The sequence below is a fragment of the Perca flavescens genome, chromosome 20 (assembly GCF_004354835.1).
Source record: "Perca flavescens isolate YP-PL-M2 chromosome 20, PFLA_1.0, whole genome shotgun sequence".
Lineage (NCBI taxonomy): Eukaryota > Metazoa > Chordata > Actinopteri > Perciformes > Percidae > Perca > Perca flavescens.
Genome location: NC_041350.1, coordinates 11,051,549 through 11,176,924, shown reverse-complemented (window position 1 = coordinate 11,176,924; position 125,376 = coordinate 11,051,549). Strand labels below are relative to the sequence as shown.

General features: G+C 42.5%; 3 protein-coding genes and 1 long non-coding RNA gene across 7 annotated transcripts; 3 read left to right on the top strand and 1 right to left on the bottom strand.

Annotated features, from left to right (window-relative positions):
* Nucleotides 1-4,661: 4,661 nt before the first annotated feature.
* On the top strand, nt 4,662-17,834 carry srrm1 (serine/arginine repetitive matrix 1). 2 transcript variants are annotated; one of them, XM_028565687.1, is made up of 17 exons: nt 4,663-4,839; nt 5,900-5,989; nt 6,211-6,333; nt 8,655-8,825; nt 10,216-10,310; nt 10,400-10,624; nt 10,958-11,143; nt 11,276-11,395; nt 11,638-11,846; nt 12,110-12,190; nt 13,734-13,820; nt 14,030-14,165; nt 15,197-15,283; nt 15,386-15,865; nt 15,991-16,171; nt 16,637-16,810; nt 16,979-17,834. In XM_028565687.1, the coding sequence occupies exons 1-17, from the start codon at nt 4,819-4,821 to the stop codon at nt 17,087-17,089; spliced, it is 2,577 nt and encodes an 858-aa protein (XP_028421488.1). In that variant the 5' UTR covers nt 4,663-4,818; the 3' UTR covers nt 17,090-17,834. The 2 variants fall into 2 exon arrangements, with proteins under 2 accessions (XP_028421489.1, XP_028421488.1); XM_028565688.1 differs by lacking the exon at nt 13,734-13,820 and having other exon boundaries at nt 4,662-4,839.
* A 748-nt stretch (nt 17,835-18,582) lies between these two features.
* On the top strand, nt 18,583-41,837 carry clic4 (chloride intracellular channel 4). The gene is made up of 6 exons (XM_028566615.1): nt 18,583-19,025; nt 35,013-35,122; nt 37,282-37,407; nt 37,813-37,919; nt 39,148-39,329; nt 41,567-41,837. The coding sequence occupies exons 1-6, from the start codon at nt 18,957-18,959 to the stop codon at nt 41,729-41,731; spliced, it is 759 nt and encodes a 252-aa protein (XP_028422416.1). The 5' UTR covers nt 18,583-18,956; the 3' UTR covers nt 41,732-41,837.
* A 5,341-nt stretch (nt 41,838-47,178) lies between these two features.
* Nucleotides 47,179-58,039, top strand: LOC114546715 (uncharacterized). 2 transcript variants are annotated; one of them, XR_003691077.1, is made up of 3 exons: nt 47,179-47,412; nt 48,369-48,451; nt 57,045-58,039. It is a non-coding gene; the product is annotated as an uncharacterized LOC114546715 (long non-coding RNA). The 2 variants fall into 2 exon arrangements; XR_003691076.1 differs by having other exon boundaries at nt 48,364-48,451.
* Nucleotides 58,040-58,696: 657 nt separating this feature from the next.
* Nucleotides 58,697-98,218, bottom strand: runx3 (RUNX family transcription factor 3). Of its 2 annotated transcripts, XM_028565708.1 has the most exons (7): nt 98,170-98,218; nt 89,524-89,765; nt 88,608-88,764; nt 87,087-87,191; nt 73,958-74,101; nt 67,911-67,985; nt 58,697-61,920 (listed from the first exon to the last, which is right to left on the bottom strand). In XM_028565708.1, exons 1-7 carry the CDS (start codon nt 98,207-98,209, stop codon nt 61,442-61,444), a joined length of 1,242 nt encoding a protein of 413 aa, XP_028421509.1. In that variant the 5' UTR covers nt 98,210-98,218; the 3' UTR covers nt 58,697-61,441. The 2 variants fall into 2 exon arrangements, with proteins under 2 accessions (XP_028421509.1, XP_028421511.1); XM_028565710.1 differs by lacking the exon at nt 73,958-74,101.
* Between the last annotated feature and the right edge of the window lie 27,158 nt (nt 98,219-125,376).

Sequence of the window (125,376 nt, the reverse complement as noted above, 5' to 3'; positions counted from 1 at the left end):
AATTTTGATTTACAAATAAACTATGTTGCACTGCAACCTCAATCAGCTATACATTAAAAAGCTACTTACACATTAATGCATCAATAATTATAAACTTATGATACAAGATATATATAATACTAAAACACTCAGAAAGGGGGCATTCTGCATACTAAAATAACTTTTCAAATGATGTGGGGAGATCATTGTTTGCTGATGACGGGTTTGTTGGAAAAGAGGGAGAAAATGTTGAATACATATAGTTAAGAAAATGCAAGATGTAATTAATAAAGTTGAAGAGTGGGACAAAAAAACAAAAGCTATGTTTAAAAGCTATGTTCTTCACAAGAAAGAAAATCAGGGAATGCAATTTGAAACTGTATGGAAATAACTTTCGATTTTCAGGAGCATATTTCGATCTGAGATTGACATGGAGTGAGCATATATGTAGTCAATAAATGTAAAAAAAAAAAGAATTGGGCTGGTGGATGTGGGGAGCTGATTTTGCATCTTTGAAATATATTTATGTAGTCTTAATAAGATCGAGATTAGACTACAGGAGTATATTATACGGACCAGTAGCTTTCTGTGCTGGCAGACCTGGATAGCAAACTTGGGTTCTAAGATTATGTTTAGGATCAGTTAGAACCTCCCCAGTGTGCGCACTCCAAGTTGATGGCGGTGAAATGCCATTGTGGTTACGTCAGAAACAGCTGGTAGCCAACTACTGGGTCAATTTAAGGGGACATGAAGATAACCATCCAACAAAAAGGGTGACGCAGACATGGAAGAAAAAGAGGAAACGAAAAGGAGGTTTTGGCTGGACAGGAGAGCAAATGGCAAAAGATATGTGAAGAGTTTTGTGCAACTGTGTTGTGGCCTGCAAAACCTGTCTGGGAGTTAAAAAAAATATGTCTGTAGATCTGAAATTATGGATTAAGCACAGGAATAAGACCACAGATTTAAGCAATGAATACTATAGTTATAGGGACCATAACTATAAAGACAGTCAATCAATCAATCAACTTTATTCAAGACACAGAGGTCCATAGAGACAACACAGTACAAATATATACTGTATATAAATATAATACAAAAAATACAAAACATTTAAGAATGGTGCCAATGAGGCATCATTTATAAAACATATACAGGCTTCGAGTCCAATGTTTCCAAAAGCAAGATGTATACCTTGTGTCACTCTTAGAAACATCAACTATGGACATAATGATCATATTCTTATACCCTGTCAGTCTGCACATGAATCTATACATAAAATTTCTTAAAACAGCGTTAAAAGTGGGCACATTGTTAGACACAAACATTTCACTGGCACTACTCCCCCTAGGAATTTTAAGCACAATTCTCAGTGCATCATTGTAAGCCACTTGAAGTTTTTTCATTTTCGATTCTCTAAAATTACACCACAGGTGGGCAGTATAAAGTGGACTGCAATAGGTTTTGAAGAGTGAGATTTTAACATCAGGGGTGCACATGTGGAATTTGCGTGCCAGCATAGTTGCCTGCCTATACAGTTTTCCACACTGACGCTGCACATCATCATCATCACAAAGGTCATCTCTTATCACATGTCCCAGATATTTAACTTTCTTTACAACCTCTAGTGGTTCACCTGCCAATGAAAAAGAAGGATAGACACACTTCATATCCTCCTTGGTTCTAGCAATCAGTACCACACTCTTCATAGAGTTAAATATTATATCAAACACTAGTCCATATTGAGAACATATTCTGAGAAGTTGCTGCAGGCCAGCACTAGAGGGAGACAGTACCACCAAATCATCAGCATAAAGCATATGATTAATGAGACTATCTCCCACCAAGCAGCCAGTTCTACAGCCCTTTAACTCCCTAGATAAATCATCCATGTAGAATTCCGCCCTGCTGCACTCCATTGGAGACATAGAAAGGGGTTGACAAACTCATCCCCCACCTGACTTGCATAGTTTGGTGAGAGTACCAGAACTGCAGTGTCCTGATTAAGTAAGAGGGGACACCACGCTCATTTAGTTTACCAAACAGTTTCCCATGATTGATACGATGAAAAACCTGAAGAAACACATGAAGACTGTGCTATTGCGTGATCTGTATGGACAATTTCTTTAAGTGCATAAATACACAGATCAGTTCCATGCTTATTCTTAAAACCAAAGTGATTATCTGTTGACGCTATGTATTCTGCAAGCCTATCCATAAGGATCCCCTCTAGCACCTTGGATAGTATACTTGCAAGTGCAATAGGTCTTTAGTTATCTATACTAGTTAATTTACCTTTAGTCTTATTTTTAACTACATGTACTAGCAAGACAGATAACATGGATCCAGGAAGTATGCCATGCTTCATTAACCCAGAAAAGCATAGAGCAAGTAAAACTGAAATACGTATTTCAGATGTTCTGCTGTTATTCTATCCCGCCCATAAGCTTTGTTCATTTTATGTTTGTCAATAGCATAACATACTTCCTCCGGCCTGATGACTACACCATCACTGTGAGGTATCTCTCCTATGTTAAACACATCACTATTCACACAGTTAAAAATTTTCTCATAGTGTCTCCTCCATAGCTCTACAATGTTTTCTGGTTCAGTAATGCCATCAATACTAGAAGGCAGTGGCATTTTGCTGTTGTTAACCACTTTCACCTCCTTCCAGAACTCATAAACATTATTAGTTTGTAACTTTCTCGCCATAGAGTTCGCCCTCATAGTCTGCTCATTTCTTTTTATAAAACGCACAGCATATTTGAACCTAGCTTTAGACCGCACCTTATGCTCACAGACTGGGCCATGCCTAGGTTTGCCTGCTAAGACCCATCTTCTAAATGCATCTCTTGCCTCCATATGAACATCATGGACATAGTCATTCCACCCTGGTCTTACAATATGTTGTTTCACCACTTTACTTCTTAGTGGTTTACTTCCATCAACTAAACAGTTCACATTATATCATACATTGCACATAGGTCATTATTGTGACTTACATTCTTACAGCTGCTATCCACACACATAATTGCATCAACAGGTAACTCAATATTTCTCAAGTACACATCAGTCAATAACTTGTAATATTGCAGGTCCAGTCCAGTATCTCACCTTGTTTAGGGCTGTCACTACAAACAAGCTCAGGTAGACTCTTAATATTTATGGACATAGAGACAGGAATATGGTCTGCTGTGGCAAAACCAAATAGGATCTCAGCCTCCTTTATACAATAATGTGCATCAGCTGTAGACATACAATGGTCCAACCAGGATGTAGTATGCCAAGCTTCACTCACATGTGTAAAGCTATCAGCTGGCAGTTATTACTTAGTGGACAAAATAACCTTATTATCTTTGCAGAATTGTGTCAAGTGTTGACCAAAAAGTGAATTGGTATCTGATATATCAGCATTCAGATCCCCCAAGACAAATATGGATGTATATTCACTTTCCCTTATGTAAGACCCTATAAAAGCAAGCTTATTCAAGTACTCAATCTCATTTTTGTGACATTCATAAGGAGTGTATACATTTAAGATTATAAAAACATTCTTATTATGCACCACCTTAATTCCTATGCACCAGTCCACATCTAACCTGATCACAGTGACCAAAGGGTCAAGTTTCTTGTGCCAGAATATGACCACACCTCCTGGGATCCTGCCACACAGAATTCTGGTGTTTAAGTCTGTCGTAGATTCCCCTGCCCCATGGAAATCATTATGCACAAGGTTAAGTTTATCCAGATCTTGAATAGCTAAAAAGGTCTCTTGCAAACACACCCCATCAGCATTCTCAAAGAGCTTGTCAATAACATGGCGTTGGGCTCTCGCTCCAGCATCCTGGCCAAGCTGCAGCCCACGGGAGTTATAAGACACAACTCTCATAGCAGTTTATCATTTTTGGGATGCCCTTGGCTCAGGCGCACTCATCTCTGTGTCAAGTGGTACTTTAATACCAGCACCTACCGCAGCCCTAGGCTCACAGTGTTCCATTTTTTTTTACGGATGGCTCAAAAGACCCAAAAACAGAAGCAACAGCATCTGCAGTTGCTGTGCTATCAAGGGGGATTTAGCAGAAAACATCAAGAAATGGTGACACAATTACAGAAAATAGGAAGAGCAGGATAATGTTTAAAGAAAAGGCTACGTTTTAGTGAGGAGTTAGTGGAAAAGATTAATTGATTAATGGAAAACTGAGGGAGAGCAAAACCTGAAGGAGGCAGTATGGCAACATTGTGGATGCCAACTGCCATAAAACATCAAAGAAGAACAAGAACTTTTTCACAGTTTTATTTTATTCACAAACGGGTCAGGAGCCCCTAAAGTCTTGAATGGTGATATTTTTCTTGTGCGCACAAGATTACTATATGTATATATATATATATATATATATATATATATATATATATATATATATATATATATATATATATATATATAAGTTGAATATATTGTGCCCGAAAGTTATTTATCTTGTGCACAAAAGATAATATTTACTGATGTTTTTTTTTTATCTCACAAGATAAAATGTATCAGTAAATCTTCGCGCACAAGATAATCAACTTGGTCCCACAACGTATTTGTCTTGTGCGCACAAGATAAAAAAAAAAAACTTTCAGGACTTTAGGGGCTCCGTAGGATAAAGGCCTACTAATGAATGATGTACCCTTTATCTATGGATGTAGCCCTCTTCCCTCAAGCAACTCATTACAGTAGATACAGTGCTTGTTCTTTCCTCTAGAGGCGCACCCTTCATCCGGCTCGCCAGTACTAATCTCACCGGAGACACGCACGTCTTTCTCAACACCGCCTGCTAATATCAACTTTCTCCAATAATGGACGCGGGATTCTTCCGCGTAAGTTCTACAAAAGTATTTCTTGACTTTTTAGTGTCTTACTGCTAAGTTGCATGGAGATATATACTCCTTGTTTTATACGTTAATATGCTGTATTTAGGTGGAGGGCCATACAGTCAGGCGGTAACGTTGTGGTCAGGGCTCCGTCTATCAATTGATGACAAACAATCTTTTATTTCAACAAGAGCCGTGTTTCACCTGGGCTATATCCAGAGTTTACACGTATTTACAAAATGAATGTTTGTTACCCTATAGCCTTATGTAACGATACATTGCCTGCACGCAATAGCCTTTACATACTCATTTGCGGATAGACCCATTTGCAGGAAATAGACAAGCCAACTAGCTAGCTAGCTAGCTAGCTACTTCTGCTAAAATGGCGTCCGGGTGGTGCACCATGGCGGTGCACCGTTTCCGTCTCTGTGGAGTAGTCACGATAACTACTACGCTAATGTTGGCTAAAATAAGTAGATGCACTGAATAACAACACTAATGTGGCTTTTGATGCTCTGTCTATGTCAGCGCTGTTGTCGGTCAAGATAGCCTCCAGCTCGTGGCTAATACTAGCCTGTCAGTTTCCCCTGGAGGATTAAGCAGGCTGACTATTAGCTTAGCTAACGTTAGCTTGTCGGTATCAACGTCATATCTGGTTCAGTTTGACGGTTTAGATTTAACACGGTACTGTGGTCACGTAAACTGTATTAAACTAATAATAAGATTTTAACTTGACGTCATGTGTTAGCACTAGTATCATAATGTTTGCCTACTTAACTTTACTCAGTGTTAAGATGTTGATGTCCCTATCACCGGTATGTTAGGTCACGCTTACGGTAAGACAGTCACGCTTACGTTACACTGGCCAAATACCAAGGAAGTTGTTGTGCATCCTAATGAATAATGTGCAAGACTTTGTTCTTCTTCTTCTTCAGTTGCTTGTTTAACGGCGGATGCGGACTAACTTTGCAAGACTTTGTTGTTTCAAGCATACGTTTATAATCGTGTAGATATTATTGCCATTTTAAATTAGCCAACTAAGAGTCGATTGTTGATTTTTCTTCAGGGTACAAGTGCGGAGCAAGACAACCGTTTCAGCAACAAGCAGAAGAAACTGCTGAAGCAGCTGAAGTTTGCAGAATGTCTGGACAAGAAGGTATAAGAGCATCTACATTTGCATTATTTTTACACTGTGTCAGTACCCTTTTTCTTTCTCAAACAAATGTTGTTGCCTTGAAAAGATGTACTGACTAGTTATGTTTGTGATGTGCCAGTCACTGTTGTTTATGATTGCATGAAACTGTGAAACATTGAAGCCTTAGGTGATTTTATTGTCTTTACTAACCGGCTGCCATTGATTGCTTGTTTCGCCCTTAGGTGGACATGACCAAAGTGAACCTGGAAGTCATCAAACCTTGGATTACTCAGCGAGTGACAGAGATTCTGGGGTTCGAGGACGATGTCGTCATAGAGTTCATATTTAACCAGCTCGAGGAGAAGGTAATGTCTTTAAAGTGTTTTATGTTTTTGGTTTTTTTCAAAACTGTCATACATTTGAGGGCATTGTTTAGATAGTAAGAAGGGATGTAAGCAAATAATTGCAAATCCTAGTCAAATTTGAAATTGAATGGGTAAAGTAACAATTGGTGTTAAACTGATATATGACATAACCATGTTTTGCTGTTATGTGACAAAGTGCCTTTATTCAGCAGTCTTCTAATGATGATGTGATTTATGATTTAAAAGGCCTGAACCAATATGGATGTTATACCTTGCATCAGAAGTATAGCACCAACACCTAATTAGCTCTCTCCTGAGCCCAAAGTCACTGAGCCCAACTCTCCCTTCATGATGCAGTGTGTGGTTTGAGGTGAGTTATATGCAGGGATTACCAATATCATGTCAGTGAAAGACATACCTGAACAATGCCATAATCATGTTCTGTAGGTATTAGCAGTGCATCAATAAATTGTCCCGATCCCTTTTAAATGTAATTGGAATTCTAGGATGAAATCAGGGAGGGTTTAACAATTTGCCACAGCCTAGTGTTAAGAGTAATGGCTCTCCTTGTTTACATTCGTTAAAGAGTAACTAGGAGTATTTTAACACCAATCTGAAAAGTATTGTGCCTCTGATTGAAAGTTTCATCTCTTTTGCACCTCTGTTGGATGTGGTCAGCAGGGTTTTCTGTTGCACTTGTGACTACACCTTTACAGGGATGTGAGAGTGCCATGAACACCTCTGGTGTGTATCTACATCACTGTAGCAAATGGAGAACTTCAGCCTCTGGAGTTCAACAAAAACAAGATTTTCATCTGATTTTGAGTTATTCTGTAACAAGTCTGTTAAGCCTCTGACAGCACCCAGCATCTCAGTTGCGTGTCGTCAGATGTGCACCAGTCTTGAGATTTTAAACCACAGGAAACAATACTTTTCTGTTTGGTATTAAGTTACTCTTTAAACTGGAAGGCTATGAAATATCTGTAGTGGTCATGTTTTTGACCTTAACAAAATCCTTCTTGCCAGTAGAGCTGTAATGCTGAGCCCCACTGATGTTATGCATTTCATTTTTAAATACTAAATTGTGCATGTTCTTTATGTCATAGGCTATCGGCTACTTTATTTAAGTAGGCTCATTGTCCAACAGTTTCCTTTATTCAATCGTAATGTGTACCCCACTGATATGTCAAACCACTTGTGATGTCTGGGTAATGGGTAACTTCCATTGCACCGGCTTACTTTTGGAAATAGGAAAACAGGGGCAGGATAAGTAAGTAATTTACACACAGTATTCTTCCATTATACATTTATTACTAGGATTCCATCCCATAGTATAATATTTCAATGCCGGTTTTGGTTTATAAGCGTATAACCCACATTAATAACTTTCGTTCTCCTAAGACGCCAAAAACCACATGTATTTATTTACTATCTGTGACACCAGAACTGATGCTTAAAAATATGATATATATATATTTTTTTGTTCTTTTTATTTGATCTTTTACTTGCCATATATTTTGGGGTGGGCCGGGCTGAGCTAAGTTTAAAGGGTACTGTTGCATAATGGTAAGAAAGGGAAATTCAATTGAGATTACGGTATCTCACCATAATTCTATCAGTTGTTGAAATAAAACTCCTTTTTTGTGTAACTGTGTACTCATTATTGCTTGTTCGTCTCTTGCAATTTAGATAAATGATATAACATTAAGCTCAAGGTGGTTGAGTCTCAAGCGGTAGGGAGGCGGAAGCAAGCCAAGGGAGCTCCGTGCCCACTGATCCCACGGGACTCACTGAAGACACCGGAACTGTACTTGCAGTGTTGGGTTTTAATGCACTCTGTATTGTGGCTAAATGTTTAACTCATGAAGTGTAGACTGTGGGGTGACCGGAGAACAAGGGGTGGGCAGGGACACAGAAATGTAATTAGTGGGTATGTTATTGATTTTATATCTGGGGAATCAGAAATAGGTATAACAGCAATATTGCATGCAGTTTTTATATCGCTAGATATGCCCCCCTCCCCTCCAGCTAGCTCGCATTCTCAGTTTGAGTTTGTGAGTACGATTTTAAATCAATCACAAATTTATTATTGATTCAAGTATTGGACCCAGGTATGTTAAGAATTGTAGTCAGTGTCTTACATGTTTTGAGTATGGTTAATTACACAGTCACAGGTATAGTTTAGTGAGGGTTAGAGGGTAGGGTAGTCCCATTTGTGGGATCCTACCCCTCCCACCCCCACCCCCTGACATTTTGCCTTCCATTATTTCAATGGCCATATGGTCTTTTCTCTCCCCCCTTCGTGTGTGTGTGTGTTGCAGCACCCAGATAGCAAGATGATGCAGATCAACCTGACGGGCTTCTTGAATGGGAAGAATGCCCGGGAGTTCATGAGGGACTTGTGGCCCCTGCTGCTGAGTGCCCAGGAGAACATTGCTGGCATCCCGTCTGCTTTTCTTGAACAGAAGAAAGAGGAAATTAAACAGAGACAGGTGAGCTTCTCCCTGAGGTAAATTTGGCAAAATGGCTCGGTATGCTTTAAAAAAAGTCATTGATCTGTGGTTGCTGACAGTGAGTAGGAAGTTTTGGGAAAAGCTGGTGTAAATAAGTCTGACAATGTTTTGGGTAAAAGTGTACACAATTTATCAAACACCCTTTTGTAAAATGCCTACAAGACACAGAGACCCTGTTTCCACCTGGTATTAAAATCCCGCCTGAGTGATCGGATCACAAGTGGACAGCTTACTCAAGTAAGAGTGAAAACGCACTCGGGGCGCGTTGTGGACTCATTGAGATCCGATCACTAAAACCCCATTCAGAGGAGGTCAAGGCAGCATATGTCTGCATTCTTATAGCAGTGAGAATGGAAATGTGTCCTGAGTCACAATAAGGGCCTCCTACTCAACTGTGAGTGGAACCACATACTCATTCAAAGTATTTATCATGTCACAGAATCCACTGAGAGTGAATCATGTTTTGGATGTTATCATACTGTGTGTTTTTGTTCCGGTGCAGCCTGCTCTTTTATCCCTGGCTATCTGGAGCTCTCTGCAGCACAGTTTCCTGGAAAAGCCAGCCGCTGGTATACAATAAAGTTGTTTTAGTTTCATAATTCCTGCTCGTATTTAGTTATTTAAAAGGCTGACATTGTCAGACATATCTCCACAGCACTGCGTTAGCTCTGGAGAAAGATGGCATACTAAATAGTCAAACTGGCTGTGGAATGTTTTCATTTCTTAAAAATTCACAACGAAAGTCCCCTGTTATTGTTATTTAAATTTTTATTATGAAGCGGAAAAATCAGGAAATGTTGGGTCTTCATCAACAGTAACGTTAACACCACTCCATAAGCAAACATGAGGCGGAAAATAAAGCAGATATAATATAGAAACTAAACTTCAAACTACACCGATTCAGTTAGAAGCTTCAAGTGTACGGAGAGCCGAACACAGACTTTCGCTGCCTGTCAGGAGACATCTTATGTCAGCAGACAGACTGTAGGTGGTGCTTTTTCATTAGTCATCGCACTTGTGATTTATGTGAGAGTAACAACTGACAAACACACTCGCACAACCAGCCTATATGGAAACAGAAATTATGTACGTATTTTTTATTTGCATATAGAGTGGGGAAGTGAGATCTGATCACAAGTGGGCACTCGGGACACATTCTACTGCCAGGTGGGAACGCAAATACCTAGAGCTGTCCACTTGAGATTGGATCACGCAGATCCGATTTTAAAACCAGGTCGGAACGGGGCCAGAGACAACAACATTGAACACCGTATTGGACACCCTAGATGACGGTGTATAAATACTGTATTTCAGGATAGAACATATTTATGGTTATTTGATTGTTTCACCGTTGTTCCATTTCCGGTAGATTGAACAGGAGAAGCTAGCTTCCCTGAAGAAGGTTGATGACGATAAGAAGGAAAAGGACATCCGAGAGAGGGCTCAGTCAAAAAGCCCAAGGAGGTAAGAAAACGATGTGTCAGTATTGAGATCAGTGGGCAGATGTTGGATTTGTGTAGACTACTTATTCTGTTTGCTACTTCTCTGTCCAGACGGAAGACAAGGTCCCCATCACCACGGCGAAGGTCACCAGTGAAGAGGGAAAGGAAACGTAGTGCCTCGCGCTCCCCAAGACGCAAACCCAGTCCAGTTGAGAGCAGTTCACCCCCTCCACCTCTGATGCAGCTGCCCACCAAACCTTTGGAGCAGCTTGTGGAGCCAGATACATTGGAAGGAGTTCTGCCAGAACCAGTCATCCAAGAAACTCCATCCATCTGGTTTGTAAAATACTTTCCTTACGTAAAATGTTGTCTTGGATTCAGTCAGTAGTTATTTGTTCCTAATATAAGGTTTAGTTTGTTTTAAGTATTTGTTTCGTTTTTTTGTAATTCAAGTCAGTTTTGAGTTGTACTTTCAAATTTCTTTCATGTTAATCCTTTCATTCTTAATGTTGGGTGGGAGAGGGTTGTTGCGATGCATTGGATCAAAAGCAAAAATAGTTAATTATATTTAGCTTAGAAACCGGTAGTATAGTACTGTAGCTTTGCTTTTAGATAAATGAATAAAACAAACCTGGGGTTAGAATTTAAACTTCATTCTGTGGACTGCAGTGACACGGTTGTGGAGGTGGTGAAACCAGATTCTGTGACTGAAGTCAAAGAATCTTCGCCAGAGAAGACTAATAAGAAAGAGGAAAGGCCCAGGTCCCGGGAGAGGGAGAAGGACAGCAGGAGGGAAAGACCTCACCACCGTTCTCGTTCTCATTCCCGCACTCGCAGGCGACGCTCCCGTTCTAGGTAATTGCTGTTAATTTAATTTTAAGTTCTTATGGTTTCCTCTGGTCTTCTGTTCCAGTGATCCTGTATAAAAAGTTCTTAAAGAAGAGAGAAAAAACTTCAAAGCTTTTTTCCCTATATAACCCATTTCAGATCTTACTCCCCTCGTAGAAGACCGAGTCCCAGGAGGAGGATGTCTCCTCGTAGAAGGAGCCCCCCCAGACGTGGCCCTACCAGCTCCAGACAGAGACACAGACGCTCCCCTGTCCGCAGGTCAGTGGCTGCAGCCTAGTGGTTAAAGGAACAATCTATTTATATATTAGATAGATGACCTATTATCTATATATATTGTTTTAGTATTTTATTGGCTACCACAATTGTAAATGACACGCAGCAAAGGACTACTGGTTGGGTCAGAGCCCAGGCTGCTGCTAAGTCACTCACTCTACTGGGTAAACCCTTGACGTCCCATGAGAATAAACTTTTAATGTTGTTAATGTGTTTGTGACCTGCAGGAGGCGCTCTCGCTCTGCTTCATCCTCTGGCAGCAGCTCTTCCAACTCTCGCTCACCTAAAAAAGCAGTGAAAAGAATATCTAACACACCGCCCCGGAAACCGGTCCATCATCCTGACAACCCCATTAGCCCCGCAGGGAAGGACAGACGATCACCATCTCCACGGGCCAGAAGGGGCAGAGGCTCTGCATCGCCAGCCAGATCATTTGGTATGATCTCTAGAATTCTTTCATTGCTCCCCTTAAATAATTACGTCTTTATCTCATACTGACAACCACACGATGCTTATAGCTCCTCCTGTGTTTTAGAAATTAGATTTCATCATTTAAAACCATGTAATGCTTAAATTCCCTTGAGGTTACAGAAAGTCAAATAATTCCTGTGCATTTTTAGGACTATTTCAAGAGCTATAGTAAAATAATATGATCATCATAAGTGCATCTATAATTCTTGTTTTGTCTTGGTTTTTAAGGTTTGAAGCGAAAACCAGGAGGAAGGGGTGATTCTCCATCTGATAATGCCAAGCCCAGACCTTCTGAAGGGTCTGAGTCAGGTAAGCATTACATTATGTCTCTTTGAAGAAATATAATGGCCTGTCACCACACGGTTCACACATTTTGATGGCTGGTCATATTGAGTTCCCAGCCACTTCTACTTGCCCCGGTTTTCAGCAGGAAGGGGCACGATGGCGCATGTACGTTTACCACATTTCTGTTTCCCATTACAAATTACCCACTTTCAATCATTGTGCCAATGACATGAAAAGGATTATTTGTGTTAATGCACTACCAGCTAAGATTGCTAGGCTAATGGTAGAAGCTTGGTCTCCCTGTACAGAAAAAAAAATTATTTCCATGGACTTGTGTGAAAATCGTGCTTCAACCTCATGCCAAAATAAATATTCCGACTTCACTTCAGAAACCAGGCTATGTTAGACCGTAGCAAATGGATTTTTTTTTTTTTTTTTTTTGCGATGTAGGAAGTTGAGTGAATCTATGCCCAAGGACCTCATTACAATGATCCAATATGTTCAGCTGCTTTTGATAATTGTGTATTGAAAACACTTGGCATATCAAGACAAACAGGAATGAACAAAAACCTCATGAAACACACTTGCCATTGTGTTATACTAACACAACGGACAATAGAAGTATAACTGTATGTAGGCCTGTAACTATGAGATTGGTCACACTTTGGTTTGCATCCATCAAACACGTTTACAAATGGTGTAATGTCCCAGAACTGTAGCTATCCTATGGATTACTACCAGAGAAAGCCCCACCCGTAGTTGCAAGTCATGTCGGCTTTTGAATGTTAATAATCCACCGAACCACGTTTTAGTAATGTTAGTCTGTCTGTGTTTAATCTACCATTGTGCTTTGTTAAATTGGTAACGTTTCCGTAAATGACGACGCCGTAGCGGAAATGGCCGTCATTTTTTTAACCTTATGCTACCGTAGTTCCTCTGGGATTTGGACTCTTATTTTTCTAATCTGTAAATTACAATTACAGTAGTTTGCTAACCTTTCTAAAGGTCCTAAGGGGTATGACTGTTAATGGTAATTGTTGATTTTGTTTAGATGCCAAATTGTAATTATATAAGTGGTTATTGGTTGGACTGTTGAGCTAAAGCTATGCTAGCTGCAGCTATACCTTGTTGCCATAGCAACTCTAAACATCTCTTAATACAGCCATGGTCTCAAGCCAGAGAAATTGAACATTTTTTTTTTTTTTTTTATTGATGAGGATAAATGTCCTATTGTCAAGTTTTTACATTATCTGGGTCACACAACCAAAAGATGTATCCTGGGATTCATTCAAAACTTGAATTTGTTTTGAAAAAGTAATAGGTAAATAAGTTTTAAATTGACTGAAAGACACAATTATATCGTTAATTGCAATTATTTCTGAGACAATTGTATAGCAAAATTTGGAATTGTGACAGCTCTAAATATATGGTCAAATGCCATGCATAGACCTAATAAAAACTCAAGCCACAGGTATATCAGTCATTTTGCTGTATTAACTTACTTTCCCATGGAAGTCTGTTTCACTGATTTTGCTAACACTGAGACACTCAATGCTCTACGTTTCAGACGAGGATAAAAATGAGAAAGAGGCAACAGCAGATTCGGTGCAGCAGCGACGTCAGTATCGCAGGCAGAATCGACAGTCGTCCTCAGGTTATAAGCGTTTTTATCCCCGTTCTGTCTCTCCCATACCCAACCCCTCTTTTATTCTAACCAAGTCTCTGTATATGCCATCTTGCACCCATCGTCTCATGGACTTTTGAAGCTGTGCCCTAACCCCAACCTTGGTGTATTTTCCTCAACGCATACAGTCAGTCAAGGCTACAATAAAACAGTCGCTCATGTCCTCTGTTTGGTTTCAGATACAGGGTCTTCCTCCTCCGAAGACGATGGGCACAAGAGGCCAACTACAGGGCCAGGTGCCAGAAATGGGGACGTCAGTAGGAGACGCAGCCGTACACCCTCCCCTCGGAGGCGACACAGGGATACCTCTCCAAGGTTAGATACTTGGCACACTACTTGCACATTGTTATCTAACGGTTTAAAAAAAAAAAGAGAAGTTGTGGGACAATAAAGATGGAAAAAATGGAAATTGAATCTCGCAGATATATATTGATATCCCACACAACAAAAGCTCAGCCACTCTCCTGTCTAAATCAGTTCTCATATGTCTTGGTAGTCATCCAGTGCAAAAATAAACATAATGAACTAGGGCTGGGCGGTATGGAGAAAATCAAATATCACGATATCTTTGACCAAATACCTCGAGATTGATACCGCAACGATATTGTAGTGTTGACTATTGATGCTTTCACAAAATATTTAAACAATGAGATTTTTGATAAAAAATCATCAGTAATATGGATATAATGACTACAGTAAGTGGGTAAAGGCAAATAATAGAACAGCTAGTAAAGTCTGGTAAGTTCAGAAAATGACATCACTTTACTGTAATGCAGCTTAGAACGGTAATAGACTATCTTTGGTCACATGTTGCCATTTTGATTTCGAGTGATCGCTCCTCACAATAAACAATCTTTGTTGTCCCTCGGATGATGTATTGCTGGCTTTACATGGGCCTAATGTGTGACGGACCTGCCTTCCATTGGTTTACAAGACAAAAACAAGCGTCTACCAAAGCATCATGGGAATCAAAATGGATGGTTAGCATCAGAGCTAGCGGTGATCAGTGGCTGAAAATTCACAAATTATGGACATAAAGTGGATCAATCTTTGATGTAAGGATTTATTGCTCAAAGACCCTGGAAAAAAAATGCACAAGTTCCAGGCTGGATGGAAAACCTCCTGTAGAGGCTCCAAAGACACCACCGTGACGGTCAGTGTGTTAGCTTTTAGCTGGAAAAGACGATAAGTCTCTAGCTCTTATGGCTGTAAAATAATTAAAATATGAATCGGAGATGCTGTATTCGCTGTTTTTCAGGGCGGATAGGGTTAACATGTTATATCAAATGATGTTCTGTGTTGTTCATATGTATAATCTTTTTTTATTATTATTTGTATCCCTTCAGGAAAAGACGTTCTCCTTCTCCTGGACGCAGACGTCACACCCCGTCTCCCCCACGGCGTCGCAGATCTCCCTCTCCTCCTCGACGAAGGTATAGCCCTGTTAATCATTTTTATCTCTAGAGCTATAATTTGATAATTAATAACTGACCATTTAAAAAGTTTTTTTAACAATTACATTTTGTGCTTCCCAGGTCTCCTTCCCCACCTCCCCGTCGTCGTTCGCCATCCCCAAGACGATATTCACCCCCTATCCAACGACGCTACAGCCCCTCACCTTTGCCTCCACAGAAGAGGAAGATATCTAGCTCTCCCACAAAACGCTCTTCTCCAGGGGCCAAGCGACGGCCGTCCAGGTCCCCCAAGCGCAGAAGTTCTCCTCCTCTAAGGAGACGCACTCCTCCATCCTCATCTCCACCCAGACACAGGAGGAGCCCCATGTTGCCTTCTGTCAGGCCAGGCAGGGATGCGCGATCCCCTGTTGCAGCAGCCAGCCGCCTCTCCCCGTCCCCTGCAAACCGCAGTCGCGTTGTAAGGGGTTCCACCAGTCCTCAGGGACGCTTTGAAACCTCCAATACATCTCCATCTAACCAGAGGAGACAGCAGTCCCCTTCACACAGTGGCAAACCCATCCGCAGAGTGTCCCGCACCCCGGAGCCACGCAACAACCAGAGGTAAGCAAGGCAGATAGCACCATCTCATGAGTGTCTTAATGCAGTTTTTATCTTTTTGTATTCTATAATCTGTTATGTACATGTGCCATTGGCCTTTTTGAATGTCACCTTTGTCCTCTCCACAGACAATCTCCAAGTCCCAAGCCTATGAGGAGAGCATCCTCCAGATCGGTTTCCCCTCAACCAGTAGCTCAGAAACGTCCAGTCCCTGCATCTGCCTCCCCCTCGCCGTCTCGCTCAGCCAGTGGGTCTCCGCCACCAGCAAAAAAAGCCAGCAGTGGTTCTGGCAGTCAATCCCCAAGCAAGGTTAGATATTTTAGCTTATTGACTAAATAGGGTTGTCTTAAGAATCTGCTGCATATATACAGGTTCATAATTAGTTCTGAATATTATGGGTATTTTTGGACAATCTGCCTATTCAATTTGTGTGTAAATGGGCAGGCAGCAAGCCAATAATGTTGTGTATGATTATATTAGCCAGTACTATCTTGCCATCCACCATCACCTCATGTCGGAAGTATACATTAATGTGAACTGTACTCAGATTAAATATGCAACATCATCCCATCTCTTTAACACTTTTAATGACCTTAAATACTGACAGTCTGTGAATGCATTCTGAACCTCAAAAATAAAAAGTATGACGTTGGATTGTTAAAAATTACCTGAAAATAAATAAGACCCCTGTTGTGGCATAGATCCTTTGTTTGTTTGTGGTGTTATTTAGTTGCACTGTTAATGTTGTCTTCATAAAAATCTGTTTTATTGCAGAATTCCGATGTTGAGGGCAGTGGGAAGAAAAAGAAGAAGAAGAAGGAAAAGAAACACAAGAAAGAGAAGAAACACAAGAAGCACAAGAAACATAAGAAGGCGAAGAGTGGTGGCACAGTGACTGGAGATGGACAAGAAAACCAATGTGTGGAAGAGGATGGAGAGTCTAGAAAGGTGATGGCTAGTTTCTGTGATTTTTAGCTACCAAGGCTTTGTGCTTCCTGCTCAACGGGGAACATATAAATGGTGGTTATTATGCTGGGTTTGTCATTCACCACGATTCTGTATTTGTGTCCAGGTGGCAAGTTGAAAGGCCTGTATTTCATGCTGTTTTTCGTTTAGGAATCAGACAGTGAAGTAGAGGACAGCTTGGATGACCTGGAGAAGCACCTAAGAGAAAAGGCCCTGCGCTCCATGAGGAAGGCCCAGTTGTCTCCATCACAGATGTCCTGAAAACAAAGGGATTTCTCACTTTTGAATTTTCCACTCACTCTTGATGTTTGTCATCAACCTGGTTCAGCTTTAGAATGTACAAATTGTTAAATCTCAAGTCTTTTTTTTTTTTTTTTTTTTTTTTTTACTGGTTTGGTACATTCTGAAGAGTGTTTTCATTAAGTGCTTGATTTGTCAGTTAGTGTATTATCTTAACTGTAAAGAAGCTTGTGTTGTTCATAATTTTAAATTGTTGAGCAGGGAAATGGATTAAGCTCAGAGGTTAGTTGGGCAGGTATAAGATATTTTCCACAGTCTACAATAGATTCCATTGAGAAATGATTGCATGTGCAGTGATTGTCTCTGATGTGCATGAACCACTGACCTTATGGAGTGTAGAGAAAAACCAACATACAGTAACATACTGTTACTATTGCCTTTTATTAGTGGAAACTAATAAGTTGCACAGCTGTGTGAACTGGCCGTAACAGAATGTCTTGTCCCATATTGTAACTTAAGAGTTGTTTAGCATCATTTAACCTGCTGTTTTTCTGACTTTAAAATTTGTCTTGTTATAAGACTAAAACAATCTGATGTGATAGAGTATGCTTTAATTTTTCCAAAAGGATTAATATGCAATTTTATGTTGACACCCCTGCACCAAGCTAATCTCTGTGGGACTGCTATATGATTTGTATTTAGTACCCCTGGCTCTTGTCATCCTTTCAGAATTAAAACCTTTTTATAGGATGTGTGTTTTCCTTAATGTTAAAATTTTGTCATTTCTGTTGTGGATGGGCTATGTCCAAACTGAGGCATCATTTAATTTAGGTTAATGAAATATTACCAGATGACTGAAATGAGACATGAGCAACCCACTGGATCCAGAATGTCAAAACCAACCACTACACATGCTGCAGCATATTACAGTGTCTGAAATATGATCTTTCTCACACTAGCATTAGCTAATTATTGAAATCCAAATTACCAACATGAAATTGTGAAAGGTTATCACTGACTGATTTGCCATTTGTAAGAGTAAATATCAAGTGACATTGTGAAAAAAAAATAGACCAAGCACAAATGCACTGTATGGTATGGAATAATAGAGCAAAAAATGAAATAAAAACTCCGTAAATGCAAAGCGAAGAAAATCCATCTGCATAGTAAATATGTTAATATGCAAAAACGGGTATACTATAGGTCATTCTTATAATGATGAAGGAACCAACACCAGTGATTTTCCCTGGGGTGCACAATTTAAATAAAAAAATTAATTGAGATATAATAACCAAACAAGATTGTATTCACTGGAGCGCAAAACTTAGGAAAGTATTGCTGGTAAGTAATTTAAAATCGTTTTATTTTTGGACAAAAAGCTAATTGAATCGGTGGTAAACTCTACTCAGAACCGCTATGTCTGCAGCCGCAGAGCGGCTCTCGAGCATCCTCGTGTTCCTCCCAACAAGAAGACTCCCCTCCTCAGACACTCCCACATTCTCTCTGTGCGCGCGCCTCGGATGACATCACGGCTTTAAATATTCCCGTTGCTTCTTCCCACCCGTCCTCATCACTACTCAACGAGCATTGGGAGCCTCACGGTTCATCGATGTTATTGTAGCTCAGCTTGGTTTAAGATATATAACTAGCAACGCCGAAACAATTGTACCTGACAGACGCCGCTGCCTCATTGTTCGCTTTGCTTATATTAAGACTTGTGTTTCTAGCACCGGGGGTGCTCCTTAGGGGGAGAAAAAAGCGCCTTCTGGGCTTCAGTGCGGAGGAAAAAAAGAGGTGGAGAAGAGGACCGAGCTAAGTCGGGCGTGGTAAAGAAAGAAGAAAAAAAACTCATCTTTTGTTAGCAAAACTTCGAAAAGTTGCACCCACAATGTCGCTGTCGGTACCGCAGAACGGAGTAAAGGCGGATAACGAACCCGTTATCGAGCTGTTTGTGAAGGTAAGACTGCAGCACAAAGTCGCATGGGAGAAGTTTTTCATTTTGAATAACTTGGATAAACCCAGCCGCATCAGTACATTGTGATGAATAATGAGTCTGCTGTTCGCTAACGTCAGTCAGTGTATTTATTTTTGTACAAATTATGTTTTTGTTTAGCTAAGACCGCTGAATCTAGGTACGTTGGTGTTTCACTCACAGGGTTTTCTAACGTACATTTCATAGAAAACACTAGAATATTTCTTGTCTCATTAATTTTAAACTTTTAGGTTTTATATCTACATCTCCCTCTGCCACTGTGGCCATGTGGAGCCTGCAGTGTCACAAGCAGGGCGGGTGCAGCTTTCCTCCCATCTTGGGGAAAGAAGAGCCTGCCAAGCTGAACGCTGGGCGCTAAATTCGTTAACAAAAGCTCCGTAGTAGTGGACCATAACAGCCGATTCAACACTGTAACATACATGTGCTCATTTGCTGCAGTTGCATTTCATGCTTATACATTGATTGATAAAATATATAGCTTCCCAGAATGATGGATTTTGCTGGACGTGCATCCATTCTTTCTTTCTATCCAGACATTCATGGATACTGGGGTAGACTAAAACCAGCCATTTGAATGTTAAGTTTGGTGTCTGGGCCACCTTGTCAACACTCAGTTTGCCATCAAATATCTCCCAAACTCGGTTTGGTGCTGCTGTTGCAATGCACAGTTTTCAATGCTTAACTGATACAGTATGAAAGACAATTGGGGGATATTGTTAAGGTTTGTTGCAGCCATGTGTCATCATCAGGGGTGTTATTGACACTGGTTGTTATTTAATGTCATATGTAACCTATTAGTATTGCTTTCTGGAAAGCACAATTCATCACATTTAGATGTGATAATAGATTAGGGTTAATGGATTTTTCTTCAGACTTTATTTTATGATATAGGGTCTACAGCTCTACTGTCCTTCCCTAAAAAAAAAAACCTGTGTTTTCATGTACCAAAATGTCTTTGCCTCAGCAGCGACAGTGGTGATGGTGGAGGGTTGTGAATGGCTGTTTTGTTTTCTTCAGCCTGCTGCTTAGCAGGGCGGGAAAATGGCAGGAGAAAGAAAAGGGGGGAGTGTGGGGCTGCCTAGGACAGGGGGTGTTGGAGGGAGTTATGGGGTCCTGACTGGGAGAGGGTTTTGGGGTGGTGGTGATGGTGCAGTGTTGTGTCACTAACCAGAAGAGTGAACACTTAATGGTGATGGTGAATGCTTGCGTTCCTGTGTTTTTAAAAAAGAAAAAAAAAAAGTGTAAATGCTACAGATGAGAGTAATTACTTGTGGTAAGCCTAATAAAGATTATCTACATATGTACTTTTTATTTAAATTAAATCAAATAATGCATGCGTAACCATCTGCCCACTCTCTTGGGTTGACTCCTTGAAGAGAAGCCTTTTGTAGTGAAGCATTGATGTAGCGGCAGGACAAATAGAAAAGAAACTGGCCAGCACCTTTTTCTCTTAACTACCTCTCACAGCCTACAGGAGAGGTTACATCATCCCCAGGCCTGGAACTTTTACACATGTGGCCAACTCTTCCCTCTCAGTCCCTCCCTCCTTGGACTGTGTAGCCCGTTGTGCACAGAAGTTTCTTCCATTGTGTTTCCCAGCCTGTCTGTGTGTTTGTTCGCAAGATAGTCTTTCGTTTCTATTGCCCCTTGCGTCGCTCTGTGTTACGTGCCAGCGTCTGACATGTCCACGTGTATTATTGAGGCCGTTCTTACTGTGCTGCGTTAAACACAGGCATGGGAGACAATGGCAGGCATGCAGGTTGCTGTAGGCATACTGCTGCGAGCCGGGCCTCTGGGAACAGCTGATAACAAAGTGTGTGCGTGTGTTCTCTACACACAGCAGTGTCAGATCTGTTAATGCACCACCACATATGAAAGGTGACTAATTATGCGTTGCCACCGTGTCCTAGCAGTGACGGTTTAGAGATACTTTTGATGATCTTGCAACTTCTTGTTTATAGCTACAGTTGTCACATTGCCATGGGAACACTTTACATTGTGCTCATCTGTGAGGGTGTGGACGTGAAGTTTGACGTTTTTAGTTTATATTGCTCTCGTTTGCAAATGAGCATGATATCTCTTTTGTAAGAGGGAGGATCGACCCTTGATCCCATCACAGTGCAGCAGATTATATATTGTTTTGCACACATGAGTATTAGCTGGTGTGCTGTAGAGGGTGACTTCCCAGGAACATCCAACCCTTGTCTGTTTGACTTGGCATGTCTTCCACACATCACATGGCTAAAGTGGTAACATGAAACCCTAAATCTAATGTATTAATTTGCTGTGATAGTTGGGGAAATATATTACTCTGACACAAAGCCAAAAAGAATGAAAGGGTGCAGGTTCCTAATAGTCAAATAGAATTATTTTTTTTACAGTATTTCTTTCCTCTCATAAATCGAGATCCATTCATCCATCCATCTGTATTGATTACAGCACTGCCTGATTGAATCAGTAATGTTCTTGAAAGCTGTTCTGACATCACGTTGGTGGTTTTCTTGTGTTACAGGGTGGTGAAGGAGATCCAGATGTGCATCATTTTCATTAAATCATTGCGTTTGGTTATGTTTTCATTTTACAAAGCTGTGTTAATGAGTCATTTTCCACCAGCATATGACTATGATAGTAAACCAAATATAGACAAACAAACAGACAGGCTCTACTTGTGTGCGCGTCTCTTGGCTGCCAGTGTGCCAAGGTCACACTACCGGTTACAAAACCTTCTGCTGCCTCCAGACCCTATTATAGCCGTGCCAGCAGTAACAACAGAGCCAGTAAACATGTTGGAGAAGAGCTTTTTCAGTCTGGATGGCATAAGAGCCTGTCTGTGTTTGTTTATGTCCTTCAATTCCATGGTAACCCTGGAGATGTAAGCCTGCAACATGGCAGAGCAAAGTCCCAGCAAAGCAGCACTAATGTTTTTTTTAAGCTTTTCTCAGGAAGTTTAATGTTTATTGCACACATAAACCATGACAAGACAAAACAAATTGGCAATTCCAAACATAGATTTTTTTTTTTTGGCACCTACAGCACATTGCGCATCACCATAAGCCTGTAAACCTAGAGGCTTCGATGAATAAAGAAAATAAAGTACATACTGACCCTTTAAGTACAGTAGGGCTACCAGAAATGGTGACATATAAAACACTGAACTAAATATTACCCTGATACAGGCTCTATCTGAACTCCTTGAACATGTCTTAACATAATAAAAACATGTCAATGTCAAATGCTGTCAATAAATTATTTTATTTTTTTATATAACGATTTATCGTGCAGGCCTACTACAATCCGTAGAAGGAATAAAGAAGGAATACATGCTCAACATGCATCACAAAGCCCACTCAGATTTAAGTCTTTCTTCCCTGGACATTAGAAAATATGTTACTGCTCTTGTGTCGCACCCTGAACCCTTAAGGCCCTGACACACCAACCCGATTATCGGCCGTCGGACATTCTGGCGAGGTCAGCGACTCGAGTCTGTTCGGTGTGTTCCGTGCCGTCGTCGATCGGAGGAGCCGTCTGCCTTCATTTGGGCTGATTTGACATGTTGAATCGGAAGGCGGGCAGTAGGACTCATTGGGGGATGAGCCTGACTAACGCCTCTCAAAGTCTGACACGAAATCTTTTAAACTGACCTTGGTGAACTATCTAAGTAAAATATGAGATTGTATTCTGAACGAAAGCCGCCATTATGCCTGGTTGTAAAATCCGGGAGCAGCCAGACCCACGTGATGCCTTTTCTGCCGAAGGTCAGGTTGGTGTGTCAGAGCCATAAGTTGACAGTATGTTCTGTTTAAGTTTATTCTAAAGGCCTTGGGAAGAGCATGTGACAATCAAACTTATGCCTTGTGTTGTGCTATTTTATGGAAACACAATGACCTTTTTCAGCAGTTACTGTGCTCTAGGAGGGTGTCGGCAATGGAGTACTGCTTTTTTATAGGAAAATCAATGGAGTGGTTTATTTTTGCCAAGCATAAAGAAATGCTGCAGTCAGCATCATGAGTTAGGGGCCAAAGATTAATGGCTTGTTACTGTTGCAGAATGCTGTGAGCTGTTGTTTCTGCTCTGTTAATTTGCTTTTGCAGCACCTGGCCCGTCTTCATTGCAACGGTCTGGTTGACTGACTCTGAACACTGCCCTAATCAATCTGGCAGTGTGTTATTATTACACCTATTTTTATAGGAGCTTTAAGATCAATGTTTGCATTTTCATGGGACAGCAGATTCAGAAGTTTATTTCATGTCCTTGTCTGTAGAATATGGGCTGGGTACATAGGCTGGATTGTTCCTGGCTGTGTCTGAATAAAAATGTGCTGTATAAAATCATGTTGTGCCAATATATCCTGAGGAAAAGCCTAGTTTGTTAGGAGGAAGAGCTTGTCTCGTTTGTGCTGCCCGACCAGGAAGCCAATGGCCAATGAAGCATTTCTCCTATGAGCTCAAGGACAGGAAGTTAGGCCACCCTGAAACAACATGGATCTGAGACTTTGAAGAGTTGATCTCAACAGAGAGTATTACTAACTGTACTAACACAGTTAGTTCATGGATTGGTGTGTTTCACTTGTTAACTTATTGGACTGTACAGGTTACTGCTCCAATTATAACCTACCGGATCAGGATGCAGAGGAAAAACGAGCCTTAGACCCTACCTCCGCCTCTCTGTTACGTCATCCTCACTGTCAGCAGAGGTGTGTGTGACCCCTGAAATTAGAAGAATCTGCACTGCTCGCTACACATGTAACTCAATCCATCTCAACGTGATCCAGTCTGCTTGTGTTTCACATGCTGTGTTCTTCATAGCAGAGCCTACTTAAGTGTATATGGCACAAAGTGTAGTATCAGAACGTGGAAGATTGGATGACAGGGGCATCTTTCTTGACTCATCATCATCAAGGTGCATAGTGGAGTGTCCCAAATGTCCATCTTGGCTGTTTTTTTTGTCTTTAAGGAACCTGGCAGAAGAAGACTAATGGAGCACTTCACTTGGTAATGTTAACGTCCTAATCACGGCAGCTCTGTAAGGGCTAAAATTGAAATCTTTGTATATATTTAAAAATTACTTTGCCTATTTAAGTATTTAAGTAGTGATCTGTTATGCCACTTGATATAATTAGCCTACATGTGGTAATATGATACATATACCCTAATGAGGCTAGATCTTGTCTTTTTAAAATTTTGGATATCTTAATATGATGCAATTTGCCTTTATCTAGTCATTATGTCCATGTTATTGGTGTATATTTATTAAAAATCCCATTAATATTTTGTGAAAGCACAAAGATAGTCGACCCTACAATATTGCCGCAATGTCAATGTATATGGTTAAAAATATTGTGATATTTGATTTTCTTCATATTGCCCAGCTCTATATACGGTCTACATTCTTTAAATTTAAAGGCTTGTGCGTGAGCTGTTGCTCAATTGTTTTGCATGTTTGATTTTTATGATGTAAAAAAGCCAGGCAGCATGTCTCAGACTGGTACTGAAAGGCAACTCAATTACAGGTCAGAGTGTACGCAGCAAGTGGCCAGAAAGAGACGCACGGTCTGCTCAGAATTACTGATGAGTGTTTGTGTGGCCTCTGGGCAGGCTTTTTCTGCCATGCGTATTATCTGGCATGTGTCTCGATTTACAATTTAATTTTTAAATTTTTTTTTTTTTTTTTTCTTCAATTGATTTATTGAAAGCCTTTGACATTAACATGTTTTAATTATGTAAAGACATGTTCAAGGAGTTCAGATCGAGCCTGTATCAGGGCCATATTTAGTTCAATGTGTTATGTCACTATTTCTGGTAGCCTACTGTACTTAAATGCATCATTAAAGCGCCCATATTATGCTCATTTTCATTTTCTCATAACTGTATTTTAAGGTTGTACCAGAATAGGTTTACATGGTTTAATTTTCAAAAAACACCATATTTTTCTTGTACTGCACAGCTCTCTCTCACTGCTGCAGATCCTCTTTTCACCTGGTTTCTGTTTTAGCTACAGAGTGAGACCTCTTTTCATCTTCTTCTTCACTACTATCTTTGATTGCACTCGCACATGCTCAGTAGTTCAGATGTAGATCATGTCACCTAGCTAACTATAGAGACAGTAAAAGAAAGCCTGTTTCTCCAACTTTGGTCAGTTACAAGGCAGGATTAGCTGGGAGACTTCTGAATGAGGGCGCACATGTAAGTAGTTCTTGTAGATTATGGTGAACTTGTGTGTGTTGTAGCAGTGATTTGCTATTGAGAACGACGTAGCAGCTCACTAAGAGACTGAAGGCAGGACACATTCAGAAAACGTATCTCACTCAAAACAGAATGGATGGATTTTTTTCAAAGTTTGTATGTGTGTGGAAGCACCAGAGACACAAAAGAACACCCCAAATCCCAGAAAAAGTGATTTTTTTTTTTTCAGAATATGGGCACTTTAAAGCCTCTACATTGACAGGCTTATGGTGATGCGCAATGTGCTTTAGGTGTATTAAAAAATCGGTTTAGTACTGCCAATTTGTTTTGTCATGGTTCATGTGTGCAATAAACATTAAACTTCCTGAGGCAAAAAATTGTAACATAGACTTGTGATATCAATTCTAAGCTAAAAAAATCATGATTCATATTTTTCCCCGAATCGTGCAGGCCTATGTGGGTGAGCATGTGTGAATACATGAGTCTGCCCTAGTCATCAGCCTGGGGTCTATGAATGCGTAAGTTGGTGGAGAGTTGGAGCTCGGTGTTTGTGTTAGACACTTGAAACAACAGTCACAGCGAGGGTGATTGTTGGTTCATGCTGATCTCCTACATGGCTGTCTGTTTGTTTTTCCATCAATTTAGAGCTGTACAAGGCTACTCGTCACCAAACACCCATTTGGCTGTTGGTCTTATCTCTTCTACACTCTGGCTAAATACAGCAGTTACATTATGACTTTGCTTACATCATTGGCGTGGCATGGTTATGCAGTAAGCCTCTTTTTAAACTTCAGTCTCTGAAACTGGTGGTTCTCAGACAGCGCACCGTAGGCCTGTGTCTGACTGGAAGTCTTAAGGTTTCCACTGAGTGATGTCAGCCAGAGTCAGAGCCACACCAAGGATGTGATGGCGTTTCCATATTCCAGCAGGATCTGACTCCTCTGTACACTCATCTCTCTGAGCGTAGTCTCAGGACTGAGCCCCACCCAGTCCGGCCCTAGTCATTCAGACACACAACCTCAATACTTGTTTTTTAGGGGTCCAAGCCCGAGGGGGCATGGGAACCGCGTAATGCAAAGCATCACGGTTCACAGCTCCAACGGAGCGTGGAACCCTATTGTTTTTCTAAGGATTTCTTCTTCTTCTTCTTCTTCTTCTTCTTCTTCTTCTTCTTCTTCTTCTTCTTCCATATTTTTATTATTCTTCTCCGCCTAAAACTCCGACTGCAGCCTAAACCGTACATAGTGGGGAGTTGCCATTTTCAGGACTGGTCCAAAACCCCGCAAGGACCTCAGGCGCAAAAATTTACCCATTTCCACCACTAGGTGGCGCTATAGCAGACAAAAACGCGTTTGGCCCCATAACTCCCAAACCGTACACCCGACATTCAAAAACAATACATCAACGCGTTCCCTGGATCCAACTGAATCACGTGATATAGGCCACGCCCATTTGTCTAGACTTTTATGCCTTAAAAATCGTGATTTATCAAAAACGTACTTTTTTTAACTACTCCTACACCGAGCGACCGATCTGCACGAAACTTGGACCGTGGCATCTCCAGACTGGCCTGACTAAAAGTTATGGAAAGACATTTTATACGATAAAAATTGCGCATATAACGCACAAGCAAATTTGCGTAGCTAACTATGAAAACACCAACTTTGCCATATCTCAGCCAAAATGAAAGCTATCAACCCCAAACTTTAGATTATTCTTTGCCATGCCCCTCTGGAGGGACCCCATGCGTTTTACGAAAATTGGTCACTAGGGGGCGCTACAACTACAAAAAGTTTATATCTCATGAACGGCTCATCCGATTTATACGAAATTTGACGCGTACCATCTAGGGCCAATCTTGAGGCCATCCCTAGAATGGAGTACCGAGGGGTCAAAGTGGGCGTGGCCTATGGGACCCAATGTGACCCAACTCTAGATTCACCACTTACACTAATGTGAACAACATCAAATTTACAGGGTAGATGGACAATGGGCCGTGGATCACACCTACCAAAAATTACACATATGGACCTCTAGGTGGCGCTGTAATGGTTTTTTGTCATTACCTCCCACAATACACATCACACATTAGAAATTCTTGCATCCACGTATTCCTTGAATCAATCTGAATTGCCTGATATAGGCCCCGCCCATTTCCACGCAAACGTTTTTTCGCAGTATCGCGCAACATGCAAAACCAACTTTCGCGAACTCGTCCTAGGCCGTTCGACCGATCTGCACAAAACCTGGTAGTTAGCATCTCCAGATGGACCTGACAAAAAGTTATGGAAATCGTTTTGCTACGTTGAAGTATGCCAATTTCACAACCAAACAAATTGTCCTAGTTAGCTACGACACACGTATCATATCATATCTCGGTTAAATTTAAAGTTATCACCAAATGACTTGAGATCCTTGTTCACCATTCCACTTCGATACTGTGTACCAAATTTGGTGAAGATCGGCCTTTAGGGGGCGCTATAAGCAACGTTTATTTGTTTCGCCCACTAACTCAATGCATTTAAATGGGAAATTTGCAATTGCAATATCTCTGCCACAGTAAAAGCAATCAACACAAAATTTGTGGTGCTCGTTCGGCATGGCCTTCTGACACGCTGTACCAAATTTGGCGAAGATCGGCCATTAGGGGGCGCTATACTCAATATATGTTGGTATACCAGTTTGGGCCTTTTAATCCATTCTGAGTCGAGCAAGTCGTATGCAACGCCAAACGGCACTTCTTAATACTAACTTCATAACTTCATAATCATAAATAGTCGAAGCGTAGGGTCTTTTGGAGCTAAAAGCTAACAGTTGCCCCTTTCTGCTGGTGTTTTCTTTGTCTTCCTAGCCCTTACAGAAGGTTTTGCGTCCAGCCTTGAAGTCCAGAGTTTTTCGGTTATTTTTAATTTGATCCATACCGTTATATCCAAGATTGATACACCGTGAGTTGAAAGCCTACTGAGTCGAAAGCCTACTTTACGGCTTTATTATCGACTTAATAGGCGCGCGTGCTCGTGTCGGCCGCTGTCCGTTTCCTAAGGTTCTGAAATGCGAACAACTTTTGACTACTTTACGTTTTTTTAAACAACGTGAAAAGCAGAGTAGACCTCGTGCATCAAACCTCTCGATGTTCACCGACGTGTGCCCCCCCTACCTAATGGTTCGGGTCCCGCATCGGCGCAGCTTCGCGCTTCTTCGCGCTTCTTCGCGCTTCTTCGGGCGCGACTGGCGCGTCTCCCGGCGGCGTCGGAGGCCGGCGGCATAGGAGGCGTGTGGCGTCGGAGGCCGGCGGCTATGGAGGGGGGCGGGCAGCGTCGGAGGCTTGGGCCCCGTTCGTAACTGCTTGCAGTTCTAGTTTATTTTTTTTATTTTTTTTGACGATTGTCAAAATCTGCCCATAGGAATGAGTATTGAATTCTTTTGAGTACCAAAGGTGGCATTAGATGCCCAGTTGAACGAATACTCTTCATTTAACCAATTTTAATCGACTGCTGTATTTGTCTCAGCCTTATTCAGACAGCTCATCCTTTGCCTGGATGCAATTTTCCTTGAACCTGAAATTGTGAATAGGCATGTTAACAGTGAAATTGCTTCAGCAGCTGGAGTCAAAAAATATCGCGTGGCATTAAAAATAGAGATGGTCCGATACCATTTTTTGCTTCCCGATACCAATTCCGATACTTGAAATTGCGTATCAGCCGGTACCGATCCGATACCAGTGTGTCATATATTTCATTATGTTTTAACAGCTGTATACTACTATCCCTGTATGGATGTGATATGATTTCTATCTTTGTTGTTGGTCTGGCTCAGGTTAAACTCTTTGTGAAACATGAACAAACACAAACAATGAATGTCACAGAACTTTCTTTTACTATCCAGTTTGACAGTCAATTGTAACGGAAAAAGAACATAAACTACTTTAACGTAGATTTTCTTTAGGGCTTTATTACGTGGTATCGGATTGGTGCATAAACTCCAGTACTTCCCGATACCAGAGTTTTAGGCAGTATCGGAACATCGAACATCGCTAATTAAAAACCTCTCTAATGTTTTGCTTAGACAAAGTCTGTAATTCACGCTGACACCCTGAGTTCTACTGTCTTGCCAAGTAGCTGCCCTGCTGACATGGCCATGAACAAGTTATCAAATCATTCCATTGGTAGGGCTGCTGTTCTGTAGCTGGCCTTGACCTCTGACCAGCCCCATGATATGACAAGGGGTCATGCGTCTAACTTCTTCAGTCAACCTGGTCAGAAAGATGTCATTTTGGCGTGTTATCAAGACGCTTAATCGCTTTTTAGCGTGTTTATCAACGCCGTTCGGCCGCCATTGACCAACATTACGTGTGAATTTTCGCCGTAGCAAGGAGTATGAAGTGAGGTTGGTTGGGGTGGCGAATGGGCCCCAGGAGAGCTGGGATCGTGTCCTGCGTGTGGTGTTTTATTTTATTTAAAAAAAAAAAAACTAAAGCCTTTCCCAATTTTTTTTTTTTTTTTTTTACGTGTGCGACATTCTCGCGATAACACGCAACGTGGCGACGCCACGTGGTGTGTATGTTTACATCCGCTGTATACCGCGTAGACATACACGTGGATAGCTCAAAATGCGTACAGATAACACGCCATTTGGCTTTAGGAAAGTGGTGTGTATGTTTACGCAGAGTCATGATGCCATGTTGACCTGGTTCTGTATTAAACGGCCAGCTTTGGGTTCAACTGCTAAGTCTAGTTCCAGTCCTAACCCCAGGCCTGGCTGTATACTTGGCCAGCAAACTGGGAGAGGTGTTGCCATGATGTTACCATGGCTGCCCACTCTCAAATGGACATTCCTGCTGTGTGTCAGAGCAGGAGGAGGAAAGCTGCAGCGCTTGTTACATCGTTGGTTCCTTATTCGGTCAAAGTGTGGCTTGAACTTTTTGAGCAGCCCACCTAATTTAGAATATGAAGTGTGTTGGGGAGGGGAAGGCTCGGCAGCCATGTTACTAAAATTAGGCTGTGAGCAGAGACTGGGAGGGCCGTGCCCAGTCTGAACAGGATTCCTTGTCCCTGAATGCTGACTACTGTAACTGTGGTCTCACATCACCAGTCTAGAAAAAGGAAACTTCTGTCTTAAAGAAATACCTGTAAATAGTTGAGAAAGTGGGAGAATAAAAGAAGTCAAGGTTGAGTTGAACAGCTCTTGCGTTTTTATGTGCCTGCTTGTAAAAATGTTATAGGACCGGACTTCTGAAGAGGAAACCTTTTGTGCTTGTTAAAAGTGCACATACCTGCAAGTGCTTACATAGCCATGTTATGTTCAAGCTAATTAGTTAAGGCCTAGCATCATCCTCATTACTGCCGAGATGTGTGGAGTTGTTCATTAATCAGCAGCTACATAGAATAGTAGTCATTGGGGTAGTGATAAAGAGGTATGACCAAACACTGTGTGTTTTGAAAAGAAAGTGTTTTAAAGACACCACTGGTCCCCTTGATGACTGAGGTCTCATTGTTCTGCTGCAAGGCCACGCTGTCCTGGACACAGACTCCTAGATAACATCTGACTTAAGCTGTGTGTGTGTGTGTGTGTGTGTGTGTGTGTGTGTGTGTGTGTGTGTGTGTGTGTGTGTGTGTGTGTGTGTGTGTGTGTGTGTGTGTGTGTGTGTGTGTGTGTGTGTGTGTGTGTGTGTGTGTGTGTGTGTGTGTGTGTTTAAATAAACAAGCATATGTTGACTCACTGTCCATCCATTAAGCCTCAACAAAGCTTGAGAGTCTGTTAGCGGAGTAGTAGTCAGCTGTCTTCTGTGCCCTAGACGTTGTTATAACTGTTTCATATAAGGAAATCTCTGTGAAAGATGGTGTAACCGTCTGTAAGACGTGAGTCATTTCTGACATTGGAGGCAAAATAGCAGGCTACACACTGGGCACTGCTCAGTGTTCCTGTGAATGCTGCTTGTGTTTGGAATCAAATCGCTGCTTTACTTCTTGGAAAAAGGGGACATTTTTTTTCAACTGATGTGCCTTTCCTTATAAGGGCCCACTCAAAATAATTTCTTGCCTTGCTTGTGTCTTTTTATTGGGGCGTCCCCCCCCACCTTGCTAACTGGTGACGTACCTAAAGCTTTACAAACAAAGTGCATTGTGTTGTTGCTGTATTAAAGGTTCTCCAGGAGCCCTTTTCTGAATGTCGCACTGTAATAGTGGCACTCTGGAAAGTGTTAGTAGGATGGAGGACTATGCTTTGAGGGGTGTGTCCTGAACCTTAATACTAGTTTTGGGCCATAGCCTTCATATCAAAATCTTGTTTTAATTTTCATCGATCCCCTGAGCTTATTCTCTAAGGCGCTACTTTGAAATGTTATTCAGCACAATTATTGCTGAAGACAACCTCACTTGGGTCCATACAGTGAAAGGTAGGGCAGCCCTTCCTTAAAAGCTAAGCAGTTCAAATTAGAGCCCAACCGATATATCAGCGGGCCGATTTCAGGCATTTTCCAAACTATTGGTATCTGCATTTCTAATGGCCGATAAATGAATATTTAAAAAATAAAATGAAAATGGACGAAACACCCTTCAACCATGTTGTGAGTGTTGGCGTTGCATAGTTTGTCCACCAGATGGCACTCTACAACGTGACGTCCCTGTTGGCAACACTATTTCTTTGACATTTTTTTTTATTTAATTTTTTTTACTGTGTTTTTGTTCAAAGGACTTAAGTTTCATATCTTAAGTTTGTATTTTTATACATTTTATTTATCATAACTTTTAATATATTTTGATGTTCCTCTGTTCTGTGACAATAAAACAAACAAGTTTATTTTTAAACTGCATTATCATTATTTTAGTGAGGACTCATAAATAACTACAAATAACTAATGTTAGGGAAATCTGTTTGTTTTGTTACGCATTTCTGGATTATTTAATTTTTCTATCTATCTATCACGGCCGATATATCGGAATATCTGATTTTTAAATCACCAAATATTTGTATCGATATCGGCCTTAAAAAGGCTTTATTGGTCGGGCTCTAGTTCAAATGTCACAGACAGCGGAAATGCAGCTCCACCAGCATCATCACTTACGCTAAACAAAGCACCCTCTCCGGCGGGAGTAACGGGAAATTTCTGGAATAGTTTCTCCCTCCCCCCCAAATGCCCAACCCCCCGGACTCTACAGAGGGGCCCAGGATAAGGGGAAAAGAGGTGGAAGGAGGAAGAAAGAGGAAGCGTGCCAAACGGCATACAGCCTCTGAAGCTAGCTATCTTTTCTCTTCCTCCTTCTTAAAGCTTCCATTACCGCTTGTTCTCCTTCGTCATTCTCCTTTTGTCTATGATCCTTAGTTTCCTCTCTATTTACTGTAATATATCTCTCTCTAGCTGTTTGCCCCTCTCTCCCTATTTACTGTAATCTCTCTCTCTCTCTCTCTCCCCACTCCCCAGCTGTCTGCCATCTCTGTCTGCAGCAGATCCCTGCTGTCAGTATCTTTAGCAGAGCGCTGCAGTCTGCTCTGCAGCAGACACCAGAGGGGAGGAGCACTGCCATGGCTCCTTGGACAGATCGAGAGAGAGAGGGAAAAACGTGTAAAACCTCTTTCTCAGCTTAAAAGCAGCTCGTGTTGAAGTACAGCAAACGTATTTTGATTTACAAATCACATTGCGTCGTTGGGTTTGAATTTTTGTCCCTACAGAACGGGAGCTCCCTTCAGACGGTTTACCTGTCGGTTGGTAATCCCCTCCACACTGTGTGCTCTGCTTTCCATGTCATATGTGTCTGGCCATTGCCATGGGAACAGTTGCTGTGCTGCATTGCCACCCTTGATCCAGAACTGAATGATTCTCCGTAGGTGTGGCGCTGTAGGCCGATGGAGTAATCATCCCATTGATGTCTTTCTGATTCACTCAGGATCAGCAAATGCTAGTGTAGTCTGGTGATGGCCATCTTATCCCCAACACTTCATGGCCGAAGCTTTATTTTAGAATTTAATCATGTAAAGTGAAAAGAGGACTTTCATTTGCTGAACAAAGGCAGTGATCTAAGCCAAGCTTTTCAGATATTGAATTCAGGGGGGGAGAGGACAGTCGCAGTACAATGGGAGCCAGCAGGCAGATCAAGCAGAGCCATCCCACTGGGCGTCACACAGAGGACAATAACAGCAGCCAGCCTGTCCGCACCAGCAAGGAGCTGCTGGACTGACTGAACCCTCCAGAACAAAGTCCACTATTGAAGACAGCGCAGAACCTCTGCATCTCACATAATAAACAGATAATCTTCTTAAGATAGTGGTTGAGGTAAAACTGATTTTTGAATCAGATTTTTATTCAGCACTCTTTGCAAGTCTTGTGTACATCTTCTGCATTACACACAAATAGTCACACTTTGAATATTACCTCAGGACAGATGCAGAAGGGAATGAGGAGTGACTGACGAACCAAGAGGCAGATAAAAACCCAACAATATTCAGCAGCTTACAGAGGCTCTGCTACAGTAATACACTGAATGAAGAGGTGCATTCCAGAGCACCTTGAATGACCTCCATGCTTTGTGAATACATGAATAAGGTGGATTCCTTTTTGGCCTGCCTTGCCTGGATAATGGCATACCTCAACCGAGCCACGCAGCTCTGAACCAAGTCTATGGTAAAGGTTGTGGTATACAGTATATGTTTGGTGGCGCATTGAAGAAGTAGAGTTGAGATAACTTTTTTTTTTTTTTTTTTTGTCAGTGCACCACGAATGAAAAGGAATGAGAACAATATTGGATTTCAGTTTCACAGTGATTTCTTCTTTAATAAGTAGTAATAGTAATTTTGCCGTTACATGATTTAACTAAAAATGAAATGAAATTTTCTTGGAGCAGACATTCACTGTGCGGTAATCAGCTTTGCATATTTCATTAAGATACTACGCAAACCTCAGTTAATCAAATGAAGTGTGTGTGTGTGTGTGTGTGTGTGTGTGTGTGTGTGTGTGTGTGTGTGTGTGTGTGTGTGTGTGTGTGTGTGTGTGTGTGTGTGTGTGTGTGTGTGTGTGTGTGTGTGTGTGTGTGTGTGTGTGTGTGTGTGTGTGTGTGTGTGTGTGTGTGTGTGTGTGTGTACAGACTGTTCTGTCAGTGCTTTAGCTTAAAAAAAACATGCATGTTGTGTTTTTAAATCTCTTCTCAAAACTCAGTCCTGTTTCGCTCTGGTGCTAATGAGCGTCAGTCATTAATTTGGAGGACATGCGCCACATTAATCCAATTCCCATAGCCACTGCTCAGTCCTGTGTTTGTGCAGTCTTGCATAAGAGGAAACAAGAGGCGGTCCGAGTCTTAATCACGCCAAAAGTTTCCTCTTTCTCTTGGACAGTAGTTCTCATTAATGGAGGGGAAGTGTGCTGAAGTATTTAAGACAAGAGGGTCGACTCCCTCCACTCTTTCCCTCCTACTTCTTTTCGAGGGCAGCCTGTAATGTGCATAAAGAGTCATTGTCTGAAATGGGCACTCTTTGGGTGAGTGCAGTAAAACGCCCTGGGCCGTAAACAGAGATGTGATCTCTATCCAGGTTGTTTTGGTCTCCAAGCGCTATGAGTAGTAGAAACCTGTTACACATGTTTTTAAGATCTTTATCTGCTATCTTGTGTTTTATGCTTGCAATAATTCAATCTTGGACTTTTCCTTCCTGTGTCTGAAAGATATAAACGGTGGGGCCATCATTTGTGTACTCAGTCGTCAGGAATGATAGAGTACCTGAAACATATTGCTGATAAGTAATCTACTCCTATTCTAACTTGCTATCTGTGTGTTTATTTAAGGCGGGAAGTGATGGAGAGAGCATCGGGAACTGCCCTTTCTCCCAGAGGCTCTTCATGATCCTGTGGCTTAAAGGAGTCGTCTTCAACGTCACCACAGTGGACCTCAAGAGGTGAGTCCTACTCCCGTTCCCCCATCCTGTCCACCGCTTCCTTATCGTCCTCTACTGCAGCTTATCCTTCCTTCATTGACTGTTTAATCAGGATTAAAACCTTCCTTTGATAGCCTCCTACAGCTTTTCTGGGCGTTTTCACAAAGGCCTTGCGGCTCTGTAATGCTTTGATCCAGCCCCACCTCTGACACACTCGCTGCTTCCCCACTGCTTATTTGGTTTTCCCATGACCCTTTCTCAGGCCGGAGAAAATCAGAGGAAAAATAAACATACAGACTCTGGAGAGGCTATTTAAGGTTCCGCTCACTTCCTGTCTAGATTTTGGTGGGCCAACATGTTATTTTTCACCACAGGCATCAGAAAATGGTGATCATCTGCAATTCTGACTGCAAGTGAACGTGCTTTGCCATGTGGATTCCAGTACCACAGATTCTTTACTGAACCCGCTATGTTTTGTGTGTGTGTGATTCATCTAAATGCTCCCTAAATGTTTTTCCACTTGCTAAGGCAGGACTAGGCAAGTGCCAGATTATTTTCAGACATGGTCAGATGAAAGTCTGGTTTATATGCTCTTCGCCACGTGTGTTTGACTCAGAGATTTGAGATTTCTGCTGTTTTGTTCCAAAGCGCGGTTTATCGGTGTGGCAGCTGGTTCCTCATCAGGCGTCTCCTCCTCTGGGACCTGGAGACCACTGCTTGCTGAGGAATCACAACCGAGATGTACTTAATAAATATTGGGCCTCTTTTGTACAGCTAAAAGAAGGAAAGAAGTGTCCATTTGACTTGACATTTGGTTTTCACACATGTCCGCATATTCAAGATGAGTGCATAGGTTTGGGTATATTTGCATATGTTTTCCCTAGCAGAAGGCACGTTTCATAAAACCGAGCATGCTGATATCCTGTAAAAGGCAATGTAGGATGTCCGCCCACTTAGCAGTGTCCGTTAAACCCTTTGCTCCTCAAACAACCCTTTTGTTCAGCAGGAGTGACTACTTGGGGCGGTGCTTTACTTTTTATTTCTTTCCAGGGGAACAAGTGATCCAGACTCCATGCTATATAGTCTCCTTGTAACCTTGAGTAAACATAAAGAAGAAGAAGCCGTGTTTGCCATATTTATGGCTCTTTTATTGTAGTATTTAAATGGAAGAACATTGTACGTTGTTACACTTGTAGAAGGACATGAATGTCACATGTCACTGCCATAAGTCGAAATGTTTTACCCTCCCTGAGTTTATGTTTGGGTCAAGGCTATCATGTTAAAGGGATAGTTCAGAGTTTTTTAAGTGTGGTTGTATGAGGTACTTATCCATAGTCAGTGGGCCTACTTTTTTTAGGCACAAAATACGTTTTGCTGTGTGCCCCCATACTGCTGCCCGCTTCTCCAAACATGTGGCATGCTGACCGCTATCTGCTGTAGGTAATACACCGACTATGGATAAGTACCTCATACAATCCCACCTCAAAATACCCAAACTATTTGTTTCAGTTATGAAGGCCTGTGATTCTTAAGGCAGTTTGTTACGCACGCGTCAGTGATATCACTGGGTGAGGGTGCCACTTCCCCTTTGCATGCCAAAGAGTTGAAGTCGTATCCTGTTTTTTGTGCCCTCAGATGGCTTTTCCTTAAACTCAGCCGATGAAGGGATCTAAGTCAGTTGTGTTCACACTACTCACTCAACACATGCTCATTTTATTCATGTGTTGTCAGTGTCATCTGCCTGCCAGAGACATCTGGCACAAAATGTGCTGGTTTGAAGGCTGCAGGGAGAAAGGGACAGCCAAACACACTCATGGAGACAGACAAACACACACTTACACAGTTAAAGACTGAGCACTGAGCAGCTATAGTTGGAGAAGGATGAGGGCTGGATGGCTCTTAAACAAAGTGGTTTAGGTGCAGCAGGCTGAAAAAGAGCCACAGCACTTTCAATTTCTTAAACTTGCTTGAAATTTTTTTTTTTTTTTTTTTTTTTTTTTTTAAGGAGACCAGTTATGAATCTTGTCCCCATTCGCAGTTCTTTCATATCTTAATTCTATGTGGGAGGGGAAGTTATTTTTACTTGCTAGATCCGCATGCATTATAAAAATGTTTAAGTTGGTTGTGTGGCTTTGTTCCATTTAGTTCTATCCACTAAAGTTGTTTCACTTCTCTTCCAGGAAGCCTGCAGACCTCCAGAACCTGGCCCCTGGCACACACCCACCCTTTATCACCTTCAACGGCGAGGTCAAAACTGACGTCAACAAGATCGAGGAGTTCCTTGAGGATGTCCTCTCCCCACCCAAGTGAGTTTCTTCTCACCTCTGTGGCAAGGCTTTGACACACTGAAACACTGAACACGCTGCACTACTGTCATGAGCACACTTCTTTTAAATGCTCTGTTAGCATGTAATGAACGGTAGCTACCAATGTTTTACTTAAAGGATAAGGCTTGCAATATTTTATAAATACACATTTGGGCACTCAAAATAAACTACAGTGCCCATGTTCAGTTTAGACAGTATATAAGAATGGACCAACAGATCCCGTTGCTCTGGACGGAGACCAGTGAACGATATTAGAAGCACTTTTACGGTGAGCGCTGAGCGTTACTGTGCAACCTCCCCCTTGGTTTTAATGGGTTTTGTTTACAGCTGGAACAATACAGAAGTATAAAGTGTGTATTTACTTGTTTGTGTGCTTGTGTGCAGGTACATCAAGCTTGGTGCAAGACACCCTGAGTCAAACACAGCTGGTATGGACATCTTTGCCAAGTTTTCAGCATTCATTAAGAACTCAAAACCAGATGCAAATGAGGGTAAGCTACCTGCATCTGTTTTTGACACACACACACACACACACACACACACACACACACACACACACACACACACACACACACACACACACACACACACACACACACACACACACAGTATGTTACATAACATAACATGCATACATAACATACATACACACAATGGTTAAGAGAGCCAGAAACCTTCCTATCGTATGTGTAGGGAGAGCTCTCTGGTTGCTAGGCGACATTGGTAGCCCTGCCCTGATTGGTGGTTTACAGCCTCACTTAGGAACACAGAGCTTTTGTTCCTCTTGTCCTCATGCTCTCTGTCTCACCTGGTGGAGCTCTCTGGAAAACCACACAGCAGCTATCCTGAGAATTAACTAGTGCTCACAATCTCATCCTTCCCGTTCCTGACTCATGCACCCCACTGTAAGAGAGGGGTCATATCACAAACTTCACAGATACGGTTATTGGAATAATATGCAAAATATGTAGTCTATTGTCTCCACAGATTTCTTTGGCATCCTGGGTGAAACAATTTCTGGAATTGTTTCCCTTGAAGAAAGTTCATGTTATTCACAAAATGCCAAGAATTAGTATCATATTTTAGTTGGCTGTTCTCCACCCTGGGAAAATATTGAACCATGGTGAGCTGGATGTGGAAGCCAAGGCTGTGTCAACAGAGTTTGAGGCGGAATGTCATGGTTCAATGATAAGTGCTTTCCGAAGATAACCAGTCAAGTCTACTGTTAAACTACTGGATTAAACATTCAGTCTATCAGTCATATTTTCCAACAATAGAATGAATTGTTAATGAATGATGATCGATAGATGAATGGGGTGAAGAAAAAATATTACAGCTGTGCACTGCAATCAAATGCAATCCATCGAAATCTGTGGTGGGTAGTAAGCTTTTAATAAGATGGTATGTGTTACTTCAGCATACCATTGTATCACAATGCTATTGTCATAGATTGGGTTAGATTGTACAGGTGTCCATGATGTGTCTGTTTCCTACATTTCAAAATGTACACAGTGTAAATGCACGCAAAGTCTTGTCTTTTGATGAAATGCTGCCCTCATGTGGCTGATAAGCATATGGGTGTAGCAGCTGCAGTAGCAGGCCTCAGGAAAACCCATTCAATTAGATAAAAACATATTAAAGTAGATTATTTGCTCACTGAATATATAATTAAACTGTTTTTTTTTTTTTTTTTATAATATCTCTTGCGTCTCCTTGCAGCTCTGGAGCGCGGCCTCCTGAAGACACTGCAGAAGCTGGACGAGTATCTGCGCTCACCACTGCCTGACGAGATCGACCACAACAGCATCGAGGACGTCAAAGTGTCCAACCGCAAATTCTTGGACGGTGATGAAATGACCCTGGCTGACTGTAACCTGCTGCCCAAGCTGCATATAGTCAAAGTGAGCAACGGAGCATTTTGAACATCACAGAATCACTGTCGTGTTAATTGTGATATCTTGGTGTTAACATGGCACACCCACAGAGCACCCACACAGGTGTTTTCACTTAAGTTACCTGATTAGGCTTCTCAGGACTGTGTGGGAACACACAGACTGTACATCTCCCTCGCTCTCCTGTTGCACCTGTCTGGGCGGAACAAAGATCAACCGTGAGATTGGTGACCTCATGTCGTTCCCAGCATAGCTCCGCCCAACATCAACCTAAGCACTGGGCTAATCAGCCAGGGGAAACGCCTGTATGGGTGGGCAGGGTCTTCACAGGCATGAGGTCTGCAAACTTCATGAATCACTGAGAAAAGGAGGGACTTCTCCCACTCATACTGGTGTAGCAAAACTAATAGCAGGAGAGTACGGAGTCCCCCCCCTGGAGTCAGCTGAGGGGAAAAAAATAAAAATAAAACGTGCGCACAGAATAAAAATCTGTTCTCTCGGTTTTATAAACTGTTCGCACAGAATCATAATCTGTGCCCTCTGTTTTATAAATGTGAGCAAAGAAGGATAAAAGATATTTACAGATTCGAACTTCCGGGATCAATTACTCTATAGCGAAATGTTATTAAATCACAAACGATGCATCTTTCCTAACGTAGTAAGGTTAACAACAAACTTCAAACTTTTCATCAAAACGAGCCGTCCTCTGACCTGGAGAAATAACATTGGTCTCTGCGAGCAGCCGGCGGTGAGACGGCAGGAAGACGAGTGCTTAGGGACCATCTATAAACTAAAGTTATTTTTTAAAAGTAAGTGCTGTAGTAAAACTAGCAGGAGACAAGTTATAATTGAGGTAAGTTTGGAGACTCTACCTTATTTAATTATTAAATTAATAAATATTTTTGTGTCGGTGTTGTAGTTTATAGACGGTCCCTAAGCACTCGTCTCACCGCCGGCTGCTCGCAGAGACCAATGTTATTCTCCAGGTTGGAGGATGGCTTGTTTTGATGAAATAGTTTGTAGCTCATTGTTAACCTTACTACGTTAGGAAAGATGCGTCGTTTGTGATTTGATAACATTTCGCTATAGAGTAATTGATCCCAGAAGTTTGAATCTGTGAATATCTTTCTAACTTTGCTCACGTTGATAAAACCGAGGGCACAGATTATGAATCCGTGCCCTTGGTTTATAAAACGTCAGTCTCAGCTGACCCCAGGGGGGCTCCGTAGGAGAGAGATAGCAGTCAAGCTATCAGATCAGAAAAGGTTTTCTTGCCACAATAAGTACCCTTATGTGGAATTTGCCTTGGTATGTATATAAAAAAATAAATAAATACAGAAAAAACAAATGTATATACATACAAAGTAACTGTTGCATTAAAAAAAGTGCAAAATTATTGCAAAGAATATAAATTGATCAAATCCTTACACACCCACATGCTTCCAAGAAGGCGTTTTTTAATTAGGGAAAGGAGTGGACAATGGTTATGTAGAACCTTCTGTTTTAAGTTTGGCATGAGGGTGAGACTAGTTTTAATTTCAGTCTTATTGTGGGTGCTTAAGTTTCTCAAAATGAATGACTTTTTCAACAAGCCACATGTCCTGTTGTTGATCCAACTCTGTAAGGCTGCAACTACTGATGATTTCCATCGTTGATTAATCTTGAAAGGAACCATTTTCTCAACTAATTAATTAATCATTTGGTTTATATAAATAAATAGTAATAAAAAAATGTCCATCACAATTTTTTTAAGTTTGCAAGTTGATCTTGTTTTGTCTAACGGTCCAAAACTCAACAAAGAAAGAAAAGCAGCAAAATATTCATATTTAAGAAGCTGGAACTAGTGAATGCTTGGCGGTTTCTTTTTCAGTATTGACTTTAAACAACTATCAAACTTTTTTTTTTTTTTTCTCCCATTGATCAACAATTTAAAAATAATTCAATGTTTAATTAACAAATGACTTAAAAAAAAAAAAAAAAAAAAAAAAACTGTTGCAGCAACAGCTGTTTTTTTTATTTTTTATTTTTTTTTTTTATTTAATCCAACTATTAAACAAATGTAATTTCCTGACCGATTATTTTTGTTGGATTAGATTAGCTCTGAATTGATGCAAAGAAATGACAGTATAAACTGCATCACAGAGCTTCGCAAAGACTGGAACGGGCTGTTTTGCTGGCGCCCCGAGTTTATGAAAGAGTTCATCGCTCAATTGGTGAGATTTATAACTTCTAATACCTTCCTCCAGGTGGTTGCCAAGAAGTACAGAGGCTTTGACATCCCCAAAGAGATGACTGCCATCTGGAAGTACCTGAACATCGCCTACACGCGCGAAGAGTTCACCAACACCTGCCCCAGTGACAAAGAGATTGAAATAGCCTACGGAGACGTAGCCAAGAGGCTGGTCAAATAAGCTCCTCTGTCCTGACCTCCATCCCTCTGCCCCTACCCCCACCCCCACCCCCTCCTCTCTACACACCTCCCCTCCCCAGCACTGGGACTGATGTGCTCATTCACGAGAAAGAAAAAAAAAACTCTGGACTTGTTTTCCTTCTCTCCTCATCCACAGCGACTCCCAATGCATGAACCCTTTTTTTGTTTGTTTTTTTTTTCCTTACAAAGACTTTTTTTTTTTTTTTTTTTTTTTTTTTTTTTCAGCAAAAGGTCACCATTTTTCCACCTTTTATTGTTAATTGCTTTTGCTTTTCATTTGCTGATGCGTCTTGTGAGGCAACGGAGAAGCAGCCAGGCACGTGTATCAGTGCTTATCAACGTCGGGAGCGTCGTCAAACACTCTCCCTGATAAGTGGCCTTCAAGCAGACCTTCCCTCTGCGTTTTTTTTTTTTTTTTTTTTTTTCTGTTGTCTGTGTAATATTGAAATAGCTCTTTCTAGGATTGCTTTAAACTGAGACGCAGTTTTCTTCCCTGTCTTTTGGCTTATTAAGAGGCATTGTAAACAGTGTAGAAGCTAATCCAAACCTGAGTGGTTGACATATCACGAGAGATGCTTTATATTATTGTTGCGCTGCTTAAAATAAATCAAAAATAATTGTAACTGCAGGTAAAGCTACCCTAGTATCCATGCTCTGATTTCATCATTGCCTCAAATAGGCAAAAGCCTGGTAGCTCAGTAGAATTGTAGGGAATTTCCTGTACCGGCTGCAGAAGTAACAACTCAGGACAAATCTAACCTGAGGTCTAAGAAATATTTAACCACATGTAGCTTACAGGCATTCAAGGAGGTGTAGATGTCTAGACTGGCCTTTTGTTAATCACCACAGAAAAGCTCGCTAACTCTTTCTTCTCTTGTGAAGCATGAAGGAAAGACTTCGGTCGTGCTGACTGTAGCGGTAGTTTGGATTACACATGGCCGACCAAAAGGGGCACATTATACTGGTCTCACTGTGGATAGGATGACTCCGGCTATGTAAAATAAAAAATTAAGAAAGAAACCACACTTTGTTTCCTTCTACATAGCATACAAAATGAAGGACACAAATGTGCAGTCGTGCACCAGGAAAGACGACTTGAAGATATTTATGACAAAACGAATGAGGGAGTAGCAATGAAACGAATGCCTTTTCTCTTGAGTATGTAGATTGATCTCTATGGTAGTGAATGTATGATACAGTAGCTCCAAAAGTGCTTTAGTGCGGAATAAGCAAAACCCTGTTTTTGTTTTCTCCCGTTTGCCATGTTTTTTTCAAACATTTGTTATGACATACATTTGATAAAAAAGGAATTGTAAATATTTGTTTGATCGCTCAGAATTCAATGTGTCAATTTTATACATATCTGAATTTTGAGAAAAATGGGCTCATTTCTTGCCTGCTTGGATTTTTAACTCTAGATAAACCATCTCCACTTTGCCTTACTTGTTTTGTTTTTTTTTCTCTCTGCAGATGTTTTGCAGAACGGTTATTTGGAGATCATTTCATTACGACACAATTGTGATGTTGTACAAAGAAAATTCCCAAGCTATGTCATGGCTTTTTTTTTTTTTTTTTTTTTTTTTTAACAATATTGACTGAATTGAAATAAACTTATTGGCACTTGACTTTGGTTTGCCATTTACTATGAGAGAGTGGGTTGCTTTTGGCCCTCAATTCTATTTACTTCTTTCATGTTTTTAGATTACTATTCATATAGGGCTGGGCAATATATCCATATTATATCTATCGTGATATGAGACTAGATATCGTCTTAGATTTAGTATAGTGATATGACGTGTTTTTTCACTGGTTTTAAAGGCTGCATTACAGTGAAGTGATGTACTTTTCTGAACCTACCAGACTGTTCTAGCTGTTCTATGATTTGCCTTTTTCCCACTTCAACATTATGTCCACATTACTGATGATTATCTAAAATCTAAGTGTGAAGATATTTTGTTAAAGCACCAATTGTCAACCATAGAATATCACCGCAATATTGATATCGAAGTATTTGGTCAAAAATATTGTGGTATCTGATTTTTCTCCATATCGCCCAGCCCTATATTCATAACCCATACCAATATTCTTTACCAATCGGAACAAATTCTCCCTTCAAATTGAAAAGAAAATGGTGAAAGACTTAACGACCAAGATGCTAATGTGTATACTAGTGAAAAACTTGGACCCACTGTATGTTGTCGTCGGTCCAGTGGCTCATAACCATCCTTTTATCTATAATCTTTAACTTCTGTACAGTAACAAAGGTTCTTTCTTGATCTTGAAAACAGTTTGACAAAAATAATTCTCAATATGGAGTCCAACCTACTTGTTTTTCAAAGCTTTTAACTGCATCTTGTGGCCCTCCGTAGGCATAATGGAGATGACAAATGAATAACATCACCTGGTTGGACACGGAGTTAAGAAGTATCTGTCAAAATTTGTTACGGTTAGTTTAAAGCCACGTTGTACTGGTTTAGACCCTGAAACAGAATCTGAATTTCTAATCTCATATTTACTTTCATTTGGATTTGTTTACGCTGTCTAGGAAAAAGAAGCAGATCTGTGCCAGCTCAGGGAAAATCCATATTTAGGCCAGTTTACCTGCTGAGTACACGCATGGAGTACCCCACAGAGGGGTCCGGGGACCCTTGAAGGACCTTAAGCTCCACAGCAAACAGGAAAATAATTGCCATTCTTTAAAATCAATTGAGAAATGAATGTTTTGGGGAAGCTTTGCATTCCTGTGCTATATCATCCTTATTAAAAACATGGCGTATTGCGTCTCTCTGTTGTTAATCTCTTAAATCACTGATACAGAAATACAGAAATGTTTGGGAACCCCTGCGCGACAGCACGTTTGTTTACAGCTCTCTCCCTCGCTGAAGAATGTCTCACGTGGGTGTCCAGCCACTGTGGGCGCCACCTCCCCATGAAGACACCCTCTGGCTGTCAGCTTGATAGTGTTTTCCAGCCAATTCCCTACTGTTCTGAAGCACAAACAAGTCTATTCTGCAGAGCTGATTGCAGCAAAAGTTTCGCAAGAGAAAAAAAAAAAAAAAAAAAAAAAGGTGTGTGGGCGTACAGTCTTTGGATGCTCTCCAGATCATTAAAGTGTCATGTTTCAGCCTTAGACATTCTTTACTCCTTTACTGGTGAACACTGAGACACATTCTCCACTTGTAATTCACAGGGAGGAAAATATACCCATAAGTAAACAGACGTGTCTGTGTGTGTGTGTGTGTGTGTGTGTGTGTGTGTGTGTGTGTGTGTGTGTGTGTCTGTGTGTGTGCGTCAGTGTGAGGTAAGAGAAGACACAACGAGGCTGGCTATCATTCAGACCACACACTCATTACAAGCATGATGAGTGTATTAGTGTAATTGGGTAATGAAGGTGAGTATTGTTATTCTCCAACATGTTGACAGGGCTATAATACACACCATGAGAGGGAGCCAACAAGTCAGCTAAGCTGGTTACAGATGTGTGTTTCTTTGGATTTTTCTTTGTTAGGATGAGAAAAAAAATGTGTAACTTTACCCTTCCTTGATATACATGCTTTTACTTTAACAGGTAAATCAATCAGCTGTGTATTTTTCACTAGTCAACATGCTCTGCAGAGCCTTTTTTTCTGTTTGGCATTGACTCTTTCTCTGCAGTGCCAGTTTTACACAACAACCATTTATGCAGCTGGTTAAATATTTACACAGGTAAAGTAGCTCGCTCAAGGGTACACAGTGATATCCCAACTGGGCTTTGGGCCTACAATGTGTGAAAACCCTTCTTTGCATATGGACTCTGTGCACCTGACATTTGATGTGGCTACGTAGGTTGCTTTGTATTTGGTTTACGCTGCTGATTGACAGCACACAGGCCTATATGTAGAAAATCCATGGCTGCAAGAATATTGGGATTCTCACAATTTAAAATGATTGTTGTTAGAAATGTTTTATTTTTTTTAATTTGCCTATAATATTCTTTTTTTTTTGATTATTTTTTGGGGCTTTTCCCTTTATTTTTTGGGAGTGACAGTGGATAGACAGGAAAGGTGGGAGAGAGATGTGGGGATTACACACAACAAAGGGCCGCAGGTTGGATTCAAACCCGGGCCGCTGCAAAGGACTCAGCCTACATGGGGCGCACGCTCTAACTGGGTGAGCTAGAGGTCGCCCCTTGCCCATAATATTCTTGTCACTGACATTCTCTAACATTCTATAGTGAGAGCTAAATTAAAGAAAATTAAATTTTTACTGCCAGTTTGCCAGTTTTCAAAGTTCACTGTGGCAAAGAAGGCCTGCCATTATCAGTTTAACATATACAATTTGCCTTTAGGCTGGGTTTTATAATGGTTGTAGAAGGTGGCAGACAGGAGGCTACAAACAATACTATCAAGTAGGTGTGCACATACACAAATCTTACATTGTCTTTATGATAAATATATCATAAAAATAAGTTATTGATGGCTAAAAGAATTAGCCTAAGGCAGCAGTTCTCAGCCTTTGTGTGGCCCATTATAATAAAGCAGAGTCCACTTGTGACCCATGTCTCCAGTCACATTGGTTCATAGATTATGACCAGGTCAAAGAAAGAGTTTTATTTGAAAAATGCTTAGAGACTTATAGGATATATTTGTATTCAGTAGTTAACAAGAAAAAACACAATATTAAGGAAACTGAAAAAAAAACGAATACAATTTTGTGTAGCATAATAACTGTTTCTGCTCTTCTATCTTGCTCATCATCGCATGACCCCTCAAATTTATCTTGTGTGCCTATAAGGGACACTAAAGCACTGGTACTATACGGTGATTACCATAATGATGATTATGTGGCCATGTACACATTCATTTCCTTTTCTCTTTTTTTTTTTTGCAGTTACAGCATTCAACTAATTGAAATTAAAATTAGGAAACATATTTGTTATGTCGAGCAGCCAGATGCCAAGCGTGTGCTTCATGGCACGCCTTCAAGCTAAAATAAAAAGTTTCTAACTGTCTAAACACAGTGTAAAGAAGTTTCACTTGGGTGACTTGTAAATTAACTAATTAATGGCTGTTTTCCACTCAGGTGTGCCAGTGTAAGAGTTTTGGTATTATACATTCTGGCTCAGTGGCAGGGTACTGGCACATTTAAATGGAACCAACCCGTATTAAATGTTATAGTTGCACCTGTGCTTCCCCTGCAATGAGAACTAATAATTATAGCTAGTAAGAAAGGTTTATGAAAGATTTTAAAAGAATTGATATGACACCACTGTAATTGCCTATATGGCTGCTCACCACAGTAGCTTGTTAATATTCAAAAAATATTATTATGTTTCAACAGGTGTGAATCACTGGGTATGTTAGCACAGCTAATGAGCCAATCAGAGCCACGCAGCAGAAGTGAAAACACGGCGGTTGCCAGTATGGCCAGACCACACGGTGTGTTGTTGTTGTTTTTGGCTAGCGCTGAAGTAGGCATTTCTGTCAGAATACTACAGTACTCACTGTAGACCTCAACACCCCCATAATGCCTTACATTCTCTTCACTGCTCCTTACATCTTCAGTAATGTTGGCTTTTATTCAGAAAATATGTTGGCGCCATCAGCTCGCGACCTTTTTAAATACTCGTCGTCTGCGACTGGTTAGCAAGAGCGCCGAGTCCTGTGTCGATGCTCCAAAAAGGTGCGTTTTTCTTGCCAAACTTCAACTTGTACAAGCTGTCATTGACCCATCATCTTGTAAGTCTTTTTTGGCAGCCACACAGGGGGTTTTGTCTGGTAGGCAAACCAGGCATATAGTGACTAATAAATAGGCCTCTGAAAAACACATCCATATGCTAAGAGTGATGCAGAGTGGCACACTGGAGGAAAGCATGAAACTCGAGAATATTCCTATATATTTTGTGCGTTCAAATGCAATGAATCTCAATAGTTTGGCAAAGTATCCAGTGCCAAGACTAGAATAGCTAACTGGTGAACGTGTTATTAGAGGTTTATTTTAAAGGTTCAGTTCACCTATGTTACAAACATATTTTCTCAAGTATAGTTGTAGACTCGTCTGCTGCCACTCCTAAACAATGCACGTGACAAAAATGTTGTTTGTGGTGCTAACCACAAAAGCTAACTTATCTTTCCATGAACACTGTCCCTTGTTACTCTGCGCAGTCCACAGAACTGTAAACATCAGTGGTGGAGAAAATCTTCAGATCTTTTACTTAATTTAGTAGATAAACCACACTGTGAAGCAACTCTATCACAAGTAAAAGTCCTACATTTAAAAAGTGATTTATATCAAGATATTTAGTGTACGCAAAATGTACACAAATAGAGGTAAATACTCATAATATAGGAAATGACTTCTGTGAGAGTCATACATGTTATATTATTGGTTTATTCTTACTAATGATAAAGGGTGTATGTAAAATGTTATTGTCGTAGGGGATCCAGGTAGAGCTTTTTAGGTTTTGACAGTTTTATATACTGCTGGGCAGTTTGATTTATAACAAGTATACAATTTTAACTCAAGTAAAGTAACTACAATTCAGTGCTGGAGTAAACATACTTTCATGTAGATGTGTATGCGTAGTTTTTTTGAACAGCATATTTAAAATTCCACTCTCCTCCTTTGTGTCAGGGTAGACGCGGAAGTCTCAGATTGATATCTCAAACCTGGGCAAAGAAAACCTACACTACAGTATCTGCAAGGCTAGATACCACCCCATGTGAGTGAGAAAATGTGTTCATTTGTAATTTGGTTGAACTGACCCCTTAATTGAAGTTGACCACAGTTTCAAAGGTGGTCAATTTAAATTAACCTTTACAACCTCTACAGACTGTTGTAAGGAGTGTGTCCTCCTTAAAAGCCAGTCTTCCATTGGGTGCACACTGCCTCTGCAACAAACACAATCACTCATTATTTGAGTGTTGTAAGGGTCCAATGTTGCCATACAAGTGGAGTTCATATTGGAGTTAATTGTGGCATCAGCCACCCCATCAACTCCCAGACAACCAAGTAACAGCCCAGCTTATCTGCCACACTCCAGTGCCTGCAGTCAACCAGTCAGGGTGGGTTTTGTGTGCTCACATTGTTTATTTTAGCCCCCATTAAAATGTGGTGGGGTGGCTTTCTCTCTCCGGGGCTCGGTGGCTACTGTGGTGGCCCCCCTTGGGCGGCCCACAAAAAGCTTGCCACTCACCCCATCTGGGTCCTGCAGTCACACCCTGTGGCAGAGCTGCGGTTAACTGTGGCTGTTGGCTGGTAAAGAGGCACAGTGAGGGTTCAAGGATACAAAAATCAGGAAGGAGAATTGCCATTCATCATAATTACCACTAGAGGGTACTCAGCCCCAGTGAGCTAAAAGAGGGTGAACTATTCTCCCTGTTTTTTCTTTTTCTTATCTCCTTAACATGGTCAGCACTTTTTCACAGGAAGCATGAGGGAGGATGTATGTGTTTGTGTGTGTGTGTGTGTGTGTGTGTGTGTGTGGGGGGGGGGGGGGATTAGGAGAGATGTGGGTCTTAAAGTAAGTGGTTTTGAAGAGAAAAAGGGCAACTATGAGTCCTTGTCAGCTGTGTACTTGAAAGACACCTTGTGACGTCAGGTATTTTAATGCCTCCAGGGGCCTTTGTCCAGGTTGTTTAGTCTCTTTAAAAGACTACAATAGTGGCCTGTTTTATTTTGTCTGTGACGGAAAAACTATTAGACATAAAAGACTTTGCTCTGTCAGCAGCCACGCCCCCACCTTAAGCTTCACACAGAGGAAGATTTACCTCGCAGTTTATGTTATGTTAGTGTGTCGAAGCCTACTGCAAATATCTGTCTGGTATGTGGTCAATTATTTCTGTGTGTGTGTGTGTGTGTGTGTCTGTCTTTGTGCTAAAGTGAACTAGCAGGTTCCCATTCAGAACCATATAGCACATCTAGGGGAAAAGAGAGGAGGTCTTTGAAGTTTTGGTTCTGCCATCCGTCTCCAGCTAACTGACTTTCTTTTCATGCCAGCCATTGCAGAGGCCAGGCCCGTTGAAAGAGAAACGCCCCAACTGGCTTCTCACTGCCATGTCGCCATGGTGAAATGACAAAGACTACACTCACGTGCCCCTACTGACAGAAAAGCTCCTCTCTGTTTTGATTCGGCTTTTGTCCTGTCTGTGCTATCTTAAAACTGACTAAGCGTTCAACTGAGTAGAGAAGCCTAGAGTAAAAGGCAATTAAACTTGCTGCCGAGGTTAATGGCCATAAGTGCCCACGCTGCAGGTGCTGGCCCTCCGTCCTTGGTTTCTCTCAGATCTAAACAAAAGTGCCTCCTTTACTCGCCAGCAGCCGTAGAGGATGCTATGACATTCAGCTTTAACACTGGAGGAGGATAGGAGGAGGAGAATGAGGGGAGATCTATTGATTGCCCTTAGCTGCTCCTTCATAGCCTGTGTGCAAGGCTCGTGTTGGCTAAGCCCTCTAGCCTAATGGCTTTTAGACATCCATTAGTTTGCTGCAGGCAGCGTGGTTTAAGTAAGTAACAAAAGGCTCTGTCAGAATGCTTTAAGCATTAATAAGACAGTCAGTGTTACCTCTCCAGCCTGTCAGCTCATCAGGAACGCACAAGTCAAGATCACAAGGCCAAAAGGCTGGTTTACTGCAGGGATTTTGAGAGTTTCTTTGGCTACGCTGTTTTCGGTTAGCCCTGAGCCGGATTAGCTTTTGGTCTTTTGGGAATTTGTTTCGATTGAGCAGTGAAAGCTGTGGCTCACTCACCCCGTAAACTTGCAGCGTCCCTGGACTTGTGTGCAGTAAAAGTCCCGTCTCACACTGACATGTGAAGAAGTGCCAGGAGTTCTGAACATTTGCACGGTTCACTTAACGAGGAGAGACCTATGGCTCAATACTGGGAAAGGGGCTCAATAGGAATGGGGTTAGAAGTGCAGTGTGTTTGGTGTTATATGGCAACGGAACCGCAGGCCTCGACCAGCATGAAAGGCAGAGTCTGTTGGGTTTTGGGGAGTTTTTTTTTGTTGTTAAGCTGTTTTCTGTTCTGCTCCTAAAGCCATCTTGTTTTTATAAAAGTTGTTTGTTAGGAGCATGGTCCTTCTCTTTTGCAGAGAAAGGCGCTGTGGCCTACACTGTTTCAAATCCCTGTAATTATTGGGTCCTTCTCTCTTTGATGGTGCACACACTGGCATTATATCTAATATGTGTATGGGTTGACACATACGCCCAAATACGTTGAAATACATGCACATATACACTTCCTTCTGAGCCCGGATCACATTAGTTTTGATTCTTTTTCACCAGTCTGTGTGTGAATGCTTCTGCGGTGACCCATTTTGCCCAACAAACTCTTCTGCTTTCTGGATATTGTGTGGTGTGTTTCCCCCCGGTCTGTCTGTCTTTAATGCCACTGTGTCCCTGCAATCCCTCAAAATCCTGGGCTTTAATGCATCGGTTACCATATTTTTCCACCGAGATGACTGTCGCTTGCCGGGAAGCCATCACGTTGTGTGTGTATGTGCGTGCGTTCACTTGGGCCATTTTTGGAAGAGTCCCTGTGTTCTCTCTGCATCAGCGCTACGGAAGCCTCCTGGGTACGTTTCTGCTGCCCACATACACCCAAGAATCTTGCTTTGGTTGGAAGTGTGTCTGTTTTTTTTCCAGCCATCATAAAGAAGACAAACTCCTCTACTGTCTCCCCATCCTATATTAACAAGCTGTGTTTGGCCCTGGGCTCACCATAACAGGTCCGCTCTGGGTTGCCGCTGGCTACAGTAAAAATCAACACCTCCTCTACCCCAGACTGAGACTTTTCAGTGCTTAGATCCAGTTTTCCCCCACAAATCTCTAGTTTTCAATCTCAGTTGCTTGGTAGTTAGCTAGATCCAATTTGACATTATGCAATAATAGACAATGTTATTATGCTTTGGCACCCGCTAAGCTTCCTCACTTCCGTTTCATCTATATTCTATGCTTATAGCAGTCCATTTGTTGGCAAGTTTTTTTCAAGATTACCCCTTCACCATCAGTGCCACCTGAGGAATATCTTAGAGACAAGGACAGATCTAGACTGGCTTCTTATGGCTGGCTGCTCTCTGGTCTGCCAACCGAGCAGGAAACAATAGAAGGCCAGAACAATGAGCTGGCTGCAGATCAGTAGGGGCCTGCTTGGCCTCTCCCAGACGCTACGTCTTATTTCCTTTTTGATTACTCAAGCCTGCCTGATGAGCGGCACACTCACACTCCTCTGTGTCTGCCTGCCCGTGAGAGAAATCACAAAGACTTTTTGTAGGAGACTGGTTTTGATTTGGAGGCTGGAATGCCTTTGTGATAATGTCGCAAGATTTGTTGGCAGTGGTGTGATAGATGTGTGTGAGACAAAAGGAGAAAAGTTCTGGTTTAGTGTGGGGGGGGAGGGTTATGACATGTGTATGCCATAATTCAGACATTCAGGTATTAGAAGCTCGATTTCTGAATATTGTGTGGTTGAGTGTCCTGGTGTGCTTTTCTGTGAAGATTTATGTCAGTGTCCACTGATTGGCTTCCAGGATCTGCCCATAAACAGCCTTTAAACGGAGGAATAGTAGTGCTGGCACTGAAGTCCAAACTGTATTGCCACCCAAGCGTGCAGATCGCCCGCTGTGGGGTGGGTCCCCTTCGCCTGCCCCTCACTAGCTCCCACCACTGCTCCCACCACTGCTCTCTCTCCCCCCCCCCCCCAACCCTTCACCACCAGGCCGGAGGAAGGAAATCAAACCAATTACGGTTGTATTTAAAGAAAATTGGAGCAGGGCCGGAAAAGTGGAGGCATTTCCAAAAACCACGAAAAGAAAAACTGCAGGGCCGCTCTTTGGCAAAATACAGTGTGACTGTGAAGCAGAGTAGAATGGCACTTCTCTGAAAACAGAAGTAGAAATATTTTGTTGTGTATAAGTAATAAATATGTTCTTCATCTAAAAACGAAATATCAGCGTCAACCAAAAAACTGTACGATTCCTTTCGGTGTCCTCAATAATCTGTTTCTGTGTCCGTCTCACTGAGTGAGATTGATGGTTTTGCTTCCCTGGTGGACCTGTTTTGATGGATGGTTTTTAAGGACTGACTGTGTTTATGTTCAGGTCTGCCATGCCCTGCTGCGAGTGGCCTGCCAGAAGGCCGCACTTCATAATGTGGCTGAATACACCAATCCACACAAAATCCTCCTTGGCTCACTCTGCTGCTGCAGACCCTGCTGAGGTGCTGTATAGGGCCTCTCATAAAGTACAAACACCTGTAGGCTTCAAACTGGGAGAGAATCAAGTATTTGTATGTATTGTGCATCCTTTTGGCCACAATTTGTCACAGTCTGGGGCCAAAAAGCTTGTCTTGGATCAGTGTTGTATTTGCCACCCCCTGATTTGATGTATTCTCTTTGTTTTACCTCTCTCTCTGTCCGTCTCTGATCCTCCTCCTCGCTGTCATCTCTCAGGAAAACCCCCTCATTACTAGGCCCTGGATGTAAATGCTTCATTTTTCATCCCCCAACAATCCCTCTTTGTTCCACGGGCCATTTGGCTGTTATAATTCAGCACTTAAAAGCAATTATTCCTAAAAATGAATGCTCACTAACAGGCGTCTCGAGACTCTCAAAAGATATTTTTCCTCCTTCATCATCCTTTCTGCCTTATGGGCAAAAACAAAAGGAGAGGAAATCAAGGTGTCTGGTGTCTGTAGATCAACACAGGTACAACATTGTGTTATGTGTAAACTCACACATGTATGCACAGAAAAGGGAAAAAAAAACACACACACACACAAACTGTTACTTAACAAACTACTTCACATGCACACACTATAAAGAGTGTAAGATGAGCTCCCATTAAGGATGAAAACAAACCAGTGAGTGGGAGGTGTCCCCTGAGGAACTCCACAGTCGCTATAGTAGAACCATGGAACCATGGGAACTGGTTAGTAGAGGCCTGCAGGGGCCGCCACAGCCAGACACAGGGGTGTGTAATATTGACAGACAGACAGACAGACAGACAGACAGACAGACAGACAGACATACAGAAACACTAAAGCAATGGCTTTCAGTCACCTCACCTGTCTAACAATAACAATACATGACACTCTATTGGGTGTCAGCAGTAGCTTGATTAATTCATACTCGGCTTTGATTATCTTGATAGCTATGTTAACGATCAAAGTGCCAAAATAGCAACAGCAGTACAACTCTAACTGACTGTTACCGAAAGAGTGATGATATTGGAAAGATGATGACAGATACATTTTTTTTTTCTTGTGTTTAGTGACACTTGAGAGGATTAGGGGGAAAATGTTGTCGCTCCAACAGTTTATGGGTCAGAGGAGGCTGTAGGTCTGGTGGTATTCTCAGTGGTTTTCACTGATTTCTTTACAGCCACATGAGCCCTTACTGGTGAAAGGATCTTAGTCATCGAGATGACAGTCAGTCCCAGAATGACATTTACTTTTACAAGGACCGAGACGTACAGTAGAACTTATGCAACAAACAAAAAGAGAGTGGGAACAAGAAAAGCAAGAAAGCAAGGGACAATGCAAGCTTTTAGTGACCACTCATGTTCCCATGTGGCCTAAAACAGACTTGAGCAATCGTCCTCATTTTACTAAATACTTGCGTACACACGGATGAAAAAAGTAAGGGAGATAGAAAGATAGAAAGTGCGTGTGTGAACCGCCCATTTAGCATGTTCCCCTGCTTGAGCAGGAAGTGAACGGAGACCTTGTCCACAGGGATCTCTGTTTCCCCTTCTCTGTCCCCCCCCCCCCCACACACACACACACACACACACACACACACACACACACACACACACACACACACTCTGCCAGGCTCTCCCCCATTTACGGTGTGGTCCTGTGTGTGTGTGTGTGTGTGTGTGTGTGTGTGTGTGTGTGTGTGTGTGTGTGTTAATTTCCTGTTTTATAGAGGAAGCAGTGTTCGCATGTACAGATCATTATTCCGATTTTTATCTGTGAGAAAAAAAGGACAGAAAAAAAGATTGTGTCAATTCTCATGATTCTGTATGGGAAACAACGAGCATTGTTTCTGGGAAGCTGCCCTACTATCCAAGTAAAAACATTTTGGTTCACTGGTAAAGTGCAAATGCATAATCTAAATTAATCTGTGAAAAGCATGTCACTTCACATCCCCTCATACTGTATTAAATGTTCTTTTTTTCCCCTTAACTTACTAATGAAATGAAGGCCAGGTTGGTTAGACACAGAAAGCTGTGGGCATTATGCAACAACAAGAATCTTAATCCAAGCCATTAGGGCATCTAAATGAAAGTTTGCTGCTGTGGTCTTAGCCAGAATTCCCTCTAACCATGGTCTGAGCCACAGGTCCACCGTGCAGTGGTCTGTTGGCTTTCTGCATATACATGTATAAAGGCCTTCTGGTTTTAACTCATTTACATGGTTTCCTATGATGAGATGAGTGGGGAAGAATTGACTCAGCCTTGAGAGTTCAGCAGAAGATTGTTTAGAGCGTTGCCCTCCTCTACTTATCAGCACTCTTTGTATGACTGCAAGTCATTTAGGGCACTTGTGAAAATCGCTGCTGCATAATAATAAAAAATAAATGTGCAATTGTGCAAGCTATTAAGTCTGAAAATCTTAATTACAATATTTTCCAAAAATAGAAATGAGTTTGTTGAATGTTTTTGAAAAATAAATTATATTATGATTTCAAGACATTTCTTGAAACAGGTAAAGGTACATTCATTTCAGAAATGATCACTGATTTCAAGAAAAACAACATTTTAACTTAATATTTATGGCTTCAACTAACAATTGTTTTCATATTTCATATATTCTAATATTCATTTAATCTGTGAAATATTTTGTTGATTATTGGATTTATTGTTTGGTCTAAAAAATGTCAGAAAATAGTGAAAAATGCCCATTGACATTTCTTCAAATCAAGGTAACCTCTTCAAACAGTCCAAAACTTGGAGATATTCCCATAACTTCCTATTAGACAAATAAAAACTGCAAATCCTAACAGCAGAGAAGCTAAAGAACGGGAGAATGTTTGCTTGAAAAATGATTTGGACAGGTAATTAATTATCAAAATAGTTGCCAATTGTCAGTTGATTAATCTATTTGATCATTTGTTCTGTTAATCTTAAACTTTTTAGAGTGGTCTTGCGCCGCTGTTGATAAAACATCCCTAAATTTACAGTAGTTCTTACTTAGGAGTTTTCAGACGAGAATCTAAACATTTAGGAATCGCACAACTACTCTTTCTCACACACGATGGTGACCTTAAAGTTATGGTGGCATCACTCTAGAGCGCCCCGATAGTGAGACTGTTTCTGCATGTGCCTCTCGTAGGCTTTCAGTGATCCTCTGGGTCTGAGCGGGAACAGGGTCCTGGCCCCGTGGAGAGGTGCTCCACTGTGGGAACTGGGAGCTGCCTGGTGTATCGTAACACAGAGCGGTCTCTGTAGACCCGAAAATGGATGAGAAACTACCTTTACTGGGATCCCTCTGAACCAGGAGAACCCTCTTTCTCTCTCTTTCTTCGTCTCTCCCCCAAAACCCCGCTCCCTGTCAGCGAGGCAGCACTAGTCATCAGTGTGAGAACTGTTGCATCACAGCTCTCGTGGTTTCTTAGCCCCTGGCCCCTGTGTTTCTTGGTCAATCTGTGGGAATCCTGATTTTGGACGGCAGCCTCTGTTCCCACCACCAATCGGGTTAGAAAATAGACTTCTGGTCGTGTACCAGGCACCCAAACCAAGCCGGTCTTAGCCCGCTCCTTCTCACGGGTTTGGGGGAGGAGAGGTCAGCGGCTGCAGAATAGAGCCTAATGGGTTTCGTATGCAGGTACCGCAGAAGCGACACAGGATACTGTGTCCATGAGAAATGAGAGGGTTTAAACGATTCTGTGCTCTTTCCAAAACACTCCCTCTCTCCGCTCTCTCTTTCTGCTTTTCTCCTGCACCTCTTCCTCTGTCTCTCTCATTTCAATTTATAAATAGCGCTTTAATCTTTCTCATCTTTCTGATTAATCGAAGATAAACTTGTGTGAAGGACAAGGCTCGATTTTGTTACAAGCCAAAATCAAAAGACGTGCTGTTCACCAGAACACATGATTGACTTGCCAAAGTATTTTTTCCTCAATGATTCTCATTGTTTTAGGGGTTCTTTCCTGTGACGTTCACAATCATGCCTCCAGTTCTCTTTATATTTCATCCACTTAAAAGCAATTTTCTATGTCGTCTTATAAAGCAATTCATCATGCCTTTTGACTACAATTACATCCAGACAAGCAGCTTCATCCAGGCAAACGTTTCCCCTCTTTCCTGCAGTGTTTCAATTTTCGGAAGAAGAACAGTGTAGCGGGAACAGAGAGAGAGATGAAAAAAGCAGCTCGGCTCATGTACGTCCATGACAAAGACGGAGCCAGATGAGGGCTTCTCTGCTCCCCACATGTGGACGAGAGAGTCGAGTCTCAGTGTGTGTGTGTGTGTGTGTGTGTGTGTGTGTGTGTGTGAAGACAGCTGGAAAATTCCCCTGAGCCCAGTCTAATTGAAAGCTTATCATCTTCTCTTTGTGCTTCCTGAGCGGTGGGGGATCAGCAGGGAGCGACGCAGAGAGCAACTCTGTGATGAGACCTGGAGGAAATAGTTGGGAATGTTTTGAGACGCTGCAGATCTGTCTCACACTCGCACTGTGAAGTGGAGCTCAGGCTGTCTGGGTGGAGGGTGGCGTGAGACCTGTCAGCAGGGGATTGTGCGTGAGGGAGTTTCTTGTGTGTGTGTGTGTGTGTGTGTGTGTGTGGAAATGCTTTGAGTGTGCAGAGTTAATTGAATACAGTGTGTATCAAGACTGCGTGTGTGCGTCCTGAGGCTTTGCTGTTCTGCCAACACCGCCCCCATAGAAGGCTTGACACAGACACAGCAGAAGCCATACAGAAGGAAAGAAAGGATAGAAGTGAATAAGAAGAAAGGATAAAAGAGGAACGTGTATAGATACACTACAGGAGTGTATAAACAGGAAAAAATAAAAGGGTGACTAATTTGAAGATGGAAAAACAAAGCATTTAGAAGTGAAAGCCCTTTCATAGTACATCAACAGGTGGCATTAGTTTAAGAGGGAGGAACTGTGGGTATTGTATTTCAGGTTAACCACATGAGACATTTGAAATCAGACCACCCGACAAGGTAGCATCTCAAGTGTTTAATCTTGTGGCTCTGCTTCAAATGGGCCAAACCGATGCCATCAGCGCCGCGCAAATTAACAACCACATAGCTGGTAAAAAAGACGGCCGACATTCCGAGCTTCTCCTGTATTGTTTTTAACAAGTGACAACTTGCCGACGTGCGCTAACATGGAGGCTGCCAGGGCGGTGTTGGATTCCTGAGCTCCGCTTCATTTATGCTCTGGGTACCGCTGTGTTGACAGCTGAGGCATTTTCAAACCCCTGAGAAGTGTGGGTAGTTGCCAGCGAGAGTGTCACTAATGGAATAGAACAAGGATAATTATTAAAAGGGAGTTATTGGGAACGAGCTGCCAATGAACTGCCAGGGTTATGAGATTGAGACAGTGGCCTGTATGGCATTTACTGTCTGAGGCTCAAGAACAGAATTTGTTGGATCCGAATGTGCTGGCATGAAATTGGGTCTCATGAACGTTTATGGATCTTTTTTTTTTCTCTGCTCATTTGTCAGCTGATGTGATGGTGTCTGGGTTTCTGTAGGTGAATTATACCCTGTGCCCTTTTCACTCTCAACACCCCCATATATAAAGCAAATAATGGTATAGAATGTGTCCAAATAAATACTGATCCTAAATCTAGTGTGGGTGTGATTTTTCTCAAGAGGGCAGGTGGTGGCTTTGTTAAGCTGAAAGAAATATTATGTTGTCATAACTCTCTCCTGGAGTTCCTTTTTAATAATTGATTTTTGTTTTTTCAACAAGTCATGTTTTATTAAATAAACAGCAGCTTTCAAGACAAAAGTGAGACACATGTTTTTTTAATTAAAATGATTAAAAACTACATTATCCGCAAACTTTACAAGCACTCAATATGGAAGCATTAACGATATTATTACATACATAGATGGGATTCTTAAATTAACATATCAGTTTCAGATGTACATGCTTTGAGCATAAAGAGAAATGAAAGGAGCAAAGATGAATTAACATTTTGGTATATGAAAAGAAAAAGGGGCTTGTAAAAAAAAAATAAAAATAACATTGTTCTCTTTAATCCAATATACAATAAAATAGAACTCACTTGTACATTTTTGGCTTCCTAGTTTTGCATAAAAAATGATATCAGCGATCAAAAGACATCCTTTCCTATCATCCTAACAGTATTACAGGCAGTTGTGAAGATCTTTGGTTTTTGTTTAAGGAACCACACAAATAAAAGTACACATGTGGTTTCTCTAGCTGCATGATTTTTGCCCAAAATACTGTATAAAAGCTCCAGAGGAGAGAGCATGGAAATATCCTCTAAATCAAAGGGAGATAGGAATGAGACATTGCTACTGATTTAAAAAAAAAAAGAGGAACAAGGCAGAGGGTCTTTATGTGAGATCTACAAAACACCTTGCATATCATATTTTTACCTGAGCTGCAAATGCAAGCCTTTTTGGATCACTATTCACTTTTGAAATTAAATCTCACTTTTGTAGCAACTAAATCCCTTCCAGAGTCATGGATGCTTTCCTCTTTTTCTAGTAGATATTAGACACCTGATACCTGCTGTAAATGTCTTTACACCGTTCCTACTCAGATCTGTGCAGGCGTATGAATTATTGGCAGAGCCATGAGCCCCTGGCACCGATGATCAGTAAATTAGACCAAAAAAAAACAGAATCTGGGCCATAAAGGCTTCAAAGCACTCACTGATTATACAGAACAAAGGGACCTGTGCACAACAAGGGAAGGTTTTTTACTTTTTTGCATAACTGCCCTTGGTGTTGGTAAGAAGATACCACTTTACTCTGACCCCACCTTCTATCCCTTTATCCTCACACTCTTCCTCCCCCAGGGATATAGGGCTCACATGTGTAACTGCTGGGGAAAAGCCCTCTGGACAGGGGGAATGTGCACACACACCTGTGTGTGTGTGTGTGTGTGTGTGTGTGTGTGTGTGTGTGTGTGTGTGTGTGTGTGTGTGTGTGTCATGACATCATTAATTACTTGACAAATTATTTGTTTAAAAGGACCCTAAGTGTGTGTAGCAAATACATGTGAAGGAATAATTAATATTTAGTTTCAGATATTTGTAAATACATAACCAAACAAAAAAAGAGAAATGAAAATTCAAACATAGTGCAAAAATTAAGCGAATGGCTTATTTAGCGCAGGAAGGCAATTTGGAAATTGTTTAGAGGATTATGGCTCTAGATACACCATCTCACTAACAGAATCTGTCGGGCGTGGTTCATAAGGAATAAAGGTTTTTAGTGCATCAAAGCTTCATTGGAAGACAAAATAATTACATTAAAGGTTTGGTTTTTTTTATAATTTAGTAGCAATATATTACACAAATTCCAAATTTATACTTAACAACAAAATAAGGCATATATACTGTATATATATATATATATATAAAAAAGGAAAGGAAGAGAGAAATGCTTAAGGATTTTGTGTATATGCGTACATTTCCTCACAATTTGGCTCAAATAAATATTGAAAGTAAACCGTGTCATCCAGTTAAAAAATACTAGAATAGGAGGGGTCTTTTTCTTCCATAAAAGGGCTTGGATAAGAAATGTAAAGAAAATGTAAAGAGTAGGCGCCAACAGGATTGAAATATTCCTGCAGAAAAAAAGAAACCAATAAACACCCCTCTGCATTAGTCTATTACATTCCTCAAAATATCAGCCATTGTCCTGCAGATAGCAGAAGATAGGGATAGCAGAAGAGAATTCATTTGTTAAACATGTGAGTTCTGACAGAAAAAAAATGCTTTTCTTTTTAAGATGCAGGGATTGCGTTGAAAACATCCAACGCGTACCGGAATACCAAAGGCTGTGTCCATTTGAATAATAAATTAGGCAATAAGGTACTGCATAAGTATATGTAACAGCCCTGGATCCAACTGAAGATGTTTTCATAACTGACACAATATTTTCGCTATATTAAATTTTTACAGAAATTTAAAGCTTTAAAGGGCCGATTGCTACAGCAGTGCAGCCATGCCTGGAAGGATGTCGAAGTCACTCGGGGAGCAAACAGCCAGTCCAACTGCTGGTCTTCACCGACCAAATGAGTTGGATCAGTCTGAACAGTCTGTTTGATGATTGTCTTTCTGGGTTTTTTTTTCAGTTCATCAGCTGTACTGATTGATACCTCCATTGTCTTTTGTTCTTTTGTCTTTTCGTGAGTATCTGGCAAATGATCTTAAAACATTACTGTGGCTTCCCTGGTTTTACCCTCACGTCTATTTACAGCTTCAGCTGAACACCTCAACTTCTATGGCTTTTATAGTCCTTTTTAAGAGTATATGATTTAGCACAGTGCAGGAGTTTACTCAAAATGTACTACTAAATACACGTAAGTCTTGAGAGAGATGGTAAAACAGAGAAAGCCTTTAAAGCGAGTGCTGGAGAAATTAAAGACAAACATGCAGCATTTCTCTTTTTTTTTTTTTTTGCTTTCAGTGTTCATCTTTTTTTTGTTCATCATCCTCTTTTACTTTGCCTCCCTCACTTCTCCTGCAGCTTCTGATTGTCTAGCTGTCTGTCAGTCAGTAAGGCCTCCAGACGGACTCATCCAAACGGCCTGAGGCGCTCATGGCAGTGGGGGAGTTGCTGTGGCTGCCGTCGGCCTCCACGCCCTCGCTCTGGTTGTTCAGACCCGGGTTCATCAGGCTGTTGGTCCCTCCGGTGCCCGTGGCCCCCGAGCAGGACAGCAGGCGGGTGGGGGAGCGCTCACCCCCGGTGTTCCCCGGTGCCACCATGGAGAACTGGTATCCAGAGCCTGTGCCATAATACAGGTAGGAGTTGGACTGGAAGTTCTGGCTTTGGTTGTTTGAGTAAGGTGGTGGCAAGTAGGTGTGGTATCTAGAAGAGGCTGACATGCTGAGGCCGCTGATGCCAGTGCTGGAGGTGTTGGTGGAGTAGGGGAAGGCCCCAGGGTAGTGCATGCGGGGGTCTGAGAAGCGAGGGTCAGTCAGTGGCGACAGAGACGGGAAGGTGGTCCTCTGGTTGAAGAGATCTTGGGTCCCTGTTGGCAGAAAAAAAAAGATGGAAAGAGTCAACAAACATTCGGCACGAATGAAAACTGCTGTTGATTTATAAAACAAGGGGCTCGGAGATTTTCTCGTTTTCTATTATTATAAAAAATGACCCCCATCTCCAGAACTCTCTCCAAACCACCAAATTCTGAGCTCAGATTTCTTGCGATACTGTATGTCTATCCATGGAAGTAATGAACTGAGAATTTTTTTTTGCTTAATATCATCAAGCACTGACAGCACATCTTCCCACAGCACCATGTGCAAGACTGAATTTATGAAAAGGCCCCCTTGCCACCGCCCTCCTACCACTCCTTCAAAAGGAGAGCAACATACTGTATTCTGTCTTTCTCAGAGCAATGAAAAGAGGCATTGTCAGTGCTGAGGGGTGCTTTGTATAAACACCGACGGCTTGTTGCGCTGTTGTGCTACTCATAAATCATAGTTAGAGGCAGACGGTCACAATCGGAGTCAGACAGAGAGACAGAGAAGGAAAAAGTAAAGGAAAGAGGGAAGGAAGAGAAAAAAGAGAATGCTTTCCATGTGAATATCCTCTAAGTTAAAATGTATCACAGTCTAGGACCTGTCAGAGTTAACTGCTAAGTGTAATCTAACAGGTAACAGAGCACTGTGAACCTAGCCGTTAGGACTTCAATGTCACTGCACACTTTATAATTTACTCAGATGACAAAAGGGGAAAAGCAATTTTGCTTGAGGGTTTGACTTGGCAGTTTGCTTCTCTGAGATTAGGGGCCACTACTGTCACCATCTTTTGGTTCCTTGACTCAAAAACCATATTGCCCCGTCTAACTCAGGAGTATTATTGGCTGATCTTACATCCTGAGCTTCGGATATGAACCCATTCACAGTTCTGCAGTCAGGTAGAACTTCTGAACGCTGCCTGCTGCCATCTAACTGTAGTATTTGGTTTTGGACCTTGGTGCAGGAACAAATATGTTCCATAGTTCTGCTGTAGTATGTACAGTAAGTTACTGTAGAAGGTGTTGTATCAGTTTTATGCAATGTTTAGTAAACCTCCTGCCGATTTCTCAGGTCAGCGGGTAGTTTTTCACGAAAAAGCAACTGTCACTATCACACAACAGCATCATACAGTATCTGTTGTGGTTCACAAACACTGCATTATAATTCTCATTTAGAGGCGTGAATTATGTCTTGCCTGACAAGTTAGGCATGTTGTGTCCTTGTGCTCATGACACTAGTATAATTTTGAGGAAAGTAAGGTAAGGCTGAAATACTGTACACCGTAAACGCCCTTAACCTGGTTGTACGCGACAATGACGAGGCAGAGTTCCTCATACCTGATGTCAACATACACATGCTCCTTCCACACCTGCTTGTGTACACACACACACACAGACACCCACACACACACACTTCCGTGGTTATTTGTTTGTCCGAATGTGGCTTTTATGGGCCCAATGTGCCCACATGACTGCAAGTGTAAAATGTGGATTGGATGGCAGAGAAAAGAGAGCTTGTATTCGTGAAATAGCAAGAGGTTGCACGCCATAGCCCTGAGGGGGGAGAATGCCAAAGTTGCGTGCCACAGTCTTGTTGAAATGTCTTTTCCCTATGTCTGGAGAACTGGGTCCATTTTCAGCTTCAAAAAAATCTGTTCCTTTGCTATTTCCATGGCCCCTTCTATACTTTTTTTTTTTTCAACAACACACTTCTGCAGTTGAATTTCCTCTTATTTTTGGGATGAGGGAGTTTGGTGGCGGTGGGGGGGCTGTTTCTTTTTCCAGAGTCTACCAGGCATCGGAGTCAAGCTCCATATCTGATTTCACGCGAGGAAAATCCGAGCCTTCAGCTGCTGTTGATTCGGGTGAAGTGGAGTCGGCCCACTAATTCCTACCGGACTCCCAAAAAGTCTCTCTCTCTCTCTCTCTCTCTCTCTCTATCTCTCTCTCTCTCTCTCTCTCTCTCTCTCTATCTATCTCTCTCTATCTCTCTCTATCTCTATCTCTCTCTATCTCTCTCTCTCTCTGTCCCTTTATCTCTCTCCTCTCTGAGCTAAATTTAGGCTTCAGGGTGAAGCTGGGGAGGGGATGTGTGGCATGGGGGGGGACTTGATGGCTCTTGCTGCTGCGGCCCACCCCGCACATGATCTCCATTTAATTGGAGTCGGTGGAAACGTGTTAGCTAAACTGCGGTGGGGATTGACTCCTGTGTTCTGTCAAGGGAAACTAGTCTGGACACTTATCACAACACCTTAATGGGCTTGTGCAGTATCAAGCACTTGGCTCTGAGCCAGGACGAGCCTGCTACCACCTTAAACTCTCTACAGCACAGTAGCTCCCTCTAGGGGGGAGGGCTGAACAAACTGTTTTGTAATTGAGAAGCAAAGTTGTGCAGTCTGCTTTTTCTCTTTCTTAACCATGTTGCATACCTACTGCATCCCCACCCTCCCCCACCCTGTTAGTAAGTACAGGCTTCACTGTTGTGGCTGTGGTAACAGTGGTGTATCTTTGGCAGAGAGGGTCTTCCTAACTGAGCCTGGTAGAAGTTGCCTGTAACCTCTGCGGCCCAAAACCACACATGATCTCCATTAGGCTCATCTGAAACGTGTTGACTAAATTGCAGGGACAGGAGAGGGGATGGACCCCAGAGGGCTTGCTGGCACAGTCTGCTGTCTGTGATGTTCCCAGTCTACGAAGCTGGGAATCAGGGTTTTTTTATAGAGAACATAGTGTTCCAGGGCTCTCTTTCCTCCTCTAGCTCTCCAGCATAGCGCCACGCACTTATTTAATTCTGCAACACCAAGGGTGGAGTCGTCCTCCTCCGTTCTGCTTAGCTCAAGAAGTCCACTAGTCCACAGTCAAGCGTGTAACCCAGATATGACCGGAGGTTTGCCTCATTTGCGTATGGGAGAAACTGATTTTGGTTGTTAACATAAGGCGCAAGTTTGAGGTGGTCATGTCTGTGTGTGTAATTGTGCGCGAAGATATGTGTGTGTATGCGTGTGTGTCCGCATGTGGCGGAGCTGGCGATGGGGAGATGCAAATACAGGTGATCACCTGTGAAATGTTTACTCAGGCTTGATGCAAACTGTGACGGCCAGTGCCCAGGGAATGGTGTCTCAGGCAAATAAGTGGAGGGGAGGAAACGAGAGAGAGAGAGAGAGAGAACCCCAGACTGGTCCAGCTACACCCACCCACTGCGCTGTGCAGTTTGATTGATTTCCTCATATGATCCGGGAAAGAAACACTGCAGCTCCTTTCAGAGGTAGAGAGCTTTTTGATTTTGACTGGTTTGGGTGGTTTGAAAAAGTGGATGCCATGAGGATGAGCAATCATTGTTGATAACAAAGTGACGAAGACAACGCAACATAATGCCAGGGCAGAGCTGCCGAGCAGGCCAAAGAATAGGAGACACAAATGAACACAAATGATCTCCAGGTGTTTTTTTAGGCACCAAGACTTTGGGGCTGGAGCATCATGTTGAATGCAAATGATAATCACCTCTGTACTGTGGCACCATGGTCAACAGCCCCAAAGCCTCATTCATGTTAGGCACTTTATCATGTGAGCACAGAGGACTTTGCATGTTGCCAACTTGTGACACACAATACAAGCAAGGGTAAAGGACGTTTGTGATTGCAAAAAAAACCTGTGATTTTCCTAATGCATCAACAAACAAGGTGACATGATTAAATTTTTTGTTTAAGTAAATCCTTTTCTGTGAAAGATATGATACGTCCCTGCAAAGCCACTGATGTGTAATGTGTTTTGCTGACCCTCGACTATGTATACTGTTATTGTAAGGATGAAATATATTTGAATACAAGTAGCATCATCATTTATACTTTCTTACATACTCTTTACTATCTGGATGTCCTGGCATTTCAAGTTTAGGCTGTAGTGCCTCAAACATATGCTTTTACTAACCATCGCTGTCGATCACATTTTTTACACCATCGTGCACTGAATCTCTGGCTAGAAAATGCCACGTACAAGCAGTAACACATGTAAATATGTAATTTCCCGGTCTCGATACTCCGCTTCAGGCGTTGTCTTCTTTCTACTAAACTGTAGAAAAGACAGCAAGATCACGTAGTCAGATCTTAAAGACTTTTTATTCTTTTCTTTAGTGTGTCCAGGGCTCGAGAGTGCGACCAATTTGGTCGCAAATGCAACCGAAATTTGTAAGGGTGCGACTAAGATTTTTCCTAGGTCGCACCGGTGCACCTAACGTCCTCGCATCCGCTGCCTCTCCACTAACGAAGCGATGTCGTTTATATCGATATGGTTTAATGTTGCGTTACATGACCCATTCCTTCTGGAAAGCCGTGCCTGTGTTTGGATCTCTCCTCCGCGCAGTCCCGCCCCCATTCACTCACACACCGGCCGGCTCACCTGCAACATGGAGAGACACAGCGCCGCTGGTCCAAACTCCCGACATTTGTCTACAGTTTTAATTGTTATTAACACAGCTGTATATTGTTAAGTATGAGAGGGAAACCTGTATTGGTACCAGTGTTTCCGCTGGTAACTCTCTGTTACTGCGGCCGCCACGGTGAAAAACACATTAGAAGTTATTAAATGCAACTAACTTCAGTTGGTTGAGTAATAGCGTGTAAGACGGAGCCTGCTGGATCATACTTAATAAAAATGCAGCGCAGTGACGATACAGACATTTCATAGCCTACACAAGACGGGTGTAACGCCGATAATGAGTCAGCCGTCACTCTCTGAGTAGCGTATGCTTCAGTCCATCGCACTCCCTCGGTCTTTCGGTCGTTCTTTTTTTTTTCTAAAGATTTCGGCCTTTATTTTGATAGGAAAGCTGAAGACATGAAAGGGGAGAGAGAGGGGGGGGATGACATGTAGGAAAGGGCCGCAGGTCGGAGTCAAAAATATATATATATATATATATATATATATATATATATATATATTTTTTTTTTTTTTATATAGGCTATCCTAGGCTATTTATGCTTTCATTTGCAGCTGTATATTTTCACACTGGTAAAGGAAACCCTTTGCATCTGTTTTAATAAAAGAGCTTGTGAAAAGTGGCTTTGACTTAAAACTGAACATTTAGCCCACTTTGTAAAAAATACAGAGCTATATATCGTGTATCGCCATTCAGCGTTACGGCGATGCGAGGGAAAATTTGGGTGCACCTAAATTTTGTGCTGGTGCACCTTAATAAAAAAAGTTAGGCGCACCAGTGCAACCAAGGCAAAAAGTTAGTGTGGAGCCCTGGTGTCTGAATGTGTCCTCAGTACAGTGTGAGTGGATGATTCAGCATGTCTGGTGTGGTGTGGCAGTTTCTCGGTAGGGGATAGATAGGAGACTGAGGGGTCTGTTAGACCGTAGCAAAGACCCAAATCCTCAAGAAACAAATGAAAGAAAGTGGGAGGGAGAGGAAGAAGAAGGCAGGCAGGTTGGTGGCGTTCTAGGAATGTTCTGGGTGTAGTGCTGGCCCTACAGGCAAAACAGACTCCAAAATTGTCACAACGACTGGCACGCCCTGTTATGTTCGCTTTTCCTCTTCAGTATTGTTAGTTTTAATTTGAAAGGCTGTCGCAATGTCTAATTAAAGTAAATTAGTTTGGAAGTCTTCAGTTTGTTCTGAAATGTTCTTAAATATGTACTATTTGAAAGGTGTGAACACTTTGGCAGTCCATTATCTCCTCTATATTTTTTGCGCCTATTTGCCCACACTTTGTAATTAAGGCCATTGACTACTAGTGACCTCACCCCTCATTCTGCTTGTTGATTGCGGCGCACATGATGATTATGTCTTAGCAACTAACAAATACCTTTCACAACAGTTTTCTCATTAACACCCAAAAGCACAGATATGCACATTTACACACTTTTTTGAGGTCAAACTGGAAAAGCCGAGCTTTATGTGAGGAAAAGTTAAAAGAAAGAGTAGCCAAAAGCATAGTTATACAGACATCTATGGCATAGTAAAAACAGTTAGGAAGCAGGGCATTGCAATGTCTCACCTGGCCATGGTCTCAGGTCCTCCTCCACCTTGCATGTCTTCAGAGTGGGGGTGTCCATCTGCTCCTGCCACAGGGCTGGTGTAACACACAATAAGAACAATAGGTGAGAACTAGGATCTGCTTATCAGAAATAAGTCAGTGAAGGAATTCTGTTTGTGCAGGGATGCTAAAATTTAGTATTTTGTGGAACACAGATACATGTGTGGGTTGTATTCGTGTACAGGGTGAGGAAGTCACTGCCTGCGCCATAGAAATCTAAAGCATGATCCAGAAAACCTCTTCATGACAGACTTGTTAAAACTGTCTTGACATCTGGCGGTTTGGAGACGTGTCTTCCTGTCACAGGTTCACCTCTGCTGACTGAGCAGGGAAGATTGGGAAGAGGAGGGGTGGTTTTCTCACCAGAGTGAGACCAGTCTTGGAAAAACATGCTTGATGGGTGCATGGGAGATATTTTTGGGTCTTTCAGGCGAGACACTGGATGGACAGCGGAGACCTGTGAAGTGCAGGACACTCGCTAGCCTGTCCAGCCAAGCTGTCAGGATGCACGGGAAAGGATCGAGGACCTACTGGCCCAACGCGTGGGACCCTGCTTCACACTCAACGGCCACACCGCACCAGGGCTGACACAAGCTGGGGCTGTTTGCTCTAAGTCTGAGACGGGGCCGATGTTACAAGACAACTAGCACGGAGCTCTGTGGACATGGGCAGTCTCAGCACATTGGTTGTGCAGAGGTGTAGTCTACAAGCCTCTGAACAGCATATTGTTAAAAATGTAAGACAGAAACATGCATTAAAAAAAAAAAATCTCATGGTGCTCTGCTTAAAATGACAGCAGTCAGCCATGTGGTATCACTATGACTCTGCCCTGCGCTGTTGAGATACCGAAATATAGTAAACTCCTAACCTCCTGTAGTGGCAATTAGGATGGAGAAGGATGCCAGCAGCAGAGGGGGTGGGGGGTTATGGGCTGTTCACCTATAGCCACACTGGGCTCAGCATGTGTAAGATCTGTGCTTCCCCTGGAGCTCCTCCACTTCCTTTGCAAAGGCCCAAATCAGCACTCAGTCACCGAGAGGTCCTGCACTATACCTCACAATGGCAAATTCTTACACATAAATGGCCTTATTCAGAAAGGCTTGCAAGCAGCTGGTGCGATTCGCTCAAGAAAATAAACATTTCCTTCAAATATTTTGATTGGCCAGCAGACAACGTCAATACCAGGGGCACAGATTACCCCTGTTAATAAGAGGACCAACCCCCTGGGCGGAGCTAAGGAGTGGGGAGGGCAGGGGCTGGATTGGGAAGAAGAGGCCACTGCGTCACTAATAAGTAGCTTTGGGGTGGTGCCAGTGTAGTTTTGCGGAGGACACAAATAAACACATGCACTGCTTTTGAAGTGCATGTGTAGATGAAAGGACTGGCTGAAAAGATGATTGAGCCAAAATGGCGTCCATCCTCGTGACTCCGGATCCAGCAACGCCTCTGAGACATGTAATGCGCCTGCCGTAATGAAGCGTGTCATTGAGACACAGTGAATGCCGACCCTTGTTGCTGGCTTCCTGTTTCGCTTAGGCCTTAGGCGTCGCAACGGGGAGAGAATGTGAGAGAGCAAGCAAGAGAGAAATAAAGACGCCAGCGAGGGAAGGAGAGAGAAAGAGAGCGTGTTAGAGAGGGGAGGAACACGGCCTTGGCTCAGCTATGTGGGACATTTGATATGTCTTTTGAGCCCTCACTTATAACGTGAGCAAAAACAAACACATGGGCTGAAAAATCCTACGCTCTCTTTGAGAGCTCGTCGTCCTCCCACCCTTCCCCTCTCCCCAGACTCAATAGAGAGTGTTCATGGCACACATGTAGTTTCTGTAATTGCTGAAATGTAAAACTCAGCCTGACTCTGATGTGAAATTATAACTTATACAAACAGTTGAGTCTGGTAAAAAACAACTTGCTCTCACTTCTCTTTTTTTTCTTTTTTTTTTTTTTTCACCAAGGAGGCGGCTTCAAAAGATTCTTTTTTTTTTTTTTGTTGAAGAACAAAAACATTTTCAGTTTGAATTATTCATCTCAGGGTCACAAAAAGAGAGTAACCACAAGTGAAGCTTTCAGGCACCATAACAAATAAACTCCGTGGCGGCCATTGACATATTATGTAAATAGTGGAGCGCAGAAGTAAAACAGAGTGTCTAAAGGACTGGTCCTGATTCCTGCTCATTTTGGTTGTATTGGCCTCAGAGGGCCAGCTTCCTGCTTGGGTTTGGCAGAAATCAGCATGAAACCCAACTAGTGTGACGGCTATACTCTAAAGTCCACACCACAGCTACCTGACGGCGCTAATTTCCTGTCTCGCTTGTAATTGGCTGATCATGTCTTTCTGGATGTGTGAATTAGTGAGAGCCTCTCGGGCCGCGGCAGTAGCAGAGTGCCGCCTCGAACCTGGGGGGGCCGACCAGCTTGTTTATGTGGTGTAAACAGTGTGGTCACTGTGGACGAGGCAGGAGGGGCACGGCTGCATCGGGCTGGTCCTCCATCAAACAGGACTTTCTCAAGTGAAGTCCAGTTCCAGAGGCCACAGCCTGAACATACTGAACAAGAGGGCCAAAGCACAGCTGCAGCAGATGTGTGCCAGTTGTGGAGGAGGAAGCCAGAGGTACCAACATTTGTGGAAGTGTCATTAATAGAAAGTAACTAGAACTTGCAGGATAAATGCCAAAGAGTACATTCCAAAAATTAAATCTGTAATATGTTATTTCTGCAGGATTCTACTGACCTTTTCAATAACATCACCACATGGGTCACACGTCAGACACACAGACACACACACACACACACACACACACACACACACACACACACACACACACACACACACACACACACACACACACAAACATACACACTTTTGGGCCCTCATCAAAGCGAGCACTTGACTTGATGGCGGAACGTTATGCTAGTATCAGATATTCATCTTCAGAGAGGAACACACAGGTGTTGGAACAAATAACATGTTAAATGATACCACCTCAAAAGTGCCAGGACTTTCTTTTGGATGATTAAATTGCTGCTGTATTTCTTTTTTTCCCCCTCTTTCACTGTTAAAACACATTTAAGTTAAAAGAGCCGCTTTCGTCTCGGCTGTCTGTTAGAGGTTGTGCCAGGGGCTTGTTGAGTTTTGTCTGCATTTTAAATGGAACAAGGTAAAACTGGAATCTGTTTTCTACTTTGAGGAAAATCTAATTTTCTGTCATCAGTTTGCTTGTCTTAAGAGTGGAACGAACTGTGTATATATTATAAATGCAGTGTCACATTGACATGTTAAAGGATTAACTACATTCTGTATCAGAGGTAGAAAAAAAAAAAAAAACTGCCACCCACAGACACATAGTATACACATGTACCTCACTTGAGGTTTTGCAAACCAGATTAACAATTTAGTACTTGATTGTCTAAGTGTCAGATTTGCTTGAATGCACTAGTTGAACTACGCATTTTCAACCACACACACTCCCTCCGCCCTTGCTGAGAATCATTCCACATGTCTAGCAGGCTTACCTGTGGCAACAGAAGAACGAAAACAAGCAGCGAATGCAGCGTCTGCCAGCGTGCAGGAATCCTGTCACTGCATGCACTGTAATGAGCTCTTAATTACCCAGTCAGCCGTCTGTCTGGGGCACTAGTGAAGAAACTTGCAACACTAGCAAAGTGTGTGTGTGTGTGTGTGTGTGTGTTTTTGTATTTTCAATGTGGCTATGGTGCAATCGTCTGTGTGTGATTTAAGAATCCAGAGTTGCATTGAGCAGATGTCTGGAGACACCTCCTGTTGACAAGAAAACTGAGACAGTATTTCATTGCTCAGACAACAATATGAAGCAAGGAGGCTTTAGAAGGAGATGACACTGTATTTCTTTTTTTTATGTAGCTGTCTTCAAGGGGAAAAACGCAAGGTTCCAGCCCCGGATAATGGAAAACATCTTTTGTAACGGCGAGGCGGGAATCCATGTAATTATAACGTGTTGACGGGCGATCTATCACCCGGCAATTCTCAAACAAACAGGCCCCTGGATTTAAAGTATCTGCAAAATACAACGGTGTCTGGCAGTGCTGCCAAAAGCAGAGACGTGTGTGCTGTTGATATGTAAACACCTCGCTGTCTCTCTGAATGGGATTTATTGCAACAAGTCTATTTTTGTTTGAGCTTCTCTTGTAATACCGTGGTTTTGTTGTCTGTGCATGATTCCTACACATAACGGGAGCGCTCTGTGTGCCGAGACATACGTTTCCAGTCTGCTGCTCAGACGCTCCAACAGATAGATGAGGTGGGAGGGAGAAGGGCCCTTCCCTCTGTTATTTAATTATTTTATTATTTTTTGCCCTGCAGTATGCCGTCATGATGGTAATACCACAGATTAAGGTGTGTGGTTTTTACAGCCCTTCCCCTCGTCTGTCTCACTCACACAGTTCTTATAGACGGCCTCCAGTCACTGGCAGCTGTAATGCGAAGCTCAAGGCCTTTACCGTCTCTGCCGGTTTCAACTGATGTTAATGTGTTGTGTCTGCTCACGGTGTATGTACTGTACATGTGTGTGTTGCAACAGCACTTTGAAGCCTGGCAAGCCTATGACGCTCTAATTCCTGCCCTAATCCCGTGCGAGGCAGACGAGAGCAGAGCAAAGAGCTCCTCTTCGTCTTCTGTCTGGACCAAGTCTGCACACCTCTCCCTGCCGACCGGAGTGCTCCACCCTCCCCCATATTCAAGTCAGCCCTCAGAAACTTAAAGCTCCCAGTATAAGCTTAGCTGCAGGGGGCTTTTTATTGGCAGACAGCCTACAGAGCTCACGCCAAACTCTAACCCATCCGAAAATTATCATCACAGTGGCTGTATTGTGTTAAAGCTCAACAGTGTTTGTTTTCAGCGTAACCGGTCGGTGGTGTTTCTAAAATGGCTGACATGTTTTCTCCTCGGTACAGGCCGTGCGAGGGAACAAAATCAATATCAACAGTAAGTAAGGACATGGGGGAGCAGGGCAAAAGACCCTAGTGTTCTCCGCAGTCAGCTGTTAGATAGGCCCACACTGGTGACTCAGCGCTGGCTAAGCCAAGCACAAGGCCAAACACCGGTGTACGGCTGTGATACACACAGATAGAGTTCCACCCACACACGGCCCAGAGCTCCCATACAAGCAACATGCAGATACAAAGGTAATGAGATTCATTAGCTAGCATGAGAACTAGAGAGTGGGTGGGAGAGGAGGGGTGTGTGTGTGTGTGTGTGTGTGTGTGTGTGTGTGTGTGTGTGTGTGTGTGTGTGTGTGTGTGTGTGTGTGTGTGTGTGTGTGTGTGTGTGTGTGTGTGTGTTTCCATCATCCTGTTAAGAGGTTCTGACATATGACGGAGAGTGAACACTCATCCTCACTCCAACCACGCAGCTGCTGTCCACAGCACACAAACACACACACACATGCATGAAACAACCCCCTCCCCTCCATCGCACCACCTCAGTCTGAGTCTCAGCCCCCCAACCCCCGCACATTCGACCATCCTGAGAGTGACGTGATTGCCAAGGTAGCGGGCGGCTGTTACATTCCTGAGGCTGTAGTCTGCGGTGTGCGGAGGCCAGCTTTGGCACCCAGGCCAAGCTCGGTTGGCAGCACCCGCCATGCCACCTGGCCACAGACTCAAACCTGCACACTGTGGGGCCCGGACCCACCAACGCAGGGCATCCGGGGACAGAACTGACATGAGCTTCCCCTCGGACGGCCAACACATTTAACAGCTCCCAGATCAGTGGAACAGAACTCCAAAGCCCCCCCGTGGAGAACACGCACATGAAGGACCCATGGCTTAGTTTTATGCTTGGTGGACTGCATGTACTGTTTTGATGTGTAACAGATTTGATGATTACTTACCCTCTGGCCAAATAAAACAAAGATATGTTTGTTTTATTGAAGGAGTTATTTACTTCTAAGTAATGGTGATTAATGTGAGCTGACTTTAGTGTGTTATGGGGATGTTGGTAGGTTGTGGTAGTATGTATCAGTGGTCCTCACCTTGTGTGCTTAGGTGGGTTTGTTGGATGGGGCGGGGATTATTGTTCACTGGGCCTATCCGCATAGACCGCTGGTAGCGCTCGATCTCTGACAGCCTGTCCGAGAACTGCATCTTCTGGGTGTCTTCTATCTTCACTCTGTGCCCTGAAACAGCGACATTAGAGGAGGACGGGTAAGAGAGAAATCAAGGACTTGCCAATTTAACACCTACACAACCAGGAAAATGGCACGTTATATTTCCAGAGTTGTACAAAAATAGCAAAAACAATAACAAGAGTCCTGTTGGAAAACCTTTCCTCCTCCCAAATGTCTTAATGAAGCCGGGCAGTTTGACATGTCCTGGCAAAAAAAATAAACTTGCCTGTCTAAACTGTAATCGGTGTAAAATTGACTTGTACTGTGAAGACCATCAATATCCTCCATTGTAATTCACAAACACTCACATGCAATTATATAAATGGGGGAGGGGGGGGACGACACTGTCACTGTCAGACACTGTGTTTTCAGCTTGCAAATACAAAATATTATTAGAATGTTAGCAGACCTTGACATACATTGGCTAGACACTAAGTGTTACCCAAGCTGCACCTGCTGCCGCGTCATCTGCAGATAACGATAGCGTAAGTGGTTGAAAATAATTGCTTGAGGAATGCTGTTTTCCCTGAACCTAAAGTTTAAGAAATAATAAACTATGAATTGTGACATTATGCACTTCTATGAACTGCTGAAGCTAAGTGATCTTTATCTTGCCATCCTGCTTTAGAAAAAACAAGAAAGTGTATATAAGAAAGTGAGTAGATCGGTCTCCCCACCCCATTACCAGCCCTCTCTCTCTCTCTCTCACACACACACACACACACACACAAACACATACAAAAACACAAACTCAGGTCTGACTGACTGACACAGCACTTAGTCAGATGGAAACACCCAGACAAAGCTACCAGACCATATAGTCATCAGTGTTAAACTTAACTGATAAAGAAAGAGACAGAAATAGAGTTTTTGTAGGTGGGTGTGGTGTGTGTGTGCAGGATGTGAAAATGAACTCTGAAAAAGTGAAGCATATCTGCTGCATCTCTTTTTGTCCATGCCCGGAGAACTAACCAACACACTTAACGCCCTTATCACTTTGATGTCCCATTCAGGGAGATGGTAAGAAGAAAAAAAACCTCTGAACATGCCTTTTATGTAGACACACGCGTACGCAGACATGTATAAATACACATGTTCACACAAACAGACACACACACACGCACATGCTCTACATGTGAACACACCTTAAATGTCAGACGTGAGTCCGGATGAGGGCTATGCCTCTAATGGGAGGAAGAGATTTTAATGTAACTATCAATGCACCAAAACTGTGTGTGAACCAGCATGTATACATTCTGTGGTTTTCTCCCTGGCATCTCTACAGAGTAGCCTAATGTGAAGTAATGGCTGGATTTGAATATTTTATCACTATATAAAGGGGGCAAGGCAGACGGACCAATATGGATTTTGCCCGTCCTTTCTCTCCACTGACCCATGGGCAATATATCTTCCCTCGGAGGCTGACCCATGGGTAAAGTTTCCTCTCGTTTACCGCTCTGTCCATTTGTTTGTGCCCACCACCTCCCCTCCATCCTCTCTTTACGAACTATATAGAAATATCTAGCGTCGACAGCCACAACACACATGCATACAGATACACAAAGGCTTTGCGCATTGATGCACAGACACAATGTCTAAACGCAGGCAGCCACTGATACAGAATCCTTTCTGTCTGAAGTCAAAGGGCAGCACAGAATGGTACTTTTTTTTTATTCACACCCACTGATCAACGGATCTGTTGCACTTTATGAGTCAGTGTGTGATAAAGACTCAGTCATGACTAATCTGTCAGACCAGAGACAGCAATTCTGTTGCTGCTCCGCAGCTGTTTGTTTTCCCTAGCATTTGGATGTTGGATGCCAAAAGGAAAGGACGGAGTGTGTGATTCCATCCACTGGCCCACCGGCTCCGTGCCGTTACTCAGGAACATGGCTGGACACACGCAGACACACACTCTGTAATATCTTTTTTATTCACACTCTTATGTGGCCAGTCTGCCTTCTCTTTAAACTGTGATGGAAGGAATGAAGGCTTGCGTTCTCACTCTTTTTCTCTCACTCTCTCTCACACACACACACACACACACACACAGCGCCAGGTCCAGGCTCCATCGCCCACATAAACACTGTGGCTACTGTCTGTTCCAGGCCAGAGCAGGGGCGGCCAGGGGAAGCAGCCCTCCAAATATAGCCCCTATATGTGTCCTTGTGTAGTTATTAAGAGATTTACACCACCTCAAACGGCTGAGGTCAGGGAAATGATACATCCCACCGCTGTCTGGTTGGGGAAAAAAAGTCAGACTGCAGGGGGAAAAAAATATAATTGGTCAGTTTTTCTACGGCCAGTGGTGGTCCAAGATGAATTGGCTGGCTCTTTAGGGATGAAAGTGATCATTCAGCTGTCCACAAACACACGTACACACACTCAAGCCTAGCTTTGGATCCCGTGGCCCATTTCCAGTTGGCAGGGACACACTGCATTTGACGACACAGCTTCCAGTGGGGGGTTTAGTGGGCTGTGAGAGGGTGATTTTTGGGGGGAGTAGAGGCTTCATTACAGGGTTTCTGCGGGGTCTTAAAAGTCTAAAATTTAAAAATCAAAATTTTAGGTCTTAAAAAAGTCTTAAATTTGCTGAAGAATTGTGTTCTAGGTCTTTTTAAACAGGTCTTAATTTTCCTACGTTCACGTAACGCTACCTTATTATGCTTTTTTTTTTTTATTCTGTGGTGTTGTAGTTCTTTCTTTTGTTAGTCAAAATATAATTTCACTGTAGTATGACTACAAATAAGCCCAACGTGTAACTTATATTGCAGCCATTCAGCTTTTGTGTTATCGGATTGTACCAAAGACATAAAACGGATTTTATTCTTCAGGTATGGGGAAGTGCAAAAATGAAAAAAATTTGAATTTAGGGCTTAGTTGATGTTGTGATAAAGGTCTTAAATTTCATTCATAATGGTCTTAAAAAGGTCTTAAAAGTGTTACATTTGACTTGGTGAAAGCTGCAGAAACCCTGCATTACAACGAGGCCTGGAGTTCATTAACCCGGGGGCCCATAGTTGCTGTTAACACCAATAATCAACAAGGAGGTGGCTTTCTTTTTCCCTTCTCTTTTTTTTCTCTTCTTTGCCTTTGTTTCTTGGATACTATAAATATACAGGAGGGCACCACACTCACACACTTCCTCTCATCTTTAAGACACATTTAGATTTTTAACTGTAGCTACTAAAGAATTAAACTTTTGTCTTTTAAACCTTTGTGACTGCCATATCCCCTGACTATCTAAATCATTACAGTCTCTGCAAGATATCACCAAAGACACTCAACCTGTATATTGCAGTTAAACCTTGTGTTAATGCGCTCTCTTTGGCCAGTTGACCCTGCCTGTAGCCACAGTGTGTCTGCTCCGACCGCCAACATTTGACTGCAGGTCTGGGGGCCAGAGGGGTGCCAGCGCTCCACACCAGCCCCATTTCAGAGGGGTTTCTGTGGTCAGATGAATATTTAATGTGTCAGGGTGCACTTAGGAGAGAATGCCCTTGTTTTTCTCTCTATGATATCATAACCACAAGATAGAGCTGGGAGATGGGGGCCAATGCACACACGAGGCCTAAACAGCAGTGCTCAATAAGCACCCAGAGCTGAAATGGATGCTAAAGGTTGTAGATTTACTAGCCTCCTCTCAGAGTAGCGGCCGCATCATCTGAAAGCATTATGGAAGTCTATGAAGAACAAATAAAATGCTTGATATAAAATTTCTGGTATTAACGATGCACGGAAAGGCGATGGCTGTGTTTTTAAGAAATGGGTGTGCCGTTCTCAGAACCCGCTTTTGTTTTGTATGTATGTGTGTGTGTGTGTGTGTGTGTGTGTTTGTCTGTACGTGTGTCTTTTTATTTCCTGATGGTTTCATCTTTACTGCAGAACAACTTGAAATGTTGCTTTGCTCCTTTGCCCTTGTGCTTTGAAACACATGCAGATAGATTCAAGTGTAAGTGATGTGAATAGTGCAAAGCAATTTTTCATGAGATTGCAACCGGTGCTCTAAGACCAGATCAGCAAACTCCACCGAGTTTTGCCCAGCCTTCCCTCCACAAAGCCCATATCAGCTCAACACAGAGACAGTGTTTGCTCAGTAAGGTGACAGCCAGGCCTTAAACACCGACGCCACAGCTGAATGATCACCCAATACGACCTGTTTCCTTCCTTCATCCCCCACTTTTTCTCTGCTTCTCCTCGCTTTCTCTCTGTCTGTCTCTTGTCTCCATTGAAAGAAAGAAACATATGTTCCCGTCCAAAGGGAGACACATTAAACACAAGCTCTTTTTAGTAAAGGGCTGGGCACTTTTTCAGGGGCAAAGTGAAACTCTATCTGGACGGCAAAGGGCAATACGTGCCTTGGCCCCAGCCCAGGTCTGCACTGAATATATTTGAAGTGTAAATATTTGTATTCAACATATAAATGGACTTGATAGGCCCCTGATAACAGACTAGAATTGATTTGGAGTATATCTCACTTAACTCTGAAAACTATGTCTGGACTGTAAGGTCTATGTAAGTATGCATATAGGATTACATACAAGAATGCCTGGGCAGTGTGAGAAGCATGTGTGAGTCTAATATTAAGGCTACTACGATAGACTGTGATAGCAGCTTTCAGTAGGTTATCACGTTTGAATGACCTTTTCTGTTGTTGGGGATGAGTCAAATCAATAGTAACTTAAAATGCATCTAGCTTCCCTCTTAGGTATGCCCATGCTTTACGTGCTGAAAGTTAAGTGTTGAAAAGATGTGAACACAAGAGCAGCATCCTTATCTAACTTCGGAATCCCAACAGTGCAATGTGGGGCGACAGTTGAACATATGTTGCAGCGAGGCCTACTTGCCTGCGAGCAAACTTCCGTTTGCCCTCAACAGACACTGGGGACGTTTCAACATCTGTTGAGCAAAGACTACACCTGTCTTCCTCTTCCTCCTCGCTAGCAGACCTGAACCCCCAACGTTTTCGTTCCCACCCTGCTTCTTTCCGCCACTCTGTCTTATACTTCCCTTTTCATTCTATTAGTGACAGCTCAAAAAACATCTCTGCAGAAGGGTGTTTGGCACTGTGTTTCCCAAGGCCACCAATCACACAGTTGGGTATTTACAGTGGGACGAATCAAAGTTCTTGTTTTGAGGCTGACCCTGAAGGATGTGGGTTTTACCCTTGGCTGGTGATTGTGGCTGTCTCGTCTGGGCCTAAATGAGTCGATGCTAGCCACACACACACGTTACACTACTATACGCTCATTTACATAACATACTTGTAACACTTTCAGTATGAATGCACTAAGTTTTACCACTATATCATTACCATGGATTAAATGCATAGACTGTTTATTTCCTGGGACATACACTGGGTGTGAGTTTAAGTCTGTGCCATAAATGGGAGGTCAGCAAAGGTTTTGGCATGCTTTTATCAGAAGTTCACCCTCTCTGACCACAGCTGGGTGATCGTCTGGTCCCTTAGGCAGATGCATCTGTCTCTCTCTCTGGGGACATCAGCAGTGTGAAAATTCCCCTCGCAAGTCTGAAAACAAGCTGCTCACAGCGGAAGTTGCTACATGAGACTGTTTGAGCAAAGAGCGCAGCCTTCCTTTACTGATAAGGGGATAAAGCTCGCTGTGTGTGTGTGTGTGTGTGTGTGTGTGTGGGTTGAACAGAAGCACTGCCACACAAGGACAGCCCTACAGCGAGGCAGGTTGAGGCAGGCAAAGAGAATGAAGGGGTGTCAAAATAAGGTCCAATGCACCCGGATTCTCTGACAATACAACAAGGCCCATAGCACATTGAGAGCAATCATCCCTCTTTTGTCCCTCAATTCCATGTATGTGTGTGTGTGTGTGTGTGTGTGTGTGTGTGTGCGTGTCTAACTGTCTTCTACTCTGGGGTTGAGGCGTGTTGGGGTTGATAGGAGAGTGGCTGTTTTTCAAGCCGTTTTGGCAGCATGCCTGCAGATTTCGTAGATTTCCCAGTGCTGCTGCTGCTGCCGCTCTGGCCTTGTCTAGCACAGAAGGCCTATTTGGCTCCGGTGACAAATCATATTAAAGCAATAAGCTGCTTTGAGTGTGTTATTTTAGCTCTAATGGTGAATGGGGTTGTTGTGTGTGTGTGTGTGTGTGTGTGTGTGTGTGTGTGTGTGTGTTTGTTTGTACATGTTTGTGAGTACATGTTTGTGAGTACGTGGTAGTCAGGTTGTTCGAAGCAGCGAGGTGCCGGGGGAAAGGTGGGGGCCTTGCAAGACTGTGGGAAAGGAAAGCAAGCTGTCGTTGTCACATACATCAATGCAACGCCAGCAGATGTGTCAAACGGCTTTGTGTTCACACCTTTGTGCATACTAGTTCACACACAATAATGTGCAACAAGCATGCATTTGCCCCTAAACATGCACACAGTTCCACAGAATGAGAGTTGATATTCCAGGTGGGTCATAGTAAATGTGTAAAATGTCAAATGTGTGAATTTTCCACTGTGTAGGCACGCACACACTTCAGTTTCAGTACTTTCTCTGAGGTTATCATGTAAGTGGACTGCTGCAGCCGTGTTGAGGTTACAAAGATTGACCTCTTCTTTTCTGTGATGTTTCCAAGGCTTCCCTCTGTGTTTACCTAGAGGATTACAACCTTCTCTGCTCCTGGAAGCAAAAGAAAGATCTTGCTACACCTATTATTTGCTCACTGTTCCTAACCATTAAGGCCTGAAGAAATAAATATCCCAAACCGCAGGGTGGTGGTACACAGCGTATTTTCCAGTAACCGGCAGGTGCCTTCTTCCCACAAACCGCCTCCTACCCCACCCCCGTACATCCCCACTGCCCCAACACAGAAAACGGTTTATTGTCATAATGCAGCGGGGGAGAAAATATTCCTCCACTCATGGGCCATTTATTTTTCTAAATGCAGAACGGAACTTTTATTGAATTACGGCTGAAAGGTCGTAATGGCTCCCTCCTGTATGGGTCAGTGTAAATAAGGAAGAGTGAGCACACACAGAGTGGGTTCTTCATAGGTAGGTAAACAGGAAAACTGCTTTGCTAGTGAGTTTAGGGGGAAGAGGGTGGAGAGACAGAGAGCGGAGTAGCGACGTTGGCCCAGCTTGTCAGTGACTCTGAGAAAATGTCTTCGACTTGCATCATCAGAATGAATTAGAACTGCTGTCTGGGGCCTCTGTAAATAATTCGGTAGTTCCTAGTACGCCCTGCTGTTCTATCTGGCGTCAGCAAATACATGGTGGAAATTTTTGTCTGAGTGGAAAAGAGAAAGGGCATTTCGCCACGAGGCTTTGTGCGTGTGTGTCTCCAACAGTCATCAACTGGCCTGAGGAGGTTACATCGCGCTGATTCAAAATGTTAGACAATGCTCTTCTTCTTTCCTTTTGGCAAAAACTTGTGCGTTAACGCTGCAGCAACATGCCGCAGAGCAAACGGAGGCAGCAAGGGAAGAAGAGAAGAAAAGTGCTAGTAATAGACTAATGGCTATATTTTCTTTGTTTATACCTCAGTTTAGTTGAGGTATTTAGACTAATTAGCTCTGCTTTCACAGGAAACCCTAAGTACAAAAGCCTAAGTAGGATTATCAACAGCTGTGTGTGTGTGTGTGTGTGTGTGTGTGTGTGTGTGTGTGTGTGTGTGTGTGTGTGTGTGTGTGTAGCCCTCAAAGGGAGTTGGCCTCAAAGCTTCTAGATGTGGTTAAGGTGGCAACAGTGGTCAAAGAGCTTCCATCTCAGTCCTTTATTTACCCTCCCCCAACACAAATTTGATTATATTACAGATGCTTTCATGTCTGTCCAGTGATGCTTTAATGACTCTCACAGCAACAGTCCTGCATTCATTCATATCTAACATTAAAATACATAAAAATTTCTCCCAAAATATTTAACAGTGGAGTGTGGTTGGTTGTCTCTAATACGTAGACATCTTGCATGACTACTGGAGGAAACTGCCCTCATCCGCCCCCCCCCATCACAAGCCTCAGACCTCAGAATGAAGTTCCTCTCTGAAATCAGTCCAAACCTATTCAATATGCACTGCAGCATTCCAATGGAGTTATCAGTTGGCCAATATTTGCTCTGCTTCTAATCACTAAGGCTAAGTATGACGCGTCTGGAGTGACCCCAGGGAGGGGGAACGCCGCGGTCGACAGCCTCCAGTCAATGCAGACGCCACGGAGTGTCATTTCTCTGAAGAAGACATAAAATCTCATCTTTATCTGTTCCCATCTGTCTGTCAGTGGTATTGGAGAAGACTATGTTCTCCGCCAAATCATAAATTAGGTGGTCATGAGTTTGGTTGTTGAGATAAGCTGCTATATTTGTGTGTGTGTGTGTGTGTGTGATTGTGTTCATGCTTAGGCCACTTAAATGTCTCCAGGTTATACGTTACATTTGGGAGTTGTGGCAGGCCATCAGCAGTCAGGAAAGCACCCAGCACCAGACATGCCACTGTTATTCCCCTCCCCTGGCATTGATACACCTGTAGGCCTTTTCTTTCAAAGACACCCATCTCCCTTTTCAAACATCAAAGTTGCCTTTGAGAGAGCAATTTGCACCAAGGGTGAGCCTTTCATGTGATTTGTGGTGCATGGGCGTGGCCCTGGGGGGGGGGGGGGGGGGGGGGTGGACTTTAAGAGATGGACGCACCTGGCAGGTGTATGAACTGAGCACACGCAAATACATACGCAACAACACGCATGCTACCTTTTGTTTACTTTACAGAGAGACTGCAATATCACAGGAAAAATAACACAGCAAATGTCATTGTTTGTCTATTTGCATACTTTGTACAGTCTGTGTGCCAAATGCAAATAGAATCAACCCGCCAACTCCAACATGCACCCCCGCCGCCCCGACTCCCTCCCCAACGCCCGCCATTCTCCTCCTGGAGCTGTGGGAACACACCCAGCCGAGTAAATAGAGGCAACAAAACACGACAGCACTTGATTTTGGTAGATACGTGGGCCTATGGTTGGGAAGGTGTTCAACTCTATCTGAAAACACAGAATTATACAGTGCATTACCTGGCACTGTATAATTCTGTGTTGCCGTTTAGGGTCTAAGTCTCATCAGACAAATTGCCACTTTGACCTCACTACAACATGCTTCCACATCCTCAACATTCAGCAAACAACTGTCTCTCCTTTCTGTTTCTTTAACATGCTCAACCCTCAGACCTCTGGTTGGGAACAAAATGGGTCTAATAAAAAATAAAAAAAAATAATAAAAAAATAATAATTAAAAACCGACCAGAGTCATTTGCTGATTTGCTTGGACAGTTTGCCATAATTCTAACTGAGTTAAAAAAAAAAACTGACTTTCTGATGGCCCTGACAGATGCAGCTGTAAAATTGTTCCTTGTAACGTTAGCATCACACACACAGACTTGAGCTTTGAGTGTTGATTTTCACACACAGATAGCAGCTTTGAGGTCAGTCCCCACATATTCACAAAAATGACTTTTTTTCCTTCACTCAAAATCATTCATGCACCAATTGTATTTACTCTGGGGTTTTTTTTCTATATCTTAAGATGAAAAACATCTGTAAATTATATCTGTTTATCTCTATCTGTACAAATCTTTTTCTACACATTCACAAACTTGACCTTTTTCACACTGTTCAAATACTTTTGTGCAAATGATTTTTTTTTTTCAGGCTCTAAAAAGGTGATGGCCCCCACACACTGAAAATTATTTGTGAACATCATTTCACAGGCTTAACATTTTTTCGACCCTTTTTTTTTTATATCCCAGCCTGACTTGTGGTGAGTTCATCTTTTCTTACCGGGAACTGATTCATTTGGAGAGATACAGAAATACCCCCCCCCCACACCCACCCACCATTTTGAGTAAATAGGTAGGAGCTGATGTCATATGTAAGTGAAGGAGTGAGAAGAGCACCAAAAATATAGTTGTGGGAATAATTGGTGAGAATAGCCCTGCACCAAGTGTGAGAGTGGTGATGAAGAGGCATCTGATAACAGCGACAAACAGGGAGGGTCTCGACACTTCATCCGTCATCTGCTTTCCTTTTTTCGCTCTTTTGAGTGCAGCATGCTTTCTCTTGTCATTTGATGTGGTGTATTGTTAAAGCTGCTGCACAGATAGAAGTGGAGGGAGTTTTTTGAGTTGCAACAGTTGAGCTTTAGTTTGGCCTAAGCAGAAGTTTGATCATATAGTATGACAGATACATAAGGGGGTGGGGGTGGAGGGGGGTATGACGAATGCCGGATGTGTGATGAGGAAATTAGCAGCAAGAGAGACAAAAATACTTAGCTGAACATTTAGCCTACTTTCTGTTCAGGAACAGAATGCTCACTGTGTTATGTTTATTTAAATGTACGTGTGTGTGTGGGTGTGTGTAAAGATATATTAGTGTGCACATACTATCTTATGGCCATGATAGTGTTTTCAAAGTGTTTTCAGAAAGGATGGTGGCCTTTGTTACATTGCCGCGGATGAACCGCTGCAGTCTTGTCCATCAGGTTCTCCTGACTGAATCAGTAAATATTAATAAAAACCTCCTCCCTCTGTGCCAACTTCTGCCTCGGCTCAGCTGGCAGCCATGCAAATGCAGGCCCTACACAAACAGACTGTAAGGCCCGACCTGCCAGCCTGCGGACAGGTGAGCACAGCGTGGCCAAGTCTGGCTTCAGGCTGTCTGCACTTTATGAATGATAAAGCTGAGTTGCACAGGCAACATTGTGTGGCAAAACTGGGATCAAAGCAGTGTTGGAATGTATAACTGTCTCTGAGGATGAGATTTGTAATCAAAAAATGTTATTAGTTTTATGTGCTGGCAAAAACGCCTCTCTGCTTTGGCTCTAAACGTTGTGCCGCCGATATAATGTGGTGCCTTTTGGTTAGAGAAGAATCTGATTATTTTTTTGGCCCTAATAATGTCTGAATGGTAGTGTGTGTTCCTGTGCTCTTGACTGTGCCGGGACAGGACTGATATTATACTCTTAGAATGTGCTTCTTGCTTAAATATGAGAGGTCCTTTATCTCATCCTGCAAGCGATTTCTATTCAAGGGCTACGAGTCCTTCAATGCCATGGAATTGGACTGAAAACTCATGTAAACCTCAGATCTGACAGCTCATTCACAACAATATAATGAACAATATAAATGTGCCGCGTTTAAAAAAAAAGCCTATTCTATTAACTGTGATAAGCTGTTTGAACTTCCTGGTTCGATGGATCTGTTTTCACTGCAGAGCAACTAGATATATTATTCATATTTCAGATGAACTTTGACTCAGTATTTCAGCGATCTTAACATTTGCACTTATTAAATGATCTCTGGTTCCTGGAGGTTAAGCTAAAGGAGGTTCATATTTGCAATGCTTTTTTTTTAAATCGGCATTTGCAAAAGTTTATTTTCTGTCTATGAATTCCCTCTCAGCACCATGTAACAACATTTATTGGAGCCCTAAATTCCTCCTTCCCTATATTAAACAGTGTCACTTTATAGCACCCAGCGCCAGTGTAAAAGTAGCACGGCCACTCTGACGCCTCAGCTAGAGCCTTGACATGTTGACAGACAGACAGGAGACAACCTTAATGTACTCCGTTATTTCAAGCTGAGACACTCGCAGATGCACATGAGATGCAGACACACACAACTTTTTTTTCTTTTAACAAAAGACAATTAAATTGAAACCACCCCCCCCCTTCACACACACACACACACACACACAAACACACACACACACAACCACATGCGCACAGTGTTTATAATTATCTCCCTCCTTTGCAGTCACTGTTCTCTTTAATGCCTCTGCAAATAGCATCCAGTCTGGCAGGGGAAGGTGGGGAGGTTGATGCCCCTCTCTCTGTGCCCCTCGGCTCCCTCTCTGCCAGCCATAACCCCCACCCCCCATGTGACACTTGCTACCACTCTCTCTTCCCCTGCTGTGGACTGTTTTGACTAGGCTAAATCCACCCTGTCCCAAATATCCCCCCTCCACAGACATGAGCAAAAGCCCCAGCTATCCACCCGTTCAGAGACCTTTAAAACCCTGCACTCTAGAACCATTACAAACACAATCCCTCCATAGGTAGATCATGAAATCCCTACCCATCTCGTCTACCCCAACTTGGGCTCACACAAAAAGAAATCTATGCACATAGGCCCTGACTCATGTGAGTAACACTACTCTCCACCATCCCTCACACCAGCAGCATTAAACCACATGAGAATGTAGCTGCGGCTGAGCGGTGGCGCTAACAGCTTTAGCACGCTGGGTCTCCCTGCCAGGCCTAACAGTGGCCGGAGTCTGCCCTGTGTTCAATCAACGAGTCACTTCTGTGGTCAGTCAGGTACGACCCCTCTGACCAGCACTAGGGAAGGTAGGGAGGAGGAGGAGGAGGAGGAGGAGGAGGAGGAGGAGGAGGAGGAGGAGGAGGAGGAGGAGGAGGGGGGGGGGATGTCGACTGAGCTGAGCCACCTGCGGCTTGGAGACTCACTCAGCCCCTCTTAGTGGTCTTGGGTTATGCCTTAATATGCTTTACAGTTTCCTCTGACTGGGCCTGTCCCTGTGCCCCTGCTGCACACACATACACACACAAACCTTGCACTACTATACTTCTGAGGACAATGTACCACCCTGAATTTATTCTCTGGAGGCTTACCATAACCGCTACAAGCCTAACCCCAATCTTAACCTAGTTTTAATTCTAATCCTAACCCCGAAACCAAGTTTTAACCCCAAAATATATCTAGTGGAAACCAAATTTTGTCACATGTGATCGTGTGAACAGATGCTCTACCACCTCAATGTGATGAATGCATAGCACACACACACTAATACACACACAAACACACGATCAGACATTCTCACAGTGTTAGATGTTCATATATCATTTGCATATAACCCATGCAGTTCATTTAGCATGTAGAGATACATACCCCCACACACACTTTCAGAACCAGGAATAGCTGCTTCTGACTGGGTGGCTCTGCAACATTCACATCACACCACAATGCATTTTAGCGACTTACTGCGCGGTTCTCGGGGTCCATCCACGGTGACTTTGATGGCGCGGTGGTAGGTTGCCACTTGAGGCGGTCCGGTGAACACGGTGATGGTCAGAGTGAAGCTCTTTCCTGCAGCAAAGCAACATGTCCATAAGATTTATGGAAGACTTGGCATTTCACTTCATAAACGGCCCTTACCAATGATCTGTTTTCCCCTCTTGTTTGCAACAATACCTCGCTTGTTCAATTTCAAATCTTCACCGGCTTTTGTCCCGCTGCAGCCTTTAAATTAAAGGGGGGGAGGAAGACCACCTCTTTTGATGGCCTGACTGCGGGTATGATTTAGATTATCGAGAGAATGTGTTCCAGATTTTCCGAAAGGGTTTACAGCGACAGTTTATTGTTCAACAAGGCAGGATCTTGCTCCCATCTGCATCAAAGTCCGTGCAGAGGGAGGAAGGCTGTATCATAAAGCGGGTCCGGACGGTGCTCGTCCGCGGCTCTGAGCAAGGCAGCTCTTCTTAAAAAGAGACATGGGAGGAAAAAAGAAAAAGAAGAATCCTCGGGTGGGGTAATTGACTGCAGAAATGAAAGGGAGGCCTAGGCTATTTTTTTTTAATTTGAAGACGGGACCCATTTCCCATTCATCATATCACAGCTATTTTAACATGCAATGGAAATATAAAGGGTCAGAAGAGGCTCCGGTGGGAGTGAGAGAAATTCCTTCATTTAAGATTTTTGTGAAAAATCAGGCTTTTAAAATTCTTTAAAAAAAAAAAATTAATTTCAGGACATTTCATTATTTATGCCTGAAAATTGAGAGGTCGCCTACATTGATAAAGCACAAAAATGTTGCCCATCACAGTCCTATGCAACAACATATCACCCTGTAAACAGAACTGTTGATGATGATTTGTTTATTACAGCAATTAAACAAAAGAGCCATGTTATCATATAGTCATATAGTCTTGTGTGTACAAGACTATAAGCTTTTTTTTGGTGGCCAGGATTGTTTGACAAATCGTCACAGGACGTGAATTGCAAGTGGTTTTACATCCATCCCTCAGAAAATAATTTATATTCCCCTGGATTAAGAAAATTAAAGTCACATCGCAACTGTTCACATGACGCAAGCCAGATGTTTCGGATGACACCCATGGACGTCAGTTGGCAGAGTGGATGCAGTCATACCTAAATGATTCCAGATCTTTGTAATAGACAACAGAGATCAGACTAATGTTTTGTTTTTTTTTTAAAGCTATATTTTAAGGAGTAGGCTATGTGTGCGGCTGTGCAACATATCTGGTGACCTAGATGTTAAATAATTTTTCACATTTAGTAAAACATAATAACATGCTGTCAGTTGTTTTCCACTTGGACCCAGAAATATGATCCATCATATCATTATAAGCGCGTTTCCAAATGTTGCTGTTGCAGCCATTCTCTTACTGTATGTGTGCGCCTGTGTGTGTGTGTGTGTGTGTGTGTGTGTGTGTGCACAGAGAGAGAGAGAGAGAGAGAGAAAGGGAGAGAATTTCAGCTCACCTCGTCCGCTCCTGCCCACGAAGCGCAGGTCGTTAAAGCGGGCCACCTGGTTCTTCATCACGGCAGAGGCGTTCCTAAGCTCGGCCGAGTAATTCTCGTCGTTGCCGGCCATCACAGTGACCAGAGTCCCGTCGGGGACATCACCGAGAGCCACGACCTGCACAGAAGAAAGCCGGCGGTCACTCTGGTTCACCAAACCAAATGTACACAATGCGCGCGTAAAACCGCATTCGACTCCCATAATATTAAGCAGGAATATCTTTACAATGTCACCAGCATGTCAGCAATAAAACATCACAGAAATAATAAAGCTGGGAGATTTCATGAAGTAGACACCCTCCAATGTAGATTAATGACATTTAAATATAGATTATATTATTAATCTGTATAACATGCGTTTCATTCCTCTAATTTATTTTCCTTGTGTTCGCGGATCTGATCCAAATTCACGATTTAGACAATGTAAGGCTTTATATTGAGACAAGCCACACATATTTACCTATGACGCTTCACAATCATATATAATACAGAACAATAAAATAATAAAATAATGGCGTTCAGATATATTTGCTCAGACGTCTTGTAATTTCAGACCTCTCATCTGTAATATTTTCTGGCCCTACTCCGGATGTTATTATTCTGGATGGAGCCGTTTAAAGCCAATTAAAGCAGAGCTGTTTTAATAATGTAATACCCTACACAAATACAAAATGCGTAAACCAAAAACCACAACTTCCAGAGCCCTTACTTAAATAAGTGCATTTAAGTAACCGCCACATGAATGTATCTGGTTGGTTTTCAATCAGTTTAAAAAAAAAAAGTATTTTCTCATGCAACTTCCCACAGTTAGAAAACCACGGTGTGCGTCATTAAAATCAAAATCAAATAAAGTAAAATTAGAAGCCATGTGTCTTGCCTTGAAAGCCACGGGGAGCGTCTTGTTGCACCTCCAGTGAGACGGGAGGACGGAACAGAGGAAGTTGGGGCTGTCGGTCCTGACCAGCTCGCCAGCGTGGTCCGCCAGGACGTCCACCACGTTCCGAGAGTCCGCTCTCGACCTGAGGGGCCCCGGGGTGGCCATGGCCCCGTTGCCGTCTCCAAGCTTACTGCAGGGGAAGGACGTGGAGGGCGGCGTGAACCGTCTGGTGGTGGGCGGCTCTACGGGAATATGCATTACAACAGCTTGGGTCAGTGCCGCCTGACTGGGTTGTATCACAAGAGCAGGACAGTGTTTTTTTTAGTTTTTTTGTTTAGTTATTTTCCTCCAGACGCTGATGGTCTCGGGAGTCCACTGTGGGAGCGCAAAGGATGGAGGCGAGAGCGCACTAAAGTCTGAGTGAAGAGAGCCTCGCTACCTTAACAGAAACAATCAACTCTGATCACTGGTTGGTGCTAGATCACCTGCACAGGATGTGTCAGCCTGAGGAGCATCAGGTTGACTTGAAGTTTTTTTTTTTTACTAACTTCAGCAAAACACGTAGGTACAAACTAAGTCTCCGAAGTCTCTCACAGTGCTGAACCTGTCTTATAACTTGATGGACACTTTCAGCCGCGTGTAGGCTAGACGGTGTATCAACACCACAAACGACTTGAGCTCTCACTTTGAAATCTCAAGAGTCAATGAATCTTCTATATAAACGATTGCCGATCAGTGCAAATCTGTCGGCAGCAGTCAGGTAATCCAGCCGCGATGCAGAAAGTTAGACAATCCAGCTGACTGGGTCTCTCGGTTTAAGATTTTAAAAGAACGATCTCGACTAAACAGCCAAACTGACGCCTCGTCAGATCTTAACAGACTCCGCTGGCGGCCAAAAAAGAAGAAAAAAAAGAAGCGTAAATCTAAATGTCTCAAACCCGAATATCTACAGCCGAACTGCTGTAGTACGTCAGTGTCCTTTTCTTGCGTAAAAGTTCTTGCAACTTTATCCTCGTTGGATCTCCCCCGCCACAAAAGACAACGTTATTCTGGTACAAGAGGAACTGATCCGTCGCTCCAGCTGAATTTCCTTTCCAGTTATCCTTTAGCGCAGCAGGGTTATAGGATAGGGCGCAAGAAGGAGCCGTAAGGCTGAGCGGAGTGCAGAGTGCCGCGATATTATTTTACCCGAGTCATTTTAGTGTTTAGTGGTTGGGAGTGTGGAGATGATTTCCACCAATGAATCAGCTGGGTTGGGCTTTCACCAGACCAATCAAACTCTCCGCTGCTCCTTCTTCAGCCCTGTGCTGTTGTCACACACGAGCTGAATTATTGATACATATCCTTGCTTTTCTCCCTGCTTGTGTTTTTATACAGCATATAGACAGACGTTAAATAAGTGACAGCATGAGTTAAAAGAAGAGACGCATGGTTTTCACAGAGCTGCATGAAAAATTAATCATTTGGACATTTTAAATTATAGCCAGTAACCATAAGCACCGTTGGCATTAGATGAAGAAACTGTCTAAATGTGTAAGACATTGAATGCAATGGGATTTAAACATGTTAAATAACTGATTCTGGTTCAGTGCAAAGCAGCCTCTGTGTTGTTAGGAATGTTCAGTCTTACACGGAGCCGGTTTAATTAATGAAATAATATATAAGCTGACATATCTGCACCTTTTAACCCTGTCAGTGGTTGAGTTGTTTATAATTTATATAAATAAGGATTTAGACTGCAAAGGCCTGTGGTTTTACTTTCATTTATTCATGTAGAAAAGCTATCATATCTGGCAGCTTCGCACCTCCTCTCCAGGTAAATAACATCTTCAATAAAGTGAAATTATGAGTGCAGACAGATCTGTATCATTTTAATTGGCTGAATTAATGACAGAATTAACGCAAACAGGCAAATGTGTTTCTTCCACATCAAAAGGTGTGTGTTTGTGTGTGTGTGTGGAAAGAGAGAGAGAGAGAGAGTGTGTGTGTGTAGAGAGTGTGTGTGTGTGTGTGTGTGTGTGTGTGTGTGTGTGTGTGTGTGTGTATGTATGTAGAGAGAGAGAGAGAGAGTGTGTGTGTGTGTGTGTGTGTGTGTGTGTGTGTGTGTGTGTGTGTGTGTGTGTGTGTGTGTGCGTGTGTGCGTGCCTGTGTGCCAGAGGCTGAATTTATTAGAACCCTGAAATGTTGATGGTTATACATCAAATGACGGCACACCCTGCACACCCTCAGCCATGCTGCTTTCTGACACTAGTTGGCGCATTTGCCTTTTCAATCGCTGTCAGACAGCCTGACATTTCACATGTGCAACTTGTATCTGTGCTCTGAGGTAGTCAGGAATCTGAATTAATTTAAACCAAATCAGATAAACGAACTCCGTTTGTGAGGTGTTTAGCTCGTTGAAAGAAGCACCGGTGAATTTTAATTTTCGCATCTGTGTTTGAGTTTTTGGCCTGAATCACAATCATCTTTATTATTGTTGAGAAATTAAATGATTATAAAAGCACTGACATTTATTCGTTGAATTACCGCGCACCGAAGCCACATGCTGGATTGGAGTCAAAATGTCCGTCTCTAAATACAACATTTAGAGAATGTATTGCTTCATTTTGATTTTATTTTTTAATCTCTTTTGCTGTAAACGCATTAGCAGATGATCAAACATCTTTTGTAATCACTGTACACGTTTCCCTTCTTGGGTCTACTGGCAGAGTTTATTGATTAGGATAGTAGCCTAAACATTATTCTGATAGATTTTGCGATATGACTGGTGCAGAAAATTATTTTATATATTTCTGACAGTGTTGATTAAAAAATATTAAAATGGCCCAAAAAAACATAATAAAATAATTATTTAATTTAATTTATTCACACAGGAAATTGACAATAAAATAAATATTGAACAAGCCATGTATATTTTCGTTGAAGCGCATTTTGAAATGCATCCAATCAATCGATGTTTTTATTTTAATAATAACACAATTTATTTTCGTGTGCGCGCGCCTCTGCGTGCGTGCGGCGGTTTTTAAGTTGTTTACTTGCATGAGAATAAATGAAGTGCAGTTAAGTGGCGTGAGGAGTCATCGGAGTGGCTTCACATTTTCCCTTATTTTCTCCCCATCAAACTAAATCAGAGTCAGAGAGAGAGAGAGTGAGAGAGATGCAGAGGAAAGATTTTAAAAGTTAAAACATAGCCTAGACAATTCCTAATTACTGAAATGTCCAAATAATGCTCGGATATTAGAACTGTTTATGTAGGATCCAACGGGGCCAAAACCTCACACTATCAGTGGTGGTCTGCCAATGCTGCATGCACTAACACTTAGGCCTATATTGGAAAAGCAGTCCAAAAAAGTCTATAAAGTTTATAAACATCACTTCTATAAATCAAATCTACATACAACACCTTGCTAAATCTGTCTTGTTTTTAAGAACCTATATATAAATGTGCTTTTTTTTGGGGTCACAGAAATATTAACCATTAAGCACGTATAACACTCTGACACCATGTTTTGTGGTTGGTTTTTATTTAGGTGATCTAGGACAGTGGTTGGGGTGTGGTGACACATACAAAAAAAAAAAAATTCTCACCATTTTACTCACTAGCAGTTATACCAAAAATCCTGATGATAAAGCCATTACCATCGGCTATGTATAGGTGTAGACGACAGAAATATTCCTTTATAAGCGTCCCAGGGAATGACCTAACAAGCCATGGCCTAATGTGTTTTGACTTTGATGTTTGTGAGTTGAAAATGTAGGGGAACCCCAAATCACACAAGCCCATTCCACTCAAATCACTCCATAAAACAACAGCGGCTAAATCCCCATCATAACTACAAAAAAAAATCACTTCTGATCAGATCGCCTGTCATGAGGCCTCTATTTTCAGTACAGCTCGACTGGCACAATGACGATGCCGGTGATATTTTAGTCGTCCTGCTGCCCTAGTTCATTATTAATATGTGACCACACGCCCCAGCTATACCCTCCTCAGCTGTAATGTGTGCTCCGGGCGCCTGTCACATTTAGACCTCCACATTTCAACATGCAGTTTCTACTGTTTCAGCCGCACAGGCATGGAGGACGGAGCCCGCCGTGGCCCTGAACGATTTTTAATGATCCGGCGTGGGTTGAGCCTGAAATCAAGACAGAACTTGTGGAGGATATGTGAAACCCAGGGACCCACCTCAAATGGGCCTCAGCATATAGGATTCTTACCATTGAAGGTTAAAAAGAAAATGGATCCTTCAGTTATAAATCGAGATATCACATCATTGTTTACTGATAGTTACTCTGTGAAAACTTGTGACTGAGAGGATGCCTTCATCCCTATATTCCTGACCTGAATCATAATGTAAAAAAAAAGGTTCCCTGTGGTATTAGAAAATGGTTTATTGGCTATAAAAACACCACGAATCAGCAACACGGTCAACTGGTTCTAAATGGTATCTGAACAAAAGGTTTTGAAATGAAGTTAAACTAATGCTTCCATGGAGTTCTTACAAAGAAGCACGTTCTCTTCTGTGTGTATAACACCAAAGGAAACCCCAGTTACTTTAGGTTTTATGTGTAGTGAGTCACATTGTAAGGACTAATATGAGTATGATCCCCATTAGCAGAGAAAGCAGTGGAAGCCTTTGGGAGTGTGTGAACTTATACCTGACTCTAAATGCCACCCACACTCTTTCAGTACCACTTAAAAGTCACTTTGAAATGGGGACAGTTGCCGATACGTGGAGAACCCTTTTTTTTTTTTTTTTTTTTTTGACAAAATATGATCTATTAGCCTGTGTAAACTCCTGGGCTATTTTCAGACATAAGCTTTGGGATGGGTAGCTATTCATTTGGAAAAGGGGGCTATGGGGGCAATTAGAAATAGTTTGAGGTTCGGCGATGACATAAGACAAAGATTTCTATCTTTAGAGGAGCTGTGGCGGTCACACATTTCTGTACATTCACAAATTACAGGGCAAGCTTTGGCCCTCAACCCACCGAATGCATTCCTTCCGAAAAGTGTCTGCTCGAATTTCAGCCGGGGGTTTCTGCTCAGTGGAAATATGAGTGTTCTGAATGGGCGACTTCTATGAAATGGAGTTTTATTCCTCTCGGATTAAATTAGCTCTACTTTGGGGCTCAGGGTATTTTTTTGTATGAATGATGAATTCTGCGGTGGCTGTGGAACGCTGGGCTTGTTTCTTCCCTCCTCTTTTTTTTTTTTTTTTTTTTTTTTTTTGAGACATAGCTCGCTATGAAATGGACTTTTTTTTATGGATATGACAAGAGTGTCTGTGATTAGACTTTCAGCATGATGTAAGTCACCAAAGCCATTTGTGCCAGTCCCCTCGAAGCCAAATCAACTCCAAAGCATCGGAGTGTTTATATACACAAGTATATGGAGAAACTTTTAAACAACAGTGAGTGGGTAGAGACTGTTTGGGTTTTGGGCTCTCGCTGCTCTGATGGCTGATTCTCTCTCAAATTTTGATTACATAATGTGTCAGCACATCACAATTGGTGGTCATTTTTGTCCATTTTGATGTTCAGACAAGAAAATAGGAAACACATTGAACAATTTTGATCATATAAATTTGTATGTTATTTTTTCTCCACCAGGGCCGTCTGTGTTAGTTTTAATGATCACTGGAATGCACTTGTGTATTCAAACTTTGTTTTAGCTCTTAATGACCCTAAAACACTTTATTTTTATTAAAATGTCTATAGTTTTCTTATATAATTTGACCCTTGTGGTGCTTTATATATCCAGTAACTCATGAGAGTGTCAGGCCCCAATTCCAGATCCTTGAAGGCGTTTTGAGTATATATTATCCTAAATATGATAGAGTATGGTGACATTTCCAAAACCCAGCAGCTAATTACTATGTGAAGGTGATGAGTTGAGATGCAGCAGTCACCAGAGGAGACAATGAGCCCATTCATCTCATGCATCTTTAATATTCTGCTTACATTTTATAAAAGGTGCCGAGCGGAGCCAAGGGCTTATAAAAGCCCTTTGAATCAATTGTGCAGCATAATGGCTGTTGGGGGACGACACCAACTACATTTTTATATCTGTCTGCTGAATGTAAATGGACTTTTTAAAGACTGCATTCATTTTCAAACATACCAAGCATGTGTTTGTCTATCTGACACTTAATTTCATATTGGATACATTATGGGATGAGTTGGGTAGCGGTGCTGCTTTGATCCTCTAGAGCAGTTGCGGAAAGTAACTAAGTACATTTAACTCCATTTCTATTTTATGCAGCTTGACTTCTACTTCAGTACATTTCAGAGGGAAATGTTGTACGTTTCACTTCACTACATGTATTTGACGTGTATATGATGTTTTACCTATTAGTTACATTTAACGTTAAGATTTTACATTTAGAAAAAAAAGTATGATAAACTTATAAAATGCAACACATTTTTAAAGGATAACCTAGAGGTTTGGAGTTTTTCCCCTTACAAAAGGGGGGGGGGATTACCAGGTTGACTAAACTACCTGTTGTTAAAGTTGCCGAAACCAGCTCCACATTGACCCGCGGCTGCACATGGGCCATTTTTCATTCTTTTTTAACACCCAAAAATCAAGACTCACTCCTTTCTGGTTCACAATAACCAAAAAAAGTCATGAAAGGCTCAGTGAGACACTGATGTGTTCACTGTGATTGGCGTTCGGGGGTTGAACGTGGTCAGACCCCCTGCCTGTCCTTTCAGTGGCACACACCACACCCGAGGCAGGCTGGGGGGGGGACCGCCGTAAACCCCCGTGTCACGGTCGCTCCGCCCTCACATCATCCGTCGGGTACACTCACCCAAAGATGACAGTCAGCACTCTGTGATGTGGTTCCCGGGCCTGTTTATTCTTTGGAAACCCACTAAAAGTAGCATTGGATGGTAAGCTCACCAAAAGGCCCCAGTGCTATTATGAGAGCACTTTGGGTTGAGTTTTGATCTGGTGGGTTTGTAAATAGGGCCCTGCCTTGCTGCGGGGCACCACTTTTGGGCTATATTGTTTAGTGTGACCTGAAGGAAGCTTTTTGATATTCAGGGTGATTTGTAACCTGGAACAAGATTCAAAAGTCCAAAATTAATACGGCTTGTGGCGTTTAGAGTTGTGTACTCCATGAGGCCATCAGTGTGTAATTTTCATAATGTTGATGATGACGGACAAAGGCCTACAAAATGTACCCTGTTCTACGACAGACCGTATTTTTTTTTTTTCCAGGGTCTTTATTTACCCCTGAAAGTCAGTATAACTTTTAAATCTAAATGAGTCCCATAAATACGTCAACTCTCCCATTTTTTTTTTTTTTTTCAGTTGTGGTTTTTAGTGTGAGCTATAATCATTTCTCATCTTTCTTTGTCTCTGTGTCTGTCTGTCTATTTGTGTGTAACAGCAAACACACAAATCCACATATACACACATACGCGCTGTTTCTCCTTTTCTAGCGAGAGCTTCTGATGCAAGGACGGCAATCTGTAATCTGTAGTAATTGCATGTTGCAGAAAAACATTTTTCCGCTGTGGTAATCGCTGCAATATGTGCAGTTGCGTTGCCAAAGTGACAGCACCCCCACCCCCTACAGACACACACACACACACACACACACACACACACACACGCGCACACCCACCCACACACACACGCGCGCACACCCACCCACACACACACACACACACGTAGACGAGTATCCTGACTCACTCTGACTTTGCTGAATGTGTCCAGCTAAAACTTTTGGAGCCTGCTTCCCAGGATATGGCTGAGAGACTAAGACATACAGGCAAGCAACTAATAGTATTGTGACAAACTTGCGACTGGTAAGCACACACACACACACACCTGTGGTGCTGTCATGCTGCATTCACCTTCTGCAAAAGATTTACAGTTCCTGCCAGTGACAGTTTAACTGCCATGCTGCCCCGGTGCCAGAGCTCTGCCAGAGCCCAGCTGCCACACACAGATCAGGAGACGAATCTTTCACAGAAGCCACATCAACTCACTCTCCCTGCTCCTTCGCACACAGCCATTGCACAGTGCAAGCAGATGATGAAATTAAGTCCAATACCAATCCCCTGATATTTCTTGTAAATACGTCCTGGAGAATTGAGTCAATTGTCAGAGTTCCTGCTGATTAGTAGAAGTTGTAGCCACATTAAATGTAGGGAGTGTAGTGGCGGTCTGTGACTGAACCGTTAATTGCATATTTATCAAACCATTGTCTACCATTTCATCGCACTGACACCAGCGTCTACTCTACTCGGTTGGACTGTGGCGCAGGTTTATGAGGTCATCACCACCGTGGGACTGAGGGTAAACTATGGTGCGTGTTGAAAAAGACAGCACGTCTTCTCACAGCCACAGCAAACAGTGTCTCCCTCTCTCTCTCTCTCTCTCTCTCTCTCTCTCTCCTTCCCGTTGTCATTGCAGCTCAGCAGTGCCACACATTTATGATATCATTAGCCACTGCGTCATCACCCCTTTGCCCAACAGAGCCCCAAAATATGTCAGCCCAGTTGGTCTTTCTTATGTTGCACTCGTCAACGTGTAACCACACACACCTAGTATAAGGACAAGTTATGCTCAGAGACATTTATAGATACACAGCGAGACACCAAGATTGCAACCAGACTGTGTGTGCAAACCTTTTCCTCTCTGGGCTGCTACTCTGACTGCTGAAGCCATCCAACCTCCCAGCAGTTGAACTTCCCTGTGTCTCTAATGGAGTCTCTCTGTCAGATCAAACAGCTCCTACTGACGAGGAGAGGAGACAGATCGCAGCGCTGGAAGCCTTTCAGTCTGACAGCCCGAACACGTTTGACTGGCAACGCAGCCTGTGTCTACTCTTCCATCGCTAGAGATCCCACACAAATATAGTAGCGCCACCAGAGAGGGGACAAGGGGGTGGCGAGCGGGGAGGGGGTAAGGGAGCCCAAGCCCGTCGGCTCAGAAAATAAGTTGTGAGGCGTCCCTCTCACACAAAGGCAAAGCCCCATAGCTCACTCTTTTTTTTTTTTTTTAAATGAAATCGCATGTGAGTTGAATATTAGGAAGTGCGCATGGCTTCCAGCAACCACCGAGCTATTATAGCAGAGCCTGTAAATCACATTTTCACCAGCAGACAATGCCCCTTTGTGCTTGTTGTGTGGCTGTCCCCTCTTGCTGACAGAAGCAATGCGTGTTTAAAAACTGTGGAGATTAGAGTTAAGGATATGTGAGGAAAAGTGATTAAGATGAAGTGTCAGTTTTAGACCTCTGGTTAATTAGTGGCAGTCATGTGAGGAGGGGCAAGCAGGACAATCTGCCCTCATTTAGCCCCATGGTGAGAGGGACCTTTGATGTGGTTTCACATGGAATGCTGTTGTTCATTCCTCTCTGCAACAAAAGCCACATGTTTTTATTTTTTGAGACTTAGGTCCCTGTTTCTTTGGACTATAAAGGAACATGGTGAGGTATGTAACGTATGAAATGAATGGCATGAACACCAACCAGCAAAACACAAGTTGGAGAGGACTCTGCCAACTAGGCACTGGGCCAAATGTATTGTTCTTAGCTGCATTATGTATTTGTATTCAAGTGGTTTAAAGGAGACAAAGTGTATTAGTCATCCCTGCTGTCTGTGCCCATATAACACCACTGCACACACACATTCAAGCGTAGCCTTATGTAAACATACACAAATACACAACATGTACACATTTACAACTTTTTAACGAATATCATCAGTGTTCGTCCCTTTCCACTCCTTTCATCACTGTTGAGGGACTGTTTCAACAGGGGTCATTCCAGGTTCTGTCACACTCATTCAAGAGCAAATGGACTTCAAAAAGCCCCCAAATATTGAATTTGCATTTATTTTCCTCTTCAGAGGCCTCACGAGCACCATCTGACTCAGCGCAGAATCCAACCAGATTCGAGCAGGAACCCGGCGCTGGTTTCCTGACAAGTGTCCGTGGCACTTTCCTCTGTAGACGTGAGACAACTGTTAGAAAGTACTCGGCTGGCCCTCCGGGCTTTTCATCGTAAGGAAACAAGGGTGTGGCGACCCTCAGCCTTCAAGCCAAGGAGCTCAGGAGTGCACTTAGACACATACTATTGTCACAGTTCATAAATCCAGTCTTTTGCACAGCAAGTCATTATTGTCAATCATTCCAATTGATTTCAGATTGAATCAAAAGTGAATGAATCCTCTCCAAACGTCACTGAGCCTTTCTGCAGCGAGTGCAGAGAGCACTGTGCTGCATGCAACTCTGTTTCTGTGATGTCTTTGGGCTTGATTCCCAGTTCTAGATTAAGCAAACCTAATTGGAGGCTAAAACGTATTTTCAATGGAGTCCCTCCATTCAAATCATTGCTTAAGTCAAGGACTTGGCTTAATTGGAGTCCGGGAAACCACCCGTGTGTCCGAAGTGACTGAATGTTTCCTCTCATCATCTCCACTGCTAATCAGTAGTGGCGTTGCCCATGTACAGTTAGCACCCTGGCCACGTGGAGCTAGCATAGAAAGGCAGGACTTTCCCCTCTTTGACTCAGAGCCTGAAGCATCCATTGAGGCTTTGCTGTAACTGCACACTAATCCCCTGATTGCTGTGTTTAGGCCCAGCACGTTGCTGCTCCACGTCAAGGCGGCCGCGGCTAACGACGAGCTAATGACACAACGATGACAAGGAGCGTTTGTAAACCCAATCAGTAGCCTGGAGTCTGGCTGCCTGGTGATTAGGTTAATCAAACTCTATACTGACTGAGTGACTGGCTCGCTGTCTGCCTCTTATGTCATCACACTGATTAAAGGGGAAAAGTTGTGTTCAAGTCCGTCAGGCCCTTCTAACACAAACGTCTCTCTGCCAGGTTGGCAGTGTTAGCACAGCTAGCTGTCATGCTAAAACCTGAGAGGACTCCATGTTGAATTGAGGACCAACTTAATTTCAGTGTAATTTTGCTGATTTTAACATGACAGAACGTGTAAAGATGCCGTTACCTTCCTGCTATAACGGCAAACTGTCATATCATATCTAAAAGCAAGAATCAAGCTTCTTGGTGCTATTAATGTTCCTTGACATGCAAAGGTTTCAGAGTCCCTTTCTAGGTCACACTTAGATTTTTTGACAACAAATTGAACAAGGTTGTATCTTACAGAAAAGGCTCACTGGTAAGAAACTCTCACTCCTGTCAGTGCGAGTGTATAACCGCAGTACACAGTAGTCTGTTAAATATTTTTTTAAGCACAAGACACAAATTGGCACTTTTATAAAATCAAGAAAGCAGTCACTGATATTTTTCAGTTAAGTCCTCTGCTGTTTAGTCACCATGTGGGTAATTCTGCTGGACTAAGGCATCGGGGAACCATATGTTAGTCCTGACCAGCTATTACGGTGAGGTCAGACAGCATTTAGAGAGGGAAAACGTCACGGTCATCATGTTGACATGCCCTGGTCCTCTCTGACTCAGCATGGGGAAAAAACTCAGGCGGTGGTGTCTGTGTGTGTGTGTCTGTGTCTATGTGTGCATGTAGTCTATGTGTGCTTGCTGCAGTTTGTGTGCGTATATATCATAAAGTTCCCTGTGCGTTTGTGCTCGTGATGGCTGAGTCTGTGACCGTGAGAAGAGTATGTGCAGCAGACGGAGTGACCTCACAGCAGACAGACTATGGAGAAGAGATGGAGGGGCCACTTCTGCTGCACAGCTGAGGGGGAATCCCTGGCATGGTGTTTCCTACTGAGGCAATACAGAAGTGAGCAGCTGTAGAGAAAGTACATGCTCGCTAAAGTTTACTTCAGGGCAGAACCTGCTGCAATACAGGGGTACTAGATCATTTTGTAATTTTTGCATGATTTTTTTATGATGTAAAAAGGTTGCAGCGCAAGCAAACTATATACAAGAATATGGAAATACGGGAATTTGAGGAGGAATAATGGATTTGGTTTTGTCAGTTTGTAATCATCGTGAGGTTACTAGGCTACCAGCACCCGCACACAACCCCTTGGTAAAACCACAAATTGTCATTTGTGCACTTTGTTTTTTGTACAAATTAAACTAACAAGACATAATGTGTTAATTAGTGAGCTTTAGAGACGTTGGTAGAAAGATTTTGTGACCTTTAGACAAAGCCAGGCTAGCGGTTTCCTCCCTTTCCACTCTTTATGCTAAGCTAAACTAAGTGGCTGTTGGTTTATATTTAACTGCCATATACAGATAGTGGTATCAATCATCTCATCTAACTCTCAGAAAGAGAGCAGGAAGCTTATTCCTGCACTCATCTTTTAGTCGAAACATAAATGATATTGCTAAATGCTCAAATTTGCATCCCTCATCTGCAGTTCTGAGTCGAAAAGCACAATTCGTCAGCACAGTCAGTTATTTGTACCCCCCAATTAATAGGCAAAGGCAAAACTAAAATGCCATTTTTAAAATGGTGTCTTCACACAAATCAATTCCCTGTGGTTAAAGTTATGTTTGAGGGGAGGGAGCGACCAAAAAACATGTTTTATTGCAGCAACGACAATTAACTGTATGTAAACAAGTTGAGAAAAAAAATTCTGGGAAAATAGAGAATCAGAAAACATTTCATAGCTAGCAGCCTCTCGCATCCTATCATTATCTGCATTTTTCCTCCACCGTAATTAAGTTTTTTTTTTATTGCTTATGGGAAGAGGGATGGGCTATAAGGATGTTTTGAGGATGATTAAAGTTGCTCATAATGACGCAAAGATTCAGTCTAGAGGAAGGATATTTTGTCTGTGAAAAACATTCCTTTTAATCCTTTGATGGTGGTAGGATGAGTTCCTCTGAGTCTTAGATATTTGCTAAACTTTTACACATGATAAAATAAAACCCCCTCTTCCTCCTGTGTTCCATCTTATGTAAAAAAAAAAAAAAAAAAAAGAAGAAGAAGAAAAAAAATAGCTGCCTGCTGATATGTTTCTGAACATGTGGGATCTCCATAAGTTTGAGTCATTTTATGTGCTGCCGACCAGACCCGTGCCCTCCCATTAAAGTAATTTGTGGCTTAGAATGCAACTGTAATGTTAAAAACAAAAGTGCACAGCAATCGACGTTGTGCTTAGTCACCGGCAGTTTTTGCTTTTCCTCCTTTCTTACAGCTAGAGCAAGGATGTTGTTGAAAACATCTGTTTAACGGTACAGGGAGGGGTCTAAACAATAAGTCTTCTTCATCTGAGTCAAACTCAGGTCACAGCTCTCTAATTGTAGCCAGAGTTACTGAAAACAAAGTAAACCTGGGATGACACAAATGTTTTATTTCAGGTTTTACTTTAAATTGTTTACCTTATTGCCAGCTTTGCCGGAAAATTGCAAGCAAATTCCATATACCGGCTGCATAAATTTAGGTTAATAATACATAAATTAGCTTACAATAATAATTGTGTGTTTTTCTTCAACCCCAGCCTTACCATGTAATAAGCTGTGGGGTTGGCCTGTGGTTTAGGGCGTAGGTTTAAAACAAAATTAAGAAACAGAAAATTGCGAGAAAGGCTTTTTCTTAATTTAGTCGTCCACCATGCAGGACGAATGAGATCATGATGTAGTCTAATAACAGTGATGTGGGTTTAATCATTTTAACGTAAGGGTTTATATGAAATATTATCAGCTCGTAAGTGAAGCAAATAAACCATGAAGAAATGAGTCATAGAAATACAAGAGCCTCATCCGGTATGGGCATTACTTCTTTTTTTTTTTTTTTTTAGTCAAGTGAAATTATTTGATATTGTGATCATTTCCACCTCATCATCCAATTACGCAAGCATTTTCAAAGTCTGCATGTTTTCCTGCCAACATGTAGTTCCTGTTTCAATTTCTTTTTCATGTCAAGATGGTCCCAGTTAAAGAAGCTGGTCTAGACATTATGAATTCCTTTTACATTACTTGCATCATATTTGGACGTTTGTGTCCTTCAAACCAATTACTTTCAATCGCCACTCTTTAGTTATCATGTAGGACTATAGTCCGTATAGTCACAGTGGATGTGTTCAGCATACATCCCCTGACTTCACTGCTCTCACAGCTGCCACACACAATCAGATCACAGGGTGTAACACACAGACTAACTCTGGGTGAGCTGCGTTAAAGGGGGCAGAGACGCCGAGCCTTTTTCCTGCCCGCTTGGCCCGACACCAGGCTCAGATCACATTTGTTGGATGCTGCTCCAGAGTCGACGCACCTACAGTTTACTTTCCAGTAGAATTACAGAAGCAACCCCCCAGGAGTGTTTGTTGAAAGAAGTTGCTCAACCTTTCTGAACACTTCTTTTACCCCAGTTAGAGAAACCTGTATAGCATAAATCCATATTATCAGATTGGCTGAAAAGAATCTGGCCCCTGTGGTTGCATGTCGACCACCAGAAAATTGTGTTTACTACTACACTTAGCGCAACTTTAACCTTGACCAACGCAACGCTGCGCATGGCGTTTGAGCTAAAAAGTGTACAAGGGTGGAGGCAGGTTTGGGATTAGTCAACCACATAATCAGCAAACCCCTCGGCATACTCTACCTCGAAGCCATCTTACTGGCAACCCCTGAAAGTGTTCCCCATAAAGTCGTGTTGACAGATGGTGAAAACGGCGAGACGGACCAAAAAGTAAATAAGTACCTCCAAAAACGTTTACAGCCCTAATCAAGTCCAGAGCGTTCCCTCTATTCAGCGTGCCTTCAGAGTTTTATAAATAGATATTATACTCGGCTAAATTGGAGACAGGATTTCGCCGCTCTGTGGCTGTCATAAGTTTTCTATTATTTGCTTTCACTTTAGAATATTGAAACTCTTAATATCTGGTTTCAGCCTGCTCAGCCAGTCTTCATGTTTTGGCGTCACTCGGGGGCCTCACACTCAGCAGGATTTTGAATGGACTCCAATCAAGCATGTTAATTTAAGGGAGGGGGTGGGGGGTGGGGGGATTTACCATATGACTTTGTTATTAATAAATTCAACAGAGGCCGGCCATGTGTTCAGTCAAATTTATAGCCTTTTTCTTTTTTGAGCTACCGTATAGAGCCTTTTTATTTGTCAGTGGTCAGCTTGAAGTTTGTCTCGGGTTTTATCCTGTGTGAATGATTCATTTTGATGCATTTAAGGAGTCTTTCTCTCACACTGACTGTACATGTGTCTCTCAGGCTTTTCCCTCCCAGAAACTTGTAGAACAAACCAGACCACCTCCCAGAATCCTCCAAAATAACCTTGCTACAACTGTGGTGAGGCATGGCGCATTTCTCACACACAAGCCCTCACTTCCATTCATGCAGCGCAATAAGCCAAACATATAAAACCATTCCCACCCTAATAAACCCAGGGCCCTTTTTTCTCTGCCACAAAGGGAGCTGGCTCCCAAGAGCGTAACACTCCTAAAAAAACGGACCCCTGTATAAAACTGCCTGCAGGGAAAACAGCGGCCCTTCCAAGTGGAGGGAAATGCGGTGACAGAAACTGAGCCCAGGATATGACCCATTACACAGGCCCAGTGGTACCTGCTGTAACCAGGTACCCCACGTGATGCAAACAATATGCCAGTATGTCAGGATCGGAAAACTCAGTAAAGTTTTTACAATTGTGCTTCACAGGGGGAAAGTCTGGTGTGTGTTTTTTGGAACCTGCTGCTTTTTTTTTTTTTTTAAAGAGTGTAAAAGTGTCTCAGAAATGCTGCTTTCTGCTTAAATTGTGGTGCTGCTGTGTGAGGGTTAGCAGGTGTATAGCCTCATTGTGGTTATTATCAGTGAACTGCAGCAGCACTGTGAGTCTGCATCAGATTAACGCCTCGTTGACGCAAAAGCTCTCCATCTCGGTTTCTCTTTCTTTCTCTAAGACCGGACTAACTGTCTGACTATTAGCTTTTTTCTTGTGCTCAATACCGAATTGGACGCCATGAGAACGACAGCTGCTCTGTCTGTTCTCTTTGTGACTTGGTGTGTGTGTCATATGTTATGTGTGTGTGTGTGTGTGTGTGTGTGTGTGTGTGTGTGTGTGTGTGTGTGTGCGTGTGTGTCTGAGCTTGAGCGGAGGATTGAGGTTTCTGAGGTGAGGCATCCTCTCGCTTCTCACGCGAAGTGCATCTAATGTTGCACATCACATGTGTTCTCTGTCTGCACTGTGAGATTGGCTGAAATGTATAAGAGTTACCAATGTAACACCTTACAGTACAGACTAATAGTGTGTGATAGTGCTGCTGTCTTTTTTTAAATCACAAATGATGCCACGGCTAAACAAAAATACGTTAAAACTCTAAAATAAAAAAATTTCTTTTTTTTACTTTAATCAGTATTTCCTTTTGGCATTTTTCAAATGACTGAGATGTTGCTTACAACAGTAATTCCCTGACTTCTGAAGAGTGAATACAATATTTCCATAAGCTGTATTAAAGTCAGAGCTCAGGAAGCCCGACATTTAACAGTCTCCTTAATTTTCAACAACCGTTCCTCTTAATTTTAGTTTGATTTTAGTCTAAAAAAGAGAACTTGCCAAATTGCTCTGCCTGTGTAATGCAAGTTGTTAAACTAACCACTGGGGTATTTAGCTTACATGAGGTAGTCCCGATTTGAAATGCTTTCAAATTAAACTGGCGTATTTAGTGACTCTTGGCCTTTGTTCTCTTGCAGTTCGGTTTCAGTCTCCTGACAGAACGAATTGTAAAAGGATATTGCATATTCGCTAATGATTTCCAATGGATGATTGCAGCTTTAAATGCTTGTCTCTTTTTCCCCTCTTGACCTAATGTCTCACATCGCGTCTCGCTGCTCCAAATCAGGCACATTATGATAGAAGTTTAAACCGCTCAAAAGCCTGATAGACTGCATGAATGAAACCATGAAGTCGGTGACATGCAGATCTGTAAACCGTGAGGAGATAAAGGGATGCAGATCCAGCTGTTATAGACAAGAAAAAGGGGGGGGAAAGGCCTGAGCCTTGTCAGGAGGAAACTATAAATGCCTGGGTGTCTGTAGAAGCTGTGAGAACACTGGAACATCATCCCCTATCACTGCGGTTCCACTGTGGATATCGGAGGATTGTTCTCATGTGAGGCACAGATGTGTGTGTGTGTGTGTGTGTGTGTGTGTGTGTGTGTTTAAGGCTCCGGAGATTTTAAGATATACTCTGCAAACAATTAGGAGCTGGTAGTGCTTCTCCTGTGGCTGTCTCTAATTAACACTGCAACAAGGCCTTAATTGGGAAGGAGATTTAGTTTTTTTTCTGCTGCCTTTTGGTGTCTGTCTCAGTGTTTGTGTGATGAACAGTGGTAACAAATAAGTCCCCTGGCCGCCATCAGATTAACAATGTCAAGACTGACTACTTTGTGTTTGTGTTTATCGTCGCTTACAGGAATACATTTGAAGTATTCTCGTTAAAAATCAGGTGAAAGTTTCAACCTTCTACCTCACTATTTGCAAGTAAAAGCTGTCTGATTGGAATTGCCATGGCAGCAAATGGCTTCTTCATTTAGGCCTGGCGTTTAGCGTTGCCAAGTATAGTGCACTCACCTCACCACATAGACCAAAAGTACCTCCTGGAAGTAAAGCAGAGTGAGAGAGCCTAATATGTTTTTTTCTTTGCTCTTTTATTGTATTGCCGTGTTCCAGTAAAGGGCCCAGTCACATGGAGCCTCTGAGCTCGTATTCTCACAGAGAGAGCGCCGAGTCTCACTTGATAATGAATGTCTGTGGTGAGAATCCCATTATGGCGCTACTCCATCAAGCCTACAGAAAACACAGGAGCGCAGAGGCAAAGGCATTTAAGGGCCATATCATTCAACTAGATGAGGGCTGCCGTGCAAATCAGATCCTCCCTCAGCACACGTCTGAGTGTGTGTGGACAGAGAGATGAATGCATTCACACACTACAAGAAGCACCTAGTTGTCAAACTGACAAAGCTACACATTCAAAACAACTGGACGGAGGGTGGGATGCTGGTGGGAGGGAGGTGGGTGAGTGAAGTGGAGAGGAGGGGGAGGGAGAGAGAGAGGGGAGGATCAGCACTCACCTCTGAGTAGACTGCTGCTGTAGTTGGAGAAGGAGTCAAAGATGCTGTTTGATGCCATGACAGGGAAGCCAGAACAGTGAGGAGCCCGCTCTGCAGTCGATCTCCACTGACCTTGGAGAAGAAAAAACACAGAAATGAAGTATGAGAGTAAGAGAGAAGAGAGGGAAGGAAGGAGAGCGGAAAGGACAAAACTCCTGGAGCTCGGAGCCCATTTGCAACCAAGAATCTAGGGTTTGTGACTACCGCAGGAATCCTAAGCCACAAGCCTGCAGAGAGAGCAGCAGCATGTGTTAGCAGCAGCACCAGGAGAAGTTGGAGAGAGTAGTGGAGAAAAGAGGGTCACAGGGAGAAAAGAAAAGAAGAAACTGAGAGAGAAGGCAGTTGAATAAGAGAGAGAAGCAGTTCAAACACAGGCAACAGCAGCATTTGTGTTTCCAGGTGTCGAGGTGGACTCACCAGGGCTGGAGATGAAAGGGGGCCCACCTAATGGATCCTGGGTGGTGGAAGCGGGCCGGCGTGGAGGGCTGGGCTTGTGGTCCTCTGTCACACAGTGGGCTGAGGGTGTGATGTTAGCGAGCTAGCTTGATAGCGTGGTCTGTCTCTCTCTTTCTCTTCCACGATGGTGGTGGCCTGACTGGAGCGTCAATGCTAGTAAAAGGCTAAAAGCCACAGTCTATCTGCATCCTCCTCGCCATCCTCCACACAGAGGCACACACACACTCCCCTCCGTGAGTGCTGGAGCCCACGTCACATGTCACGTGTGGTCACCGGGCCTCTCCCTCCCACCCTCTCACCCTACTTCCCCTCCCTCCTTCTCTCCCTCCTTTCTACTCCTATCGTCTTTGCTTTTTCTCTGGTTTCTCTGCATCGGTTTTTTACTTTCCATGCTTCTCCTTCTTTGATTTGCCGTTTTCACTCTCACTTTTGATTGGGCGTCCAAGTTTTGGAAACATTTTATTTTCTTTTGAGTTCAAACCAGGCAGCGGCCTGCGCCACTGTGGCTCACTGAGGTTTGCAAAGAGCAACGAAACCACTATAGAAGAGCTGGAGAGGCATTAAAATGTATTTAGCCAAACACACCCCCAAAAAAGAGAAGAAGACAGGAGCGAATCAGATGAAGAGAAAATGAGAGATAGCTGTGGCTTTAGCTGCTGCTGAGAGGCAGGAACGTGTCAGTCTAACTGCTGAACAACACTGAGCATGTTGTTCTTGACTGTATATGTATGTCCTGTGCTAGTTTTATGTTTGTCTGACTCACACAGCACATCTGTGTTTGTAAGAACTGGTGGTTTTGGGCCTGCAAAACCTCCACCCTCCCTTACCACTCGATAGTATCATAATCTTAGCCTCATTAGGAGCGGCACTGCCATTTGCTCGACTCTCCTTTTTCAATATATATGTCAGTATTTGTGGCCTAGCGTGGTCTCTTCACACCTATGAAAGTGCAAAAGGATTTAACCTGATTGTGGTTTTCACACTTATCCATTTTCTAGGTTTTATTTCTTTGCTCGTACAGTATCTGCCTGAGATGCGATTTCATACCACTACTGCTTTTCTTTTTCTGTACTTTTTCTGCTATTTATTTGAAAGTTTCTTCTGCAGTTGTGAGAAAAACAGGAAACTATTCATATTGCTTCAGATTCATACAGAAATGAACTAACGAGCAGAGTGATAAATGTGCAGTCAGAGAGGAAGACTAACTGTGCGGTACTGTTAATCTGATAATCAGTCCTACAGTACTATAAGCATATTTGTGTGTTTCTGTCTGTTGTGTGTGTGTGTGTGTGTGTGTGTGTGTGTGTGTGTGTGTGTGTGTGTGTGTGTGTGTGTGTGTGAGAGTGCACAAATCACTGGCATTTGCAAACCTGTGGTATCCACACTTCCTCTCTCCTTTCTCCTGTCTCTCAGTGACACACTGACCATGTCTGGCCACGGGACAACAGACCCAAACCACTGTCTGGTCACTCATATGACCCAATTGCTTCCTCTGCAACCTCTGTGTGTGTGTGTGTGTGTGTGTGTGTTACTGCTTCATTCTGCTTTGTGTATGGATGTCAGCCCACGTTGTCCTTTGCTAATTGCTGGACAAAACTGCTGCATGGACCACAGCATGTGTTTCTATGTGTATATACAGTACCATGTTCTGTGTGTGTGTGTGTGTGTGTGTGTGTGTGTGTGTGTGTGTGTGTGTGTGAGAGAGAGAGAGCTTGCCGCTCTTCCTGGTAGCCCGCACTGCCCTGTAAATGAGCAGTTGCCGTTGAGTTAGGCGGCAGCGCGGGCTAAATGACACGGCGTGTCGGCAAGTGTGGCCGAACGCTGAGGCCACAGCCGCGGCCCCAGGGCTTTTATCAGTCCGTCCAAGTGGCCACTACAGGCCTCTGACTTAACCTCACACACAGCGAGCTTTCCTCTTCTAACACCTCTCCTACCTCCCAACATGGCCTCGGCCTTGGCCTGCCAGCCCAGGGACAGATTACAGCTGTGTGACTCTGCTGAACAAGAGGTACTGCTGTCAAACACTGCTCTCTGCAAGGCCACGGACATGATGGCTGCTTTTGTTCTGAATCATATTTAATATTCTTCATCTTAAAAAAGAATTAGATTAGTTAGATAGAGGGTCTCAGCTGGGTTCTGGTCTCATCTGTGTTTGTTTAGAAAATGGGATGCTCGAGAGTGCAGGTTTCACAGCACAAGGGCTCGTGGTTGTTTCAGTTTATAATCGTTTTATGTATTTATGCAAGTGTGACTGTTGCTGGTAATAATTCATGTTGTTTTGTTGATTTAATTATAAGTGTGTAGCATATTTTTCTGCTCACTATTTTCAGATTATTGACAATTTCCTTATTTTTGTCCATTTGTTGTAAGAGACGTTGCATCTGGATTTTCAATGAGGAATAGAGAAAAACTAAACAAATACAGGACCATCCCACAGCATTGGGAAAGAACGAGAATTGGCTCTATTGTAGTGTAGTCCAAACTTGACATTTGAAGAAAGCACTAGAGTCAAGGCCTTTTTTCTTCGTCTCTCCGCTCTGTTTTTTTCTTCTTTGTCTAGGTAAACATCTGCTTCATGTTTTGAAATGTATCTCATGGCTTTGCACTGCCCATGACTGTGTGGAAAATAGTCTGAAGATCATTGTGGCCGTCTTTCACTCAATTCTTTTTCCCTTGCCCAGGCCTTGTTTATCAAGCCCCTGTATTTAAGCTTAATATAACTCCTGTTTTGCTGAGAAAACTGTGGTGGTTTAATCACTGTCAGTGGTCCTACGCCTCTCGGGTGTGGCTCGCGAGGCAAAAAGGACCCAGTGCGGTCGTGCGTCCAGCTGCAAAGGGGCTTATTTTGTGGTCTAAAAATTGCAGGCTTCCCCATATGTTCCCTATAAACGTGGAATGCAGCGTGGGACTTGAGGAGGCTTTTATAATGAAGTGGCCGTCATTGCATCAAACACCATGGTCCTGCCTCTGGGATAGGCCAGACCTGCTCACTCACACCTCGTACTGCCCATTTTATTCTAATTATATTAAACTGCTCATTTCACTGACTGATGTTCCTGTCCACTTTCAGTACACCATACCCATAGTCTATTATTGTTAATTATAACATTGCATGGATTTGATTTATAAACCGATTGAAAGAGAGTCCCTATTGGCTTTACATGAAAGTTTTACATACAAATCCTATTGACACAAGACACAATTTCTTCTGGAATATCTTCAACTAATTTTCAGCATTTTTAGAAGTGTCTGCACTCTCAAAGAGGAAGTTGGCATAAGAAAGTGTAAGCAAAAATATAAAACATGTAAAAATGCCTAACTTGTCACATTTTAAATAAACTGTTGTCAAATCACATCAGCAGCCATACAGTGGAAACCGTTATTCCAGAGAGATTTAAGTTTTTAGAAAGTAACACCGTTACCGACTCAGCATTGATCTGTGTGTCTACATGTGTGTGTCCATGTTGTTGTTGTCATTGTAAGCGAGGCACTCCCAGATGCAGTGGTTTTAGCGTGCAGTATCACGGTTGGAAATGATCACCGGGCCCATTATTTATTTATTGGCTCCAGGCAGCAGACATGGAGACTTGACTGTGGTAACTACACAGAGAGGAGGGGAGTGGGAGCGTCGTGTCGCCACACTCGGTTTGGAGGAGCGCTACATGTATGCAGTAACCTGTGGCGGGACCAAGACAACTGTAAGGCTATGATGGGTATGTGTCAGTAGGAGAGGAGTGTCACTACAACACGGAGAAAGATGACAAGGAGCAATGATCAAAGATGAGCGGTGTAAGGACAGATAAGATTTAATATCAATGATTGAGTCCTAGACATTGTGATAGTTGCCGGGTGAGGGGCGTAGCGTAGCTGTATTCCTTCAGTGCAATGTTGCACCTCTGGCACCCGCAAGATGCATTACCATGTTTACAGGTAGTAAACCCTTCATCCTACCCCCTCAACCAAGCTCTTCCTGTTATTCAGAAACTGTGCCAACGCAAAGACCGAGCATCCAGCTTCCTTTACACCAGTCCGATTCAAAAACTTCACAACCACTGGTAAAGAGTTCTTTAGTCTCACTTGACAATTCATGGTGGTCAAATAGTTCCTCATGTGTACCTTTAGAAACACAGTGCAATATAAATAGATAAGTCACATCACATCAGGCTTCAATCATAATGTAGCTGAAAAATATATACTGTATACTATTTTACTTATTAATAGGCATTACAGTAGATATACATGATAGTGGGACCAGAAGTAAGTCTTAATGCTTGTTAAAAAATAGGAACCTTTATCTATACATATTTAAAAAAAGAAAAAGAAAAAAAGTTGGCTCAACTGGTACTGGTACTGGTACTTTGAAAATCAAATCAAGAAGATGAAAACAAACTAAAAACACTAACAACTCTTCACGGAGTGCCTTCATGGGTTTTTTTAATCAAATTTTTTTTCACAATGCTTATCACATTGTGCTTGTGTGTTTTGTGAACCACTTGTCTTCACCAGAGTGGTAAATTTACACTCAGCTCTGAGGTACACAGAGGCACCACATCATGGCAACAGAGCAGCTGGAGGATGAAGTGCTGCAGCCTCACATAAAAGCACCCGTAAACCCGAGACCTCAGTTACCCCAAATGCCCCAATGCTCAACACACACACAGCTCAGTCCCAGCCAGACCAGAATAGAGCAGACCATGGTCTTGCCACAAACCCAACGGATCCCATTGAACTCAGTGCATCATCAGGATCTTTTGAGCTAACACAGGTGGAATGTCTTTTTCCGTTCACTATTTGATCATTACCGCTGAAATGTGAAATGCACATTTTCTGCGTTGCTGAGGGGTTTTCGCTTTGCAGAGTTGCAGTTAGTATGTCAGAGTGCTACTCTCACCATGTTTTATTACCTGTGCCTGTATGCGTGCATGTGCCTGTGTCTATGTGTGTGTGTGCATACATATTTCCTGTGGTTCAGACAATGGTTTTGGATGTGACAGACGAGCCTGCTCGTCTGTGTGGGGCAGGATGTTCCTTTCCAACAGATGCACAGTGGTTTGTTTAGACACTGTGTGCGTGTGAGCATGTGTCGTTGTGTTGCAGCATTAAAAGCAGTCATATGTCCAGCGTGTAGGCAGTGGCCTTTCTCCACAATGTAAAAACAGACATCGAAGCTCAACTCAATTAGAGTAGTTCTGTAGCAATTTAAGATGTAAGGGAAGTGCTAAGTTGCATTGTTACAGTTTTTTAAGACGTATTGAGCTCATCTACTGAACTAGTACTACTAAAAATTGCACTAGCACAATGAAAAAAAAGTTAGAGCTCTATTTATATAACAAATTTAAGTACTGAAATATTATCAGCAAAATATACGCTAAGTATTCATTATGCCCGCAGAATTCCTCCTTTCATTGTTATATTATCATATAAAATTATTGTTATATTGCAGCGGTCACTGTCGGCCAAATTTGAACTATTTTACATATTGTTGAGTAGTTTAATAACAACGTATTGCATTTTATAAGATGATCATATGTTTTTTTATGTAAAATATGAATTAATTTGAAAAGTAACAGTAGCTGTCAAAGAAATTCAGTGGAGTAAAAAGTACAATATTTCCCTCTAAATGTCGTAACCTATAAAGTAGCAGACAATTGAAACCCTTAAGTAAAGTTGAAGTACCTCAAACTTGTACGCAATGTAAATGTAAATGTACTTTGACAAATATCTGTATCATAAAGAGTTTGAAAACTTGTACTTGACTGAGTATTTGTTGTTCAGTCTCATTACGACAACGAAACAACCAGAGCATGTGAGAGATAACATGAGAGTCTGCAGCTTGATAACACATGACTGAGTGTGGTGTGAGAAACAAGTGTTTGACCAGATTAGTAGTGCAGTTTATTATTTACTCATATCTGAAACTCAAAAGAAATGTTCTAACATTCAAATTATTTAATTTTTCTAGTTGTTATAAACATTATGAGAAATATTGGTGTTACCCATTAAAATGTGTAACTTGTAATGAGCAATTTATTTGTTTTTAAACATCAATTTAAATAATGCCCATGTGTTGACTGATCATTGTAACTCTGTTACAGTAAACACTAATTTACTTGTGATGGTGTTCTCCATATTTACTATAGTGGCTTTAAAGCTGCTGGCATCAAATTTGGCCAATTGTTATCAGTTAGAAGATGTAACACTGTACATGCTCAAATCAAAAAGAACATGTTTGTCGTTTCAAAAATGGTGCGAGTCAGTGTAATAGGTATCGAAACCATACTTCTAACCATCACTCTGCCACTGATTTGTGTGTGTGTGTGTGTGTGTGTGGCAGTGACCTGCTTTCTTATGACAGCCCACACATTTCAGTACCTCGGTGGGTTTTACTGACCTAGAAAGGGGAAGGGGGCTCAGGAAACCCATGGCTGTTTGAGCGTGCGTGTGCGTGTGTCTGTGTGTGTCCGTGTAACTGTAAATGCAGGCATATGTGCATAAGCTTTTTATAGTTATTTGAAAGGCAGTAACATAATAGCACACTCCATTTTTCTCCAATATGTCGTTCTCACTTTCTCTTTCACCCCTCTCTTGCGCTGCCTCTCTTTCATTTGTGTCCCTCTTTGACAAATAGGAGCGATGTCCATTAGGATGCTTTATGAGGTGATGGTGACACGGGGCACTCTTGACAGCCTCTAACACTGTCTCAACTCCCCAAACACACACACACGCTCACACACACACATACACACACACACACACACACTCTCTCAAGTCTCCCTGTCTCTCTGCCTCCCTGTTCATCCTCTTTGCTCTTTAATATCGGAGGTCATTGCTCTTTGTCATCCATTGCAATGTGTCTGCGCTGTCTCCTTGTGTGTGTGTGTGTGTGTGTGTGTGTAGCTGAATCCCTCGGCTCTGGCGGGACCTCCTCACTAGTCGAGAACCAGACTCAGCAGACGCTACATGTGTCTGATCTATGATCCAGGGCTGGCTTTTATTCTGAGGGAGACATACAGTGTTTCCTTTGTGGGAGGGGAGTGTGTGTGTGAGGGGGGTGCTGCTCCTAATGAAGGCCACTCAGGGCGGCCTCTCCCCCGGCCTCTAATGCATCCCAGGCCCCCCCAGCCTCGCTGGCAGGCTGGTTGACTGGTGGGGCTCAAAGGTGCACACCAGCAGAGTAGGTATACTGCATAAACCTGCTTCACTCGGCCTCTCACACCACTCTCCCCCAGTCTAAAGATGTATATACTACATAGCGTCTGTATTGTCAAAGAAAGGCCCTGTCTAATGAATCTCCTGCTCAGTGTTGTGTATGAAAAATTGCTCCTCAGGCATTTGAATCAATTGCTATTATTCACAGGAGGAAATGCAAAATGAATTCATCTCCAATAGCTATGTGTCCAATTCACTCCTATGAAAACATTTAGAAATGTTTGTCGTAGAAGAAAATAGTTACACCATACATTCTAAACCCTACTGGTTGTGATCACATGAAGAATTGTCCCACAATGCCCTTTTAAGGTCACAAACTTCCTCTTTTAAAATGGCAGGTAATTTCAATGTTCCAGACCTTCAGCATGGCGAAGGTCAACAAAAAAACCTAAATTCCCTCCATGTCTGTGGCCACACCAACAGTAAATTGATTGTGAACAGTGAAGTGTTGTCTATGTAGCTAAAGGCTGATGTAGCTTATTTTGAGAATTTTATTTTTTTTTAATAAATCCCACTTAAAATAGTCCCTCAGAATTGAATTTGCAATGTTGCAAATGTGAAATTACTCCACTACAAGTAAAAATCCTTAATTTAGAGCCTTAAAAGTAAAAATATGCAAGTATTACCAGAAAAATGTACTTATATCAAAAGTAAAAGTATTCATTGTGCAGTAAAATGTGTCAGTGTTTTACTTTTCAAGTCGATCGGATGAACGGTTGTCGAGAAAATCCAGGGACAGACATACAGATGGAGACTCCTTCTATTTTAGTTAGATACTTCCTTCTGCTTGTCTCTTGCGAGTACCAACACAGACACACAGACAGACACACACACACACACACCACACTTTGCTTTCTTTATAAACATTTCTCTTGATATGCAGCGATAATAAATGAGGAGCTGGGAGTGTTTACCTCCTTCTCTAAGCAGAAAGGACAGGCAGAAACTAAATTTGAAATAACGATGCTAGTTGATCATCACATCTGTTGGGTTTCAATGCTTAATGGGTGATGACCAACATGGAAATGAGAAAGTTGTTAAGTTGTGTGTGTGTGTGTGTGTGTGTGTGTGTGTGTGTGTGTGTGTGTGTGTGTGTGTGTGTGTGTTGTGTGTGTGTGTGTGTGTGTGCCATTATCGCAACACTGGCAAACATTTCCACTGTATCTGCTGAATCTCAATTACCATCTACTGTGACTCTAGCATGTGTGTTTGTGTGTGCGTGCAGATGCCTACGCAAGAAAGAGAACATATATGCCTATAGCTGCCTGCCTGTATCTAAGTGTGTGGCGCCTTTGCTAACTTGGAAATAAAATAATGAGCAATTAGAAAACAATTAGAAAACAGAGATATTTTCAATATCTTATCTAATTTGTATTCAAAGGACACACACAGAGGGATGTGGTAGACACCTACATAGTACATACACAGTGTGTTTATGTTTATGTTGTGGACATGTAACACATGGTAGTACTTTAGTACAATCTCTCAGTTTAACACTGATGTAGTTTCCCACGCTCATCGCTGTAAATAGGTTGCTGGGTTCTTCTGTAACACACACACACACGCACACACACACTCACACACACACACAAGCACACACATAGCAAAGCTATGTGACTCCTACCGTGATCCATGCATTGCTCCACCTATATGCATCATATGGCAAGGCTTTGAAAGAAGCAGGTGCTTTTGTATCTTCTTCCTTAGAAGACTTAAGAAAAGCCAAAGTGTGCATTTTTTGGTGCTCGTGTGCAGATTGTTGCATGTGTGTGTGTGTGTCTGCTGTCTGTCTGGGAGCCGGGTGTATAGCCAGGTGCTTGCTGACATACTGGGGCTTTGTGGTTGTGGTTGGTGGCTTGCTTGCTGTGCAGACAACCGAGAAGGAACTGCCTCTTTTTTCTGTATTTCTATCTGTGTGTGTGTGTGTGTGTGTGTGTGTGTGTGTGTGTGTGTGTGTGTGTGTGTGTGTGTGTGTGTGTGTGAATATAACGTCAATCTAAACTCTTTTCAATATCGCTCACAGACTGACAAGGGTTTCGTGACAAGACTAGGGGGACTTGGTTTCCGCTGCAGGGCTACTTGAGTGCATATGAGTGTATACTCATTTGGTGCAGTCTGCTTTGTTTGTTTGCAATTGGGTTAATGTAAGCCTTTATTCTTCAGTTTTCCAAACACAGAACCCAAATGCAACAGCACACACTGCAGACACAACATAGCATCCTGTCCTGTTTTCTGTCTGCACAGTGAACCTCTCTGTTTGTCATTTTCAAATAACTGTAAAAACACAGCAGCAGGCAGTTTTACAGACATCAGGTTATAGATCAGAGAATATTGTAGCATTGGCTTTATCAAAGGCCCCGTTGCAACCCACATAAGGAGCCTTTTGCGGGCTCACTACAAAGGGAAACAATGGTTGGAGTGGGAGTAGATAGCGCTCTGCCATTCCCGCAGCCTTGGCTCAGGACCCATGGTGGCACAGTGTTAATATGATTGTGGCCTATATGGGCTTGTCTGTGGGCACATGACATGGGTGCGGTATGATAAAGCTTGGCTAACCAAGGCTCAAACACTAAATATCTGCTTTAATCATGTGGTAAAACTGGCAGATTGCTTAACTTAATACTCACTCATATTTATTGTGACTATTTTCAGCTCATCATGACACATCTCCCACTAATCAGGAATGGTTTTAACTCTTGACTCACTGATGAGTGGCTTTTTTTGGTAGATGTAGGCTTTCTACAGATGAATGATGCACCACCACACCCAGAACAACATCTCATCTCACCCTATTCTTTTTTATTTAATACAAGGCAGCTTTGAACTTTGCATAATTATAAATACTCAAAGAAGCACTGTAACACTTTGTTTTATGCAATATACAGAGAGAGACTAGAAGCAAGGCTGACATTGCCACAGAACAGGACATATGTTGCCACATTCTCACGGTGTTGGTTAGCCAAACCTCTTTACCCAGAACTCCTGGCTAGGTTCTGCTAAATTGAGTCATCTCAACACTGCTTCAGGCTTCAGGCTTCACCCTCACTCAAACCACTATCTGAGTCACACAGATGACGTACTTAACCCTGCATACATTCACGTTAAATACACAGATTTAGCCACCGTCTAACTCCTGATTTGACTTCATGCAGTTGGATTGGTTGATTGGAAAATATAATTTTCTTTTCAGTTAGAGCTATCGAAAGACACTGATGTGAAACCACAGACAAAGGGCCTTTGAGAGACATGTTAGTGTTTAACAGCAACCCACGTGCTGTTCAGTTGCACCCCACAATTTAGCATAACGATCAAAGTGGGTTCTACAAACCCACACACACATCCATGCACACTTTTCCACTGCAACATCAGCCAATTATACATCACCTGATATTTCAGTGAGCTGTCACTGTCTTGATTCATGTGCGTATGGGAATGACTTGTCCTGTTGCATCACTAGCAGTGTGTGAGCCATTGGTCCACAGCAGAGGTGTCAAGTAACGAAGTACAAATACTTCGTTACCTTACTTAAGTAGAAATTTTGGGTATCTATACTTTACTGGAGTAATTATTTTACAGCATACGTTTTACTTCTACTCCTTACATTTTCACGCAATTATCTGTACTTTCTATTCCTTACATTTTAAAAATAGCCTTGTTACTCATATTTCAGTTCGGCTTGTTTTCATTCCAGCTCGTCAGTCATCGTTCAAAAAAACACACACACAAAAAAACCCTATCCAGATTGCTCCATCCGGAGAGAGTGAATTTGATTGTGGTTGGATGAGAAGTATAAACATAGCTATTCCGACTCCCTATTGGTTCGTACGCGATCCATAACACCTTTACAGACCCGGTGCTAATACGCCACCGGTGCCTTAACGACCGTTATCTACCGGACCGAATAGCAACACGGATTTCGGTGCCTTAGGTGCCTGCGCGATGCTCCGAAAACGGACGATAGAGGGAACTGAACATCGCCGCACGGGACGCTAGTCAACACTACAGTTGGAAACAGGTTAGCCTAGCGTTAGCTAGAAGATGGAGTAAACATGATAAAATGCTGAGAGCTAAACGGTGTAAAAGTGTGTCTATATTTCACTGGAGAGGAGTCTGACACCAGACTGTAGCTGCCGTTGTCTGAAAAACACAGAAGAGATGTAGCCTACGTGTCACCTTTTTCAGCCCTTCTGAGTTTCAGGTATGATTTTAATATACTGTAACATTATTATAGTCATATGATTTTGTCCCCGCGTTTTAGAGTTAAGCTTTTGTCCTTAATGGCATTTCCCCCCCCTTACATCAGGGGTCTTGAACGTTTTTTAAGCCAAGGACCCGTTAACTTAAAGTGAGATGTAGCAGGGACCCCCTACTACATATTGTATGAAATTAAGTTGCATATTAAACTGGGCCTACAATAACTGTTAGGGTAACCTAAAGCCTTCTTACATACCTTTTTTCATAAGCTATTAAAATATTAATTGTTGGCATGATTTTATAAATCATATTTTAATGTTACATACTGTATGTGGCACAGTAAATCTAGGATTAACTTTATCTGTGGGCTGATATCTTAGGGACTACCTTACCTATAGGCCAGTAAGCCTATCATCAGTGGGAATTTATATTTGCTAATAATATGTTGGAATTATGTTAAGGCATTTTATTTTTATTTTTTTTAAAGACTCAAAAATGTACAATAATTTGGAGGCCCCCCTGCAATGACTCTGAGGACCCCCTGTTGAAGATCTCTGCCTTACATTACTTTTACTTTTATACTTTAAGTAGTTTTGAAACCAGTACTTTTACACTTTTACTTAAGTAAAAAGCTTGAGTTGATACTTCAACTTCTACAAAAGTCTTTTCAAACCCTAGTATCTATACTTCTACTTGAGTAATGAATGTGAATACTTTTGACACCTCTGGTCCACAGAAGAAACTGTTCGATTTGTTGTAGCTACAAAAACAATGTTAGTTATGAGGACTACTTTACATTACACATTTTCATGTAGAAGATATATGTGCATAATGTAGATAAATAACATCTTGACTGGAAAGCTAATATTTGCTCATACTTTAGTTCATGGCTCTTTTGTGTCCTTCTCTGAGGCCGCTGTCACACTGGTGATGCAGTATAAAAACGTCACCAAAAAAATAGCAGGCAAGTGTGGAAAGAAAGAAATATGCATGTTAATTTTCTGTTGGACTGAGATATTCATAATTTGAAACCTGTATCCTCTGTCAAATAAATCATAATATAAAATATTCATGATGGAATGTCGGCAACCTTTAACAACTTGAAACTTTTGCTTATAAAATAGAAATATATTGAAGGATACGGTTTCTTTCCTGAAGTGAATTTTAAATTTTGCTGAAAGGTTTCAGTGTGTGTGAATGGGTTTCATGTTTGTTTGTTATGTGCAGAGTACAGACCTGCCTGCTAAAGTTGACTGAAATCAGAGACAGGTTGGCATGGGGAAGACTTGCCTTGGCACAGCTCAGGCCGCAGACGGGTTCCGGTATGAGTTTACAGTATAGTTTGCCTCTTTGTGGCTTGACGACTCTGCTGCTCTGAGAAAAACTTAACCATGCGACAGACATGCTATGCACTTTCCCACAGCCACTGAGCAGCCAAGGCTACTCTTATGGTTGCTTAACATTTACACTTGGCTACGTCCTTTGGCACCCTGATATTTCAGCAGCTTCATTTTCCTTCCTCTTAAGAGAAGCACAAACTATATTGTGTTTTTTAACCAAGAGGGCTGTGGTTGTCTCTCATCTTTCTGGCAGCCAAGTTGCAACACTTCAATTGATTGCAGAACCCTTTTCAGAACCCCCGTTCTAGCAGTTTCATTCCCTCCATTGAGAGCATCTGACCTTTGATTGGTTAAATATAATTAAAGAAAGGGTCTCATTTAACATTTCCAATTGTTTGGTTTGGTTTCCTTCAGGCTGCACAAGTATAGTGGAAAGCAAAGTTGACATGAGCAAAGCTGTCAAAGCCAACGGTCAACACCGTGGAGATGAGAGGCAGATATGAATCACCTCATCCAACACTGGTTGTCACTCAACCAACACTGGTTGTCGTCTCACTCGTTAGCTGGATGTTTCCACTATACTAATGAAGACAGTAGAGCTGCTTCCAAACCCACGTCAGTGATCAGCCCAGTCTCAGCGACAAGCACACATGTACCCTCACAAGTTGACACATTTCAGAGCATCGATATGACAAATGCAGATAATACCGCTTTTATATAATAATTACATAATTGTTGCATTTAACAGTTATGCATGATATCATTAAAGCACTGTTGCAATTTGTTTGTCTAATGCTAAACATAAGATTTTTCCTACATGTTAACTGAGAGTTGTTACTTTCGGTTTGGTCAGAAATGCTGAGGGAAATAAATCGTCACAGTTACACATCACACCGGCTATATCATTTTGTTAATAACATCTTTTTTTTTTTTCTTTCTTTTTTTTTTTTCTGTTCAGAGTTGCTGTGTGTTTTGTCTGTGCATCTCCTCAGCCTTCCCTAAATCAAGAAGGCAGAAGTGAGAAACGGTTGTGAAGTACGATCAGTGTCTTCCTGTTATGTGTGCGTGAAACCTCAGACGGCTGTCTAAGTTGCTCGCACGCAAACGCTGGCCTGGGAACCATGGCAACGGCAGGTCCCGACGTGCAGAAGGCGGAAGTGAGCCAGCGCGCTGAGGAAGTTATTGGTTTTTTTGATGGCCATCACCGTGGTTTCATGAGAAAGACCGTGACTCGGCCCCTTGTGCTGCGCAGACGGTCAGCCACCGTGGGAATGTAGTCTTTATAAAGATGACAGTGGTGACACCTATGACCAGAGGCCACGTCTGTGTTATCCTCAGACATTTGAATTAGAACAATAATCAGCATGTAGTCAACATATCAGGTTAAAATATAGATTTGTCAGTCTGCAGCAAAGAGATGCTACTTCGTAAATCTCTTGTGTTAATCTGCAGCCTCTCCCTCACCATCCTGCATACTCTCAGAAACACGTTATTGCTGCAGCCTTAGTAGCAAGTCCTGCATTGTCTGACAATTCCAGAGAAACTTGAGTTGACCAGAAGCTTTCGCTGAGGAGAGCCAGCCACCAGCTCAGCCGTCACCGTGTCCGTCTTCTGTCATGGAAACAGTGGCGTAGGTCTCACCTGGTCTCAGCAAACCACAGCAACCTCACCCTGTCTTTAACTCTGAAATTCTCTTACTTTAGTTTTTTTTGTGTGTGTGTGTGTGTGTGTGTGTGTGTGTGTGTGTGTGTGTGTTGGGGTTGGAAGTGGCTGGGCCATTCACAAGTTATCGCCCAGATATACAGTGAAGTATTTATTTGATAAATTCACCAGATTTTTTGAGACATAAAGAGGCTCACACAACCACAAAGGTTTAATGGCTCCTCCCAGAGTGGTTTGAGTGGAATCAGGCTAAAATGATTTGAGGCCTCCTGACCTCATGGAACTCAGACCCTCAGTGAGGTTTTAATGGTCAGCTTTTATTTTCTCATCAGTAGGATGCCTAATGACAAATTAACATGATCAGATATTGGGTAAAAAAAAAAGACTGCGTAACTGCAAGCTCACTCCTGTGTGTCTTTGTGGTCGTCTGACTCGTGCTTGATGTCTCTGGGAAAGGATATCTTACAACACAGATGAAATTTCATATTCAGCTCTGCATTTCTCTCTTTTTTTTTAAAGACACTTTGCTTTTTGTTTCAGTTTATATCCATTTCTGCAGGCTATGATTGAAGTGGGTAATAAATCCAACATATGTCCTTCACTGACAACACAAGCCATTGCTTTGCATACTATTCAGTTGCCTTTTTGTCCTGCATGGATTCTGACACTTTTGAAAACTGCAGCTTTATTGTGATATAAAAGTTATTTTCTGCCCCATTTCCCTTCCTCTTTTTCATTTATTTGCTGCAGTGCCTTAAGGTTAGTCAGTTAATCTGAGAGATCAATCTGTGCACTTGCATAAACAATGAGTTATCAGTAAACAACAACATCCATATATACTGTATTTCTATTTCCATGTGTTTATGAATTATTTTATACCCATGTTTGCTTCTGCAGAGCACACGAGGCATTGCATCTTGCAGCAGCAGTGTGTGGCTATGCATGTGGCTGTTTCCTCCCATATTCCATAGCCACACCTGCCACAGCCTGGCTTCTGCTTGGCCTCAAGCCTCCTGTGAGCTGCGTCTAGGTTGACCAAGCATGCCACCAAGCACCCTTGGGGGCAGGGCTCCCCTCAGCCAGAACCCCCACAACCCCCAGGCCTCAGCTCGCCACAAGACCCAGAATGGGAGTCAGTCTGAAATGACTTGGGGAGAAACCACCCTCGCCTCTAACCCGGTACTGTGGTGCTCAGACACCATAATCTGCATCTGAGATGGGACAAAGACGAAACTGGAAACAGATCAAGATGAAAACAAGCACCTGATACTAACTGCAGTGTGTTTTGTGTGCACTGCTAAGAGAGAGCAAAAGAGGGGGGGAGAAGTTTATGGGCTGCTAAATGCCAGACTCACCACAGGTGGGAGCTCCTCTGTCAACCCCATTAAAACCAAGCAAAATGGAGGGTCTGTTCAACTACTCTGTGACTTGACATCCAACAATGCTGCAGAAAGTGGCCACAGCAGACACAGAACAACAAGTCAGCAATGAGAAAGGACACTTGCTTAGTCTTTTCAGCGTGTTGACACAGTTGGAAATGCCACGCGGTTTGGTTAGAGGGGAGACAGGCTGCTAGGGTCTTCTGGGAAGTCCCCCCCTGCTGTCGGAGATGTGACTGCACTCATGAAGGTTACCAGCGGCAACATTTTCCAACTGAAAGCATATACCACAGGTGACTCACTCATTCACAGAAAAAGGGAAAAGGTTGCTGACCTACATAAGAAATAATTTTTTTTCTTGGACGTTTGTTTGAATTGAAAATCCCCCTCACAAAGTAAATCTTTTCTTAAACCAAAAAGCCAACCATGCTCTCGTCAGCTTATGATTTAGTGCAAGCATGCAAATTGTCAAATTTAGTGAGGGTGTTGCTTATCATGTCAAATATACTGAGCTTTTCTTAATTATAGTTCTTTCCCTATTTGTCCTATATTTTACAGGTCTTCCACATTGTGGCTAGATCTTTTCAATGCCTGTGATTTTGTGGTAAAGTACGCAGATCCTATTGAGGTCCATTACATTGTCCAGTAAAAGGCCACTCCTGTGCGGCATAGTTTTAGGGCCCTGGTTAAAAACACAAAACCAAACCACGCTTTTAGCCTTGGTGCAAAGGAAAACCACCACTCCGCGACAATGAATATTTTACCTTGCTACCGGTAGTCCAGCAGCATTTAGTGACCACAGGCAGTGTTAAGTGTTCCTGACCAGAGGCGAAGGGGGCACTTAACAAATGATAATGCCCACTATCAGTCAGTGCTCTGGGCTGCCACTGCTGCCTGAGAGCTCCGTGGTAGCTGGAGCCAGGCCACTCTGGACCCACCGCTGACCTGCCAGCTAACCACACACTCCACAGCCTCCAGCACACACACCTCTACTTCCTGGTGGGAAGAGGGACATTGGTCATCCGTCAAATGACAGCTGCCACTCTGGTGGTAGGCTGACCCTCTGACCCCAGCCATCAGTAAAAAATGACAGCAGCCTGACCTTAAGAGGCTTTTTACAGTAACAACAGATAACCACGATTGCATTCAAGGAAATGGAGATGGAGTAGAGGTTTACATCGGAAGATGCAATAAGGATTTTTAAGATTTTTCAACTTTTACCTGATCTGAAAACATCCACAGTTCAAGTCACATAAGGAGAATATGTAAATTAACCCCACCAACCCCCAAAATGCTTTACACAACAGCTGAGAATGCCCTCTGTAATTGCAGTATTTCCTCAAATCTATGAAGGTCAGCTTTTGCAGACCAATGTGATTAGAGCGGAAACAAATCAAATCTGCTGCAAGTGTGTGTTCAGAGGTGTTGGGGTCTTATCATCCTGTGTGATGCTGGGCAGAGGCATGGCAGCCAGTGATAACTCTTGCCTGATTGGATTTGCTACCAAGGGGGACCTCCAATGTGAGCTAATTGTTGACTTGCAGTGTGCTTGATGCCTTTGACCCACTCTGATGGTTTCACATGACAGAATA

Coding starts and splice junctions, on each gene's coding strand:
- srrm1 (XM_028565687.1), top strand. CDS start 4,819: ATGGACGCGGGATTCTTCCGC. Junction 12,191..13,733: donor TTCTGAAGGGTCTGAGTCAG/GTAAGCATTACA, acceptor TCTACGTTTCAG/ACGAGGATAAAAATGAGAAA. Junction 14,166..15,196: donor CACAGGGATACCTCTCCAAG/GTTAGATACTTG, acceptor GTATCCCTTCAG/GAAAAGACGTTCTCCTTCTC.
- clic4 (XM_028566615.1), top strand. CDS start 18,957: ATGTCGCTGTCGGTACCGCAGAACGGAGTAAAGGCGGATAACGAACCC. Junction 19,026..35,012: donor TTATCGAGCTGTTTGTGAAG/GTAAGACTGCAG, acceptor TGTTTATTTAAG/GCGGGAAGTGATGGAGAGAG. Junction 37,408..37,812: donor GATGTCCTCTCCCCACCCAA/GTGAGTTTCTTC, acceptor GCTTGTGTGCAG/GTACATCAAGCTTGGTGCAA.
- runx3 (XM_028565708.1), bottom strand. CDS start 98,209: ATGGCTTCAGCAGTCAGAGTAGCAGCCCAGAGAGGAAAAG. Junction 87,192..88,607: donor CGTGGGCAGGAGCGGACGAG/GTGAGCTGAAAT, acceptor GCTTTGCTGCAG/GAAAGAGCTTCACTCTGACC. Junction 74,102..87,086: donor TGGACCCCGAGAACCGCGCA/GTAAGTCGCTAA, acceptor TCGCTGTTTCAG/GGCACAGAGTGAAGATAGAA.